Consider the following 112,591-nt stretch of genomic DNA (forward strand, 5'->3'; position numbering starts at 1 on the left):
AATTTAGAACCAGAACAGGAAAGAAGATTATTAGAGATTCTGAGACAGCACAGGAGAGCCATTGGATGGACTTTAGCAGATATTCCTGGTATCAGTCCTTCTATTTGTATGCACAGGATTTATTTAGAGGAGGATGTGAAACCAGTGAGACAACCCCAGAGGAGACTTAACCCACTGATGCTTGACGTAGTGAAGAAAGAGGTGACTAGACTTCTACAAATAGGTATCATTTACCCTATTTCTGACAGTAAGTGGGTAAGTCCTATTCATGTGGTACCAAAGAAATCTGGAGTGACAGTAGTGGCTAATGAGAAGAATGAGTTAATGCCCATCAGAGTGAAGAATTCATGGAGAGTTTGTATAGACTACAGGAAGCTGAACCAGGCAAGCAGAAAGGACCACTACCCTTTGCCTTTTATTGATCAGATGTTGGAGAGACTGGCGGGTAAGTCACATTATTGCTTCCTTGACGGTTACACGGGATATTTTCATATTTGCATCGCTCCGGAGGATCAGGAGAAGACTACCTTTGTTAGAGTGTATACTGAAAGCCTAAGTTTTTGTAAACATTTATTTTGAATAAAGAATCGCATTTGGTCAAATTATCTACATTTGATTGTAGTTGTTCAATTAATTTATATTGTAGATAACACAGTATGTGGTGCCACATACAGAAGATGATGTTATCAGTACCTTATAAATTATAAACAGTAGCTCACGACCGAAATGGAAAGGAACAAACCATTGGAAAGTCGTAGTGTAATTAGGAATTAGTTTATCTTAACTATATAATTACACTAGTACACTTAGAGTGTATTGAGTAGGACCATTTGAGGTCGTTTCTTTTATACTGACTTTATAAAGAAACAAAGACCTCAGTTATTATGGAAGTGTGTGCTCTTAATCCTAATATAATAACAAGCACATAAATTTGATATTTATTTCTTTAATTTATCAATCGGTGAGATTTAGTTTGATAAATCAATAAGCCCGATAAGTTGGGAAATGATATCACTTATAGTGTGTGTTGTTGATTATAGAAGGAAACTGTGTCCTAGTAATCTAGGTTGATAATGTCCCCAAGAGGAGCTCATAAGGATTGTCATGTTAAACCCTGCAGGTGGACTTAGTCCGACATGACGATAAGGTTGAGTGGTACTATTCTTGGATTAAGATATTAATTAAATGAGTTGTCAGTAACTCACTTAATTAGTGGACATTCGATATCTTAAACACAGGGAGACTAACACACTCATAATAAGAAGGAGCCCAAAAATGTAATTTGGGATTGGTGCAGTAGTTCAATAATAGTTCTCTAGTGGAATGAATTGTTATTGATAAAATTAAGTTGTGTGTTCGGGGCGAACACGGGATGCTTAATTTTATCGGGAGACCAAAACCAATTCCTCCTCTCGGTCCCTATCGTAGCCTCTTATTTATAGAGTACTATACCCACCTATACCCACCTTCTATACCCACCTAAAGGGGGCCGGCCAAGCTAGCTTGGGAATCAAGCTAGGGCCGACCTAAGCATGGTTTATGGGTGGCCGACCCTAGCTTGAACCCAAGCTAGAGGGGGCCGGCCCTAATGAAATTAAAAAGAATTTTAATTTTAAATTTTTCTTATGTGGAAGATATAATTTATTGGAGAGAATTAAAATTAAAATATCTCTTCTACAAAAGATTAAGAAAAGAGATTAGATATCTTTCCTTATTTGTAGATAGGAAAGATATTTTATTTTTTCTCTTTGTAAATTATTCACATGTTGAAAAATTAAAATTATAGAAATTTCTTTTTATCAACCATGAAGGGATTTTAAAGGAAAATTTTATTTTTTAAAATTTCTGAAGACAAATAAGGAATTTTTAATTATTGATTGAAAATTGTCTTGTTTGATCTCCATGAGGTGGTCTGCCATTACAAGGTTAATTGGAAATTTTTATTTTATTTTTCTCAATTAATTCATGTCAAGGAAAGTTAAGGAAATTTTATTATAATTAAATTTCCTTATTTGCCAAAGCCAAGGAATATAAAAGAAGGGGTTGGGGTGCCTTCATGAGACACAACTTCTATTATTCTTCTCCCTCTTTTCTTCCTTGGTGTGGCCGGCCCCTTCAAGCTTTCTCTTCTCCTTGTTGTGGCCGAACCTCTTCTTCCTTTTGGAGATCAAGTTGTGGCCGGATACAAGCTTGGAGAAGAAGGAGAGAAAGCTTATATCCCTTGGAGCATTGGTGGTGTTTTCTCTTCATCCTTGGAGGTGCACTTGAGTTGGCCGAATCTTACAAGGAGGAGAAGAAGGTGTTTTGGTGGTTTCTCATCTCGGAAGATCGTTGCCCACACAACGTCCGAGGTTAGAAGAGGAATACGGTAGAAGATCAAGAGGTTTTTCTAAAAGGTATAACTAGTATTTTTCTTTTCCGCATCATACTAGTTATTTTTGGAAATAAATACCAAATACAAGAGGCATACGATTCTAGTATTTCGAACTTGTTTTCGATATTGTGTTCTTTGTTTTTTTTCCTTGTGATTTGATTGTTCTTTTTGGTTAACCTAAAGTTATTTTAGGAAATTAAATATTAGCTTTCCTTAAAAGGTTTTGTCTAGTCGGTGGTGGTTGCTCCCATATCAAAGAAGGTCATGTGCCTCGCCACGTCAGTACTGGGAACCAATTATAGAAATTAATATTTAATGGAATTAATAACTTAGGTGATTTGGATCGAACGTGCTAAGTTCCGGAGGAGATCCAAGTCAAAACCTAAAAGAACAAATAGATTAAACTTTGGATCAAACGTGTTAAGTTCCGCAGGCGATCCAAGTTTAATTTAAAAGAACACATGGTAGCTAGGAAAAGGTTCAGATTTTTGTACAAAATTTTTGTACAGTGGAACCATTAGGTTTTCCGAGTAGCAACCAACAACCTTCACTTGTCCTTTCGGTACTTTTACTTATAGACGCATGTCATTTGGACTATGCAACGCTCCAGGAACCTTTCAGCGATGCATGGTAAGTATTTTTGATGATTTATTAGAGCATTGTATGGAAGTTTTTATGGATGATTTTTCTATATATGGTTCATCATTTGATGCATGTCTGAAAAATTTGTCTAGGGTTTTAGATAGATGCATTGAGACAGACTTAGTACTTAATTTTGAAAAATGTCATTTTATGGTTGAGCATGATATTGTTTTAGGACACATAGTCTCTAGGAGGGGAATTGAGGTAGATCCTGCTAAAGTTAGTGCTATATCTTCTTTTCTTACCCCGCATGCGTGCGGGATGTTCGAGTTTTTCTTGGCCATGCAGGATTCTACAGGAGATTTATTAGGGACTTCAGTAAGATTGCTCTTCCACTGTCTCAGCGTCTTCAGAAAGATGTGGAGTTTCAGTTTGATCAGAGGTGCAAGGAAGCTTTTCAGAGATTGAAGGAGGCTTTGATTTCTGCACCTATCATCAGGCCACCGGATTGGACATTACCATTTGACTTATGTGTGATGCTTCAAACTTTGCCATTGGGGCAGTACTGGCACAGAGAGTAGAAGGAGCACCACATGTGATCTGCTATGCATCAAAGACCTTGGATTCAACTCAAGCAAATTACACCACGACAGAAAAGGAGCTTCTTTCCATTGTTTTTGCTTTAGATAAATTCCGTTCATATTTACTTTGTTCTCACGTGGTTGTATTTTCTGATCATGCAGCTTTGAAGTTTCTCCTCAAGAAGCATGATGCAAAGCCCAGACTGATTAGATGGATGCTTCTACTTCAGGAGTTTGATTTGGAAATTCGTGATAGGAGTGGGAAGGAGAACTTGGTTGCAGATCATTTGAGCAGAATTGAAGGGGATTTGGATCACACGACTATTGATGATGATTTTAGAGATGAGCAGCTTTGTAGGGTGCATGGTGAGTCTCCATGGTATGCAGACCTGGTTAACTTTTTAGTAGGTAACGTTTTTCCTGCACAATTTTTAAAAACTCAAAAGGACAAATTGAAAAGTGATTCAAAATATTATGTGTGGGATGATCCTTATTTATGGAAATTTTGTAGTGATCAGATTATTAGGAGATGCATACCTGATTTTGAGTTTTAGTCTGCACTTGCATTTTGTCATTCATCTGAGTGTGGGGGACATTTTGGACCCCAGAGGACAGCTAGGAAAGTTCTAGAGTGTGGATTGTATTGGCTTACCCTTTTTCGTGATGCCTATGTTTTTTGTAGATCATGTGATAGGTGTCAACGAACTGGGAACATAGGACCTAGGAATGAAATGTCTCAACATTATATGTTATTTTGTGAGATTTTTGATGTGTGGGGTATTGATTTCATGGGTCCATTTCCTGTCTCTTTTGGATTTTCATATATTTTGTTGGCAGTTGATTATGTTTCCAAATGGGTGGAGGCTATACCCACCAGGACTAACGATTCTTCAGTTGTTGTGAGTTTTGTCAGGTCAAATATTTTCTGCAGGTTTGGATTGCCCAGGGCGATAATTAGTGATCAGGGGACACATTTTTGTAACAGACACATGAAGGCTATGTTGAGCAGATATGGGGTTTCACATAGAGTTGCTACTCCTTATCATCCCCAAACAAATGGACAAGCTGAGGTGTCGAATAGAGAAGTGAAAGCAATTTTAGAGAAAACTGTGAGGCCTGACAGGAAAGATTGGAGTAAGAGATTAGATGATGCACTTTGGGCTTACAGGACGGCTTTCAAGACTCCTATAGGGATGTCTCCATACAGGATGGTTTATGGTAAAGCTTGTCATCTTCCGGTGGAAATCAAATATAGAGTTTATTGGGCAGTTAAATCTTGCAATTTTGATGCTACTGTGGCAAGAGAAGAGAGGAAATTGCAACTCCAAGAACTCGAGGAAATTCGAATAGAAGCATTTGAGAACTCACGGATCTATAAAGAAAAGACCAAGAATTTTCATGATAAGCACATTGTGGGTAAGGAATTTAATATTGGTGACAAAGTGCTCTTATATAGGTCACGGCTCCAATTGATTAAAGGTTCGTTGAGATCTCGTTGGGAAGGACCTTATGTTGTGACTAATATGTTTTCTTGTGGAGTTTTTGAGATTAGGGAAGAGGATACCAACCAGATTTTCAAGGTGAATGGACATAGACTCAAGTTGTTTCATGAGATTGGCAATGGAGAGGTGGTACAAAAGATGAAGGTTATTGATGCTATCTACTCATGTGAAGGGGAGTTTGTTCCAACTTAGCTTTCTTCTTATTTTCATTTCTAGTTGTTTTAATAAAATGTTTGTTTTTGTTTGAAGAATAGATGTTTAATGTTGAAGTTTTGTTGTTGAAATTTGTTTTGCTTTGAATAAGAAAATGGCACCCCTTAAGCAATTTTTCTATAACATGTTAGAAGTAAGGAATGTGAGCTAGATTTGAGAATCTATTTTGGGGCTTAATGTCAATAATGGATTTTCAATTTTCTCAAGGTTTCTATTTAATAATGGACACTTGATTGGTGAATTAGATTGATACATTTTCATGCCTAGTGAGGATAAGCCTTAATTGAGTGACGCACTTGTGTTATTGCACTCTAGAACTTGCTTTGATTCTTTCAAAACCACAATTCAATGGATTAAATCATGTTTATCAAGGTAAATCTATTTGTTCTTTCTTCCACACAAATTCTTACTATTCTTCTTGAAAATCATCATATCAATTTTTATCTTCTCATTTGCAAATCTTGGATATGGATATATGGTTTATTATATGATGGATATTTTGGCAAGGTGGACTAAGTTGAAGTGTGGGGGAAGAGTTGGATGATTTGTGAAGATTACATTTTTGATGCATTTTCTTATGGCCGGAATTTTTGAGGTTCAAAGTTAAGTTTGACTGCAATGGAAGTTAACGTTGGAGGTTTTGGAGTAATTGGATGCATGAAGAAGATTGGAGTGGTTCAAGATTGGGAAGTTTAATTGTTAAAGGGTGGTTTATGTTAAGGATTTCTTGTGCCAACTGATAATTCTGTTTCTGGATAACAAGGTTTTAGATCCAAGCTCTTAATGTTGCATTACCAAATAGAATCATTCCTTGAGCTTAATCATGTATAGAGCAAGCTTTAAAAGCTTTTAATTTTAGAATCTGATACTATGGTGATACATTCAACATCATAGGAAGGGTTTGAATGCTGAAATCATTTCATTCTGTACAAGACCAGGGGTTATGCTACAGCCATTGGGAAATGATGGTTAGCAGTAATTCTATTTGCAGTGCTTAATGGCATCAATACTAGAGTTTTATCCTTTAAGAAGTAATCCAGAATTGTTTTGAGATTTTGTTTTTGCAGAGTAGGAATTGAAGCATTATTGCTGCACAGCAATTTCAGAGTTCCAAATTCAGGAATCATTTAAAAGAATGGACCAGAAAAAAAAATAAAGAATTCTTCATGTCAGACCTAACACGAAAATAATATAGAGGAGAAAAGAATCCAGAAATCAAGTTTAGTGACTTCATTCCAATCTGTTCCGTGATGTTCATTGAATGAAGCCATCTCTTAGCTATTCAATAACTAAGTTTTGTGAAATAACAAATTTCAGAAGCTATCATTGAGTATTAGCAGAGGAGATGGAAACAAACTGCTGAAATGGAAATCAGTGGAGCTGCACGAACTGTGAATTGCTGAAATTTAAGCAAGGATACTTTGGATCTGTGGGTTTTAAATTACAAATGAAGTCAACTTCCACTAATCAAGAAGCAAGAGTTAAATACAAACAGAGTAACATCTTTTAGAAGCTGCAATCAGAATGTAATAGTGGCTGGAAAACATAAATGCAGTGCTAAAAACAGAGGCAAACTGCTGAAACAGTGAGTTCTTGTAGTACTGATATCTGATTTAAATGGATTAAAATTCGAAATTCCTTTGCAGAGCACCATTCCACTCATGGAGCACCTTCAATTGAAACAAGAATTCTGAAGAAATGAGGACTATAGCGACTACTTGATACAAAACTCATAACAGTGAAGAGAATTTGAGAAGATTGAAGCTGGATACTATGAATAAGAAGTGCTGAATCTGGGCAGTGCAAAAGAAGTGAATTGTTAATCTTTGATGAGTTCTGAAGGCAGCTGATTGATATGTCATTCTAGATATTGTTTGGAATGTGAAGTGCTAATGATATAAGTGATCTTATAATAGCATCAAAATTCTGAAACTGTTAATGCAGAAATCTGCAGATTTCTGTGCAGATTCTTTTAAAATTTTGGAAAATGTTTTGTAGCAAGCTTGAGTTGTTTAAATCTGGAAATCATTGGAGGATGGTTTGATAAGGATCTTAAGAGGCCGGATGTAAAGAGATTGGAATTTTTGGAGGCTTGATGATGTTAAGTTGATACAAAATTCAGAGGTTGTACAGGAAATTCAGAAAACTTGCTTTTGCTGTGATAACTGGGTTTAAAAGATATTTGTTCACTGGAATTTAGGAAACTAGCTGATTGTAGAGTGGTAATAATAGTAGACCTTGCATCTCTATAGTTTGGCTGAATTTTAGAGTGAGATTTTGATATTAAACAGGAGCTCAAATTAAGTGGACAGGAACTGAAATGTGTACTTTTCAGCAGCTGTAATATCTTATAACTGATGATATGATCAAAAAGAGGATTGAGTTCAAGTTTTTACTGATTGAATGCTAAATATGGGACATTGACAAGTTCAGCTATTTAAGTTTCAAGCTTAAATGATTTAGAATTCCAAATCTTTATACTTGATCCGGGAGTTTGAATTAAGGTCAGTGATATAAGTTAGGTTGCTGAATTTTGTGTATTTGTTTGTGCAGTTTGTTGAACTCTCTACTTAGTCTGAAAAAGATGCTGAATCTGTGATCAGAAGAGATAATGAGTGATAAAATGCAAAAATGGTTGTCATCAAATTGAAAATATGCAGAAACAGTGAAGATTCAGGAATAATGAAAATGGAAGTTTATGTATCAAATGTGTATCAAGATTTGGAAGTAGCATCAAGCATCATATAAAGTTTAAGGGAAATCTGTCAACATAAATAGACAAATGGTATTAAAAGATCAATGGCTGAAAAAAAAAACAGAATACAAGAAATTCAGAATCTAGAAATTTCACAATCTGGAATTGTACAGAATTTCAGAACCTAGAGTTGAGGTTTGCAGCTGAATCTGTTTATGATCTGAACTGAATAGAATTTGATGTCATTTTAATTCAATCCGAGACGGAATGAAGTTTAAGTGTGGGGGAGAGCTTGAGCTTTATTTGAAGTCGAGCAGTGGATTTGAATTCTAGAATTGAGTGATGCTGGAAATGAAACAAGCTGGAAATGGAAATGATCACTGCTTAAAATCTGCAGATAACAGGGAGCTTGCTGAATCTAATCAAAATGGATCAAAATTTAAGTTGATTAATTCAGGAAATCTGTGGAGAATGATTTGATAGGGATTTTAAGAGGCCAGATGATGTGTTGATACAAAATTTAGAAACTGTACAGAAATCAGAAAACTTGCAATTGCTGTCAGCGTTCAATCCAGTGTTGAAAACAGAATTAATTTTCAGGAAAAAAAATAGAATTTAGTGTCAAGGAATGTCAAAGTTTGTATCAACTTGATATCATTAGTTTTTAATTCAGTGAGGAGTTATTTGAAGGTCTTTTATTGCTTGAGATAAATGTGTAGCAATCCTCCTTACCTCTGGAAGTGCTGTCTATTACAAGAAGTGGGCAACTGACAGTGAGGTTACAAGCTCAGGAAGGCAGTGTGATTTTTGAAATTGTGCAGTTTTTGTGCCGGAATTGTGAAAGACTAAGAACTGAAGATAAGTAAATGAATATTACTGGAATTGGGAAGGAATGAAATGTTTCTCAAGGGTTAGTTTTTAGGGATGTAATCTCAGCAAAATTCTGAATATGAAAAGAAGAATAACCTTGCTAAGCTGAATTGAATTCTTAGAGATACATTCATTGGAATTAAAGGAATGAGGAACTGAAATTGTTGATCAGTGGTGAAACAATTGGAAGAATGTTAAGGAAGAAGTTAAAAGAGGAAAGTATGGTCAAATATTCATTTATATAGCACTCTTCTGTATCCATGTCTTCCACTAGAACTAAAATTCATACTTTCTTTGTTACCTTTTCTTTGTTGCTAATTCTTTCTTTTCTTATCTTTTCTTGCAATTAATGCTTTGATGTGCACTTAATTCATACTCTTACATTTCTTTGTCCATGATTAACCTTTATATCATGATTTGTATCCATGATCATGGTGGAGAGTAGAAGATAAGCAAGCATATGGTAGTGTAAGAAGCACAAGTAGCACGAGTGCCCTCCATTTTTGTGATTATATGTGAAATAGGATGAGGGCCACAAAAATTCTATCTTGTGAGGTTTTTAGTGTGAAATCAATGCCAATTTATTCATGATAGATGGAAATTATTATGTTGTTAACCAAGAGTAAAGTTTTAAGTCCATGAATGCTTAAGATTTTGGAATGAGATAATCTAAGATGGTTTACTTTCTTTATTTTCTAATCATGTTTAGGAATTTGTTTAGGGGGTGCTATTTAAGTAGGAATTTTAGTTTTTCTTGACTTTCACGGGACGTTCAAGAGTAAGTGTGGGGAAATTTGATAACCATGATTTTACTATACTATTTTCATTCATACAATCATGGTTTGATGTAGTTTTCATATATAGAACCCATATTTACACTACATTTTTATGCATTGTATCAATGTTGGACTTAATTACAAATTATGTTATTGTGGCTTTATTTGATGCTAATATTTGTTTGTTATTTTGTAGGCATCAAAGGTTCTTGGATTGGGATGAATCTGAACCAAAGTTGTGCTCGGATCGGAGTTTTAATGAGGCAATCAAGCTCTAGATCGATTTGGATCGTTCATTGAAGATTGGAGAGATCTGGGCCATCCGTCAAGCATCTGATACATCCGACCTAATGAGGAGCAGATCTGGACCGTAGATGAGGATAAGCACTGTTGGATCGGATTTTAGGCTATTTTCCACCGTTGATCAAGCTTCGATGATTCTGAGCCGTTGGATCATATTTGAGGAGGATTTAAAACCCGCGAGAAGCTACAGTGCTTCTTGAGCTCGGTTCCTCGCGACAACGCCACTGTTCACCGTCTTCCACCTTAGCGACGCCGACGCTCCCATCAACATCTCAATCAGCATTCAAGATCTGTCATCGCCGGATTGATTAAGAGTGACTGGCTATCATTTCCCGACCTTCAGATTGCGAGAGAAGGAGGTTCTTCTGCCGCGATCTTCACATCTCATGCGTACCAGAAAAGCTCGGATTCAGGGAGTTCTTCTTATCTGAGCTATTCTATCAGGCAACAGAAGTTACGGAGGAGGTTTTCCGGAATCTCTGATTCATACTTGTTTCAATTCATTCTTAATTTTGGCATTGATCCGATCGATTATTTGTCGATCACGATTCATTTATCTTCCCCTGTTCTTCGGGCAGTGAATTTTGGATGAGATTGTAAGCTTGTAGGGAGGTTTCTACCAGCTGCACACATCTCAATTCTTCACCGAGACTCTGATCTGATCTGGTGATTACTCATGGGAGATTTCGAGAGTTTCTCTGCAATTTTGGTAGCGAGACAGAACTTGAATCAAAGATCTGAGATGAAGATGTTTCTTCATTTGTTCTGTTTTTAGTTTAAATCCATAGATCTGTTGTTTCATTTGATTTGTTTTACTTTACGTTGCAATCAAAACCCATTGGAAATGTGTTCTGTTAGATTTCATGAATGAATTTATGTTTTGAATTTCTGTTGTAGATTTGAGTTTAGTTTGAGATTGAAATAAGAGACAAGAGTTAGGGTTTTAATTCCCAATTAGGTAACAACTCTTAATTCATAGTGTAGTTTCAATTTTGTTGGAAGTTTCTGATTATAAGACCTCAATTAGTTTATGATTGTTAATAAGTGTTGTTTCCTTAATTCGATTCTTTCATAATCCATTGCAACTTTGAATTCTGATTTGTGCAGGAACTGGCAGTTGAGCTCAGTTAGGTTTCAAATAATTCGTATCAATTGTTTAGGTTTAGGTCGAATGCAAGTTTAAGTATAGAAGCTATGAGTCTTTAATTCTAGATTAGTTTTATTCCGGGCAGCAAGTAATTTGTTTATAACTGATTTTGTGAGCATGCATTTCTTTCATTCTATTACATTCGTTTTATAGAATTAATATTTTCACTTCTGATTTGTAATAATAAAAGCTTTCATCCAATAGAAAGGAACAAATTAATGAAGATCACATTTAGACAAGCATACTCTCTAGTTAACTTCGGAAAAATACGACTTGGGACTCCATACTACATCTTTTATATTTAGTTTTGAAATGTTCCAATTTTAATTAATTTGATGCACCACGTGACATGCAATATGGATGACACCAGGGTGCATTTGGTTAAGGATTATTCTAGATAACTTTGATTATCCATCTATGATTATTAATGAAAACCCTGTTTGGTTTAGGTAATTGATGATTCCCAAGTAATGATTTATGTCAGACACGTCAGCAAAAAGAGCGTGCAACCTGAAATCAAAAAATCTGAGAAAAATGAGAGTTTTCTTGATTCCGAGGTTAACAAAAATTTTTAGCTAAAAATATCCTCCGATATTTATACTTTGAGATTAAAATACCCCTAAAATTTTTATACCAAAAATTTTATTTTAAATTATAAAAATAAAATAAATAATAAGAATATATGATATTTTATTAAAAAAATAAATTTATATTTTTGCATATATATATATATATATATATATATATATATATAGCGTAAAGTTCAAAAAAGAAAATAATAATAATAATATGTATTATTAGTTTTGTAACTGAGGATAATACAGTAAAATATTAAATTAGGTTATGCATAAACTTTCAAATAAATAAATTTTTGTTGTATTATCTAGGTTAAACCAAACAACATTAGGTTATGTTTTATTTCCCATAACTTTAGTTATATGATTACATAATAATCACATAACTAAGGTCATGCATGATAACTTGAACCAAATGCACTGTAAGAGTTATCGATCCAATGATAAGTCATACCCATATACGAATATGTTTCCCAATGATCACTCTAAATATTGAACCATAAAGAAATTTTTATTATTCAATTTATTAAATTCACCAATTAAAGTTATTTTTTCTTATTTTATTAATGTTTAAATTGTAAGAGTAAGTGTAGTTCTAGGAATACACTTAACCCAATGATTAAAAGATTCTTTATAAAAATATTCAAATGTGCAATTAAATCCAAAAATAAAAGAAAGATGTTTTACAGAAATAAATTTAGTTAATGTTTATCTTAATTTATTATAAAAATATAAAAATAAACTAGAATCTGTACTATCACTAGTTGAAGAAAATCTAAATAATTATGATCGAGAACGGTAAAGTCCATATTTCATCAGGTACTTCATTTCTATGTGTCGTTTCAACGACCCATAGCGGTCGCTGTCTTAGAATTTATAGGAAGCATTATAATGCTTACATTTTTTATGTAATTCTCCCGACGGAATAATGACTTTCTCAAAATATTTAGTGAAAATAGAAGATTTTAGAGGAGAAATTTCTTGAACCTTAGAAGTAATTGCATCAATACTTCCTTGTTTTTCGGATGTTGAAAGGTGCTCGATTTCATCATCGGTGGATTGAATGTTGGAGAGATTCACTATTTCCTTTCCTCTCTGAGATCGAGATGATGAATATTCACACCTCTTTCCATTGCAGTTGAAAATTAGAGACAAAAGTGTTGGGGTTGCAAGGTTGCAAACATAGTCCCATATTGGAAACACATGGGAAAGATCATGGGTTTATAAGAGAAAAGATATTTCCATTGGCATAAGACCTTTTGAGGAGAGTCCAAGAGCAAAATCATGAGGGCTTAGGCCCAAAGTGGACAATATCATACCATTGTGGAGATATCTAATTTCTTTTCGATCCTAACAATTGGTATCAGAGCCTGGACTGCCAGAAGGTTTAACCGCTGACTGTGCACAAGAGCTATGGTCTGTTTAAGCCATGTGGGTACTGGGTACAATATAATGCAGAATTCAGAATGAAAGTATAAGTATTATTGGAAAGATAATCTTATTAGATTTTTTTTAAATTTTTAGAAATTTTTTAAGATTTAAACAGAGTCTGTATGACATATTTGAGGAGATAAATCTATTAGAATAAGAGAAAGCTTGTTTAGATATTCAATTAAGTTGGAAGTTATTAGATTAATTAACCTAAGGTTGAAATCATTTAACCTAAGTTAATTTCATCAAAACCTAAGTATACATATTAAAGCTTAGATTTAATACCATATCTAAGCTTCATCTCTCGATTCCCCTCTCCCTCTGCTGCCTCCGTGCTAATACTACTAGCACTGTCTCATGTGCACCGTCGACCTCTGGCCGTTGGGTGATGACTGGCAACCATGAGGGTTGGACACCTCTGGCCAGCTCTCATAGCCACCTCATGCCAAACATCAACACCGCCAAGCCCTAATCCATCTTTTCTCGATCACTTGAAAGCACCGATCTCCACTGCCATCATCTTGCTGGCTGCCGCGACCATCACTGCCAGTGCCACATGTTCCCCCCACCACAGGTACATCCTGGATGCCACCTCTTCTCCTGGATCGATCCACAGCCACCCCACTCCGAGTGTTTCTAGTCCTCTTCACTCGATCCAGCCGACAATGTGAGAGCCGTCAATGCCCTCCCTCTGCGAGATCTCTTTCTTCTTTGGCCCGATGCTACCCTCTCCGCTGCACTTATCACTTCCAATTTCATTCTATCTGTGCAATGGGTTGGAATTGGAGGTTGCCAGAGACTGGAGATGGAGTTGGAATGTCGATTTGTCGTCTTTTCATGCCGATGGGTTTCAGGCATTAGCTACAGCTGTCGCCAGTTGATTTCTATCGCCTATGCTTTAGCCGATTCTCGTCTATTTGGCCGCTAGCCATGGGTCATGGCAGGAGAGGAAGGGGCCAAATAATAGGTACTATGTCCTTTTACCAGTTAGCTCTTTGTCAATGGATATTGTCATTATGCTAATGATGGTTGCTATTAGCTAGATTGTTCTTGGAGCACAGTTGGGATCAATTGTGACAAGGGGATTGGGGAAATATCTTAATTAATCAAGGATACTAATTTGAGACAAGTGCTTCGACATAGATATGGTTCAGGACGATCTTCATTTTGAGGTAGGTGTTTCTTGCTTTGTCTTCTTTAGATTTTTTATCTTAGTTCATAAGTTATGATTTGAGTGATAATTTTATTACCTTGACTCTATTCATATCGTTGCTTGAATTTGTTACTTATGTTGCTTGACCTTAGAGATGATCCATTTTATATCTATACAGTCTCATTATTCTTCATGTTTGATTTTGTTATATATGTATGATATTATCATACCATAGTGTAGGATATTGGATATCCTACTAGACCCCTAGTTGATAATTTAAGTTTGTGCTTATTGTTAGGATGATCATACCGTAGAATAGGATATTGAATATCCTACTAGACCCTTGTTTGATATTTAGGCTCATGCCTATATGTGATGAGTGTCAAACTAAGTATCACGAATGAACTCTCAAATTGATATGATGTTAAAAATCCTCAACTATTTAGAGAAATAATATAGCCTAGGGCCTAGGTCGAATATCTCGACGAAAACTAATAGTGGAGTGTTAGTTTTAGATTTAAAACTCTTGTTGGGGTTTTCTTCTTAAAAATGGGGGTTTGGTTTTTAGATTAAATCTTAGATTAGAAATTAAATAACAAGCTAACCAAAATAATTGCAATGAAATTAAATATGCTCTAATTCATAATTAAAATCTAAACAAAGAATTAACATCTTAACAATTAACACTAACTTACTTCTAAACATGAACCAAACTAACTTGCACTAAAGAAACAACACTTAAACTAATGGAGCTATGCTAAACTTGAAATCAACCTATCAAATGAGACAAGTTATAAACTAAGAAAGGAAACAAATTACTGAAAACAGAATTGAAATTGCAGGAAAACAGAAAAGTTCAGAATTTAAACATAGCAAAAAGAAAGTGCAAAAATAAAAAATCATAGAAATGAACTAAGCTAACACTTATAAGTCCATCTGAGCACTTAACACAAACTCTAAGACCATCGACTACTCAACAGATTACCAAATTAAAATCTGATCACTTATTGAAATGCTGAAATTAAGTACAGAAAAGACAGTTGTGCAAAAACAAAACTATCAGAATTGAGTTTGTACATAATTAAGCTACAAACTAAGAATTGTATAATGGAAATCGCATAAACAAAATTGCATAGGCTAAGGAAGGAATGCAAAATTGAAACTAAACATCTCTACACCCAAATCATAGTTCAATTCATCTTCTCTTTATCGTCTAATAACCATAGAGATCACTCCACATGGTGTCGGAGAAGAAACCTTCAGCTCCAAGCTCAGTCCCAGAGTTGCTCAGCATGCCAAAGAAAACCTCCCGACAAGCTCACTACAATCTGGACTATCAAAAGGCAGAAATCTGGATTTCTGGAAATTAGAATCGCTACCCAAAATAAAGGTGGGGATGATGGATGTTGTCGGACATGGAATCAACATTATTGGAGGAATGCCTCCAATGTTGATTGGTGTAAAGATGGACCACTAGATTGCTGAAACGCCTCCTATCAATGGCGAAAGCAGCATTTCGTAGAAAATAGAATCGTGCTGGAGAGAACGCTCGCAGGTGATTCCAGATGATCGAGATTGATCGTTGGTTGATGAAGATCTCACTGTCGATGAAGATGACTGAGATGCAAATCCAGGGGAAGAAATAGGGCGTTGCGATTACACTACGAAGAAACGACATGATGAACAATAGCGTAAGTCCACTGTTCATCGTGCTAAAAACTGGGTTTAATACTTGGGTTCAGTCAAACTAGGAGTAGGGTCTGGTTCAAGTGCAGAATTAGGGCATTTGGTAGAGAATTGGACTTGGGTTTGCTTCTTCATCTAGTTAGATGAACCAACTTGTCTGGTCTAGGTCATGTCCCAATTGAAGTTAACTTAGTGTCCTACAAAACCAAAGGTAAATAGTGAGGAAATATCATGAATTAGAAGAAAAATACACTTAGCTCAAGACAATCCTCCATGTATAAACATGATCAAAATCGTATATTAACACACGCAATTAAACCTAATAAACCCAATAGTAACCCAATAGAATGTATCAAATAATGACTTATCAATATGTCAATAAGATCATACTGTAATGTGAGATATCGACTACTCAACATATTATACCAAGGTGTAGTTATTGTTGGAGTGTATACTAAAAGCCTAGCTTTTATAAACATTTATTTGTTAAAATAAAAGAATCATATTGCTCAATATCTGTATTTATTTATTAAATATAATTGTTCAATTAATTTATATAGTAGACAACATGGAGTGTGGTGTCACACTCAGAAGATCATGTTGTCGGTTCTCTATAAATTATAAACAGTTTCTTGCAGCTAAGATAAAAGGAATAAACTATCAGTATAGTCGTAGTGTAATTAAGTATTAGTTTATCTTGACTAATAAATTACATTGGTACACTCTAAGTGTATTGAGTAGGACCATTTTAGGTAAGTTCTTTTTATACTGACTTAATAAAAGAACTAGACCTTAGTTATTATAGAAGTGTGTGCTCTTAATCCTAATATAATAACAAGCACATATATTTAATATTTATTTCTTTGACTTATCAAAGGGTGAGGTTTAGCTCGATAAATCAATATGCCCGATAAGTTGGGAAATGATATTACTTATAGTGTGTATTGTTGATTATAGAAGGAATCTGTGTCCTAGTTATCTAGGTTGAGAATGTCCCCAAGAGGAGCTCATAAGGATTGTCATGTTAAACCCTGCAGGTGGACCTAGTCCGACATGACAATAAAGTTGAGTGGTACTACTCTTGGAGCTAGATATTAATTAAGTGAGTTGTCAGTAACTTACTTAATTAGTGGACATTCGTAATCTTAAACACAGGGAGACTAACACACTCATGATAAGAAGGAACCCATAATGTAATTTGGGATTGATGCGGTAGTGCGGTAATAACTCTCTAGTGGAATGAGTTATTATCGATGAACTTGAGTTGTGTGTTCGGGGTGAACACGGGATACTCAAGCTCATCGGAAGGTCAAAACCAATTTCTCCTCTAGGTCCCTGTCGTAGCCTCATTATATCCTCAAGTCCATCCAAATGTAAGGCTCTTCTTGGTGTCCAAGAAGTGGGCCGGTCCAATGCTTGGTGACCAAGCAAGGGCCGGCCACATCCTCTCCTATAGGGGTCGGCCCTTTGCTTGGTGACCAAGCATGAAGGGGCCGGCCACAATAATTCAAAAAGGGAGGGTTGTTTTGAATTTTTAAAATCTTCTCTTTGTAGAAAACTATAAGTTTTAAAAGAGAGATTTTAATTTTTAAAACTTTCCTTATTTGAATTAGGCTACATGTTTAAATAGAGAGTTTAAAATATTTTAAAACTTTCCTTTTTTAATCATCCTCATGGTTTAAGAAAAAAAAGGAAAAGAAGTTTTAAAATTTAAATTTTCTATCACCATGTTAAAAAAGGAAATTTTATAAGAGAAGTTTTAAATTTTAAAACATGGTTTTAATTTTTAGAACTTTCCTTTTTTAACTCTTACTTTAGGAAAGAGAGCTTGTAAAATTTTATAAGAATTTTTCTTGTAAAATTTTATATAAAAAATATTTATGTAAAATTTTGCTTGGCCGGCCATATTAAAATAATAAAATCATCATCCAATTAATTTTGGTGATTGATTCAATCAAGAGGAAAGAAAAGGAAAAATAAAAGGAAAAAGGAAAAATTAGAGGAAGATTTTAATTTTTGTAAAAATTCTTCCCTTATTTGCCTTGGGCAAGTAATATAAAAGAAGGGGTGAGGAGGCCTTATGTTACAACAATTCTTATTCTCTTGTTTGGAGACCTTGGTGTGGCCTGTTAGGATCTTAGATGGCTAGAGGGGGGGTGAATAGCCTCTTAAAAACTTAAACACAAATTTCTACAAAGAAACTTGTTAGCACAGCGGAATTAGGAAACTAAAACAAAGAGGAAACAAGCACACTAACACACAGATTTACGAGGTTCGGGGATAACTTGCCCCTACTCCTCGACGTGTCCGTAAGGTGGACGAGTCCTTGATCTTCGGTAGATCACACCCCGGATGACTCCGGCTAATGAAGCTCTCCTTCTCGATGGAGAAACCTCTCAACAAAGTCTTCGAACAGATTTAAAATGAAGCACACAAGACTTACAGATCACAGTGGCTCAAAGAAAATCGAAGTAAGCTCACAGCCACAAAGATGATGAAGACAGAGTCCAAGAACACAGCAAGCTCTCAACCGAAACACACAGCGTTTTTCTTGCTTTTTTTTTTTTGCTTCTCTCCAGCATACACTGCTTCTTATGTCTCTGCATTCGATCAGCCTGCACCGGATCGCTGCCAACCTGCACCGAATCCCTGCTGCAAGCTACGGCGTCGCCAATCGCTTCTCTTCCTCTTCTGATTCTCTGAGCTCACACCAATAGAACCACGGTCTTCACTGGTGCCTCTGAGCTCGAACCAATCACCAGGAGTTAAGCCAATAGTCGCCTGATCACTGCCAGAAACACAGCCAATCGCAACCTGTAGCCGTTGCTGCTTCAAATGCATTTGACGCAGAGAAAGCAGTGGAAAGATCCTTTGTCTCATTCCTTTGATGAGGCTTAATTTGAAACTAAGCACTGATATGGTACCGCAACTGTATCTCCAAAGACTTACGAAGGTTAAGCGAGATATGGGCAAAAGAAGTGTGAATCGGAAAATATCGAGAAAGCGCATGCAATGATCTTAAGCGTGGATCGGTCGGTGACCGATCACAGATCCTGGACCGATCAAACAACGGCGATCGGTTCGAGGATGTCCGATCGATCGTGGCGACCGATCAGATTGATTGTGGTCCATAGACCGATCCACCACCCTTTCTTCTGCGGCATTTTCTCCCGATCGATCTACAGACCGATCAGTTATCCAGTGATGCGGTGTGTTTCCGATCGGTCTGGTGATCGGGTTACACTCGATGTGCTTGAGTGTTTCTGATCGGTCACCGATCGATCGAGAATTTAGTCTTACTAGATCGGATGCGGACCGATCGGTCATCAGTATCCTTGGATCGGTTTGTTGACCGATCCAGCGCCTATGTGATACTAGGATTGGTCGAGAACGAGCACGAGCCCTCTCGACCTAATCGGTCCAGAGACGAGCTCCGAGCCCTCTCGACCTAGTCCGGAGAAGCGAGCTCCCGAGCCCTCTCGACCTAGTGCGGTCCAAAGAGCGAGCTCAGGCCCTCTCGGCCTGGTCAGGAGGCAGGCTACGAGCCCTCTCGGGCCGTCGGGGTTGAGAGCGAGCTACAGAGCCCTCTCGGCCTGAGTCCGGAGGCGAGCTCGAGCCCTCTCCGACGTCGGTCGGAGAGCAGGCTATCGAGCCCTCTCCGGCCTAGTCAGGAGGCAGAGCTCTGAGCCCTCTCAGGCCTGGTCAGGAGGCAGCTGAGCCCTCTCAGGCCTAGTCAGGAGGCAGGCTCGAGCCCTCTCCGACTTCGAGTGCCAAGTTTCCAACTTGGACTTTTCCCTTCCACTTGATCAACCTTGATCATTAATCAAACCGAGTTTAATTAACATCTGATACAAACTTAAATCTGTGTCAACATCAAAACAACAGCCAGGTCAGACTGTATCAACAATCTCCCCCTTTTTGTTGTTTGACAACACGATTTAAGTTTAGATCAGAAATGTTCTTATTTTCATAATTTTAGGGGAATCAAGATCCTCCCCCTAAGATGAATACACCACGATGTAAGGAAGTCAATAACGGGAATCAAGATCCTCCCCGTTATCTTCTCCCCTAAAATCAAACCTTCATACATCTCTAAACTTAGATATCCTCTCCCCCTTTGTCAAACACCGAAAAGGTGCAAATGGGGTGACAAGACTCAAAAGGCTCCCCCTTAACCCATACTGTCTTTTTCTTAATGCACCTAGAGTTCCCTCTAAGTGTATTATATGACAGTAAGAAAGAGATAAGATACAATCAAGTCATGGCATAGGAACAGCATATTAATATGAGCTGAAGCATAAGAAAAAGCAAGAAATAGACAAATGAATAGCAAAAATATATGAGTAGCATAAGTATCCAGGTCAGACAAAGATATCCAACAAATAACATCCAAAACACAGACAGGCAAAGTGACACACAGAATGTATCAATCAATATCCTCAACAGGAGGAACCTCATCATCATCTGCGGGAGGCACGTAGCCCTGAGGCGGCATGCTGGAGCTCGAAGGTGGATGACCCGAGAAATGTTGCGGAGGTGGGTAGTTGGCCATCCAGCCCAGAAGCAGCTGTTGCATCACCAACTGCTGACTGCGTAAGTCATCGTAGCGCTGGTCGATCCGAACACGCAGTCCATGGAGCTCAGCAGACAGCAGCTCATCGTGCTGATCGAAGCGGCTCTCTAGCTCAGCGATCTGCCAGCGCAGATCAGGATCGGCCTCATCAACAGCAGGAGGAGGAGCAGCAACTTGTCGAGGAAGTGCCCGTGGTAACTCTCCCAGACCCCTCCCATCCTTCCATCGAACAGTCCCATTCTGTCCCAAGATACCGGACTTGGAAAATGCCCGTTTCCCAAGTCTGCAATCCTGTTTGACCATCTTCACTATCCTACCCTTAGAGACATCAATCTGAAGGGTCTCGAGCCAATCTGTGATTATATGCCCATAAGGCATATAAACAGTGGAGCTGCTAGGCTGAGTATATGAGATGATCGAAGAATAGATGCTCGACATGATATCAAAATCGAGACGCCGACGCAAACCATAAAGCATCAGACAGTGGTATGGTCGGATCTCTGCTAGAGGTTTGGATGTGATTGGAAGAAAACAGTTTGTGACTATCTTAAAAAGAATATAGTCAGGAGGAGATAGTCTCAGAGCTGCAAAAGTAGGAAACTCGACATCCAACTCATCCAGTCCATCCGGTCTAGGGTGTCCAAAGAAATACTCATAGATAGTGTCAGGTGATGCATCAAGTGGAGGAGGTAATTGTTCTGGTAAATTAGGATAAATGGGAAAAGGATCTCCTGAACACATTTGGCAACCTAGATACCCAAAGAATTCTACGATGGAGAAATCGATAGTTCTCTTAGCGACTCTGGTTTTATAAGTACCATCACTGGTCTGATGAAGATTGTTGTAGAATTCAGATACTAGGTCACAGTTGATGTCCCTTTCTAGGTAGACTAACGAGTCAAGTTTATAATATGCCAGGGTTTCGGATACAGAGGGACAAAACTCATCCATGTATTTTCGATCCACAGATCGACATGGGAGTAGCTTGAATGTCCTCTGTTGAAACGCTTGTTCAAACTGTCGGTTCGGGAATCTCGAAGAAGAGGAAGGTTGAGGTCGGGAGGGTGCCTGGGACTTGGATTTCTCAGCAGATGACTTAGACGTACCCTCACCGGCTGATTTCTTCCTAAATAGGTCAAAAATGGGACATGGTCGGGGCAAATGGGAGTCCACGAGAGCCACAGAGTCGAGAACCGAGACAACACACAGAGATACATTGTGAAAAGAAACTAAAATGCCAAAAATGAACAGATTTCGGGGAGAAAGGAAGTTACCTGGGCGCCATTTGAGGCTTTCGGAGAAGATGGAGAGAAGAGTCGGGACTGAGGAGTGGTTCGGCTAGGGTTTTCGGCGTGAAATGAGAGGACGAAGGATTGGGGGAAGTTAAAGAGGGTGATCAGGTCATAAGATCGGACGGTTGTCCGATCAAGAGAAATCTTGACCAATCAGGGAACGTCCTGATCGGTCAGGGAGTGTCCTGATCGGTCGTGGAGACCGATCAGGGAACCTCCTGATCGGTCCCCGGACCGATCAGAGGTCGATCAGTGATACGTGCCAGAGGTGGAACTCTCCTGATCGGTCGTAGTGACCGATCAGATATCATCCTGATCGGTCCCTGGACCGATCAGTGTCTGATAATCAGTGATTTCAGTCTCTGAAATTCGTATCAAAGTCTCTGAAACTTGGTTCAACAACTTCCAAGTTCAAAGACTAGGATTTGAAGAGTCCACAGATTATATTCAGTGATACCAATGAATATTTCCTAATGATGAGCTCTAATGATTTGGAATTATTTAGGGCTCGAAAGTTTCAGTCACTTCATAACAAATGTGTTGAATCTCAAAGTTTCAAAACCAGAGAAGTTTGTTTTGTTTGTTTGCTGAAACTATGATCTATAGTGAACCAAGGTAATAAATCTGACTCAGACTATCGGTTCAACATATATCCTTGCTATGAGTAGTTACAAGTTTGTCAAAATATATCCAAGTTGCTATTATTTCCTTTAACAACCTATCTTATTATCAATCAAAGTCATGAAATGAATCAAACAACAATATCAATCAACACATCAACCATCAACCATAATTAGATAATTTCTAGGCAAAAGTCCAACCAAGATTCCTTGGTTGGAATATATGAGTAAGATCTAGGAACCAAATACACATGAATTATGTAATGGTCTTCCCCATACTCAATTTATGTCTCTTTAACCTAATTATTCAAGGGATGCATGATACATTTTGAATAATTTGGTTGATCCTAGCATCTCACCCCATTTCTAGCAAACAAAAATATTTTGTTAAACCTTATAGTTTGTGTGAGATGTTCCCAAGTTGCCCAAATTAATTTCCCAATTTCTCTTGTCATTTTAATGGTCCTTATTGATCATGATGTGGTCAAAATGACTTATTGAGCCAAACACATTCCCAATTCCCTCCTTAAATGACTAAATTCATTTTCCGGAAGGGGTTTGGTGAAAATATCGGCTAGGTTTGACTTTGACTCAACATATGAGAGTGCAATATCTCCCCTAGCTACGTGATCTCTAATGAAGTGGTGACGCACTTCAATGTGTTTGGTCCTAGAATGATGGACTGGATTTTTCGTTAGGTTTATTGTGCTAATGTTGTCACACAACACTTGCACTCCCTTATACGAAAGTCCATAATCTTCTAGAGTGTGAATCATCCACAACAATTGTGATACACTCTCTCCCATGGCAATATATTCAGCCTCGGTCGTGGAGAGAGCAACACAATGTTGCTTCCGACTTGACCAACTAACCAATGATGATCCTAAGAATTGGCAACCCCCACTAGTGCTTTTCCGATCCAATTTGCACCCAGCATAATCGGAGTCGGTATAACCTATCAAGTCAAAAGACTCAGTACGAGGGTACCAAAGACCTACTCTAACTGTGCCCTTGAGATATCTTAGAATTCTCTTAACTGCAGTTAAATGAGATTCCTTGGCACAAACTTGATATCTAGCGCACATGCCTGTTAGGATCGTTCGTACTCGGCTAGAGAGGGGGGTGTGAATAGCCGCCCCAAATCTTCCGTTTCTTTCTACAATTAGGGTTAGCGCAGCGGAAATAACTAAATAGAAACGAAACGAAGATGATCAAACCTTAGACGCAGCGATGTAACGAGGTTCGGAGATTAGGGCTCCTACTCCTCGTCGTGTCCGTAAGGTGGACGAGTCCAGTCAATCCGTCGGTGGATGAGTCCCCGGAGAACCGGTTAATACAATATACTCCTTGTGGGTGGAGAAACCTCGCCACAAACGTTTGCAACAGCAAACAAAGAGTACAATAACAGTAAGAAAAGCAATACAATATGAATACAATTGCACTCTACCAATTGCTTGCTTTCTTGTCGACTGGAGGTGAAGCAGCAACTTCACAACCCAAACGCAGCAGCTGGTCGACGACTGGAAGCTCACGCGAGCTTCGGAAGCTTCAGCAGCAGAAGAACAGAAGTTCTAGTAGCAAGGAAGAAGAAGTAGCATCGCAGCAGCGCCCTCGACCCCTTTATACCTGCGAAGAAGACACAGAGAAACTAGCGTTGCTACGCAACGGCTAGAACTGGACCGATCAGGCTCCACCGGTGCGTACCCTGATCGGTCGCGGGGACCGATCGAGCCACTGTCGATCGGTCCCCGACCGATCGAAGGCTTCAGAGTTGCCCAACTCTGTGGAATCTGATCGGTCCTCGGACCGATCCCAGCTCCGGATCGGTCGTGGAGACCGATCAGATACACCTGATCGGTCCCGGACCGATCGGAGCTCTTTCTTCACTTCGATTGTCGTCGATCGGTGCGTGGACCGATCAGAACTCCACGATGCTATCGGTGGAATCGATCGATCACCGGACCGATCGAAACCGAGTATCCGGATCGATCTGCAGACCGATCCAACTCCTAGGTTTAGAGTGCCCTCTCTAACCTAGTTCGGAGAACGAGCTACCGAGCCCTCTCCGACTCCATATGCCAAGCTTCACTCACTTGGACTTCTCAACACCAGATGTCCGATCACCCTTGATCTATCTGGATTTTCCCTTGCCCGGCTTCACTCACCAGGACCTTCCACCTGGCTTTACTCACCAGGATTTCCACACTGCCTAACATCCCAGTTAGGACTTTCTCACTGCCTGGCTTCACTCACCAGGACTTTCCAACTGCCTAACATCCCAGTTAGGACTTTCCCACTGCCTGGCTTCACTCACCAGGACTTTCCAACTGCCTAACATCCCAGTTAGGACTTTCCCACTGCCTGGCTTCACTCACCAGGACTTTCCAACTGCCTAACATCCCAGTTAGGACTTTCCCTCATGCCAAGCTCCCTGCTTGGACTTCTCCAGTGCCAAGTCTCCATACTTGGACTTTTCGCGTGCCAAGCTCCCTGCTTGGACTTTTCCAGTGCCAAGTTCCCATACTTGGACTTTTCCCGTGCCAAGTCTCCACACTTGGACTTTTCGCGTGCCAAGCTCCCTGCTTGGACTTCTCCGTGCCAAGTCTCCATACTTGGACTTTTTCCCGAATCAGGTCAACCAGGTCAACCTTGACCTACGGTTGCACCAATAATCTCCCAAACATCTATTCTTGTCTCATATCAAGAATAGAAATCTCTCACGAGTGTCAAACATCAACATGCAACTCAACTAGGTCAACCTTGACCTAAGGTTGCACCGACAATCTTCCCAAGTCAAACATCAAAATACAACTCGAGTCACGTCACCTCGAGTCGGGTCAACCAGGTCAACCTTGACCTAAGGTTGCACCAACAATCTCCCCCTTTTTGATGTTTGACAAAACTCATAATCAAGTTAGGTTAACCCGATAACCTAACTTAGGTTTTCCAACCATCTTCCAATGTCCAATGTTCTTTCCTTGAACATTCTCTGGACATTCTCCCCTTAGGTTAACCCGATAACCTAACTTGGGTTCTCCAATAATTCTCCCCCTTTTTGACACACATCAAAAAGAATTCCAATGTTCTTCCTCGAACATTCCTTGACATTCTTCCCCTAGCTTAGGTTAACCCGATAACCTAACTTGGGTTCTCCAATAATTCTCCAATGAACACTCTCCCCTTTTTGACACACATCAAAAAGAGAGAATCAAGGTCAAGAGTTTCCTCCTAATGAAAGTCCCATACCTTTCATTGAAACTCTTAATTTCCCCCTTGATACTAAACTCAACAATCAACTTAGTGACAATCCTATGTCACTAATCCTCAAAAGTCTTTAAGGAGTAAAAAACTCCCTCTCAAAGTCAACTCCCCCTTGACAATTAGTTAAAAACTCCCCCTAAAGGTCAACTCCCCCTTGACCATTGCACCAACAATGTCTTGGAGAGTTTCAAACCTTTAGAAACCCGAAACTCAACTCCCACAGCTGAAATTTCATACCACAATCGAAATTCAGCACGCCTGATCGGTCACCGGACCGATCAGGACTCGGTCCCCAGACCGATCCAGCCTTCCCTGGATCGGTCCAGTAACCGACCCAGCCTTGGACAGACTCGAGTTCTGATTTCCTTCTCCCGAAATTCAGAAACTCACAACAAATTCCAGAAAATTCGAAAAATTGTGAAATTTTGAGGATACATTCCTCATAGCATATACTATCATGGAAAAATAGTTTTCTATGAAAATAACTTCCATTTTTCAATCTTGATACAAAGTTCAAAAACTTTGAAATAGTTCAAGTTTAACTCAACTTTGTATCACAATGTTCAATGATGAATGCAATCACTAAGATGGCTTCATCAAGGTTTTCCAAATCAATTTCAAAATGATTTTAAACCTTTTAATTTAGGACCATAATCTTAGGGCTAAATGTACATGACTTGTACACAAGCTTTCCCTATGATCCTCCATTTCTTGAATTAGGCTCATCTAGGTACAAGAACTATGCACCTTGATCCTAATTCATGATCCTAATATCTCACACACATCTAAAGTGTATCAAAATACATCCATGGCAATTTTGATGTGAGATATGGGTTTAGGTATCTTAGACTAAGGTCTCATGCATTTTCTAAACACAAATTTGATTTCAATATCAAAATGTGTTTTTCATCCTTAAATCAATATTAATGCAAGAGATGATGACATGGCATAAAATGGTATCATAAATGAAAACATGTGCCAATGTCATGATGTCATGGCATAAAGTTTGAAACTTAAATAAACATGACATATAAACTAGCCTAAGCATTATCATGACATTTCAAATGATAATAAAACTAAACATGATGTCATGACATGTGAGGGCAAACAATCATGGCAAGATTTAGCATAAATAAATATACCTAGATTACCTATCTAAGTATCCTTAACCACTTTGCTAACATAAAATTTAACCCTTGATTGCCCTAAAATGCCAAAATCCTAATTTTGACACTTCTTGAACTCTAGATTAGTTCATGCCACTTAAAGATCAAATTTATCCTCAAAACTTGGCATGTTTCATTTTTCCTCGAGAGTTCTCTAGATTTTCCCAAATTGTGCCAATTGAGATTAAAAATGAAATTTCCAATCTTTTAGGCACATTTAACTCTTCAAAGGAGTAAATGATAATTCCATTTCATTTTCAAAAGTTCTCAAAACCTTGAAAATGCTCCTTGAGTGTCAATTTCCTCAAGGTTGGGTTAACTACCCTTCTAATCGAAGTTGACACTCTCTAACCCATTTATGGGGTAGAGACGATGCTCCTAGGAACCCAATACCTATTAGAGCTCATTGGGTTCACTAAATATTCACTAGGGATAACTTCCCTAGCAACCCTCCTAATGACCCTCTTAGGCTTTAAAGCCTTGGTCATTTGGGTCTCATCAAGGTCAACTATAGGGGTGACTTCCCTTGTGACCTTGGTAATGGTCTTCCTAGCCCTAGGTTTTGTTCCATAATCAAATGGAACATTGTGATAAGTGGGCTTGACCGTTTGGGACTTAGGTTTGTGACCCAAACCTTTCTTGTCCTTGGACTTGGATTTTTGACCCTTAAACCCTAGAGATGACTTCTCCAAGTTCTTAAGAGCCTTTTCCAAAGTATCAAGTCTTGACCTCAAGACTTGATTCTCCTTTTCTAATACCTCAAGTTTTAATTTGTCATTGTTCCTTGAGGTACTCCTAGGCATATGTCGAGTAGTTTTGGGATTTCTACCTAGATTTTCCTTAGCCTTAGATGAGTTGATCCTAGGGTTGGCTTTCCTAGTGTTATCCTTATCTAGGCTAACATGTTTAGCACCTAAGCACATATATTGGTTCCTAAAGTTAACATGCTTATCATTCTTGACAATTGCAATAAGACTACTAGCATGTATCTTATTAGAAGTGCAAGAATGAACCTTAGAGGATACCTTAGGGTTTGCCTTCGCTCCCCCTTTACACGTGCTTGGTCTTTTGTCCTTGTGAGAATGCCTCCCCCTTGGACATTGACTCCTATAGTGTCCCCGTTGCTTGCATTGGAAGCACACCACGTGCTCCTTGCCCTTGCGTTTTGGGACTCCGACTTTCTTGACCTTTGGTGCCGGTGGAGTCTTCCTAACCTTCTTTGGACATTTGCTCTTGTAATGTCCATGTTTCCTACACTCAAAACACATTATGTGTAATTTGCTTGAAATCACAGTGTTTGAGTTACCTAGGGTTGTGGATGGAGATGAGCTTTCTTCTTCAACCCTTCCGGAGGTGGGAACTTCTTCTTCTTGCTCCGAACTTGAACAAGAGGAACTCTCCTCCTTTTCTTCCTTGGATGTTGAGTAGCCCTCAATTCCCAATTCGCTCCCTCCATGATGTGAGCTACTTGGCTCACTAGGCTCCTCTTCATGGCTTGAAGTGGAGCTCTCCTCATGGTACTTGGCCAAGTTATCCCACAACTCCTTGGCATTGTTGTATTTACCTATCTTACACAAAACATTAGTAGGTAATGAAAATTCAATTGTTTTAGTTACCTCATTGTTGATCGTGGATTGGTGGACTTGTTCCTTCGTCCACTTGTTCTTCTCTAGAGGCTCTCCTTCTTTATCCATTGGAGGAGTAAACCCTTCTTGTACACAAAACCAGTTCCACATATTAGTCCTAAGAAAATACATCATCCTTACCTTCCAATATGCGAAGTCGTCGTTGTAGAAGGGTGGAATGGTGATGTCTTCTCCGAATTGATCCATCTCTAACTTGTGCTCCCCCGGGTGTTGATCCGTCGAAGAGCGGCCTCGCTCTGATACCACTTGTTAGGATCGTTCGTACTCGGCTAGAGAGGGGGGTGTGAATAGCCGCCCCAAATCTTCCGTTTCTTTCTACAATTAGGGTTAGCGCAGCGGAAATAACTAAATAGAAACGAAACGAAGATGATCAAACCTTAGACGCAGCGATGTAACGAGGTTCGGAGATTAGGGCTCCTACTCCTCGTCGTGTCCGTAAGGTGGACGAGTCCAGTCAATCCGTCGGTGGATGAGTCCCCGGAGAACCGGTTAATACAATATACTCCTTGTGGGTGGAGAAACCTCGCCACAAACGTTTGCAACAGCAAACAAAGAGTACAATAACAGTAAGAAAAGCAATACAATATGAATACAATTGCACTCTACCAATTGCTTGCTTTCTTGTCGACTGGAGGTGAAGCAGCAACTTCACAACCCAAACGCAGCAGCTGGTCGACGACTGGAAGCTCACGCGAAGCTTCGGAGGTGAGCTCAATCAAAGCTCAGTTGAAGCAGAAGCTTCAGCAGCAGAAGAACAGAAGTTCTAGTAGCAAGGAAGAAGAAGTAGCATCGCAGCAGCAGCCCTCGACCCCTTTATACCTGCGAAGAAGACACAGCAGAAACTAGCCGTTGCTACGCAACGGCTAGAACCTGGACCGATCAGGCTTCAGCCTGATCGGTCGCGGGGACCGATCAGGCCCTGTGCTGATCGGTCCCCAGACCGATCAGAAGGCTTCACAGAGAGTTGCCCAACTCTCTGTGTGGAATCTGATCGGTCCTCGGACCGATCCCAGCTCTCCCAGATCGGTCGTGGAGACCGATCAGGCATACACCTGATCGGTCCCTGGACCGATCAGGAGCTTCTTTCTTCACTTCTGATCGTCGCCTGATCGGTCTGTGGACCGATCAGGAACTCCACAGTATGCTACTGAGTGGAATCTGATCGGTCACCAGACCGATCAGGAAACACTGAGTATCACTGGATCGGTCTGCAGACCGATCCAACTCCTAGGTTTAGAGTGCCCTCTCTAACCTAGTTCGGAGAACGAGCTACCGAGCCCTCTCCGACTCCATATGCCAAGCTTCACTCACTTGGACTTCTCAACACCAGATGTCCGATCACCCTTGATCTATCTGGATTTTCCCTTGCCCGGCTTCACTCACCAGGACCTTCCACCTGGCTTTACTCACCAGGATTTCCACACTGCCTAACATCCCAGTTAGGACTTTCTCACTGCCTGGCTTCACTCACCAGGACTTTCCAACTGCCTAACATCCCAGTTAGGACTTTCCCACTGCCTGGCTTCACTCACCAGGACTTTCCAACTGCCTAACATCCCAGTTAGGACTTTCCCACTGCCTGGCTTCACTCACCAGGACTTTCCAACTGCCTAACATCCCAGTTAGGACTTTCCCTCATGCCAAGCTCCCTGCTTGGACTTCTCCAGTGCCAAGTCTCCATACTTGGACTTTTCGCGTGCCAAGCTCCCTGCTTGGACTTTTCCAGTGCCAAGTTCTCATACTTGGACTTTTTCCGTGCCAAGTCTCCACACTTGGACTTTTCGCGTGCCAAGCTCCCTGCTTGGACTTCTCCGTGCCAAGTCTCCATACTTGGACTTTTTCCCGAATCAGGTCAACCAGGTCAACCAGGTCAACCTTGACCTACGGTTGCACCAATAATCTCCCAAACATCTATTCTTGTCTCATATCAAGAATAGAAATCTCTCACGAGTGTCAAACATCAACATGCAACTCAACTAGGTCAACCTTGACCTAAGGTTGCACCGACAATCTTCCCAAGTCAAACATCAAAATACAACTCGAGTCACGTCACCTCGAGTCGGGTCAACCAGGTCAACCTTGACCTAAGGTTGCACCAACAATGCCCACAACAAAAAGTATGTCCGGTCGACTAGCTGTGAGATATAGAAGACTGCCGATCATGCTTCTATATTGCGTTAGATCAACTGGTTTCCCACTCTCATCATTGTCAAGACGAGTGTTTGTCGCCATTGGAGTGGATACTTCCTTAGAGTCACTCATTTTGAATTTTTTGAGCATCTCTTGAGTGTATTTCGTCTGATGGACATAAATTCCATCTCGAGTTTGTTTGATTTCAAGTCCAAGGAAGAATGTCAATTCTCCTACTAGACTCATCTCAAACTCACTTTCCATGTGAGTGATAAATTCATTCAAATAGCCCTTGTTATTTGAGCCACAAATTATGTCATCGACATACACTTGGGCTACAAAAATATTTTCACCATCTCTACGCAGAAATAGTGTTGGATCTATTTGACCTCTCACAAAACCCTTTTCTAGTAGGTAAGTTGACAACCTTTCGTACCAAGCTCGAGGTGCTTGTTTAAGTCCATAAAGAGCTTTCTTGAGCTTGTACACGTGGTTTGGAGCTTCGGTATTCACAAACCCCGGTGGTTGTTCAACATAGACTTCTTCTTTAATAAACCCATTTAAGAAGGCAGATTTAACATCCATTTGATAGAGCTTGAAACCTCTATGTGCAGCAAAAGCTAGCATTAAACGAATGGACTCTAATCGTGCCACGGGAGCATAAGTCTCATCATAATCGAGGCCTTCGACTTGACTATAGCCCTTGGCTACAAGTCTCGCCTTGTTTCTTACGACTTCTCCCTTTTGGTTTAACTTATTTTTGAAGACCCATTTAGTTCCAATAATGGTGGTCTTCTTAGGTCTAGGAACTAAGTCCCACACTTGGCTCCTTTCAAATTGATCTAACTCATCTTGCATAGATATGATCCAATCAGGATCGCGCAATGCCTCGTCAACTAATTTTGGTTCAATCTCTGAAATCAATGCGACTTCATTAGACTCATTTCTAAAGAATGACCTAGTCCTAACCCCTTGTTGGATGTCTCCCACAATTTGGTCTTGGGGATGACTAGTGGCTATCCTAGATTGTCTTGGTGTTGGTGGTGCCTCATGAATGGTCTCACTAGGCACAGGCAAGGACTCAATATCAGGCAAAGGATCAGATTGAGTTCTTTGTTGCCTTTGCTCATCATCATCAGAGTCAACTTCGACTCTTTCAATGTTTCGATCATTCAAACTTAGCCTTCTAAGTTCAAATTGAATATCTCCTACATCCCTTGATTGATCATTTAAGTTAGGGATTTCTTCAAAAGCTAAATCAGAGGACTCTTCAATCAATTTAGTCCTATTGTTGTAGACTCGATAGGCTTTGCTGGTGAGCGAGTACCCTACCAGTATCCCTTCATCAGCCTTGGCCGAAAATTTTCCAAGATGGTCCTTGGTGTTCAAGATAAACACCTTACAACCAAACACCCTAAGATGTTTAATTGTAGGGGGTTTTCCAAACCAAAGTTCATGGAGAGTCTTTCCTAAAAACCTATGTATCAGGACTCGGTTTTGCACATAGCAAGCTGTATTCACAGCTTCAGCCCACAAGTAGCTCGGTAGTGAGTACTCATTGAGCATGCTTCGTGCAGCCTCTTGCAAAGCTCGGTTCTTTCTCTCCACAACCCCATTTTGCTGTGGGGTCCTTGGAGTAGAGAACTCATGCCTATATCCCTTTTCTTGACAGAATTCTAAAAACCTATGATTTTGAAATTCCCCACCATGATCACTTCTAATGGTTTTAATTGTTGTTGATTTTTCATTTTCAGTTCTTCTACAAAAGGAAATAAAAATATCTATGGTTTGATCCTTAGTTTTCAAAAAGAAGGTCCATGTATACCTAGTAAAGTCATCAATAATCACTAAACAGTATCTGCTTCCATTTAATGAAATAACACTACTGCAATCAAACAAATCCATATGTAATAAGTCTAAGGCAGTAGTTGTACTTACAGCGCTTTTACCTTTATGAGGCGCTTTAGTTTGCTTACCCTTCTGACATGCATCACACAATTTGGTCTTTTGGTACTTGATGCTTGGTAAGCCTCGCACTAACCCTTTGTTGACCAGCTTCCGGATATTCTTCATGTTCACATGAGCCAACCTCCTATGCCAAAGCCACGATTCTTCTTCTTTTGACATGAAACACTTAGCAGAGGCATTAGTACCACTTTTAAAAGAAACTTGATAAATGTTATCTACCCTTGTGCCTACTAGTACCGTGTCAAGTGTGTCAATGTTTTTGACTAGACATTGACTTGAATGAAACTCAATTGTGTAACCCATATCACACAATTGACTGACACTTAGGAGATTAAAAGTCATCCCCTTGACTAGAAGGACATTCTTGATTTGGAGGCCTTCGGATATATGAATGTCTCCAACCCCTATAACCTTAAGGCTACCATTATTACCAAATGACACATTACCTCTATTTTTATTTTGAATGGTAGAAAATAGTGACTTGTCCCCGGTCATGTGCTTGGAGCATCCACTATCAACAAACCAAGTTGATAGACGCTCCCCCTTTACCAATGCCTACAAGACACGAAAGATAGATGTTTTAGGTACCCAAATCTTGGGACCTAATGCATCTACAATGAAAGACTTAGGCACCCATGCCTTTGTTACCTTCTTCATAGTCTCATGAACCCTAGAAACATGCGATCTATGAAATTGGGTTCTTGTCACTAAAGAAATAAAGCTAGACTCCTTAGGTTGGTATCCTAATCCAACCTTGTTGTAGACCGCCCTTTGAGCATTTAGAATCATGTCTAGGGTCTTAGAGCTAGTTGAGAATTTTTCAAGCATTTTCTTGAGTTTCTCAACCTCACCCTTCAAGACCTTGTTCTCATCCTCAAGGACCTCTAGATGTAGGTCATCAACCTCATCTTCCCTAAGGGCCCTCAAGTTTTCTACTTCTTCTTTTAATGATTTATTTTCTGTTTTTGATTTTTTAAGCAAGGTAGACAAATGTGTAATAGTCTTATAGCATTTTTCTAAGTGAGAAGAGGTTACCTCTTCATCATCCGAAGATGATGAAGCTGCGGCTGAAGTGCTTGAGTCATCACTCTCGGACTCGGACTCCTCCCTTGCCATGAGTGCCAATTGCCGAGTACTCTTCTCCTTCTTCTCTTCCTCCTCCGATGAGCCTGAGGAAGATTCATCCCATGTGGCTTTGAGGGCTTTCTTTTTCTTGGCCCTTTCCTCCTTCTTTTTTAGCTTTGGACACTCGCTCCGATAGTGTCCTTTCTTGCTACACTCATAGCAAGTAACGTTAGACTTATCAATATTTTGATCTACAGTTTTACCTTTGTATCTCCTGCTTTTTCTCATGATCCTCCTCACAAAATTTGCCATCTCGCTTGATGATGATCCACCTTCATCATCGGACTCGGAGGAGGATGAAGATAAAGGAATCTCTTTCTCCTTCTTCTTTTCTTTCTTTCTTCTCCCATCCTTGCTCTTTTCTCCTGCAACCAAAGCTATACCTTTCTCCTTTTGACCTTTGTTAGCAAGTTCATGAAGTTCCATTTCACAAAAGAATTCATCTAACTTTACAATTGAAAGATCCTTAGAGACCTTGTAGGCATCTACCATAGATGACCACAAGGCACTCCTCGGAAAGGCTTTTAGAGCGTACCTTACAAGATCGCGATTCTCCACGCGTTCATCCACGGAATGGAGACCATTGATAATCTCTTTGAACCTCCCATGTAGTTCACTTACCGTTTCGTTTTCCTTCATGGTGAGATTTTGTAGTTGATTCAAGAATAGGTCCCTCTTGGCTATCCGAGAATCTCGAGTTCCTTCTTGGAGCTCGATAAGCTTGTTCCATAAATCTTTTGCACTAGAGAATGGACCTACCTTGACGAGTTGGTCCTTGGCAATCCCACATTGTAAGGTGACTACCGCCTTGGCATCGGCTTGCCCTTTACGAGTTTGTTCGGTAGACCACCTTGATGAATCGAGTTCCTTACCTTCTTCGTCCTTCGGTGGTGTGAATCCTTCCTTGACCGAGAATCACATGGAGATATCAGTCTTGAGGTAATACTCCATGCGGCTCTTCCAATACTGGAAATCTGCTCCATCGAAGAAGGGTGGTCTGTTGGTGCTGAATCCTTCCTTCATGGCCATCTTCTTGCTCCTTAGGATGTTAGTCCAGATGAAGAGCACCAGACTCTGATACCACTTGTTAGGATCTTAGATGGCTAGAGGGGGGGGGGGGGTGAATAGCCTCTTAAAAACTTAAACACAAATTTCTACAAAGAAACTTGTTAGCACAGCGGAATTAGGAAACTAAAACAAAGAGGAAACAAGCACACTAACACACAGATTTACGAGGTTCGGGGATAACTTGCCCCTACTCCTCGGCGTGTCCGTAAGGTGGACGAGTCCTTGATCTTCGGTAGATCACACCCCGGATGACTCCGGCTAATGAAGCTCTCCTTCTCGATGGAGAAACCTCTCAACAAAGTCTTCGAACAGATTTAAAATGAAGCACACAAGACTTACAGATCACAGTGGCTCAAAGAAAATCGAAGTAAGCTCACAGCCACAAAGATGATGAAGACAGAGTCCAAGAACACAGCAAGCTCTCAACCGAAACACACAGCGTTTTTCTTGCTTCTTTTTTTTTGCTTCTCTCCAGCATACACTGCTTCTTATGTCTCTGCATTCGATCAGCCTGCACCGGATCGCTGCCAACCTGCACCGAATCCCTGCTGCAAGATACGGCGTCGCCAATCGCTTCTCTTCCTCTTCTGATTCTCTTAGCTCACACCAATAGAACCACGGTCTTCACTGGTGCCTCTGAGCTCGAACCAATCACCAGGAGTTAAGCCAATCGCCGCCTGATCACTGCCAGAAACACAGCCAATCGCAACCTGTAGCCGTTGCTGCTTCAAATGCATTTGACGCAGAGAAAGCAATGGAAAGATCCTTTGTCTCATTCCTTTGATGAGGCTTAATTTGAAACTAAGCACTGATATGGTACCTGCAACCTGTATCTCCAAAAGACTCATAGCAGAAGGTTAAACAGATATGGGCAAAAAGAAGTGCGAATCAGAAAATATCAGAGAAAGTGCATGCACAATGATCTTAACTGTGGATCGGTCAGCTGACCGATCACAGATCCTTGGACCGATCAGACAACAGCCTGATCGGTCCACCACCCTTTTTCTTCTGCGGCATTTTCTCCTGATCGGTCTACAGACCGATCAGATTGCACTCAGTGTGCTACTGAGTGTTTCCTGATCGGTCTACAGACCGATCAGGTTACACTCAGTGTGCTACTGAGTGTTTCCTGATCGGTCACCAGATCGATCAGAGAATTTAGTCTTACTAGATCGGTCTACGGACCGATCAGTCATCCAAAGTATCACTGGATCGGTTTGTTGACCGATCCAATGCCTATGTGATACTAGGATTGGTCCGAGAACGAGCTACCGAGCCCTCTCTGACCTAATCTGGTCCAGAGAACGAGCTCCCGAGCCCTCTCTGACCTAGTCCGGTTCAGAGAACGAGCCCCGAGCCCTCTCTGACCTAGTCTGGTCCAGAGAACGAGCTACCGAGCCCTCTCCGACTTCGTCAGGTTCAAAGAACGAGCTACCGAGCCCTCTCTGACCTAGTCCGGAGAACGAGCTACCGAGCCCTCTCCGACTTCGTCCGGTCTAGAGAACGAGCTACCGATCCCTCTCCGACCTAGTCCGGAGAACGAGCTACCGAGCCCTCTCCGACTTCGCATGCCAAGTTTCCAACTTGGACTTTTCCCTTCCACTTGATCAACCTTGATCATTAATCAAACCGAGTTTAATTAACATCTGATACAAACTTAAATCCGTGTCAACATCAAAACAACAGCCAGGTCAGACTGTATCAACATGGCCGACCCTCTCCCTTTCTTCTCTCTTTTCCCTTTTGCTCTCTTCTCCTTGTGGTGGTGGTGACCGGATTTTACAAGAAGAGGAAGGAGGCTTTTGGGTGGTGTTCATCTTGGAGGATCGTCGCCCACACAACGTCCAAGGCGAGGCGAGGAATACGGCAGAAGATCTCGAGGTCATTAGCATACAAAGAGAAGGTATAATTAACAATTGTTTTCCGCATCATGCTAGTTTTTCTCTTTGTAAGAATTCTAAATACAAGAGGCAATTAGATCTAGTTTTTCGAATTTATTTTTCGAGTTTGTGTTTTCTTCTTTTTCGAACTTGTGATTCGATTGTTCCTTTTGGTTAACCTAGAGTTATTTAAGGAAATAAATATTAGCTTTCCTTAAAAGGCTTTGCCTAGGCGGTGGTGGTTGCTCCCATATCCAAGAAGGCCATGTGCCTCGTCATGCAGTCCTGGAAGCCAATTTTGGAAATTAATATTTATGGAATTAATAACCTAGGTAGATTTGAATCAATAGTGTTAAGTTCCGCTTGCGATTCAAATCTAAACCATTAAGAATAGATAAGTTAAATTTAGAATCAATGATGTTAAGTTCCGTCTGCGATTCCTAATTTAATTTCTAAAGAACACAATAGGTTATTTAAGGAAAGGTTCGACACTTGTACAAAAAAATTTGTACAGTGGAACCGGTACGTTTTTCTAGGATTAACCAACAGTTATAGAGTGTTATATTAGATGAGATTATTCATTTTCTACGTATCCTTACATTGTTATGTCCTGAAGACTATTGTCTTCCATTTGTGGTTGAGATAGTCGTCAGCAACCGTTAATATATCTTATCGACAATTGTCTTCCATTCATGGTTAAGAGAGTTGTCAACGATCGTTAGTATCTCCTATTGACCATTATCTTTCATTCGTCGTTGAGAGAGTTGTCAGCGATCATGATGCATATGACTGTCCATGTGACTATCTGTGGTAGTGTGTTCGCCTATAGTTCATAGTTGGATAGCCACGTATAAATTCTGTCTACCCACAGGACCATCTTTGATAGAGCGTTCTCCTGTAAATAGTGACTGTTTACATACCTTGACTATTCACGAGACCATCCGTGGTAGAGCGTTCTCCCACAGTCAGTGATTGAGGAGCTAGATAACTACTTTATCCTGTCTGTCTACAGGACTATCCATGGTAGAGTGTTCTCCTGCGGACAGTGACTATTTATATACTCTAACCATCTATGAGATCCATTCGTAGTAGCATATTGTTGTGTTAGCTAGTGCTTATTATATGCTTGATATATATTAGTTATGTATTTATTTGTACAGGATCTGCATGTACTCCCAATTTACTAGTCTTACTTGGTTAAGCAAGTTAGTAGATGGTTATGTAGTTATTTATGCTTCGTTAGTGGTTACTTACATCGACTCTTTACTTTTATAGTAAGTATTTCATCTGAGAATATATCCTTTGATCTTCTTTTATATAGTATTATGCACTATCTTTTCATACTCGCTGAGTATTTTATACTCACTACCCCTTATTTTTCCTTTATTTCCAAGTTAGTAGGTAGAGAATGTGTTATGTTGCTCAGATGTCCTGACTATTAGTCCTGTAAAGATCTAGGGCGCTAAACACGTATAAAGTGTTGGAGGATCGGTGGTCGGCTAGAAGTGGGGGTTGAATCGACGTTGACCCCAATTGATCGCTTCTTACATATTCGTTAATGCGCAAGAGGAAACACAAATACTAATATGAATATGAAAGCTAAAAACAAAGAAAAAGAACAAGCAAATCAATGCACGTCAATGTAATATGGTTCGAAGATTAGGACTCTTACTCCACGGCTGTCATTGAGGTGGACGATCCCGATCCTTCGGTGGATTAGCCCCCTGCAAACTTCGGCTATTTCAAGTCGTTCCTTGTGGGTGGAGAAACCTCACCACAAAACTCATAAAGACCTCTTGGATTACACAAACACTTGAGAACTCTTGTGACTACTAATTAGGTTTTAACCAAGTCTAATTTTGTCATCTTGGTCGACCATCCCAAGCTCCTTCTTATAGAGTTTGGAAGAAAACAACCCTGCTATTTTACCGTTACCAGTCGACTGGTCCTTGCACCAGTTGACTGGTGCCAGCCCAACAGCTCTCTAACAGTCGACTGGTGCCATGTACCAGTCGACTGATCCCAACTGTTTCGGGCACAGAAGCTCTCTGTGCTCTCCCCCAGTCGACTGATCCCAGTACCAGTCGACTGGTACAACCCTAAACCTAGGGTTTCCTTTCCCGAGTACATTTCTCTCACACTCGGCCCCTCACGACTCACTTGACTCTTCTTCTTCGCAGCTTTGACCTTTTGCGTTCAAACTTACTTCCTTTAGCTCTCGTCTCTCAGATGCATTCAAGCCCCGTGGCTCGTCCAAATGTTATCGTTTGTGTATACCCCGAAGTGTGCTTCCCTCGACTCTTATCCTTGTCGTCTTGTCCACGGTCCCTCGGATGCTCTATCCTTCACCGGACCCGAAGTTATCAAGCTGAGTCATATGTATATCTTACAAAACCACACATTCATATACACATATCAAATAACGGGTAATTCTAACTTAAACCCTTTACCTAAACATCAAAACACATGGTCGCACGGACCATTAGGATTGCTCCAACATAAGGCGTAGTGGAAAAACTAACTAGAGCATTTTAGAAGATCCGTGTGAAAGAGAAAAATCACATATACTAAGTTTGACGAGAGGGAGTTATACCTTTGTTGCGTGAACATGAACTTTCGATAGCTAGGATCTCAGCATGATCACATGTCCATGGCTTTTTTAGTATCCACATGAACAAGCCTTCCGTTCATCTCACGAACTCAAGAAGTGGAAAAGAAAAACCACCTAAGGTTGTGCTAACAACCAAGAAAGGATGTTTCAACCCAAAGAGAAGGAAGAGAGAAGAAGAGAAGAAGCGAAGAAGACAATAAACACCTTTGTTTTATTTTTGTTTTTTTTACCTAAAATCAATAGTTTTTGCCTTTTGTATTCATCTAAGGAATACCAAAGGTCATGTGCCTTTTGAGCTTCCTTTATGAGCTGAATCTTAGTCATTATTCATGAAGAGCCTCTTGGTCTTCCTCATTTACATAGTCAAATCAAAATTGACCTTTCCTCTTCCTTGGTGAATTCAAGTTCACTTAATGAGTCTAACTCATTGATCCTCATCAATTCAAATTGACTCCATGAGTCTAATTCGAATTGGTCTCAATACAATAATTGGATCTAATTGAATCTAACTCAGATTAGACTTAATCCAATGATCCATCTCCAAATCAACTTTTTCGTTGTACGTGACCTAATAGGTTCTTATAACGTTGGCAATATATCTAAAACTATTTTAGATACATAAATAATGAGTGACATCTAGCAAGACATCATTGCTACCCAAGTGATTAGAATATCAAGATTCGATTTAATCTTTCTGTGTCTATTATCTTGTATGACTCAATCCTTTTATCCTTGATATCTAGATTGATCAATGAGGCATAGACAATGTCATTCTCTTATCAATCTTTGTATTTCTTGATCTTTAAGTAGGCACACTCAAACAAATAAGCTCAATATCTCATATTGACTCATTTGAGCATAACTATGCATTTTTTATATCCTATTAATCAAGGGGCCCACAGATATCGCTTCCATCATATGGAATGGATAGATTCTATCTACATCACTCACATCCCTCCGGATAACTTATTGCATACCCAGTGATCAACTTTATAGTCAACATTGTTACAGGTGATGTTTGCCAATATCAAAGTACATAACTGCTTATGTAGGGAACCGTAATGACTTCAGGTCTAATGACTATTCATACCAATAGTCACATGAGAATGCTTATGACACTCATATAACGATCCATGAAATATTCTCATAGCAGGTCATTCAATACATATTCTCTAATATATACCCATGTGTCAACCTAATATCTCATATTCATGACTTGTGAGGTTAAGTCATCTGTTGATCTACATGTTAGTCTCAACGCATTAATATTGTGCTTGTATATTAATGCTTGACTAAGATAGTTAAGAGTAGTACCTACATATATATATCTACAAGCTCTTACTATCAATTCAACTAATTGATATAGTGTAGACTAGAACTTACTACCCTAGGACATTATTATACTTATTCATTCGGCATTGAACTGAAATAAATATAATAACCAACTTTAATTTTTATTAATTAATAAAATATGATACAAAATTATTCTATCAATCATCTTATAATTGATACTAGGACTAATACTAACAAGTTCCACATCATATTCGAGATCGTGTTTTCCCCACTGTGTCTTATTGTTTGTATTTATATTTTGTTTCATTCATAGATTTTAGCTTTGTAGTGTCTTTTTATTTGGATTTGTACTTGTTGTGTAATTCATACCAGTATACAGTCATTTGTGTTTTATATGTGAGGGGATTATGTAAATCTATCTTTTTGAGTGATGATTATGTTTCTATGGTTGTGTATATTCCAACCGTGTGGACTGTTGATATTGTACTTGTACTATCTTGTGATAATATATTCAGGTTTCAAATATTGTCTTAAGAGGGAAATGTTCTCAGTTTGTCGGGCAGAGACTCCCTTGAGGCGTGACAAAATCATAGTCATTACTGAAAAAACGGTCAAATGATCTTAACCGTTGAAAAAAATATCCAAAAAATCATCCCCACCCTCCCAACTATTAGAATCTGCCGACAGTTCCAACGAAAACATATAAAAAAAATTCTTGGAACTGGCAGATTAACCGGCGGTCCACCGATTTGTGGAGGCCTGAAATCGTAATAGGTGTAGTATCCTGTGGAACGTGCAACTAGCCGGTTGACCAGGTTACGGGCCCGAGCCGATTTTACCCTCAACTCTAATTTTTGAATTCGTTCCTTCCTGATAAGGACCCCCACTCTGCCAGACTAGTATAAACAGGGTGTTCGTATATGTGAACAGAGGTACACATACGGTATACTTTTCTCTACTAGCCCAGATTTTTCATCTTCTTCCTTTTTATCGGGGCCTGAGCATGACTTAAGTCCCGGAGGAATTTCACCTAGGTTTATTTAAAACTTCCTTTTAACTCTTTTTGAATGCTCTCAGTTTCCTTATAGCATGTTCGTTGTCACTTGAAACCTTCGGCGGAGTGGTCGTGTTCTCACTGGATGTACAGAAGCTTGTTTGTTATTTGATTTGATAGGAGTTAACTTATTAGGAGCTTACTTATAAGAGCCAACATGATAGAAGTTTAGAAGCCGACCACTTGACTCATATCCGACCTATTGAAAGTGTTCTTTCGACCCGTAAAGAGTCAGCCTATCTTCTAATTTTAATTGAATATTTTGGCATTGCTCTAGTTTCCATTGTTTTATAGATCCATTGAATCTTAACATACATGCCAAATATAGTCCAGAAAAAAAAGGCCCAGAAAAAATATATAGAATTTAAGAGAATACTATTTTTACAGTTAACTAGAAGAATGAAAGAGGGAAGAAACTAAATTTAACATTATTATGGGCGAAATGAAATTATAACAATTATTTGTGTTTATACTTGTTGTGTAAGTCATACCAGTACACAACCATTTGTGTTTTATATGTGAGGAGATTGTGTAAATCCCTCTTTTTGAGTGATAATTATATTTCTATGGTTGTGTATATTCAAGTCGTGTGAACTGTTGACACTGTACTTGTACTGTCTTGTGATATTATATCCAGGTTTCAAATATTATCTTAAGAGGGAAATGTTCCCCGTTTGTCGGACAGAGACTCCCTTGGGGCGTGACAAAATCATAGTCATTGCTGAAAAAATGATCTTAATTGTTGAAAAAAAATATCAAAAAAATCATCCCCACCCTCCCAACTATTAGAAACCGTCGACGATTCCAACGAAAACATATAAAAAAAAATCTTGGAGCTGGCAAATTAACCGGTGGTCCACCGATTTTTGGAGGCCTGAAATCGTAATATGTGCAGTGTCCCGTGGATCGGTTACGACTTGGCACGACAACTCGGGTCAACGTGCAACTAGCCGGTTGACCAGGTTACGGGCCCGAGCCGGGTTTACCCTCAACTCTAATTTCTGAATTCGTTCCTTCCTGATAAAGACCCCCACTCTGCCAGACTAGTATAAACAGGGTGTTTGCATATGTGAACAGAGGTACACATACGGTATACTTTTCTCTACTAGCCCAAAATTTTCATCTTCTTCCTTTTTATCGGGGCTTGAGCATGACTTAAGTCCCGGAGGGATTTCGCCTAGGTTTATTTAAAACTCCCTTTTAACTCTTTCTGAATGCTCTTAGTTTCCTTATAGCATGTTCATCGTCATTTGAAACCTTCGGCGGAGTGGTCGAGTTCTCGCCGGATGTACAAAAGCCTTTTTGTTATTTGATTTGATAGGAGTTTACTCATGAGGAGCTTACTTATAAGAGCCAACCTGATAGAAGTTTAGAAGCCAACCACCTGACTCATATCCGACCTATTAGAAGTGTTCTTTTGACCTGTAAAGAGTCAGCCTATCTCCTAATTTCAATTGAATATTTTGACATTACTCCAGTTTCCATTGTTTTATAAATCTATTGAATCCTAGCATATATGCCAAATATAGTCCTGAAAAAAAGGCCCAGAAAAAATATATAGAATTTAAGAGAATGCTATTTTTACAGTTAACTAGAAAAATAAAAGAAGAAAGAAATTAAATTTAACATTCATATTGATTATGGGCAAAATGAAATTATAACAATTATTTTAACACTTAGCAGTACAAAGCATCCACTAATAATCATTACTTGTTTCCTCATGCGGGTTATGCATGAACTTCTTTCTCACTTTGCGAATTTATTTTCACATATAGACCTTCAAGATTCGGTGACATTCCAAAAAGAGATATTTTTGACCCACACGACTTCCCTATAAAATCCCGTTAGCTAACAACAAATCTTCCGCACCGTAACGCAACCGCACCGTAAAAATGATAACCGGGCAAGAACAGAATGATGACGACGCTGGGTGTGAGGAGTCGCAGTTGAATTTAAAGATGAAATATTTTTTTGTTTGCCCAAAGTGCCATCGCCGCTTTGACAACGGCAAAGCGCTCGGCGGTCACATCGCAGGGCACCGACGCAGCGAGAGGTTGGAGGAGGAAAAAGAAACCGTCGAAAGAAGCTCCAAGCAAGCCGAACCAGCCGCTCTTCCGGCAGTTCAATTCAATGGCTACTCAAACAGCGGTACTACTCAATTCTCAGTTCTGTAGCTCTAACTGTCCTTTTACGGTTGAGCTCAAACTGTGCAGGTGTAAGTTCTCGCGTAGCAGATCGTAATACGAATGCCGAGAGCGTCGACGATAGCTTTTGCAGATTCCTGGTGCGTCGTTGGGACGAAGGCGATGGTCGAGACCTGCGGACTAAGAATCTTCTTAGTAAAATGGAAGTCAATTTTAATGATGAGGATGGAAGTGGTGACAACTGTAGAGAATTAGATTTGACCCTCCATCTTTAGGGATCATTTCGACTCTGCCTGTGCAAGCAGTGCCCCCCAACCTAATTGGGTCAGTGGAGTCCACCCGACCTAAGTTATGTTAGAGCACTGCCTGCACAGATAAAATCGAACTAGCCATCTTTAAGGCTTCAGTTTGCTATATTTGGTCGTGTCTTGTCGTTAATTTCTCAAGGTACTCTCGCAAATAAGTGAACAATCTTCCCAGGTAAGACAGATTTTGCTGTTAAAGTTGCTTGTGTTAAATTGTTCTTGCAGTTTTTTTTTCAAAATGTGTATTTGCAAAGAAAATGACCATACCCTGTCTGAACGAAGCAGGGGTTCGTATGTATTAAGAAGTTTCCAATCCAAGCATTCAACCTTTCAATCTGCCTCTCTAGGTTAACAGAGCAGATAAAATGATAAACGTTTACATTGCCTCTCTCTAAAACATTATTAGACCAAATCATATATTGTACATTGCTTATCTATCAAACAACAGCAATCAAAACAACTAGATGGAAATTGAACAGCCGAGCTACTCCTTACCTTTAGTGTCGTTTGAGGATTTATCCTCCAGCCAAGTTGCTTGCCACTGCTTGTCGTAGAAGGTTGTTTCTTCAAGAAGCTTCTTTAGGGTATTGATATCTTCGGTCTTTCGAATAAGTAGAACTCCTGCAACAGCTACAAAAAGCAAAGTTTTGCAGAAGAAGTTCCCCATTTGATCAACAAGACCTACTCCGGTGAGGCTATCCACAAAGTATGCCATGAAAAACCCAATCATGGCAGCACGCCCTACATGAATATGATGCGAGGCAATAAATGATACTTCCTACGTATACAAATGATTGAATTGCAGGAAGATGCTGAAGAATACCAACCATTGAGTACTTCAGCTTCTGGAAGGTGGAACCTTTTGACCCATGTCCACCATGGAATGATTGAGGTGTCTAAAATCACAGGCTCTTCGTTGCTGGATGCTTCTGGATTATCTTCAAGCCATTTTCTTCTCCTGACCTCTGAAAGAATTATGCACGATATCAGTCTGTCTAAAATCTTTAATAATAGAAAAAATGGAACAAGAAAATTCACAGTAATGAAATCACCATCCTAAAGTAATCTTACCTTGTATTGTCATAGAATCATAATCCAATTTGTCATATGATACAGATAGCAATGTTCAGAAAGACAGTAATCAATTAACTTGATTAGCATGCAATTCCAAGTCCTGTTCAATTTGATCATGAAATCTCATGTGTCAATAAACAGAAGACATTTTTTAAAAGTCCAGCTTAATGTTTCTTGGTTCTTTATCACCTTTGTAGCAAAGACTCACATACGAGTATAAGTTACAACACAGGCATGCACCTATATGTTTAACACATTCACTTCTAAAGATTTCTACACATGGTCAATGGTGGTGATAATATCTGGCAGTGATGTGAAGGATTAAAGTAATTGACAATGTATGGTATATGGAGATAGGTATATGAGGTGTCTAACAGCAGGTTTAGTACATTAAATGCGAGAGCTTACGAGTAGTTGAACTATTATTATTCATTTAACTTTTGAGATTAAACCAGATTGATCCACACAAGTATTACGTCCAAATGAGTCCAAGTAATGACATGAACAGACCAATGACTCGAGTTCAATATTCAGGACCATCTCCGTAACTAAATTTATGGGATCTCATTCCAATGAGTATAAGCATTGCTAGATGAAGCTGCATCTAAAGATACTTCAAACTCATTGTAGCAATTAGTGTGCCACAAATAATCTTGATGTGCAAATTATTCAGTGTATAATGGATTTCTGAAACATTTCAGTTTCCATTACAACCTTAAAATCCACAAATGTCTACTTGGTATAGTTCTTGAGCATTTCAGAAAACCTTGTTAGAACAGAAACAATAGTTACATCACAGTTTGCTAGTGGCATTTAGCATGTATCAAAGGTGAAGATCTACTGTTGAAATCTGCAAACCCTGGTATTATGAACAAGATTCACAAGATGAGTTAACCCTGTGGCATCTAAGCTTAAGGTCTAAGCCAACATTCAATAGGATCCAGTGCCGCTACCAGTTAAATAAAAAGGTTGATCAGATATTCGAATCATGTGTAAAGATTGCAATTCCTTTCTCCAAGTGAACAAACCACATCCAAACTCTTTGGGATCGTAAAAGTAGTTAAAGAAACGCATTGCACTAATTTGCTTGCCTTAGGAATCAAACAAATTGTTGTAAAAAAATGTATTAGGAAATCTCGTATATAATAACAGGAAAACAAGAAGCCATTCCACAAACACTTGCTCAAGTAATGCAATTTTCAGTGTTTAAAACTATTAGCACAGTAGAGGCTTTTCCCCAAGGAATCATCGCCATTAGCACACAATTCGTTGAAGAATTAGAGATGTCTCACCAGCATCTAACACCGCATCCCAATCCGTCTTCCCATCCTTGAGAAACTGCGTCAAATCCCACGTCCCTCCGATCCACCTGGGGTCTTTGAACTTGGGAAGCACCGCCTTCTCCTCAGCTTTCAAGGACTTCTCCTCCGCTTTCAAGACGGCGCCGTTTGATTCAAGATTAGGTTTTTGCTCATCCTCCACCTGCGTCTCTACTGCAGCAGCCGCCGGAGGGGTTCCCTCCTTGTTCTCTTCCGATTTCTGCTCCACCTCCTCCTCCAGAACAGTCGCAGAGGAAATCACTTCCCCAGCGCCGTTTTCAGTGGACCTGGCGAGTAAGAGGGAGGGGAGCTTCTTGGGGAAGATGGCGAGTTGGGACCGGAGGCAGAGATGGGTTCTGATGGGTAGGGAGGAGAGGGTGGTGGGCGGAGGAGGCGGCGAGAGGAAGACCATTGACATGGTGATTGGTGAGGGTATCGAGAGGAAGACGAAGAGGAGAGAGATCTGGTTATCTGGAAGAAGACCTAAATTATAGGCCTCTGAAATCAGCTTCAGCAGCTTCAAGGTCCCGGATAGGACTACTGTTACTGTACAATACGGCCCCTTCACGCTTCATCAAGTGAACTATTACCGTTGTATTTGCAAGAATCATGCTTAATATTCAAGAAAATAAAACAAAAATCGTTTATTTGTGTTTCTTAAAATTAATTTAAACGTGGCCCAAGGCCCAAGGCCCAAGGCCCAACGCCCATGGTAGAACACTCGAGTCGGACCCCAATCCCATAGTGCTGCATTTTTTGAATCGGTTCCGGGAGATGGAGGGCGCCGGCGAAAACAATCGCCAAGTCGCCGTCAACTGCAGATTGGCCGAGCAAGGCGGTTCGCTCGCCTTCCGTGCGAACAAACCCTTCCTCGTCGCTAGCAAGAGATCCCGCCATGGACTCTCCCCTTCGCCTCCCTCTTCCTCCTCCAAGTAATCAACTCCTTCTGTTCGATTCTACTCCTTTTCTTGGATTGGTTTGCCTGCTGAGCTAGTATTTTCTCACTGCTTACTCGACAGATGCCGCCAAAGGGTTCCGCTTTCTGACATTACAAACGGCTGCTTGACTCCGTCTTCCGGAACCATGATACCTTGGAAAGAACGTCTGGATTCCGTTGTATCTCCAGCAAAAAGCATTCTTGATGAGGATCTTGACGAGGCGTTTCTCCTCGAGGTGGACGCCATATGTGAAAAGAGGTCAACAGTGAAGAAGGAAAGGTTAGGCGAGGAGGTGGTGGAAAATAAGGGACGTGTAGTGGGCGGATATAAGGACTCGGGTTCATGTAGGCAGGGGGGTTTATTCGAGGACGCTGATGATGAGTCTTTGAAGCTGCATAAGTACTGGGATTATTGGAAAAATCTTAATGATGCGCAGAGGGAAGCTGCCTGCAGTGACACTTCAGTCCCATTGATGATTGTTGCTGGCCCAGGAAGTGGAAAGGTATATCTCTTGGCTCCGTTTTCGTCGAACTATACTTATTATTCTCCTGGTTTTGATGGATGCAATGGTTCAGACATCCACAATGGTTGGGCGCGTGCTGACACTGCTCAAAGAGGTATGTGAATCCTAATCATGACTAATATTAAATGATTGTTATTATTTGTAGGGATATTCATTTGCTTAGCTCCTTATTTGGATTTTCTCTCAGGGAATTGATCCATCCAACATCCTAGCAATGACTTTCACAATTGCTGCTGCATCAGAGATGAGGGATCGAATTGGAATAGTAGCTGGAAAAGCAGTTGCAAAAGAAATTGAAATCAGCACATTTCACTCATTTTGTTTGCAGCTTTGCAGGAAACATGCAGAAAAGTGTGTAAGCCTGCGTACTTTGCAAATTAATGCCTGTATTTGTATTGTTACTATCTTCTACAATCCACCCAAAAATAAGTAGAAAAGCAAAACAACAATAATATACAATAGATAATTAACAACACAATTTTCATAGTTTGGCTAATAAAAAATATGTTAAAGAGAGGAAATCCATAGTTTATCTTAGAAGACATGTCCAAAAGAGGCTTGATTGAAGAGACAGAGTCATGTAATTTTCTCTGATTTACATTCTATCATAAGTCTTTTGGTCAAATCTCCCCTGAATTAGTCAAAACTAGATGAGACTTGATTGATTCCAAATTCCAATTCAACTCCAACAATCTGGACTGGAATCGATCGAGTTTTTAGACTATGCTTGTGTAAGACATGTCCCTTTGATCATTTCATTGTTTTTCTTAATGTTTTTGTAGTTCATATTGACACATTCTTGATTGGATTTCAAATTAGATTATCTTAATGTGTTTTTTCCTGATGTCTTGTCTACCGAAGATCTGTATGCAACCTTCATGAAGTTGGAATTACCTTATGTTCCTTAGGACATTATTACATATTTTGTAGGGAATCAAATCCTTGCTATGCACCCTTGTGGCACAAGAACTTCTGTGCAAATGAAGATAAGGCCAATTCTTTGTTCCCCATCTTATTTTTGTTTTGTTTAGGTTCTTCATCAGCATCTAATTCAGTTGAGATTTTATTGATGCATCACCTAGTACAACTACAATTCCTTTGTTCAAAGCTTAACTACTGCTTTCCCATCTCCCAAATAACTTGTTTACAAGAGATTGATGAATATCCCCTGACCTTTCAATATTTTTGCTTCTTTTCCTCTAATGTGCCTTCAAACTGGTTTCTTCGTTCAAACAATGCAAGAAGTGCAATTTTTGCAAACACAGGTTTTATCTTAATTTTCCACATCTTGAAGATCATTGTATGATATAATATAATAAAGATTTATAGCTTATTACGATTTCCAATTCTCTTGTCCCACCTTTGACTCAACCCAAACTCGTACTTGTTGGGGTCCATCACAGTGAAATAAACTTGATCTATCCTTGAGTAAAAAGAGTACAATTAGAACAAAAACACGCCAATAAAAAATAAAAAATGCACGAGCATGTCTGGTGACATGAAGCTAAGTTTGTAGGAGATATGTAAAGAGTTTCTGTGGGATTAATCTAATCCCATGTGTACAAATAATGGACCATGGAGGGTGGCTGCTTCCCACAGTCAGTAATAGTGTGAACAGCACTTTGATCACCTGAAGCAATTCTGGATGGTGTTGACAACTTCTCTGAACTTAGCGACACAACACCCTAGATTGGAATATTATGAAGTAGAATTTACAATACCAGCAAGGCCAGGTACAATAAAGCCTGCAACATTCTAAGCCAAGGTGTCAACCCACTTCAATGTAAAAAACTACTCTTATTGTGATTTCATCCTGAGCAATATCTTATGAATGAAGCTATAATCAATTTGGAAATTGAGGCATGTAGAATTATGTATGTGGCGCCTTTTTGTTCAAAATCACTGTTTACTATCATTTATTTTGCTAATATATATTCACCTCTTCTATTAAACTTTTGGTTTGAATTTCTATCATCTATTATCTAAGTACATATTCACCCCTTTTAGTAATATTTTGGATTGAATTTCTTGGACATGAATGCTTGCAACAAATTTACCTTACTGATTCTAATTGTTTTTGTCTAACCTTATCATTTAGGTCCAAATTAAATTTTCCCAATATAGTTGACGATGAGATATTTACTGCTCAATGCATGATGATTTTAATTGTATATTCATTTCAGTCATGCCATGTATTAAGAATCTTTAAACTGTACTAAAGTTTACACCCATTATTATTTTGGATGACCTCTTGATGCTTCCAATGTTACTCAATTATAACACTTTATCCTCATAGATCTGCTATTGTGTCTTAGATTGGGACGTACACCTGACTTCCTAATATATGGACCTGGGCAACAAAGACGGGCTATCATTGAGGCATTGCGTTTGATAATGACTCGCCAAAAAAATGCATCAGAAACAGTAATCCAGAAGCTTGAAGAAGTTCATGGTACTGATATTGCTAACTCTTTGAAGGAAAAGTCCAAGAAGTGGCTAAAGTTTGTTGCACAGGCAAGCACCATATACATGCCTTGTCCTATGTAAATTAATTTAACATTCTTGAGAATCATGGTTAATTGTCTTGCTTTTCGAACTTTGTTCTTTGAATTACTTGTTTAAAATTTTAGAATCATAGGGAAAGTTTTAATTTACCAAAACATTCTTTGTGTTAGGTCATAGTTTTTGTTTATATATATTCACATGTTTTTCTAGACTTTCTATTTGTTCATCTGAATCTAAAGGCAAGTATTCAGATAATTCAATTCTATGACTAATTCTTTAGCTGGGATTATCATCCCCCCTATATTTACCTTTTAGTTCTTTAGAAAACATTAATATCTCGATGGATGAAACCTAACATTGAGCAAAAAAGTACACGATCAACATATCTTTAGTGACCTGTTTTGAATGTTCATACAAGCAAAGATTAAATTTTCATTGGTCTGGTAATATACAAATTAGTCTGATGGAGTGCTGGTACTAGAAAAGGTTTTGCGCTAATTGGTACCTATATATTTTTACCACAGGATCATACAGCTCGGTATAATGGCTGATATCCCAGTACATATTCTATGAACTACTTGTAGTGACTGTGGACTCAAGTTTCAAAAATTCCTTGCAAGTTATTGCTGCTTTCTGTTTTAGTGACTAGTTAGGATAGGTGATTCATGCCAGTTGTGTGTCCAGCGTACAGACAGAGAAAAGCACATCTCAGACCGTGCAATGAACTTGAGTCATCATATTTGACTTGCATTTAAAACTCTGTTCTGAAGTTAACTTTTTGTTATCTCTTTCAACATGGACAGCTAATGTGCTTTCTAATGCATAGTTTGTTGTAGGCCATGATCTACTGAAAAGTTGCTACTTGTACTCCAGAATCTGCAAATTTAACACACCAGTACTTACATATCTTTTAATCTTTTTTATTGTTAAAACATTTTGACTTGGTTGTGATATATTTTCTTGTTTAAGTATAATCATTGCACACAGAAGATTTTGCTAGTCTGCTCATTTATATTTGCAAATGTGTAATGAAATTTACAATACATTGGCAGGCTAAGGCCTCTGGCAGAACAGCTGAAGACTGTGGTATAAATGGTGATGAAACTGGTGTATGTGATTTTTCTCATTATAAATCCATCCCTCCATCTCTGTTAAGAATGACATGACCTAACCTCTTTTGTTTAAAATCAGGCTTTGATCCTTGAAAACTATGACAAGATTCTTGCCTCTTGCAATGCTTTGGATTATCATGATTTCATTAGCTCATCTGTGAAGTTACTTACTGATTTCCCTGAAGGTCATTATGTGCACTTAATGCTAATTGCATCCCAGCATACTCTAGCTAATATTATATGAAATTAACTTAATATTTGTGAATATCCAGTTTACAATGAGTGTTTGAACACTTGGAAGGCAATTGTTATAGATGAATTTCAGGATACAAGTTCAATGCAGTATTGCCTTTTAAAGATTTTAGCTTCTCATAATCGTGTAACAATTGTTGGCGATGAAGATCAGGTTTGCTTATTTTATTCTGGTTTTCTTTACTTCTATTCTTATTTTTGAGATACATGTTTCTGATACGATCAAAGCTGTTGTTCTCTTTCAAAGCCAGATATTTGTATTTCTTCATGTTTCTTACTATTACTGTTTTTAACTGCATCCAGTCCATATTCAGTTTTAATGGTGCTGATGCTTGTGGTTTTGACTCCTTTCGAAGAGACTTTCCTACTGTCAAAGAGGTTTTTGTGCCTTTGATTTTGCTATTTCTGGTCTTAAAAATATTTAACTCTTCATGAATGCTAGCATTTGACTTCTGTGTGAAGGTCCTAATTTCTTATTTGTACTGTAACTGATTACAGGTTAGATTAAAGAAGAATTATCGCTCTACCAAATGCATTGTTGAGGCAGCTTCTTCTCTCATACAGAACAATAATAAACGTTGCTGTATTAAACAAATTGAGACTGATAATTCCTGCGGAAGCAAGGTATACTTATTATGTAATAAGCATATTGATGAAGATATACTTAATAAGCTATAGAATGAGTGATCAAAATGGAGTGAAGCATTTGGAGTCGTTTGTGATAATCATGTCCTCAAACACTGAAATTAAAGTTTCATAAGATTGTGATTTGACTTGCCATACTCTATTGATTGAGTGTTGGGATGTGGAAAACAACATATTCAAAAAGCTATTATAGTAGAGACGAGAACGTTGAAATGGATGTGAGGAGTTCCTAAAAAGAATAAATAAAGAGATGATATATACATGTTCAAAGATGATTGATGAATTGTGTTGTTGGAAGAGTGAAATTATTACAATGAAAGATGTAAGTGGTGGAGGGAGGCCAGTGATAATATTAGTTAATGTAGAAAAATAATTTAATTAATCAGAATATTGCCTTGCATGGATTTCAATGGAGTGATAAGATTCATGCAGTGTACTCGCAAAGAGGAAATGATTATGATGATATTTGATATACATTTTAAGTGTTGATGTCACTGTTTGAACTATGCTGCTTAACAATATCCAGGTTACTATTAAGGAATGCCACAACGAAGATGCTCAATGTGCATTTGTCATTGACAAAATTTTAGAGATGACATCACATGACTCAAATGCTGACGTCTCCTTTGGCAATGTTGCGATTCTTTACCGGAGACAAGTAAGTTATTGCATATGATGCTATATCCAATTTGTTTATTCTGCTTACTCATGTGCCATCAAATAATGCAGGTCTCTGGAAAAGCATTCCAAGCATGTTTGCGAGACAGGAAAATACCTTTTAATACTCATGGGGTTGCCTTTTATCGGAAAAAGGTTGGCTTTCTGTTTTTGTGCAGAATTTTAGCTCGTGCCTTAATTATATTTGCATCTTGTAATTGCTTGTTAGGTCATGGGAGCTGTGAGTGCTGGTCTCTTTCACTTGCTCTACTATTGCGTTTTGCTATTTCATGAGGATAAACTAGTTTATGCTGTTACATCTTCGTGCTGTTACATCTTTGTTTTAGTGATTAGGCTTTTACTTCTTATTGTATGCTTGTAGGTTATTGCAATGCATGATGAAGCTTCTTCAAGCAATTATTAACTCTAAGTAGGCTCATCAGCTAGTAACATCATCTTATTTTGCAGAAATTAGCTAAGATTGACAAGTCGTGTAATTTGTAATACTAGAATAAGAATAGATGTGTTCACTTTTCCATTACATTCCCTGCTAAAAGAAACAACACATGAATCAAGTTGACTATAAAAATTTATTACTAGTTTTGAAATATCTTTGAGTTTTTGCTTCATACTGCAAATATATGCATCCTGATTACATCTTAGAGTAAGTTGGTCTCTATCTCATCGTTGGAAGCTTTCTTCTTGGGCCATGGCTTGCATAATATCGCCATTGCAAGTGAATTAGTAGGTAAACTTCAGAATCCTAGGCTCTTTTGAATGGGATGAACTTAATTATTTTGCCTTTTATGTTTATTATTATAATTTTTGTGCTACTCCGAAATTGAGCTAATGAAGACATTGTACATCAGGTAATAAAAGCTATTATGGCATTACTGAGAACAACATTGCCTGATTGTGATGATGGCCCATTTCGACTTGCCTTCAAGGCACTTTTTCCTGGTGATAACGAAGAAAAGAAATTGGTTCTTTTTGCTCTTCTCATTTGTGGTTATCTTCAGTTTAGGCGCTCAACTTTTCATTGAGCAACCTGAGTGACTAGCATGGTGGTATACAGGTTGTTGATTATGTTGAAAGGATTTCCTCAGCAAGAAAATGTAGCTTTTTGGCAGCTGCAAAAGACATTTTTCATGCAAAAGTTTCTGGTACTTTCAAAAGGTTTTTTGTCCTCGACCTCCTTTATATTCTTAAGACTTAATTATATGATTTGTATAGTACATGCTATGTTTATGATCTTGTTATTTTTAGTTGAGCTGATAGCATTTGTTTTTTGCAATTTATTCTGAGGAAGGAGGTATCTTCACTTCGCTAGCAAGTTCCTTTGGCTGATTTGGCAGGCTCTTATTTTTTTTATCTCAGCATTTTTTTTTCTATCACGTTGCTGTGCTAATGGTTTATGAGGATCTGTACCACAATCATTGAAAGGAAAGCATTGTGAAATCATAGTTATGACATCTAGTTCCTCTTCCATAGGATTCTGTTGGTCTTAAGGTTAACTTCATCAATGAGTTGATAACTTGGAACTTTCAGCTGAGGTCTTTTTTTAACTTGATTAGTAGTATAATTCAGTGTTTTTATGATCCTGCATTTAATATAATTATATTTGTTCTCTATAACAACTGCTTCTTCTTAATTTGGAAATAATATTTAGGTTGTTACATAGTCGTTTGCTATATTTGGTCAATGTCATTTAAGTTGTCCATATAAGAGATACATATGATATTTATGTTCCTTGATCTATAGTAATTAGACATTTACTTGACCTATTCTCCTTCACCTACAAGCAAGAAGCAACTACACTTTCCCCCCTTATTTCTGGATGGTTGATGTACAATAAATGAGTTGTCAATGTCGTCCCTGTTGTTTCATTTAACTTTATGATGAAATTTGCTAATTCCATTGACATCACATGGAAGATCTTCAGATTCATGCCTTTGCTCATCTACTAATTATTATGTTAATTGTTTTACCTATGTTGAATATTCTATGGTTCCAATCTTTCCGGTATTTTCGTTTACAAGGTATCAACTTACTCAAGGACGCAAAGTATTATTTTCACTTGATATGATCTCCACGCTTGTAAGAAGAGTAAGAAATAATGAATATTGATATTACTACTTTGTTATCTTGGTGTTTACTTTTACAATGTTCTTAATATTCATTCCTAGATGAAATTTCTATCTTGGTTCTTTGCTGTATGCGCCAACAGGAGTGCTTGGTTGGTAAATAACCTTGGTAGGTATTGCAGTTGATGTTTTTCTATTAAAAGGACTTGATAAGAACAACTTGACAAGAAGCATTTATGAAATTTTGGCTTAAAAATCATACTTTTCAGTCATATCAAACAAGGACAAACAGGTAATCGAAGAGCAGGGTGTTTCATCACAAGCTTCTGTTTTATTCACTCATTTTTATCATCGACCCATGCTAGTTTCAACTGTTTGGGTTTTAGCTACATGGATCTTATCTCCATTGAATAAATTATATCACTAGTAATTTTGAGATCTGTTATTTGATTTTTTAGTTCCTTGACTATTGTCTTAGTCTGTGGTTTTCCTCTACTCCTTAAACCTTAACTCTGATTGAGGAACCTGAAGAATTTTAGATGTTATTGGGTGCCTTAGAAGCTGCCTGTATCATCTTAACCTATTTCTCTCATTTTATCACCTATTTCAGCCACGCCTAATAGCTTTCAAATCATCATACTATTCACTTGCCATATTATTCTTAATTAGGGTGACATTATAATTTGTTAGGAGTTCTTGTTTGATGTATCAACTTTTCTATTCTAATTCATTTATGTTAAGAGGTAGGTTAATTTTTATTCATCAAATAAGACTACAATCAATGACTATATAACTTTTAGGCCTAACTAATTAATGGAAAAAACTATAGTTTTCATAATAATAAAAAAGCCTCTTATTTTCTCATTTTCTCTTCTCTCTTTCCATCTTGTGATTGCTTTCCAAGGCACATCACCCCATGCTCCATTATCTGTCTCTTATAATGCTTTGCCAACAGTTTTGTAGGTTTCTACCTAATATTCCTTTAGAATGATCAGTCTCTTTTATTTTTAGTATCGTTACTAGAATTTTTTTATTTTTTATTTTTTACTTTTTTGCGATACCAAAAGGAAACATCTTTATGTTCCAAGGAACATTACAATTTGTCCTTTCTATCTGAGATGATTCTCTTTGGTCAGTTTGGATAGAGGATTACTCATTTCAGTTGAAACTTAGAAGTTAATATTTTATATAATTCTTTTGCTTTGATCGATTTATAATTTGATGCTATCTTCATCCTGTTAGGAAAGTTCAATCTCAATGGTCATCTCTTCTGCAGCAAATATGTTACCTCAGGTTCAGTTTAATATCTTTTTCAAGATTACTTTAGTTTTATTTTTCTTGTAATTCCTTTTCACTTAATTATTGGTAGGAACTGCTTTCTTTCTGAGGCTGTCTGTCCCTTTTGGAACTTGTGGCGCAAATCTTGTCACGTTGCATTGTAATTTTTCATCATTGAATACCATGTAATTTGACATATAGGTGATTGTGAATTTGTTATCCTGACCATTACCGGAATCTTTGTTTGATTGGTCATCAATGTATTACTCACACTATTGATTGGACTTGGTGCCAACATAAGGTTGTTCTTTTGTGATTTTTGGTGTTTAGGTTCTGTTAAATAAATTTCACTTTGCTTGCAAGGTTAATGGTACGAGATGCACAAATATTAAACTGTTACTCATCCTTAACAGATATGAAAACAAAACCTCAAACTTCAAACAGATGTAGGTAGTTTTGCACACTTCAATCAATTTTTATACGGCATCAAGTGGTTCAGGCAATTGCCAAGTATATATAAATGAAGAATATGCATTGAATCTGTATCATGATATTTCTGGAAAGCATTTAACCTTGTTGCTCTTGTCCTGAATGGGAAATATTCTCACATTTAGTGTAATGTGGGGATGCCTTGTGGTCAAGACCAAAAAGAAAAAAAAAATGAAGAATATGCTAATTTGTGTGTTTCTTACTAATATAACTTGAGTGTCATTTGTTCAAATATTACATATCCATAGATGTTTTTATTTTATTTGTGATGAAAATATATGAAGCAAGTGTTGTGATTGTAATATGGTAAACTTGACAAGCTTTTGCCAATCTCCTTTTGAGGCATGGTTTGAAATTTCGTACCGTGACGGGACGATAGTCAAAACTTAATGTTCCGATAAATTTCTAAAACTACGCAAAACTACTTGGCACAGGTAATTTATCCTGTGTTGTTGTATCAATTAAATTGATGTGTATAGTGTCATACTAACATTCAACACCTTTTGACATGCGACAAACTACATCAAGTTGAAGTGATGTTTGTATTTTTTTTTAGCTTTTGTTCATGCAATACAATATTAAAATCGTACAATTTTATATACAGTTAGGAATATAGATGTGTTATTTTCTTATTCTTCTTTTTCATCTTCTTCCTCCTTCCAATTCTCCACTAACATCGTAGGTCGAAACATAAATACAGTACCAAAACACCATCATTTTAGTCAAAGTCTAAAAGTCCAGCATCGTTCTCGAGATTTTGAACCTTGATTGAAATAAATGTTCGAGTCATCATGTTAACATTCATATAAAAACCTGTCATTTAAGTTTCTTTTGATGTGATTTTGCTTATTGTTACACTGATATTTTATGTTTTTCAGAAATATCTTCTTGAAAAGCGTGCGATAGTTGATGCAGAAGGTGGGAAGTTTTTGAATGAGGACAATGACCTAAGATCAGTAAGTTCTTTTGTTGCATGTTAATCTCTTGGCATACATTATGCGCCAACTAAACCTTCCCGATGATTCTGCTATGTATTGATTAGTGCATTATGGCATTTAACATAATCCAATATGTTGTGACTATCTAGAAAGCTCTTGTTTATCTAGTGATTCTACTTGATGCATGATAATCTTGACTGTTTGCCATATATGATCTTTGTCAAATAAAATTGACAATTAAGCCTCAGGGAATATATAATTGCATCTCGAACATGCTGCATATGTAGCTTATGTACTGATTCTAATCTAAGAACGCAACTTTGTGGAACTAAATATTTCAAGTTGATTTCCAAATAAGATGGTAGTGATGATGCTGATAATCATTCCCTGAAATTGATAAACGCTAAATGATTGTAAATTCTGGTTATTTTCTTTTATTAAAAATTTGTAAAAAACAAATTGCTCACGTAATAGGAACTATGCAGCGATGAATCTAAAAATGTTTTCTTTCTTTGCAACCTTTGTTATTGATCCGACGGTAAGAACGGGGGACTCCCGTTCTGGGAAGTCAACGCCACGTGGAAGTCAAAGGGCCAGGTGGTCGATAGGAGAAGGAGGGACCAACCGGACGCCCGAGAAAGGGTTGGATCGATAGGCCGACCGGAGAAGGGCGGGCCGACCGGAGAAGGGCGGGCCGACCGCCCGCCCGGCCGACCGGTGTCTAACTGATGGCAAAATGCGCCCCGGCAGGAGTCGGGGTTCCGGCGCTCATTTAACAGGATCGTAGGGCCGAACGGATGACACGTTCGGCCGAAGACATAGGGTAACATACTGCTAACAGTCTCCACAGAGCACCTTACCGAGAATATCCCAAGTAGACCACTATATATGACCGGCCGGACGTAAGGTGCGTGCTGTCCGGCCGGACACCCGGCAGGGAATAAGGAGAATAGGACAAGGGACATCTTCTGACAGCGGGCATGCTCCTATAATCCGGCCATACTTCAAATCGTACGACAAGGGGTTCTGTTGTCCCATCGAGGACGTGCTTGGACTGTAGCAGTATGGTGTCAGGTAAGCTTGTTGACAGGCCCTTACTGGGGTATGGGCTGGGGACACGTGTTTGCCTAGGTATGTGTGCCTGAGCTCCTTCCTAGCTCTATATAAGGAGCTTTGCACTTCACCGGAGGTACGCGTTCTTTGATACTTGGAGCCACTCCTTCGTTGTTCGCTTACCTGACTTGAGCGTCGGAGGGTCGTTGCCGGGAACCCCTTCCCGGCCCGATTTTTGTGCAGGTTTGCCGGAGGTCCGTGCGGACAGTCAAGAGATCTGCGTCAGCCGCTTGGAGAGCGCCACGTGCCCAGTGTCCGTTGATTCAGCTTTCGGACAGGATCAGTTATATTCCCACTGAAGCCAAGAAAATTGAGCGAACCATTTGTTATTTGTGAATGAAAGATTTTCTTGCAACTTAAATCTGCAAGGTTTTCATACTGTAACTAATCTGTAACGTATTACACAGAGGCCAAGAAAATTGAGGGAACCATTTGTTATTTGTGAATGAAAGATTTTCTTGCAACTTAAACCTGCAAGGTTTTCATACTGTAACTAATCTGTAAGGTATTACACAAAATTCTTTGCATAACACGTGATCCATTATTATTATTTTAAAATAATTATATTGCTAATAATATCATGGCATGAAAACAATAAGTTCACATATACCATATACTGCATCCTATTAATCAACTTAATCAATCTTATAAACAAAAATTTAAACCGCCATAAATAATTCTCAATATCATGTAAATATTTTGTAAATGAATCTAAGCGATATAGATAATACACACAAAAAACATGACTCATAATGATTCATGTCAAATAACCAATGCCAATTTATATAACAAAATTACAAATGTTGTTCTAAGCAATATATATAATCTGCTCTTGTTTGTTTGCTTGGAAAAAATAGTTTTATCTAAGTAATACTAACTTGAGCATGACTGAGAATCTAACCATCTAGATTGTTCTAGCCTGAATGATTCTTGTGCGGTTGGAACCTTTTCAAAACAATGCCTCTGTCACTTTTTTTTAATCCTTACTTATTTCTAAAATTATGAATTATGCTTTAATATCTTTGTGGCTATTCTCCTAGGATACAGATGCAGATAAACAAAGTGCATACTTACACTGTTAAACCTGGAGATAAAGAATGCATATGCAAAGGAACTAGAATCATGCACAACTCAATTTATATCGTATTTTTCTTGTGTTTGTCTAATATGTGCTTACAGTTTTATGCTTTTTCTGAAAATTTGTATCATTGGCAGGTAGTTCAATATTTGATGGATGATGTGTCAGATTTCTTGTCCATGCATTTTACTAATTCAGAGGATCAAAACATTAGCAAAGAAGAAGGTTGTCGAAGCATACTCAAGTCCTTCATTGACTTCATAACTTTGAGAGAAACAGAAAATTTTCGATCTCGTAGGCAAGAAAATAAAAACTCTGTTACATTGACAACTATTCACCAGGTTCATTTTCTGTAATTAACAATGTTATTTCCTTCATATTGATGTCGATGGTTAGGATATAACCGAACTCATTTTTTTTTCTTTCAGTCAAAAGGTCTAGAATGGGATGTTGTTTTCATCGTGAAGGTATGTAAATGCATCTGCCAGCAATTGCAGTTCCATTTGCACTCATTTTAAGTATTGTGCAATTTGCATTCCAAGTATTATTTTATGTTAATTTTCTCTACAAGTGTCAATTAATTTATTTTTTCCATCTAGCATTGATCTCTTATGTTTCTTTGTGTTTTTTGTTACAATTATTACCTAATATTAACGAACTAACAAAATTTGTAAGGCAATAAAGAGTTAATGAAAATTAAATGTGTGATAAAAGAAATTAATAATAATACTTTCGCATGGAGATGGAGACTTTTCTCCTTTCCTTTAGCCTGACTTCTTGTACTTCTTAAAGGTTCTTCCTTTTCCTTTCTTATAAATTAAATCCTCTCCCTTTTTAATGAATTCCATTTCAGATCTCTTTTTTCATATACAATTAAGTTCATCAAAATAATAATTTGTAATCGTGTGTGTGTGTAAAGAAGGCAAAAATGAAGAGAAATTAAAGTAGGTAGTGTTAACTAAATGGAGCTTTGCCCAATGATTAGAGTTTGTCAACTAAGCAACGGTTGAGGGATGCTTGTCAGTGGCTTTCTCCCTTTGAATGGTCTTTGAGGCGAAGTTGATATTTTCTACAAAAAGACAACTAGAACCTCAAAACACACTAAAACCATCTTTCTTCTTCTCGCTAAGTGTTCTTAGTTCTATTTAATTGTTAGTGTCAGTCTGCTATAGTACGATACAATTAATTTCAGTTAACTGTCTAATTATTATAGTCTTATTTTTAGTTTACTAAGTGAAAAACTAGTAAAGGTATAAACTTAATCTAAATTTATCTCAGCATGCATCAATGCAAGCCAAAGTGTGACCTTGTTAGTATAATGCAGTTCCAAAATTATGTGATTCCTGTTAAAGAATTTTCTCATCTCCATCCTCCTTCCACCTCCAATTCACCATTGTCATGATGTGTCGCCAGTTTGACACGAAACAGAAATAGACTCATTTTTGTCTACCATAGATGGACTTGAAAAGAAGAGGTAGTTGATGCAGAACCTCTTTATGAGACAATGTTCAAAAAGGTTCAGGGAGCAATATTGTAAAGCATAATACCCTAGGGAAACACCGCTTGTCTATCTAATATTGTATCATACAGTTCCTTCAGAATGAAAACATGGCCAACCATAGACATCAAATTGCAGTATGCACCATCATCATAGCTTGACATGTAATTAGTTATTAGTTCCAAAATGCAAAAAGAATATCATTGTAACTTGAAAAGGAAAATGATATTGCTGGCTTGGCCTTGTATGACTTCTGGATCTTGTGTCATCCTATCCAGGTGCTGGATAAAGTGAAATGTAAGATTTATGTTCTCAAGTTGGTGGATGATGACATGCTAATAGTTTTATGGCTTATCTATTCCTTTGCAGCTGCTTGTTCTGTGTTCAGGGAACTGGACATACAAGGACATTTTCAAGTTGGGTGTATATATTGTGAGACACATTCAGCTAATCGGGACTTGAATTTCTCTGTTTTTAAATAATAATGCCAAAACTCATGAAGATGTAAACTTCAACATTTTATTTCTGCTTTTGCCTTCTGATGTGGTATCTCATCAAGACTTTATTTATGATTTAGTAATTAGTACTTTAGCATTTTGACACTAGCATTGGTTGTAGGCCAATGATAATGAAATTCCTTTGCTTCATGAATATAATGGTGTTCACCAAGGTGCAACAACTCTTGAGGTCAGCCTTGTAATAAGTCTGTTTCTTCATTATACTCTTAGCTTTCCTCCCTTCTGAAATCTTGTCATGAATAGGAGGAGCGTAGGCTTCTATATGTTGCAATGACTCGTGCTCGAAAGAAGTTGTATATTGTGTATGTCATCATGGATTCCAGTTGGCAGGTAATCATAAGGCCTTTTCACATTCACAAATCCTTTTATTATTGTTGGTCTAAATCTTCTGGTGCCACTTTCAGTTACTCCAACCTTCACGTTTTCTTAACGAAATTCCAGATCGTCTTCTCGAGACACAGGTGCTTTCAGTTAACTTTTCTTTTGGTTCTTCAGATGATTTGAATTTATGGTTGAATTTCCTATTTGTACTGAACCTTGTTTTTCCTTCTTTTATTGTATTCTTGTCTGAATTTCAGATATTGGAGTATACATTCTTGATGAGTACATGTTAGTTCTGCTTAGTTTGGCTGTTTATTATGTCTTTTAATGATGGTTATAGATGTCTGTGCTGTTTTTCTCATCTTGCACCCTATGTCAGGAACATGTTGTATTGATCTATTACCATTTTGTTTGTTTAATTTATTAGAGTGAGGCAGTTTCCAGAGATTTGGTAATTTCAAATAAAATTATTTCTAATTCAATGGGACTAGAAACATCAGATGAGAAGGTTCATGGAGATGTTAAGAAAATTGATGATATCTCCAGTTGTTTCAAAGGGATAACTGACATAGCCTTGAACAATAGTTTTCTGAAGAGGTACTTCTACTTTGAAAGAAGTGACAAATTTTCTTCAGGTTATTGTCTATATTATTATAGTCATTAGGCCCTTATGCTGTTGCTATCTTATCAGGTTCAACATGGAAGACAGATCCATTGTGTCATTTTTATTTCATCAATGGGGAAAACGGCCTGCATTTCAACATCCTAGCCGGTTGGTTGATAAGGTGACTTTTGGAGTAATGTTCACTAAAATTCAATGTCATTTTTTTTGTTTTGGTAACAATCTAAATCATTCTTCCATTGATTCTGGTTTAATCCTGGATAGTTTTGTGCCAGCATTTTGTTTTTGTTGTGGATAGTGCAGGAAGATGTAAAAAGTTAGCCCTCTCTACTATATATGTATTAGATTAATATAATTTACATTTAGGTCCTTGTATACTTGCATAATCAGAAGCATATTCTTGACAATCATCCTTAAGTAGCTCAAAGATATTATAAAATTTCATCTTATTACAAATATGTTCAATTCTAGTAAGTCTAGGCTTATTAACAAATATGCTACTAATTGGAATTAATAAAAGATGCGATAATCTTTTTAGATTGTAGTTTCTCGATCTGGCAACATCAAATTTAACGAATCATGGAAACCTCGAAAACAATCTCACAAGGAGAAAGGGAATGTCACATAGAGAATACATCTCATAAAGGGGAATAGTTATATAATTTGAAGAATCATCCTACATGAGATCGTAACTGTTTTTAATAAAAAATTAAGTTGTAAAAATTTTAAGACTTCAATTTAAAATTAAACCCTTAATTTAACCATAATTTTTAAATCACATCATTCTCCACAACCAAGGAAAACTTGACTCTAGGTGAGTTAAAACTTTTCCAGTCGTTTCCAAGCATAAGTAGGTGATTTCCCACATTAGTCTACCCCTAAGTAACAAAGTTTAGCAGTTGCTCTATGTATACTTCTTTTGTGCGGTTACTATATAGGAAGACTTTTTTTATATCTTACTCATGAAAGGACAACTAGAATATGATGGCCACGGTGAGAAACAATCGGAATGAAACAATCTTAGCCCTAAAGAGAAAGGTGTCTGGGTTATCTAATGGCTATCACTTAACCACCAATCAAGATTCCACTTATCCTGAATTGAATACTTGATGTCCAAGGTGACGGTTTCACCTTTTGCCACAGAATGACACAGATTTGGAGAGCAGAAGTAGTGATTGCCTCGAAGTTTGCATATCACACTAGTCTGCTCTCCCTAAGCAACAAACTTTGGAGGTTGCTCTATCTATACTTTTTGTGTGATGTTTCTAGAAGACATTTTGATATTAAACTTGTGAAGAAACCACTAGAATATGACTGCCATGGTGAGAAACAATTGGATTGAGACAATCTTAGCTTTAAAGGGAAAGACATCTAGGTAATCCACTGACTCACCTAACCACCAATCAAAACCTCCACTGAACCAACATTTCAATACTTGATGTCTTCACTATGAACACACATTTGCAACCTACAACATATGCACTAGGAGAAAGAAGTAGAGATGTAGGAAAGGGAAGATTGCACAGGTGGGTCAACAAAGTATCATCCATGCTTTGTTACCATGTTAGAATATGAAGGAATTAGGAATTTTGCCTCCCAATTCGCTCTTTCCTATGTTTATTTTTCATTATGTAAAATTACATACAGGTCCCTAATATTCTGATATTCTTAATTAAGTCACTAACACATGGTTTTTATGGAAACTGAAATGATTTATGCAACTATATGGGCTGCGTTTTACTATTTTTACTTTGAAGGACAAGGAGGCAGATAAATTTATGATGGGGTTGTTGTTGATGCACAAATATGTAATAAGGCAAATGATCTAGTTTCTCTAGTGGACAGAAAAACCATGAATGTAGCATATAAGCAAACAAGGGCTGGCCAAATGACCTCAGAAAGAGGATATTTAACTGATTGTTTAAAGGTAAAATTAGCTTCTTTTTTGTGATTAATTGACAAACCATTTGGTACATATGCTACCCTGAGAGGTAGCATGTTCCCCGTGAACCAGTTTGCAGATGATGTCTGTTCTTTACCTTCCATCTATTTCTATTTATATATTTATATTTGCCAGCATGTTATAAAGCTTAAACTGTTTTTTCTTTCGTTTACTTTAACAGATCAGTTTTGTCATTGATGAACGTTTAAGGAACAAGACATACAAACATAAGGTTTTTCTTCTACTTCTCTCATGTTCCTCTATTTCTAGCTACTCTATCTTTGTCTCTTTTTTTTTTTTTTATAATCTCCACTACTGTATGCTATGTGCCATAGATGCTAAAGCTGGGAGTCATATCTGGAACTGGTTGAACACAGAATGTGTTCATTCCAGGCAACTTGGTGTTTGAATAAGAAACCTATGTATGTTCTTAATACGTCATTATCACACTCTGTCATGTTTCTCCCAAGTTCAAAGAGATTTTCTATTTGATCCATCAGTACTCTTATGCATGAGATATTTTTGGTTCAGTTTTTGATACACCAACTACACAATGCAATTACGGAAGATAAATGTAGGACCGTAAATAAATCAAATGTTTGTGAGTAAGCTTGGTGTTCGGCTTGGTAAGAATTTGATATGTTCGTTTATACACAAGGTCAATTAAACGAACAAAACTTGAACAACCCATTAAACTAAATGAACAAAGTTGAACACATGTTTAGTTCGTTAATGTTTATAAACAAAATTCACTGTTTATAAACAATATTCATTTACAACACTACCTGTGCCTTTTTTTTCATCTATTTAATCCCACGCTTTTGAACATTGACACTAATATTATATTGTTTCTTATAACTACTGCTTCCTTTTATGGAGTTAATGATTTCTCCAGTAGCGGAGTTACATAATTAATTTCTTTCACCACTCAGGATGTTATGAGAATTCTCAAATCTTGCTTGAAAGATGATGATGCAATCAGTTATGCACAATACGTAAGTCTCTGTGTAAATCTAATTTCTGCCTCAAGTATAGGTATGACAATTTTTATGAGGTTCACCAGAAAGGGCATTTTGCAGGTGATAAAGTGGGAACAAATTCCTGCTGGACTTCGAGTACATTTAAATAGAGAAAAACAGGTAATTTTTTATTTCTTTCAATTCCTTGCGTGAATTTATTTTTAGGAGAAGTTTCTCTTCTTTTTTTTTTTATCTAATGAATAAATGGATATTGCAAAGCTTGTTGCTGAAGTTTATCAGGTTTGTTGTTACAATTGACTACCAACCATGCCTATTGATTGGCCATGCGTTTACTTAGAACAATGGAAAATTACTGTTGCACTTCATTATATGCTTGGCGAATGGTTTAAGTTGGATAACTGCTAGTGTGTTACATTTGTCCTAAACAGGTAGTTTGTGATACATAGGCTGAAAATACGAGTTCCATTTAGTTGTTGATCAAGATTTCAGGAAACATTCAGTTTAGAGCAGCAGTACGGTAGGAGATCAAAGATTTGTGAAAAAAAAAATCAAAATGTAATGTGTAGAAATATTTTAGGCTTAGACACTGAAATTTAATGCATATTCGAAACAGAATAATTAATGTTATAAATATGGCTTTATGATAGATAAGTTGTATATCACACAGAAAACCTGAATATATCATCCTGTAGGTTTAAACAATTAGAACATTTAAAAAAAATAATATGAATCTGCAGTTGTGACTTCTACATTGTTTGTTTTTGTTCCCACAAATTGTGGCGTAGAATTCCATCTTCAGGTTTCATTTAGCACATTGGTTTTGCCATTCTTTTTTTATTTCCATGCAAATAGAAATAGTTGTATTTCCATGCAAAATAGAAATAGTTTAGCATACTTATTCTTAGATGGCTTTTGAATGTCTTCTGCTAGTCAATTACTGTTTGTTAATATTCTTTCTAGTCTCTGGAAACAGTGCCTTAAAATTGGACCGGCAAACACAATCATTATTTGGGTCGGCAATTCAGCTGATATAACCAAAGACCAGATGAAAATTTAGTTTGGCGTGCACACCAAACACACATTATTTGGGCCAGCTGGTTTGACCAATAGAATTATCAAATCTGTTTTTAAAGCATTGCTTGAAAGGGATCATTAAATAAAACAATGATGTAGCTCTTTAAATTTGCAATTGTAATTCCTACACTAATTCAAATTAAATTGCTGTTAGGAACACTTCCAAAAGCAAAGAATCGAGAACTCTATGGGTTCATCCAAAGCCACGCCTAAACAGGTTTTGACTCTTCTCATTTCTGTTTTTGCTAGTATCTAGATAGCTTTTCTGTGCCAATGACATCGTCGCATAGGTTAAGTTGAAGACTTTTTAGTTAGCCCGAAGTTTCTATTCATGCATATTTATATGTTGGTCTTCCCTCCATGCAGATTGCTTATCTACATAGTTTGGGGTGCACCATTAGTCCTTCCTCGCGCCTTCACGCCTCACGTCTGATAGAACAATATAAATCCTTGTGAAACGCTGGATCTGGTGAAGTTTTGCAGGGAAAAACATATTTCTTCACAATTCAAGCAATTTACTTGGCATTGAGATAGTTGATTCTGGAAGATGATCCGATCATTCCTTTTCAACAATGTTTATGTTAATGTTTGTCCAGGAGTAATTTAATTGATATTTGTTATTATCAAAATTGAATCCTATCTTGTATATTCTCATTTTCTACCCAATCAACTTATCTATGCGCTGGTAGAATGAGATTTACTTATTCCAAATATTTTGACCATGTGAGGCATACTATATATATATCAAGCAATACTCCTACATAGTTTGTAGCGTAATTTTATTTATGTCCGTCCCTATTTCTGACAACGCAAGTTAAACCCATGCCTGTAAGTAACGAAGTAGACGATTTTAGTTTGACCCTAGAGTCACTACCTAGTTTAGTCCGAATCAAACATAAATGATAAAACAAAGAGCAAAACAGGATATTACAATAAAAATCATAATCTGAAATCCAGAGAGAATAATTTTGCATTTGGTTTTGTTTGTATCATCTTTGTTAAGCAATCAATTAACTAGTGTCCAGCCACAAGGCTGCAAATTTAACCTTTGATATACTGCTGAGGACTTCAAATGGAAAACCACTACCTCCTGTTTCTCCAAGTCCACTTTCAACGACTTCATGCATGAATGGAGATTACAAACATGCAAAGATAAGTACACACAATAATATTATTTGTATGAATTTATTCACCCACAGAACTCGTTGCTATTGTTTGACGCATTGACAGTAAAAAGAACAAATTTTTAGGAAACATATATCATATTAGCAGAACAAATGTGCTAACCTACCATCTTTGAGATGTGCTTCTCCACTTTCTTTGCACATCCAGGAGGAAAAAAAATATAGAAGAAAAGCAACACAAATGAATCTATATATCAAGAAGAATGAGCTTAAGAAATAAATAAAATAACTCGGCAATTAAACATTAATATGCTGTTATTGCCTTGGGCTCCAAATGAAAAGCCAGTGTCTTCTCCTCATCGACAACACCTTTGATCCTTACAACCTGTTCAACATGGCTCTCCATCAGAGCCTCTCTCGCCTACTGCCTCCGCTTCTCCCTCCAAATTACTCAAGCAAACACATGAACGTCGGGTGGCTACCAGGGAAAAGCAATTCAACATCCTCTCCCATCCTTTTCTTGAACGTATATAATATTCGAATTATTTGGGCAAGTCTCCATTTTGGTGGGTTCTCGATCAATTAAAGAGCCTCAAGTAGAATCATCATATATCATCCAGTGTTCTAGCGGCCTTCACTGAGGAGATGAAATCAGAGAGCGATCTAACGAGCTCGAATTGAACACCAATCCTTATTATGTCAGAAATGCACAACTTGCCAAAAGTTAAAGTATTGCAGATTAGCTGCGATTCGGTGATCCTCGTCGACCAACCTAGAATTCAGTACTGGGAACTGAGCGATCACTTAAAAGTCAAAAATTTGGCTAACAAAAGTCAAGTTGGTCCCAAGAGATTTATTTAAAATTTGAACATTTATATCACAAAATGATGAGAAAATATCAGGAGGACATTAACCAACACAATTGCTGCACAATATCTGTAATTAATATTTATTTTGCTCATAATAAAATTGCCAACGATCCCACCGCACTCCAAGCGCACACCAACATGCAACTCGCGACGCGACCACGAGAGCCACTCGAGAACGGCGAACCATCGCTCGGGAACGGCAGCGTCGCCGGACTCTCTGCCTGCGCCGTTGATGTCGTCGGCGACAGACCCTCCGCGGAGGCGGCGGTCTCGTTTTCCGCCACGCTCACGCTGAGTTTCATCCCTCCCAGGCAATGCAGCTGGTTCCCGCACACGAAGTACCGGTCTCCAGCCGCCGTCAGCTCCACCGTCGTGTTGCCGTTGCTGCTCGTCAGCAGCGGGCTGGCCAAGTCGCAGCTCTCGTACCCGGCTTTGTCCACCTCGCTCACGCTGTGGTATCGTGAGTACTGAAACACTGCCGCAAATGCAATTCGTCAAATGAAAAACTTAACATTAATCAACATCGACAGCTTTCGTATCGTCAAGAAACGTACCTAGAGAGTCTCCAACATAGAAGATCTTGGAGGCGACCCAAGAAGCGAGGTCGGCACTGATATCCCAGCCGGCGCGACCGCCGACGGTGTACTCCGTGGAATTACCGGAAACGGAGAGGCAGAGCAGGGCCATAGCAGGCATAAGCAGGAAAAGCCTGGTCGCCATTGCTAGCGATATATTCACAAAGAAAAGTTTTTTGGGGTATAAATTGGAGAGGGTTTGGGCGGTTAATTGTTAGCCTACTCTGCACCTACTTGCTTTGCTTGCGTTGCTAGTTAACAGTGGAGATTTGGAAGGGCCGATCCTAATGGTTGAGAAAAGTATCGAATTTGGTTTTGTTTAATAGACAAGTAGGTAGGGAAGATCGAGTAGGTGGTCTACATGAAATAGATCCTGATAACAATGAAACTAAAGGAAGCCCAATTCATGTTGATGATCTTCCTTGTGTACTTCTTTAGCATTTTTTCTGTCTAACAATAACAATAAAGCTAATATTGTACCTTAGTATTGACTTGATATTTTGCTTCAGTGTTCCAATTAATTGCCTCTCATAATGGATTAGGCAACATATTTTTAAATTATAGTAGTGATAGCCTTTGTATAAATGTATGATAGTGATTAATCTACACCAAAGTATTACCATACTGAGACGCGTTTAATGTAAACCATTTGAAAATTTCAATTAATCTACACAATTCGGTTCTCAATTTGCATCTATCTATTTTTAGTTATTTCTTTTATGTTCATGCTCGAAGTTTCAAAGTTAGGAGAAATCTCATGCTAATCTTATTATTCCCATGCGTCAAACATAAGCGATTCCACAGAAACAGAGTGGAATATGAACGTAGCTAAACAGCCCTGCACTGCCTCTCTCCTAGCCCACTACCCCGACGAGTCCCACAAGCACCAGCCCACCAAGCACCACTTTCCCTCCAGCAATAATCCCAGCTGAAGACGTCGACGGAGGAGCACCAGATGACGAGCCGGAAGCTGACGGGGTCGTTCCCGAGGACGACGACGGCGAACTCGGTGTTGTGGAACCGGCGACGCTGACCTCCAGCTTCATGCCGCCGGAGCAGTGGCCGGGAGTGCCGCAGATGAAGTACCTGCTGCCGGGCTCGGTGAGACTGATCTTGGTGCTCTGGTCAGTGTACGTCTGGATGGAGTTGCTGGAGGAGCATGCGTTGAAGTCCGACTCGCCGACCTCCGTCACGCTGTGCTGCGAACTGTACTGGAAAACTGACCGACCGGCGACAAAATCCAATTCCATAGCGTTTTTGGTCACGATTCATCGAATGCATTTAACAAATAAGCAAAACATATATGTGTGTGAAAATTAATAAGCTTAATTACGTAGTGAGTCGCCGACGCTGAAGGTTTTCCCGGAAGCCCACGAATTGTAATCGACGCCACTCGTCCACCCTTGCGAACCGCCGACGGTATAGTCGGTGGCGGTGGCAGCCGGAACAGCTACTGCGATAAAGATAAGAAGAGCTGCTGCTATAGCCATCATCTCTGGTGTTGATCGATGGATCGAAGCTGGCCTAAAGCAATGAATTAATGGACCGATTGTTGGTGCCATGTTAAATATAGGCACTGCGAACTAATCTAATCATTGATTTATGAATTGGTTGAGTGATTTGGCTGATATACTAATGGGCAGTTATCAGTTCAACACCAACTCTCTTGACTTCGGTGCACCTAATTCAATCAAGTCATTGCCTGAGTCTCGGGAGGGAACTCTTTTGGTTAGGGCTGTAAATGAACCAAGCGTTCGTGAACAAGCTTGGTGTTCGGCTTGGTAAAAGCTTGTTTATGTTCGTTCAATATGCACAAGATTAACTAAACAAACAAGCTTGAACAGCTCGTTAAACTAACCAAACAAGCTTGAACACATATGTGTTCAGCTCGTTTACGTTCGTGAACAATGTTCGTGAACAACGTTCATGAACAATGTTCATGAACCATATTCAGTAATAAAATTCTTTTCAATATACTAAATAAATAATAAAATAAAATAAATAAATTTAAATTATCAAGCTCAATAATCAATCAAACAACTGAAAGTTTTAAACAATCAAACAAGCTTGAATTGAGAGCTCGATAATATCTAAACAAACCAAGCTCGAACCAAGCTTGAATTGAGAGCTCGATAACATCTAAACGAACCAAGCTCAAGCCAAGCTTCAAACAAGCTCAAGCTCATCAAAAATAAACCAAGCCAAGCTTGAACACTCATTTCAAAAGCTTGGTTCATTTTAAGCTCGGTTCGGTTACCTTATCAAACAAACTTGAACACCACAAAGCTCGGCTCGGCTCGTCTCGTTTACAGCCCTACTTTTGGTGATGAACTTTGGGCAAATATTAAAAAGATGTACAAATCGCCAAAAAGGCTAAAAGAAAATTAAAAAAAAATGTTTTACTATAAGGGCATATGTGGTGGGAGGTTTATAGCATGCAATTTATACTATAAACCTCTCAATATAAACCCCTCTCCCATTACATAAGTGAGGTTTATAGTTTTTTTTATAAATCTGTATCAAAATCTTGGAATCAGGTTTATAAAAAAAAATAGTGGAGAGAGAATAGAGAGAGGATTTTAAAAGAAGTGGAGTTTTTAAAAGAGAGAGGTTTTATGATAATAAAGGGTGATTTTTAAAAGAAGTATGATTTTTAATTTTTGATGTGACAATGATATGGCAGAGCATAAACCTCTTTGAAAGGTTTACGATTATGGATGCCCTAAGTATCGTAGTAACAGATCGGGTAGTTACTATAATTATTTTAAAATAATTTTGATCAATTTAAAATGATTTTAATATTTTTTTTATAATTTTGTACAAGTTGATAAAAATATTTTGAAATATTAATGTTTAGAATTTAGAATTTAAGATTTAGAATTTAAAATTTTAAAATTCAGAATTTCAGAAGATATCTTTTTAATTAAAAAAAGAATTTAATTTATATAATATGGTTTATTTTTGCCATGGATTTTTGTGCATGTCTAATTTTACTGTGCAACTTGAGTTTGGTGATCAACTGCATTTTTTTTAAAACTTTAAGTGATCTTTTTATTTGCCCAACATTGTGAATAATCAATTCAAATAGTAAAGTTGAATAAAAGGAGAATTAGTTCAAAGAGACGTAGACGTTTATTATTTCAAAACAATAGTTCAGTAACAATAATTAATTTAAATTCTCACACAATCCAATAACAATCAGCTTAATTATTGCATAACAACAGTTCAAAAGTAATCCTACCTCATAATCACACTGCTAAATTGTTGGTACTGTAACACTAATTAACCATGCCTTCTTTGGCGGCATTATTATCATTACTAGTCCATCATCGACACACGATACGATTTGGCATGAAATTCGAATCGGATCATTCCCGCCTACAAAACTCATCTTCTCGAGTCCAAGTTGCTTCACCCAACCTTCCTCTTGTGCACCACTGACCGTCTCATCTATGACATTCGGACTGGCGATAGTATGCATCTCGACTACCTTATCTCCCGAGTGAGTGCTTACGATTAGAGAGTAATTCGATAAATCCTTCTTTCGGAGTCTCCTTGTAGCCACCTGAAAGTAATTGTCTGCGATTTGGCAAACATTGTTAGTCTCTGGGTTAGCCGCAAACAGTAGGGTGGTGTTAGTCGCACTCGGATTCGAGTTCGAGTTCGAGTTCGAGCCGAGGTCGATGGACTTGAGGTGGTTCGATTGGCCAGGTCTTTGAAAATAGGCGAGGTGGAAGATGGATGAGTCGGTGAGTTGACCGTGGGACAACATGGCGGCGTGAGTCCGAGCCCATGACTGGAGGAAATTCCCCAAGAAGAAGGGGTCAGTGAGCAGGAGGCTACAGCTGATGCCTATGGAAAATCCACCTCCATGGAATTGAGTCACCTGGACGTAGAACAAGGCTGAGAAGTTTGGGTTCTCCTCGTCGACGTCGACCCAGTGAGCCAAGTGCGCCTCCCAGCGGTCGCCGTCGCCGGACATGAACTCCGCCATACCCGCCTCCGCCGTGGCCTGGACCAACCGCACCCCGCAGTCGTTGAACTTGACTTCCCAGCGCCCGCTCCCATCGTTCTCCCGCCTTAGCCGCCCGGCCATCACCGGCTCCGTCGCCAGCGCCGCGCTCAGCGACTCCTTGATCCACGCCCCCACCGTCGCCGGCGTCGCCGACCCTTTGTCCTCGTAGTACAGCACGATCCGCACCCGGCTCTGCAGAAGCTCGCGGCGGAGCGGGCCGCCGGTCGTTGAGACGCGCTGAGACTGCCCCGGCGGCGTCACCGCCACCGGCATCACCGACTGGATGACGTCGATGTGAATCTGCTTCCGGGGAGCGGCGGCGGCGGCGGCCATGGCGCGCTAAACGCTGGCAAAAACAGAGCGAACGGTACAGCAGGGAATCCCAATTTCTGCTTCTACTTGCGTACGCTGCCTTGAAATAAGACGGTATTTATTAAGAAGAAGTAGAAGAAGAAGAATAAATTTATTGGTTTACGTCAAAATGAGAGGAATTGATTGGCAGCGACCTGTAATACAATCGCCATGTGAAAAGTAGAGAGGCAGATGGAGCAGGTGGCAGGCGAAGGCGTGCTTTGATTGCACAAGGAGACGCTTTCAACTACATTTACGATACTGTTGTTCGTAGATTTGCCAGAGAAAGATTCAGTAAGTAGTAGCAGCAGATGAGCGCCCCCCGATGCTTCAACTCTGTTTCTGGGCCATTGCTTCAGGAAATTGGCTTTCACCAAGAACAGTTCGAGTAGTTGATGCAAGTCACCGACTGCGAATCTCGCAAGAAGCCAGGGACGAAATGTAGATATACATCCTTTTTCAAATGGATGGAACATGGAACTTATTTATTGCTAACAATTTAATGTTTGAGATGATCGTAGTTGACTCATTAAACATAATTAATTGGTGACAATAACGCCGCGTTTCAGATGATCTACTCAAAGTATTTCATCTAAACATACTAAAAAATTGATTTCCTGAACAGAACAAGATAAGAACAAGTACTGAAAATATGATAAGTTTGTTGGACGTTGTTGGAGATTCTGAGAAAAATGATTGAATTTGAAATTATAAAATTAAATCAGTCCGTCTTTCTCTATTGAGAGGCCTGAATAGATAATTTTAAGTTGCCAGTGAGATTAATTTGTCTAAGTGCTATGTTAGTTGCTCAAATAGATACCGAGTTGAGAGGAAAAGATGTCAGGTACAACAGAATTGAGATGGTGAATACCGAGTGCTCCAGAGTGGATGTCGAGTTTCCCGAGTAGATGTCGACTCGAGATGTAAGCTGCCTAAATCATCGAGTCAAGAAATGAAGATGTCGAGTCGGGAAAGATTCTTGATTGCTCAGAAAGTAAGACACTCAGGCCTACATTCAACGTAGATTTCTTAAAACATATTTATTTCACTTTCGACTGTACTTTGAGATTACTTAGATCATATATTTTTCAGGATATAATGATCAATCATGATCTACATGGAACATTAATAGTTATAAAAAACTAAAAGGTATCCAAATACTATCATAAGTATTCCGCCAAACAAAAGATCGTGACAGAGAGGTTGAGAGCTAAGGGGAAATGTGTGGATGGAGATTTGTTTACTATAAATTTTACTTATGTTCTTTTGTTCAAATTCTAGTCTTCTTCTTTGACTATATTACTACCATTGTCCAAATTGAATTGTCAGCCAAATCTGATTAGGCAAATCTTATCCCAACCATCTAACATTCGACACGCATAGATTATGCTAACATACAAATCAACTTAGTTCAGTGTAAATCTAAGACTTGAATTTACATCCCTACATACTCATACATACAATAAAATAAAACAACTAACTAATCTTAAAACTTCCAATACAACTTAAAGTCTGATTCATAATAAAATCTTCATTTCCTGGCCACCCATTCACATTTTTACCAAAGTTAAAATTAGAATCCAGTCAGCTCTTATTTATTTTTCAATTTAACTCTTCAAATTTATACTACAAATTAACTATTGATTTTGCAATTATTCTCTTTCAATTTAATTAAATAAGTGAACACTTAATTTATATAATTAATCAATTAAAATAATTAACAACAAATTCCATTTTTTTTTTAAATTACTTTAACTAGACAACACTTTGAAACTTCCCTTTGTTTTCTCCTATGGCTAAGGGATATGTGAGTTATGAAAACATTGAAAGCATATTGAAAATATTAAACTTCATAGGGTATTTTTAAAAAGAGGCAAATGTATAGGGGCAATGTCGAATTTCCTACTTTGATGTGAGGTTTATGTAAGTAATGAGTCAACGCCGAGAAATTTGGGAAACAAAATAGATTTTTTTTTTTAGAAAAAAAAACTTTTTTTCTTTTTTCCTAAAACTAATTACAAGTCTTATATCGATTTTTTATTTTGCAAAAAATATTAACAGCAGTGCCTCGTGGTCTTCCTTCTCAGGCGAGGAAGACGCGAATCCTGCCGGTTTTGTCGCTTTCGCAAACTGGGCACGCGTCGACCGCGGCGTCACAGGCTTCGCACAGGCAGAGGTGGCGGCAGGGGAGGAGCACCATCATCGCCGGTCGGCCTCGGCACGCACGGCACGTGCGCGCCGCGTCGTTGCGGTTTGGGTCAACAATGGCCGACCCCGCATCCTCGGCCGGCGGGGCGTCTCCACTCCGCGCCTGGGATAGCGCCGCTGCTGCGGCTGCTGCCTGCTGGAGTTGAGAGTGGAGGGAAGCTGCCATCACCTGGTCGGCCATGGCCTTGGCTTGCCACGCGTTCGACTCGCTTCGGAGGCGGACGAGGCGGTTCTGGAGCTCGGCGCTCCGCTGCGCCGCTCTCTCCACCTCCGCCTGCTTCTCCCGGATGCGATTCGCGGCGTCCACGCTAGCGGCGCACAACAAAGATCGGTAGTGCATCCGATGCCTCTCCACTAGCGCGATCTGTAGTTGCTCGCCCTGAAAAGGAGAAGTACAACACTTTTTCGAAGCCGTAATCGGACAAATTAATCGATCGGAGAAGGGATTAGAAGCGAATGGTACCTGGGCGCGAAGGAATTGCTCGATTTCTTCCTTGTGCCGGTCGATTTGGGAGATTAGGTCATTGGACAAAAGAAAAGAGGGGAGGGAAGAGGAAGAGAAGGGAAGGGGATTGGTCACGGTTTGGGTTTGCTGTTGGTATTGTTCTTCCAAAGAAAGACGGAGGCCGGTGGATACAACCGGAGGCGGGTGGCTCTGTACCTGTGCAAGGGTCACGATCACCGGAGATGAAAACGGGGTGCGACTGTGTTGCGGACGTAGCGATAAGAGATCAACGGACCCGTTTTGCTGCGGCAGCGCTGCCGCTGGGTCGGCGATGCTCTCTGCACCTCTCTTCCTCGGATTCCCTGCCGCTGTTGAAGAAAACGATTGCACCTCCATCAGCGAACCAAATCAACAACAAACTGCGCGAAAAGACCAGATCAACAACAAACTGCGCACCTCCACCGGTCAGCAACAACGCTGAAGGATCAAGAAAGCCAGCAGCGGCTCGAGGCAAGTCCATCTCTTTCCTATCCCGCTCGCCTCTGTGCCAATCCAGCAATCAAAAATCGCCAGAAGAAACCAACAAAATTCGATTTTGAGAAAGAAACTGTTTGAAAACCATCGACAAACCGTTCAAGATTGGAACTTGAACTTCGATGGAAGAGGATCGATTGATTACCCCATCTGGAACGGAAAGTTACAGGCGCGTCGGGAATGAACAGCCATTACTGAAAGCTTTGAATGCAACTTTTTTGTAGCTTCTGCTGCACTTCTTCTTCTTCGTTCTCGTCCTCCCACCTCTCTTGCCGTCTTCTATTCGATGCTGGAATTGTATCAAAAACGGAGATAAATGCGATGGACACGACCGAAACACTCCAAATAGATCTTCTTTACTCCTCCACAAGGAGCGGCGGAAAGTGTGAGGAAGAGAGGGAGATGATGATGGTGCTAAGCAGCATGTAAGTTCTCTTTCCTGTTTGCTATTATGCTTTGAATAAATCGATCCACTTTCCTCAGTAACAGTGTCTCATCTGGTGCTGAGATTTCTTAAGCCAGTCATTGTGCTTGCTGCATGGATTTCCATAGATGCTCTTCTTGTTTGCTGTCATATTTATTTGGTGCTGTTACTGCTTCTCTTTCTTGACATTGGAGTGGAGTCCAAACTTCAGACCCGACACTTTTCCTTTTCTTGCTTCTTTTCCTTCTCTTGGAAAACCATTAAATGCAGCTTAGAAACAAACTCTTCGTCTTCAAAGTTGGGTTACAAATACAAATCGTCACCGTAAATGAAAGGTCAAATTAAAATGGTGTTTGTATTGGATTGTAGAGGATATGAATAATTCAATTGCACAATATTTTTCATGCTGTTTTAAATATTGTCATGCATGACATCAATTAAACTATATTATATTATACATCTACAATTTTTTATTTTTTTGTCAAACTTCTTCTAGTGTTATCTCCGGATGTGCATGCGGTGATCTCGAGGGTTTCAGCATGAAGGTGACATCCAAAGAGAACAATTAAGGGTAAAATTTCTTTGAGTTGACCACAAGCAGCTCTTGGTATTAGAAGAACCTAATTATTTCAATTTGTATGCTTTGTGCAATGTGTATTGGTCATTCTTAATGTGATTAAGAATATATTCTCTTTTTTTCTACGGTATAAGTGTGAATGCTTAATTATGCTCGAGATGTTGATAATCTTGATTAAATACTGTATTTCGGCATTACATCATGTTTTAAACATGTTCCTATTGATTGAAAGGGCTCTTTGTATTTACTTTGTGTTGATTTACTCAAATTGGGAAGGTCGAAGGGAGATGGTTAAGATATTTGTTTAACTTGTAGGTCTCTATCGAACTAGTCGATTTCTCACCCTGCATTTTCCTTGTGCTTGTATGCCACATGTCTTCTTCTCGAAAGAAAAATTCAAACAAGAGTTGTTAGCTTGCATCTCCCTTGGTTGATTCCTCGTGCTTTCTTCCAGTGCCTTGTGCTTACATGCTCGTGCACCTTCTCCTTCTTTTCCATTTGTTCGGTCATCCAGCCATGTGTGCTCTACATCTCCTGGAATTGAATTATTGCACCTTCGCCAGCGACAATTTGCACAATTGTATTAAATTTGGAAAACATTGCCAAGGTGACCATTGCACCTTCGCAGAAGCATGCCCTAACTTTTGATGCTAAAGGTGGAGAATGGCCTACTCATGGATGGTGGCAGAAAGAAAAAAAGTTGAAGTGTGGAGCTTGATCATTTCAAATGAATGCCCCACCTTATTGTCAATCTCAATAACTTTCTTTCTTGGTCTTTTGTTTCTGTACCTGACGACCAGAGGAAAATCTGCATTCAAGATCTTGATCGACAAGTCCTTCTACCGACAAAAGATCATATGATATGACCTATATCTACTAGATATCAGATATACACCATATATGTAGGAAACAGAGTTTTATTTTAAATAAATGTTATTATTCCTATTTTTTACTACTATGCAGTTAAATATGGGGATGTTGTGCAGAATTATGGCCGCTTTCAATAGAGTTATATTTCTTCCACAATTTATATTATATGAATCTCTAGATCTAACTAGGTAAATAATAGTCTCTTTTGATAGCTAATAAAGGAGGACTTGGTATCCTTCCCCCAAAATGCTTCTTTAATCTAGAAAACAAAAGAGAGAGAGAGAGAGAGAGAGAGAGAGAGAGAGAGAGAGGAGTAAATGGAAATGGCATCATCCATTACAGGCCTATGTTTTCCTCTGAAAGCTAGGTTTTAATATTAGCAAAAGAGGATTATGTTATCTCAAGCGTCCTTATAGTTTGTCTCAAGATTATGTGATGGGAGATAAATTATGAGATCAGTTTATAGTCAACCGTCCAAGTAGATAGGAGGTGGAAGGAATTTTTTTTCTCCGAAGACATACACCAAAATTAGGTTTTAATAGCTTATAGTTGAAGTGATCCATGTAACTATCAAAGATAAAATGATCGTCATCTTTTGTTTCTTTTTTCTTCCTTCAAACATGGTTTTTTTTGTCAATATTCATAAAAATCTCCACATTAGTTCAAAAGACTGACAAATGTATCGCAATTATCTCATATCTCAAAGGGTATTTTCAATAGTTAAAACTCTAAATGAGCTTTTTTTACGCTTCCAATATACTACATCAACGTTATAAAATTTTTCTAATGGTTAGAGCTCTTAGTGACCTTTTTTGTGGTCTAATTTATAACATGTATATTATATCAATTTCAAGACAAATAAGCAGGTTTGAGTTTTTTACTACTGCTCTTAAATTATAAACCTCAAACCTCATCTCTACAATAATTCAAACTTTTTTATTTAATTTTTTTAATAATAAATTTATCTGGCCAGAATCTTGTTGGTCAGAATTGAATTGTAATGCATACATGTAATTAATATATAGATATAATATTACTCAAATATCCTTAATAATAATTTATAAAATGTATTTTGTCTAACCTAATTCTAGCCATTTATTATCATCCTTTTTTTTAATTCTACAAAGCTCTCACAAATCTTATATTGGAGATGCCCTAACCTAAACTACAGGTCATGCCAACAACCAAACTGTGGCATTTACTGAAGTATGAATTCTAAGAGAGGCACTGTGTTTAATTCTTCTCGTAGAAAATGATGTTTATTAAGGCAATTAACTATTCCACTAATCGGAGAGAACCAAAAAAAAAAGGTTGGGACTCATATTTGAACATATTTATTGGAGGAAAGCAAATTATGAAGATGAAATTTGTTCCACATAGTCTGAGAAAAGTCATACTCTAATTAGGTGAAATAGGATAGAAGATCCTAGAGAACTCCAAATCTACTCGAATCCTCTTGTTGCATTTTGTCATTCATCTCATGGAGCTTTTCATGCTCATCTAATTGACTAGTCATATTCGATAGGGACATATACGAAGATTTTTAAAGCCATCTAGACAACTGATTAAACAATGATTCTGATTAATCTTATTCTTAATTCTTCTCGATCCAATTGAGCAGGGTCACTCGCATAAGTTGTTCGATAGCAAGTAGCTGTGCAATAATAATGATATCATAGTAAAGAAAACAAGAGCAGCGGTAAACAAAAGAGGAAGATGGATTCTCCTTTGTCAGTCTCTTCACTTTAATTTTATAGATGGAACATGATTTGTCCTTTTATTTTTGCTCATATTCACTCAGTCCATGAGCAAATTAAATGCCCATTTGCCTCTTTTATCTGACACCAAACATGTGAAGGACAAGATGAGCATGGCATCTGAAACCACAAAGCAATTAGTCATCTTCAAAAAGAAGTCAATGCCAGAAAATCTGATTGGTTATAATCACATTGGAAATGGATGATTTACTCTCTTTTTTTCTTAATCAGGTTTTTTTTTCCATTGGTTCTTTTAGTGTGACTCAATTCTTTTACTATCTGCTTTTGCTTTGCACTAAGGCAAAAAATGAATTTCAGATTTACGATCTTAGCAAGTTAAACTATCTTCTTTTTTTTTCTTAGTAGATCATCTAAGATGGAGTTACAATAGAGTGTTATTTTCCATCTTCCTTCTACTAGATTTATACTTCTGGAGTCCTGAAAAGCTTCATTTATGTATGCCAAAGCATATGAATATTATTGCACTGAATAATTCCATGTTTCTAGGCGCATTCCCAGGGCACAATAAATTTTTATATCTTCAATCTTTGAAATAGTATAGATGACTGTGCAGTGGATGACCTACCTACTCCTACTCTTTAACCATTCAAAAATCAGTGACACGAAAAAATATAAAGTTCATGATCTACCAATGCCATGGAAATTGAGTATAAAAACTCAAGTGTTGTTCAAGCACTACGAGTCTACGACCGTCCAGTTGAAATTAAACCTTTCACATAGTCACCCATTTCTGTGCAATCACTCCCATAGGCTGTTAGGTTTTCGAGGTCTGATTGGTCTTCTTATTGTGGGCTTCCCACAATAGTCAAATAGTTCAAGTGAGAAAAATGGTGCTTTCCCAATGAATCACTTCTCCATTAATTAGGTTGCGTTTTCACTTGGCTTGACAAAGAACAGTAAACTTCATAACCAAGGATCAAATGCATAGGCATCTACTGTAAACTTCATACATAAGGATCAAATGCATAAGCATCTCACCTGTATGCTGTGTGTAGCAAACGGCCTAAAAAGATATGATTTATATATGAAGTACATACAAGAAGGCTAAACAAACCTTAACATGTGCAAAAACATGTGATTGCTGAAAAATACCTTCAAAAAATAAGATGTCAATGAGGTGCATGTTATTTTCTTTATAATTGGAGTGCTATACATGTCATCATTTGAAACCGAAACACATAAACACACTGTGGCAATAATCAAAAAAAAAAAAAAAGTAATTTCTTCCCATTATTGAAGTTAGGTTGCTGATTAACACGCCTTTCTTTCTTATTATATTTTGAGGTGATTAGGCCTCTCTTTTACTCAAGTCTTAGATAAGGATGCCAACCTCACTGTCTTCATTTGAGTTAGGCCAAGTGATCTTTAATTGATTCGACGACAAAGGAACTTTAACTGATCCAACCAACTGTGTTTGTTTTCTTGGAAGGATGTGCAATTATGATGGTGCCATGTTGATGGCACCTTATTCCTTTGTGCATCATACTGGTCCTTAGAAAAGCTCTGTACTGCCTTTGCAACACCTCCATTTCTGACTTGGGATGGAAACAGTAAAGTCTTGGCCATCTCTCTTTAACTGCAAGTGCTTCTTAGTGCTCATCTCCATCTTCCCATTTGACACAAAAATGCCATTTGGTTGGTAAGGAAAACCCACTACATTGTTTCTTCTGCCTAAATAGTGAATAAGAAACTCCTAAAGTTGCTCATGAATGTGAGTTGACAACAAGAGCCAAATCAAGAACATCATAGCCACTTACTCAGTTTTTGGATCTGGAACTGGCAAAAGTAGATCGAACTCCAAGTCACTTGATGTTCTTGTAATTATGATGTACTAAGCAAGACGAGCAAGCTCTCTCACCAATAAGTAGAAACTCAAAAAGCCCTCAGTTTTTGTTGCGTTTTGAGTACAGCTAAGAAACTTCAAAGTGCAGGGGTATTTTTAAAATGTGATTAATTTTTAGGACCATTTTGAAAGTTTCCTCTTGCATTTACATTAGGAACACGTCAGCAGTCAGAATGCGGACCAATCAATAGCCTCGTCTCCACGACGTTAAGCTGCTCTGGCGGCGCATCGGACTCATACAGACCACGCGTTTTGCCGACTTCCCATTTCCGAGATCGCGGCGACCGAAGGCGAAACGCAAGCGAAGGGAGGAGAGTGACAGAAACGAAGACGACTCGCATTTGGATCCCGACCACCTCCTCTCTCAATCGGCCGCCTCTTCTAGCTCTCGTTTCGTGTTTTGGGTTTCTTGGGAGGATCGACATGGCACCGGTGTCGGCACTCGCAAAGTACAAGCTGGTATTCCTGGGCGATCAGTCGGTAGGCAAAACGAGCATAATCACCCGATTCATGTACGACAAGTTCGATAATACGTATCAGGTCGGTCTCGGGTTCTCGTCGATCTTTTATTATTGAAATCCCGGATCAGGTTTTTGGATATTTTCTGCCGAAGATCTGGTTTCCTTTGCAATAATCTAATGTAGGTAGCTTGACTAGGGATTGTTTGGTTTCCGCTATCTCTGGATCCACCAAATAAAGTTTTGTTGAATTATACGGTGACGGGATTGTCCTTGAATTGGGTAAATCTGTCGTGATTTAGATGGTTAAAAGACGAGTAGTTCCTAGCGATCTGTTGTAGTTTAGATTATTACAGGCTAGGATTTGAGGGTTTTAATGTAATAGCGAAGATCAGGTGCAAGTTGATTGTCATTTGTAGATTTATATGTTAAAGGAATTTCGTGTTCTCAGATCCAGTAAACTGCATTTTCGATTTCTTTATTCTTTGGATAACTACACTAAATTCAAGATGTATTTTAAATTTGGTCAAGCAAAGAACTGAAACACGTGTTAAGTTTATTCTGGTTTGTGTTTGTAGAAATTTTATTCAGTTTATTGATTATTGCATCTGTTCTTTCTAGTTTTTTTTTCTAGGACAGTTCTACCTATTTTCATGTTAATATATACGTAATTGTAATTTATGGAAGGTCATAAGTGTTTGGAACAAGCACTCCTGAGTATGCCTTAGAAAAAGAAGACGCTAAGAAACAGATTCAAATCTGCTTTAAAAATAGGTTTATACCAACACAATAGTAGCATTAACGCCAGATTTAGATATCTTATGTGATCTAGACAACAAATTAATTTAGATATTTTGGATAGCAAAACAATTTTTTTTTCAAATACAAAATCAAATTTTCAATAACCAACAAACCTCATGCAAAAAATAGGCATTATAGAGAGGAGAATTGGTAGAGATGAGAGCAAGAAGTTAGATATGAGGACTTCAGGTTCCTTAAATTATATATGGTATGGGTTCTAGGGGATAGATCTGTTAAAAGCTTAAGAAATGTTTACTGTTGTAACATCATATCATGCTACAATTTCTTTTGAAATGGCTATGTTTTTTTTTAATCATTAGGGAGCTTGCAATGAACAATGTTAGGGTTTTTATCCAAGTGTTCCAATTGGAGAATTTAGCATTAGTTTAGCCTTAATTTTTCTTGTGGCATGAGAAATAACTAAAGTTCTTAATTTCTCATCACACTAGGCTGGCATACTTACATTTAACTTATATAGACAGGTGCAAGTTAGTGTTTGCTATCCTTATTATTATTTCCTTCACTTCTATGTAACTGAAGCATTGCATTATGGACAGGCTACAATTGGAATTGATTTTCTATCAAAAACTATGTACCTCGAGGACCGAACAGTCAGGTTGCAACTTTGGTAGGTTTTATAGCTTCATCATTGCTGCTATTTAATTCTATGCTTTGTCCTTGCACAATGATAATGACAGTTCTCATGCCTTTTGTTGCTTGTGATTTTAGTGATTACTTTTTCTTGGTAGTTACTCTCTATCCTTATGAGAATTATAATTTGACATGATTAATTTCCTCAAAAAATCAGTAATGATGATTGACACTTTTGTAAGGCATTTTGAGATAGTTCCCCAAATAAATTTCATCATGATTAATTTTCTGAAATGTTCTGTGCATCTAAAACTCTTTTTAGGAAATACTTAATTCTCATATTTTATCATTCACAGGGACACAGCTGGGCAGGAGAGATTTAGGAGCTTGATCCCAAGTTATATTCGAGACTCTTCTGTTGCCGTCATTGTATATGATGTTGCAAGTATGATGCTTGCTCAACTTCTTGAAATTTGCCTGTGAAACTTGATCATGCTTTTAAATTGTTCATAAGGGTTTTGATTAATTCTTTCCCTGTTTTTTTTAATATTGTTTTTCTTGTGAGGTCATTGTCTTGTTGGTTCTAACTTCTCAGAAATTTAATCAACTACTTTTTGTTTGTGTTGTAGGTCGACAATCCTTCTTAAATACTTCAAAATGGATCGAAGAGGTTCATACAGAGAGGGGAAGTGATGTCATCATTGTCCTTGTTGGAAACAAAACTGACCTTGTTGACAAGAGGTAATTAAGCCTTCTTTTGTGTGATGTGACTTTGTGAAACTTTCTCTAGGCTATTGTTAAGACAATTTATAAAAGGCTATTGTTAAGACAATTTATAAATGAAAAACAAAAATTAATCTCCCTTAACTATTATGGAAGAATTCCTTGGGTTAATTTACAGGGGAAATCTGGTATATGGTCATAATGTGAAAATTGGTTTGCAACAAAATGGTAAATTTGTCGTCAAATATTGTGGATTGCAGTAAGCATGGAAAATAATGTGGCTTCTAGTAAAACATTGTGGACTAAAGTATTTCATGTCAACACAAAGTAGTGTGTAAAAGACAGAGAAGCTGAACGCCAAAAGGCATCCCTTAAGAATTGATATGTAGAGCTGATTCTGTATTGAGCAATCAAAACATTACAAGATTGAGAGTCAATTCACAATATTATTGAGTCACAAATAATAAATTTTCCTGACATTTGTTTAACAGGATTGAGCTGGATTTTTTTTTTAATTGTCATTGCTCAACAAGTTATACTTGAAGCATGGATTTTTACAGATTGCAATTCGTAGAATGCATTAGTCCATCTCTAGGCCAGTTCTTTAAAGTGAACTCCTAGATTGATAATCAATTTTGATGAGGTACCATTATGTAGAATTTGTAGTGAGTGATGCATAATGCTACTCACCATCAATGATAAAAGATGCTGAATGTTAGTGACATTTGCTTAACTTGATAAATACTGGCTACATATTTTATTTCCTACTTGCATGTTACCTTCCATTCTGAGTTTTTTCTAATTTGCAGCTTCAGCCATTCATAATGAAGTCTTAATTGCATATATCCCAAAGTTATTGATTTCTATAATTGAGAACTTAATTTATTTTTGAACAGGCAAGTCTCAATAGAGGAAGGAGAAGGTAAAGCTCAGGAACTTGGTGACATGTTCATTGAAACAAGTGCAAAAGCTGGTTTCAATATAAAGGTACTTTATAATATTTTCCGCCTGCCTTTCCATGGATGTGAATTCTAACATCTATTGTACAAACTCTAGGCTCTGTTTCGAAAAATTGCCGCTGCTTTACCAGGGATGGAAACTCTTTCTTCAACGAAACAGGATGACATGGTTGATGTAAACTTGAAATCCACAAATACAAATTCATCCCAATCACAGTCACAATCTGGAGGATGTAGCTGTTGAGATTAATTTGTGTTGCTCCTGGAATTGTTGGCTTCTATGAATTGACAATACTTCATCAGCCTACTTAAATTGGAATTCCTTTAGGGAGATGCCCATCAACAAGTATCATTTCATGTGTAATGTTACATCCAACGTGTTCATACCATGCTGTAGGGTCATTTAGTTTGCGATTGCTGGGAGTTGTGCTTGACTTTAGTTAAAGAATAGTTTAAACTAGAAGACAGTGGCGTCATTTTTAACTTAGAGGTGCAGTGAATAGAGTTTATTGTTCAATTCCCTGTTGCACAAATCATTACAGTTTAGACTATACAGTTTATCAAGAGATGAGATGCTGCCCATTGGTGGATTTTTGAATCTTTTATGTTGTATTATCTTGTGGTGTGTGAAGAGATTGTGGAAATTAGAAAGATTATAGAAAAATTAAATTAAATTTTCCAATAAGAGAGCATTTGATCAAGTTTATTAGAATTTAGGAGAGAGCTTGATGTAATGACATAGTGAAGTTTATTATGTAGATGATCACTCAGAGATGCCCTCAATGCCAAGAGAAAATATTACTGAGATACGTCCTCAGTGATTTTCTTTGATTCAAATTTAAAGAAAAAAATATTGTAATATGTGTGGAAAATAGGACTTAAATGAGCATGCTAAAGTCTCATTTTATTTATAAAAGAAAATGACTGCAAAACGGCAAAAGGTCGTGTCGTTCACCGGTCACCTGAACTTGACCAAATCGGACAACTTCCGAGAAAGGTCCGAGCGGAGCAAAGGCCCTTCGGCGGACTCGTGGCGCCGGTGGTGCGCCAACCTAGGCACGCCGTTGGCAGTCCCAACCTCCGCCGCCCAGGACCGCTGCCGGGAGGCGCCGGCGGTCACCAACGGGCTGCAGCACGCGCCATACCCGGAGAGCTCGCCTCCGACACTCTGGTGGCGGTGCTTCGCGGTTGCAGCTCTCATCGGAAGCGGCGTCAGCCGACACGACGGCATGGCCGACGCAACATCGTACCGGGCGTCTCCCTCCGGCCGGCCGAAGCCGCTGCCTCCGCCGCTCGCCGGCGATTCGACTTCGCGCCCTTTCCCCTTCGTGTCCGAAGTCGCCGCTGTGAGCTGCTTCTTCTTCTTCCGTCGGCCACGTAGAATATCGGGAAGCCAACTGCTGTCCTCACCGGAGCCACGGCGGCCGAAAAAGGAGGACAAAATGGAGGAATATGATCGCCGGGAACGACCGGCGGCCACACGGGACGCATAAGGGGAAACAGATCGTGGGAACTCCATCGACGAAGGTAACTCCGGCGACGGCGCGACCTGCACCTCGGTGGTGAGGGCGAGGAGGCGCTCCCGGAGGCAGGAGGCACAGACGCCAACGCCGCGCTCCCACGGATGCCAACTACACTTCATCTCCTCCTCTGGCTCTGCTTCAACTTCCGGAGCAACAAGAAGCTAATTATTGAAATCCAAGGGCACACTTCAAATCTCCACTATATTTACTTTACTCCTTCGCGGATGACTTCATTTGTCAAGTCAAGCAAACAAGATTGACTTCGTCTAATTGCAGCGTTTGACGGATGAACGCCCTGATCAATCAACGTGGAAGATCATGGAAATAGAAACTGCTTGAAGATGTCAAATTTAACGACCTTACTTTTGTTCCTACAAGGGCGAGAACGATGCTACTTGGAAAAAAACTGCCCTGATATTTTGTTGTGTGGATTAAGAAATATAGACTTAGATTATTGTTCTGTCAACGTGACGTGCACTACAATGCTGGAGAACTTAAAGTCAATAGACGTCGACGCGTTTGCCCGTGAAAGAACGGTGCATTGCTGAAGCAACGTTCCACGGAGCCAGGTCAACTGTTCCACACTTCCACTGCAACTCTCCAGCAAGACTTATGTGAAGCACTTAAAGAACTTTGTGAGGGTTCTTCTTAGCGCCAGTAAGCAAGGGGATCTCCTTAGTATGAATCAGTTGAAAAGAATTTAGAAAATTCTGTGTAAATTTATTTTTCATATAATCACATTAATCTATTGAAATCTCAAAATTATTTTTTGATATGATCAACAAAGTTAGATTAGGTCTTATTATGTTCTAATCCTTGTGTCTAATGCTATGTTTACTCTAGAGTGTGGATGAGGAAAGGAAAGGAATCAACCATAGAAAGTTATCTTTGGAGGAAGAGAAAAGAAAGAGTGAAGAAATCTTTTCCTTTGCACACTTGTTTACCTTGATAGAGGAAGAATATACTTATGATGTAATTTTGTAAATAAAAAAGGGTGCATGCGTCATTTTTTTGGTATATAGTGTAATTTTGTGAGTTAAAAAGGCTACATGCGTCATTTTTTTTTGTATATGATGTAATTTTGTGAATGTAAAAGGGGTACATACGTCATTTTTTTTTCCATCCGCTGCTTTCCGTCTAATTTTGAGGTGATCGATTTTGGTTCCAAAATTATCCGCTGATGGATTGCGTTACTTTTCCTTCGGAAAATTTTAATGAAGTAAACGACGGAAACTTTTCCACCGTGGAAACTTTTCCTTAATTTTGCTTTCCACTCTCCCAAGTAAACAGACCCTAAGTGTGCAGGAGCTTAGGAGCACAGAAAGTCGAGCGGAAGACGCGACTAGCGAGAATGATGACACGGGAGAGAGTTGACGGGTTCGGTGCGTCCAAGGGACGAGATGCTACGGAAAAGTATACCTCGTGGACAAGAAGGATATGTGTGACGTTCGAGGGACGAGAAGCCGGAGCAAAAACCTGCTCGAGGAGAAGGCCGAAATTGGGTTCGGGTGAGCCTTATTTCGGTTGGCCAAAATCACCTAGGCGAATGGAGCAGCGGAAAGTGGAGTTATGGAGCTGCTAGAGGCGCCTTCAAAAGGAGTTGAAGATACCTCCGCGACCTTCAGGCAGAAGGCGCCTTCAATGGCTGAAGGTGCCTTCAACCAGCCATGGAAGGCGCCTTCGACTAAGCAATCTGACCGTTGGCGGAAAGGATAAAGTTTTATCCTTTGCCTCACTAGAGGCGCCTTCCAGTCCTATGGAAGGCGCATTCAACCCGTGGATAAGGTTTTCCAGGGGCTATAAAAAGACTCCTGGACTTAGGAAAGAAGCAACGATTTCTGTATTGATTTTCTAACAATAGTCTGAGCTATTAACGACTGTAAGAGGCTTCTCTGCCTTCAGTGAAGGAGACTTTTTAAGAGCTTTCATTTGTCTTGGATTAACAACTACCTAGGTTGTAACCAAGTAAATTCTGGTGCCTCTTTCTTTAGTTTCTTATTATTTAATTTTATTTTTTATGCTATTGCTGCTAACCTGAGTTGAAAGATCGAGAAAGATATTTTAGTATTTCAGGCAACTCAACCCTCTCCAACCGGCCGACCCGGACCAACAAGTGGTATCAGAGCCTAACAGCTTCAGGAGGACTAACCGCCGAACGAAGCACGCGAGATGGTCGGATCAAGCATCCACCCACCAAAGTTCGAGGGGGACTTTGTCAACTGGAAAAAAAAGATGGAAGTATTTTTCAAGACTGATTTTGATTTATTTTTAATAATGGAGTTTGATGTTGTAGCACTCGAAGGTAAAGATAAATATCATTGGACCAAAAAGGAGCAAGTGATTTCGTGGCAAATGACAAAGCAGAGTTTCATCTGCTAAGCGTTCTACCGGCACAAGAAGTCAATCAGATCGGAGTCTACGAGTCTACGAGTCTACGAAGGAGCTCTAGGAGAAGTTCCTAGAACTACACGAAGGAACTTCGGAGACGAAACTCGCAAGACGAGATCTGCTCAGGAACCATATTGTTCGAACCCCAAGGTTGTTTTTGTGTGATCAACAAGTTAAGTTAGGTCCTGTGTGTTTCTAACCTTGTGTCTAAGTGTGCAGGAGCTTAGGAGCACAGGTAGTCGAGTGGAAGACGCAGCTAACGAGAAGGACGGCACGTGGTGCGTCCGAGGTACGAGGTGCTGCGGAAGAGTACACCGACAGACGAGAAGGAAGCATGCGGTAGTTCCGAGGGACGAAAGCCGGAGCGGAAGATTGCTCGGGGAGCAAGAGACGCAGCTAGCGAGAAGGTCGGCACGGGGTGCGACCGAGGGACGAAGACTGCGGATGAGTACGTTGGCGGATGAGAAGCAAGCACGCAGCGATTCCGAGGGATGAGAAGCCGGAGTGGAAGCCCGCTCGAAAAGACCGGAACTTGGGTTCGGGTGAGCCATTTTCCGGATGGCAGAGATCACCCAAGCGAATGGAGCCGGAGCAGAAGACCCCAGGCTGGAAAATGTCAACGGGGTTGACTTTTTTCCCTCCGAGGCTCTCGAAGCTAACCTGGGCGCCCGGAACGTACCGGGGCGCTCGGAACGTACCAGGGCGCCCGGAAGTCGATATTTGACCAGATCGAGTCAAAACTCGATCTGAACGTTAGGGGATAAAGTTTTTGTTAGGATCCTTTGTACGGCTAGAGAGGGGGGTGTGAATAGCCGACCCCAATTCGTTCGATTCTTTCTACAATGTCGAGTTAGCGCAGCGGAAATAAAACAATAGAAGCGACAAGGAAAGAAATCAAACCTCAAACTCGATGGATGTAACGAGGTTCGGAGATTAGGGCTCCTACTCCTCGGCGTGTCCGTAAGGTGGACGAGTCCGGTCAATCCGTCGGTGGATGAGTCCCCGGAGAACCGGCTAATATAAACTCCTTATGGGTGGAGAAACCTCGCCACAATAACTTGCAACAACAAGATAGAAATACAGCAAGAAATACAAACAATATGAATGTAAAACACCTTGCTTGCCTTCAACTGGTTTCCGTTGACGAAGCAGCAACTTCACGGAAGAACAGCAGCAGCTGACCAGCCGGGGAAGCTCACACGAAGCTTCACGAATCAGAGAGCTCAGCAAAGCTCAAGTGCAGCAAGAATCAGAGGCAAGAATCAAGGAGAGGAAGAAGGAGGCTCGCAGCAGCAGCCCTCCTTTTATAACCTGCGAAGAAAGCGAAGAAAACACAGAAGAAATCTAGCCGTTGCGGCTAGGCCTGGACCGATCATGAAGCTTCCGTGTGATCGGTCCACGGACCGATCCATTTCTAACTTTGCTTCTGTTCCGTCCCGATCGGTCCATGGACCGATCGGGGAAAAGGTGGATCGGTCCACCGATCCCTTCCTTTCCTTCTCGCGATGCATCGATCGGTCCACGACCGATCAGACTGATCGGTGCGTGGACCGATCACCGCCTCTTTCGCCTCTGTTTTCTTCGATCGGTCACCGACCGATCAAGAATCAACAGAGTTGCCGATCTCGATCGGTCACCGATCGATCTAACACACGATGCTATCGATAGTATTCGATCGGTCACCGACCGATCGAGATAGCCCATCGTATCACCGGATCGGTCACCGGATCGATCCAGGTCTTGGTTTTTCCCAAACCAAGTCCAAACCAATATCCGGTCAACCTTGACCTATTGGTTCATCATGCTTAGCATCTGGTCACTCCCTTGACCTGCTAAGACTCCCCACCAAGTGTCCGGTCAATCCCTTTGACCCACTTGGACTTTTCTCTTCGTGTCAAGTATCCGGTCACTCCCTTGACCTACTTGACCTTCTCAACACCAGATGTCCGATCATCCTTGATCCATCTGGATTTTCCCTTGCCCGGCTTCACTCACCAGGACTTTCACCTTTCACCTAGCTTCACTCACTAGGATTTTCACCTGGCTTCACTCACCAGGATTTCCAATCTGCCTGGCTTCACTCACCAGGACTTTTCCGACTGCCTGGCTTCACTCACCAGGACTTTTCCCTTGCCTGGCTTCACTCACCAGGACTTCTCAACTGCCTAACATCCCAGTTAGGACTTCCCACTGCCTGGCTTCACTCACCAGGACTTTCCAACTGCCTAACATCCCAGTTAGGACTTTCCAACTGCCTAACATCCCAGTTAGGACTTTCCCACTGCCTGGCTTCACTCACCAGGACTTTCCAACTGCCTAACATCCCAGTTAGGACTTTCCCACTGCCTGGCTTTACTCACCAGGACTTTCCCGTGCCAAGTCTCCATACTTGGACTTTTCCCGTGCCAAGTCTCCATACTTGGACTTTTCGCGTGCCAAGCTCCCTGCTTGGACTTTTCCAGTGCCAAGTCTCCATACTTGGACTTTTTCCCGAATCAGGTCAACCAGGCCAACCTTGACCTATGGTTACACCAATGATCTCCCAAACATCTATTCTTGTCCCATATCAAGAATAGAACTCTCTCACGAGTGTCAAACATCAACATGCAACTCAACTAGGTCAACCTTGACCTAAGGTTGCATCAACAATCTTCCCAAGTCAAACATCAAAATACAACTCGAGTCAAGTCAACTCGAGTCGGGTCAACCAGGTCAACCTTGACCTAAGGTTGCACCAACAATCTCCCCCTTTTTGATGTTTGACAAAATCATAATCAAGTTAGGTTAACCCGATAACCTAACTTAGGTTTTCCAACCATCTTCCAATGTCCAATGTTCTTTCCTTGAACATCCTCTGGACATTCTCCCCTTAGGTTAACCCGATAACCTAACTTGGGTTCTCTAATAATTCTCCCCCTTTTTGACACACATCAAAAAGTATTCCAATGTTCTTCCTCGAACATTCCTTGACAATCTTCCCCTAGCTTAGGTTAAACCGATAACCTAACTTAGGTTCTCTAATAATCCTCCAATGAACACTCTCCCCTTTTTGACACACATCAAAAAGAAAAGGGAGGGTATCAAGGTCAAGAGTTTCTTCCTAATGAAAGTCCCATACCTTTCATTGAAACTCTTATTTTCCCCTTGATACTAAGCTCAACAATCCACTTAGTGATAATCCCATATCACTAATCCTCAAGGAGTAAAAACTCCCCCTAAAAGTCAACTCCCCTTGACTAATAGTTAAAACTCCCCCTAAAGGCCAACTCCCCCTTGACCATTGCACCAACAATGTCTTGGAGAGTTTCAAACCTTTATAAATCTAAAAACCAACTTTCAGCCGAAATTTCAGACATGCAGTCGAATTTCAGCACATTGGCACGCTATCAGACCTCACTGGATCGGTCACCAGACCGATCCACAGCACTCTGGATCGGTCCAGTGACCGATCCAGCCCTCCCTGGATCGGTCCAGCGACCGATCCAGACACTGATCACAGGGATTTCTGATTTTTCCTCTCCCGAAATTCAGAAACCCCTAATAAATTCCAGAAAATTCGAAAAATTGTGAAATTTTGAGGATACATTCCTCATATCATACACTACCATGGAAAAATAATTTTCTATGAAAATAGTTTCCATTTTCAAATCTTGATACAAAGTTCAAAAACTTTGAAATAGTTCAAGTTTTAACTCAACTTTGTATCACAATGTTCAATGATGAATGCTATCACTAGGAAAGCTTCATCAAGGTTTTTCAAATCAATTTTAAAATGCTTTTAAAACCATTTGAATTTAGGACCATAATCTTAGGGCTATATGCACATGACTTGTACACAAGCTTTCCCTATGATCCCCCATTTCTTGAATTAGGTTCATCTAGGTACAAGAACTATGCACCTTGATCCTAACTCATGATCCTAATATCTCACACACATCTAAAGTGTATCAAACACATCCATGTCAATTTTGATGTGAGATATGGGTTTAGGTATCTTAAACTAAGGTCTCATGCATTTTCTAAACACAAATTTGATCTCAATATCAAAATGTGTTTTTCATCCTTAAATCAATTCAATGGATTATTAATGCAAGAGATGATGACATGGCATAAAATGGTATCATAAATGAAAACATGTGCCAATGTCATGATGTCATGGCATAAAGTTTGAAACTAAACTAACACATGACATATAGATAACCTAAGCATTATCATGACATTTCAAATAATGATAAAATAAATATGATGTCATGGCATGGCATATGACAACCAATCATGGCAAGTTAACACAAATAAAATACCTAGATTACCTATCTAAGTATCCTTAATCACTTAGCTAACTTAAATTCTAATCCTAGATTGCCCAAAGTGCTCCAAGAAAATGTCAAAACCCAAATTGGCATTTCTTGATCTCTTGTTTGATTTATACCATTTAAAATTTTACAAGAGTAGCACTTCTAAATTAAGGCCCGGATTGCCTTGATTACCTAAGAGAATATCAAAATCCCAATTTGACATTTCTCTAGGTTTTTCCAAATTGTGTCAATTCAAAGTAAGATTAATATATTCTCACTTTGGCACACTTTACTCTTCCAAGGAGTGAATGATAAAGATTATTCCCTTTCATTTTCAAAGGTTCCCAAAAACCTTGAAAATGCTCCTTGAGTGTCAATTTCCTCAAAGTTGGGTTAACTACCCTTCTTATTGGAGTTGACACTCTCCAACCCATCTATGGGGTAGAGAAGATGCTCCTAGGAACCCAATACCTATTAGAGCTCATTGGGTTCACTAAATATTCACTAGGGATAACTTCCCTAGCAACCCTCCTAATGACCCTTTTAGGCTTTAAAGCCTTGGTCATTTGGGTCTCATCAAGGTCAACTATAGGGGTGACTCCCCTTGTGACCTTGGTAATGGTCTTCCTAGCCCTAGGTTTTGTTCCATAATCAAATGGAACATTGTGGTAAGTGGGCTTGACCATTTGGGACTTAGGTTTGTGACTCAAACCTTTCTTGTCCTTGGACTTGGGTTTTTGACTCTTAAACCCTAGAGATGACTTCTCCATGTTTTTAAGAGCCTTTTCCAAAGTATCAAGTCTTGACCTCAAGACTTGATTCTCCTTCTCTAATACCTCAATTTTTGATTTGTCATTTTTCTTTGAGGCATTCCTAGGCATGTGTCTAGTTGATTTGGGATTCCTACCTAGGTTCTCCTTAACCTTAGATGAGGTAATTCTAGGGTTGGCTTTCCTAGTGTTATCCTTATCTAGGCTCACATGTTTTGCACCTAAGCACATGTATTGATTCCTAAGGTTATCATGCTTGTTATTATCGACAAGTGCAATAAAATTCCTAGCATGCATTTTATTAGAGTTGCAAAAATGAACCTTAGAGGTTACCTTAGGGTTTGCCTTAGCTCCCCCTATCGATGTGCCCGGTCTCTTGCCCTTGTGAGGTTGCCTCCCCCTCGGACAATGACTCCGATAATGTCCCCTTCGCTTGCATTGGAAGCACACCACGTGCTCCTTGCCCTTGCGTGTCGGGACTCCGGCTACCTTGACCTTTGGCGCCGGTGGAGTCTTCCTTACCCTCTTTGGACACTTACTCTTGTAGTGCCCAAATTCCCTACACTCAAAACACATTATATGCAATTTACTTGAACTTAACGTGTTAGAGTTACCTAGGGTCGAGGATGGATGGATGCTCTCTTCTCCATCCCTCCCGGAGGTAGAAGCTTCTTCTTCGTGCTCCGATCTTGAAGAAGAACTCACCTCCTCTTCTTCTTTAGATGTTGAGTAGCCCTCAACTTCTAATTCCTCACCTCCACGATGTGAGCTACTTGGCTCACTAGGCTCCTCTTCATGGCTTGAAGTGGGACTCTCCTCATGGAGTTTGGCCAAGTTGTTCCACAACTCCTTGGCATTATTGTATTCGCCTATCCTACACAACACATCATTAGGTAAAGAGAATTCAATGATTTTCGTTACCTCATCATTGATGGTTGATTGGTGGATTTGCTCCTTCGTCCACTCCTTCTTCTTGATAGGTTTTCCTTCCTCATCCATCGGAGGAGTAAAACCTTCTTGTACACAAAACCAATTCATTATGTTAGTCATAAGAAAGTACTTCATCCTTACCTTCCAATACGCGAAGTCGCCGCATTCGTAGAAGGGTGGAATGGTGACATCTTCTCCATAGAGATCCATCTCTAGCGCTTGTGCTCCCACGGGTGTGAATCCGATGAAGAGCGACCTCGCTCTGATACCACTTGTTAGGATCCTTTGTACGGCTAGAGAGGGGGGTGTGAATAGCCGACCCCAATTCGTTCGATTCTTTCTACAATGTCGAGTTAGCGCAGCGGAAATAAAACAATAGAAGCGACAAGGAAAGAAATCAAACCTCAAACTCGATGGATGTAACGAGGTTCGGAGATTAGGGCTCCTACTCCTCGGCGTGTCCGTAAGGTGGACGAGTCCGGTCAATCCGTCGGTGGATGAGTCCCCGGAGAACCGGCTAATATAAACTCCTTATGGGTGGAGAAACCTCGCCACAATCTTTCTTGCAACAGCAAGAATGGAGTACAGAAAAACAGCAAGAAATACAAACAATATGAATGTAAAACACCTTGCTTGCCTTCAACTGGTTTCCGTTGACGAAGCAGCAACTTCACGGAAGAACAGCAGCAGCTGACCAGCCGGGGAAGCTCACACGAAGCTTCACGAATCAGAGAGCTCAGCAAAGCTCAAGTGCAGCAAGAATCAGAGGCAAGAATCAAGGAGAGGAAGAAGGAGGCTCGCAGCAGCAGCCCTCCTTTTATAACCTGCGAAGAAAGCGAAGAAAACACAGAAGAAATCTAGCCGTTGCGACGCAACGGCTAGTGCCTGGATCGGTCTGTGGACCGATCAGGCTCCATGTGGATCGGTCCACAGACCGATCCATTTCCTAACTTTGCTTCTGTTCCGTCCCTGATCGGTCCATGGACCGATCAGGGAAGAGGTGGATCGGTCCACAGACCGATCCCCTTCCTTTCCTTCTCGCGATGCTCGTTACTGATCGGTCCACAGACCGATCAGGACGTCGGTCCACAGACCGATCCATTCCCTCCTCCTTCGCTTCTGTTCCGTCCCTGATCGGTCCATGGACCGATCAGGGAACCTCCTGATCGGTCACCAGACCGATCAGCTAACACACAGTATGCTACTGATGTGTTACTGATCGGTCACCAGACCGATCAGATAGCCCAACGTATCACTGGATCGGTCACCAGACCGATCCAGGTCTTGGTTTTTCTCAAACCAAGTCCAAACCAATATCCGGTCAACCTTGACCTATTGGTTCATCATGCTTAGCATCTGGTCACTCCCTTGACCTGCTAAGACTCCCCACCAAGTGTCCGGTCAATCCCTTTGACCCACTTGGACTTTTCTCTTCGTGTCAAGTATCCGGTCACTCCCTTGACCTACTTGACCTTCTCAACACCAGATGTCCGATCATCCTTGATCCATCTGGATTTTCCCTTGCCCGGCTTCACTCACCAGGACTTTCACCTTTCACCTAGCTTCACTCACTAGGATTTTCACCTGGCTTCACTCACCAGGATTTCCAATCTGCCTGGCTTCACTCACCAGGACTTTTCCGACTGCCTGGCTTCACTCACCAGGACTTTTCCCTTGCCTGGCTTCACTCACCAGGACTTCTCAACTGCCTAACATCCCAGTTAGGACTTCCCACTGCCTGGCTTCACTCACCAGGACTTTCCAACTGCCTAACATCCCAGTTAGGACTTTCCCACTGCCTGGCTTCACTCACCAGGACTTTCCAACTGCCTAACATCCCAGTTAGGACTTTCCCACTGCCTGGCTTTACTCACCAGGACTTTCCCGTGCCAAGTCTCCATACTTGGACTTTTCCCGTGCCAAGTCTCCATACTTGGACTTTTCGCGTGCCAAGCTCCCTGCTTGGACTTTTCCAGTGCCAAGTCTCCATACTTGGACTTTTTCCCGAATCAGGTCAACCAGGCCAACCTTGACCTATGGTTACACCAATGATCTCCCAAACATCTATTCTTGTCCCATATCAAGAATAGAACTCTCTCACGAGTGTCAAACATCAACATGCAACTCAACTAGGTCAACCTTGACCTAAGGTTGCATCAACAATCTTCCCAAGTCAAACATCAAAATACAACTCGAGTCAAGTCAACTCGAGTCGGGTCAACCAGGTCAACCTTGACCTAAGGTTGCACCAACAGTTTTATCCTCCCAGGGCACTCGAAACCCCTTCGGGGCACCCCGACCAAGGTTATAAATATAACATTGGTCCAGAAGCTTTTTAACGAACTCAGAAATTCACTTCCAACACTTGTGTGCTGTAATTTAAAGTTAAGCTTCTGTTTTATGCACTTCAACGTTGTAAGAGGCTTCTCCGCCTGAAGGAGTATTTAGTGCTTCAACTTCCTTTGATTAACAACCATATCGGTTGTAACCAAGTAAATACTTGTGCCTCTTCTTTTAATGTTATATTTATTTTCTGCTTATTCTTTATGCAAGTATTAGTTTAAGAGTTCGAGAAGGGTTGATTTTGTTTTTGTGTTTGCATGCTATCCAACCCTCCTTCTAGCCGGCCGCCAACGGTCCTACACATATCAGTAACATCGAACTGGAACAAGGCAAAATAGTTGCACACCTTCATTTAAGGATCAAGGAGCTCATCACTTGACTCACGAATCTAGGAGAAAAGGTAAGTAATCGAGATTCGCTAAGGTACGCGCTTAACACATTCACTAGAAGTACTGAATGAGTATTATTAGTAGATGCCTATTATATATCTAACGATTTTGATTCAACTACGTTAGAATAGGGGTGTAAATGAACCAAGCCGCTCTTGAGCTATTCGAAACTCGATTCGATAAAAGCTCGTTTGAGCTTGTTTAATGAGATTCGTTAAGATAAACAAACCAAGTTCAAACTTTACAATACTCCGCTTGTTAGCTCGTGAACACGTTCGTTAAGCTCATGAATCAATTTTTAAATAAAAAAGTAATAATTTAGATATTAAATTTATAGATTTTACACTCTACTTATGAAAAATATAGACAAATATATTAAATTTATTTATTAAAATAAAATTATAAATTTTAAGAAGAATATTATAATTTTCTCTAAATATATAATTTAGTTTTTAATGAATATTTAAATTTACAATTTATATTTATTAAGCTCGTTTAAGCTCAATAAAAGTTTGAATAAGCTCGTGAGCTATGAATATATTCGTTAAATAGAGCTCGAGCTTGGTTCGATTATAAACGAGTCAAACTCAAACATTCAAGAGTTCGGCTCGGCTCGACTCGATTACACCCCTACGTTAGAAGAATTATTTTCTACCTTTGAAGTCCATGAAATAAGATGTGTAAATCCGAAGGAGCCGAAACACAATATTGCCCTTAAGGCAAAGATAGACGAACAAACTTTAGAATCATCTCTCAATGACAACGAAACGGTAATGATGGTAAGATAGTTTAAGAAATTATTTAAAACTCGAAAATCTAACCATCGATAGGGTAGAAAGAAAAGAACAATCAGATGCTACCACTGCAATGAAGAAGGGTGCGTTAAAGACAACTTCCCTAAGTTAAAGATCAACGAGAAGAACAAAGGCAAGAACAAAAAGCCCATTCAAAAGAACAAATACAAGACTCTAAAGGCGACGTGGGACAAAACGTCGTTCGAATCGGAGGTCGAAGCCTTTTCTGGACTTGCATTGATGGCAAGTCATCAAGAAGATGAACACGAAGAAAGCTCTTCCAAAATGAGCATCGAGAGCATCGATGAAGGGGGAGCTACATCAGAAGAAAGCAGTAGTTCAGGGGGAGCTACGGATAGGGCTGTAAATGAACCAAGCGTTCGTGAACAAGCTTGGTGTTCAGCTTGGTAAGAGCTTGTTTATGTTCGTTCAATATAAATAAGATTAATTAAACAAACAAGCTTGAACAGCTCGTTAAGCTAAACAAACAAGCTTGAACACATATGTGTTCAGCTCGTTAATGTTCGTAAACAACGTTCATGAACAATGTTCATAAACCATATTCATTAATAAAACTCTTTTCAATATGTTAAATAAATAATAAAATAAATAAATAAATTTAAATTATCAAGCTTAATAACCAATCAAATAATTAAAAGTTTCAAACAATCAAACAAGCTTGAATTGAGAGATTGATAATATCTAAACGAGCCAAGCTCAAGCCAAGTTTGAACCAAGCTCAAGCCAAGCTTGAATTGAGAGCTTGATAACATCTAAATGAACCAAGCCCAAGCCAAGCTTCAAACAAGCTCAAGCTCATCAAAAATAAACCAAGTCAAGCTTGAACACTCATTTCAAAAGCTTGGTTCATTTTAAGTTCGGCTCAGCTTGGTTACGTTATCAAACAAACTTGAACACCCTAAAGGTCGGCTCGGCTCGACTTGTTACAGCCCTAGCTACGGATGACGGGATCGACAAGGTAAGTTAGGTACGATCTCTTCCATTTGATAAGCTATTCAAATTTGTTAAGTTCTTATCAAAAAATTGTTGCAAGTTAGAAAAAGCAAACATAGATTTGAAAATACATTTGTCCAAAGCATCCACTAGATTTATATAATAATTTAACAAAAAATGATAAATTGAAAACAGAGATAGAATATCTGAAAAATAGTGCATACTCATATAATAAAAATATTAGGAAATATAAAAATCTGAAATGGTATCTTAGATTTCACAGGGGTCAAATTAGAAAAATATCCAAAAGTTGCGTACCCCCGAAATTTTTAATTAACTCAGTTGGAAGGAACCTATATTGGGTTCCAAAGACTTGTCTAAATTAAAGTATAATTAGACTTAGGCTTTCAGAGAGTATATTAAATATTTAATTTCATTATGAGGCTTTGTCTAGAAGTAGTTGATGATCCAATAATCAAAAAGGCCTAGTGCCTCGCCATAGCCTGGAAGCCGATTAACAAAATAAAATGTTTAATTGACTAACCGATAAAGCATTGAATAACAATTAGATAATGTTGTAAGGAACTAGATGCGCTAAACACGCAAACGTGCAGCGGAAAATACTAGTTCCTCCAGAAGATCCATGCGAAGGGAAAAAGAAATTACTACATATACTAAGCTTTCTAACATGATAGTATTATACCTTTGTAGCGTGCTCACGGACTCCCGACAGCTCAGATCACAGCACGATCTCACGTTCGCGCCTCTACGGTATCCACACGAACAAGCGTTCGTTTGTCTCACAAACTCACAAGATGGAGATGAAAGCACCTAAGGTTGTGCTAGCAACCTTGAGAAGGTTTAGGCCAAGAGGAGAGGAGAGGAAGAGGAAGAAGCCAAAAATGAAGAATTTTACAAAAAATGATAGGAAAAATGACTTAAGTATTTTCATCCAATGAAAATACTTAATGTGCATTAATTCCATGAATGAGCCTTAATGATCATTCACTCTCCATTAAGGACACATTTGAAAACCTCTCATTTTAAATTTAAATTTCAAAAATTAAATGACATGATTCATTGAATTTGAAATTCAATGAATTTCTTCATTAAGCCTCACTTGAGTCTAACTCAAGTCTCCTCAGTTGAGTCTAACTCAAGTCCAATTCACTTGAGTCTAACTCAAGTCTAATTCAATCGAGTCTTACTCAATTAATCTCATACAATTCAAATTCAATGAATCACATTTCATTAATTTGAATTGACTCCTTGAGTCCAGTTTGAATTGGACTTAATCCAATAATTAGATCTAATTGAGTCTAACTCAATAAGTTCAATTCCAATGATTCATCATATAAACCCATCTCCAAATCTACTTGTTCTTTGTGTGTGACCCAATAGGTTCTCGTAACTTTGGCAATGTATCTGAATCAACATTTAGATACATAAGCAATGAGTGATATCTTGCAAGACATCATTGCTACCTAAGTGACGAGAAAATCGAGATCCGACCTAACCTGTCCGTGGCTATTATCTTGTATGACTTGGTCCCTCTATCCTTGATATCTAGGTTGATCAATGAGACATAGATCGTGTCATCCTCTTATCAACCTTTGTGTTTCTTGATCTCTAAGTAAACACACTCAATCAAATAAGCTCAATATCTCATATTGACTCATTTGCGCATGGTCATGCTTTCTTGTGTCCTACTAATCAAGGGGCTCACAGATATCGCTTCTGTCATATGGAAAGGATAGATCTCATCTACATCACTCGCATCCCTCCGCATAATTCATTGCATATCCAGTAATCGACTTTATTGTCCACCTTGTTATAGATGATGTTTGTCGATACCAAAGTACACAACTCCTTATGTAGGGAACCGTAGTGACTTCAAGTCAAAGAACTATTCATACCAATAGTCACATGAGAATATTTATGACACTCATATAACGATCCATGAAACATTCTCATGGTGGGTCATTCAGTATATATTCTCTAATATATACCCATGTGTCAACCTGATATCTCATATCTATGACTTGTGAGATCAAGTCATCCGTTGACCTACATGCTAGTCTCAACACATTAATATTGTCTTTGTATATTAATGCTCGACTAGGAATAGTTAAGTGTAGTGTTCTCTACAATATCTCACTATTAATTCAACCAATTGATATACTGTAGATAAGAACCTACTACCCAAGGACATTATTATACTTATTCAATTGACACTGAACTGAAATAAATATAATAATCAACTTTACCTTTTATTAATAATGATATATGATACAATAATGTGTTCTTTACAATCATCTCATAATTGGTACTAGGGCTAGTACTAACAAATGCTTTACATAAGTTGTCAGCCTTTCTCAAACAAATTTTCCCTCTTAGAAAATTTTGGAAATTCCTTTTGCAAAACTTAAAGTTTCTAAATTATTTACGTTGATATCAAATTTTTTTTTCAATTTTCAAAACACTTGATAAGTTTTTTAAAATATTTACCCTTAGTTTTTTTTAAACCCTATTTTTTATGTGATCAGAGGGAGAGAAGGGAAAATTAAGTCTAGGGGGAGGTAGTTCTATTTGAAATTTGAAAATTTTTTTGCACTTTATTGCATACTTGTAATTTTATTGCTTTAACTTTATATTTGTTTACCCTAACTTAACTTGGGCTGCTCACATAAAAAAAAAGGGGAGATTGTTGGAACCGCAAGGTTATTTTTGGTATGATCAAACAAGTTAGGTTAGGTCCTATTATGTTCTGATCCCTGTGTCTAAGTGTGCAGGAGCTTAAGAGCACAGGAAGTCGAGCAGAAGACGCGACTAGTAGAAGGACGACACGGGAGAGAGTTGACGAGCTCGATGCATCCGAGGGACGAGATGCTGTGGAAGAGTACACCGGTGGACGAGAAGGGCGTGTACGACGTTCGAGGGAGAGAAGCCAGAGCGGAAGTCTACTCGAGGAGAAGGCCAAAATTAATTGGGTTCGGGTAACCATTATTTCGATTGGTCAAAATCACCCAGGCAAACAGAGCAGCGGAAAGTGGAGCTATGGAGCTACTAGAGGTGCCTTCAAAAGAAGTTGAAGGCACCTCCGCGACCTTCAGGCAAAAGGCGCCTTCAATGGTTGAAGGCGCCTTCAACTAGCCATGGAAGGCACATTCGACCAAGCAATCTGGCCGTTGGTGGAAAGGATAAAGTTTTATCCTTTGCCTCGCTGGAGGCGCCTTCCAGCCCTATGGAAAGCACCTTCAGCCTGCGGATAAGGTTTTTCAGGGGCTATAAAAAGACCCCTGGACCTAGGAAAGAAACAACAACTTTTGTATTGATTTCCTAGCAATAGTCTGAGCTATTAACGTATGTAAGAGGCTTCTCTGCCTTCAGTGAAGGAGACTTTTTAAGAGATTTCATTTGGATTGGATTAACAACCACCTAGGTTGTAACCAAGTAAATTCTGGTGCCTCTTCTTTAGTTTCTTATTATTTAATTTTATTTTTTATGCTATTGCTGATAACCTGAGTTGAAAGATCAAGAACGGTATTTTAGTGTTTCAGGCAACTCAACCCTCTCTAGTCGTCTGACCCGAACCAACATAATCAACTCCGCCCATGATGACCGGTCATGGCCAGTCTCAATGCCGGATAAAGGAGGAGGGTTGCGTTAGGTTGCCAGCCAACATTAAAACTATGACAAATATTCAATGCATGGGTCCATTAAATTATTATGCTAATGCTAAGTTGTTCCCTGGAAGGAACGTGTTACAAGGTCCAACTGTAATATCTCGGCAAGGACCGCTACATCTCCAGAACTCAGGTATAGTACTAAATTTACTCAGTTCACGTTATAGCGTCCGACTGTAACGTATCAACAAGGACCACTACATTTCCATGAGAACTTGGGTGTACTATTAAATAGGCAAGAATTCTTACACTATAAATTAGATAAGAACAAATATGATAGGAAAACTAATAATCTAATATTTGAAATATGGAATATAGGAACTCTCACTGGTAAATCAATGGAGGTAGTATATACGATGATTAGGAGAATAATTAGTATTTTTGTATATACAAGAGATAAAATGAGTAGGCGAGAAGATAAAGATGATAGAGTGTTGGGTCACTTCAGAGCTAGAGGGGGAGGGTGAATAGCTTCACGAGCTTCAATGATGATGATTTATAGCGGAATAGACTCAAAGCAAGCTCCCAATGCTAACACAAGAATTTATTTGGTATCCATCTCAAGAATGTAGGATCGGAAAGAATGTTTGAGGAGGGGGGGCGGGTGAATAGCGATGGTCAAAAAATTTGAATTAAAATGAAGTTGCGCAGCAGAAAATGAAAGAAACAAACAACGCTAACACAAGTTGATTTTACTTAGTTTGGAGTTTTTGACAACTCCTATTCTAAGGCCCGCACTCGTTGAGTGCTTTCATTGTGTAATTCACTAGTAGTTCGCAAAATGTGTTACAAGATAAGTACAGGAACAAAAAATAAGGTTACCGACAACAAGAAAAATATAAAAAATCTGAATCACCGATTGTTGGAGGAACTCACAGTGTCGCAAGAGCTTTTTCGAAGCACCGAGCAAGAAGGAAACTTGTCGCAATTGTTGTTCTGAAGCTCCAGGTCAAAGACCTTTAAATAGGTCCATTCCAGGCGCTCGGAGTCCAGGCACCTGGACCAGCTCTGGGCGCTTGGAGTCCAGGCGCCCGGACCCTTTTCTTCAACATCTTCCACCTGCAAGAAAAGGTTAGTCCAGGCAATCAAAAAATATATTTTACCCTGTAAAACAGAGTTAGCACACCATGAGAAAATGTGAGTATTAATTAGATCATGTCTCCATGAGACCAGGACTTAGTCAAGATCTCAATTTAGATTTTCCAAATGAACTTAAGTTGGATTGACGCCTACAGTTCCCTCAATGGGGAACGCACCCTCACTGGATCTCCTCTCCAGTTGCTTCCACTTACCACTTGCAGTCACTTGACTTGCCTCTAACCCACCATATCTTCCCATCAGTTGTCAGGTCCGCATACCCAACTAGATTTCGATCGGTTATCAGGTCCCGCGGACCCAACCGGACTTCATGCCAAATATTGGGCCCTACGGACCTATCTGAACTTCATACCAGCTATCAGACCCTACAGACCTAGCTGGATTTTAGCCTGGTGTCAGGTCCCTCAGACCAGTCAATTTCTGCACACTTGGTAAAGTAGTTAGAAAAATAACACATCTAATTTTAACTTATTTGTCATATATCAAAATCATATTATTAGTGCAACCTGCACCAATAAAGAAGAGGTGACTAATCCAAGGATCCACACACCGAGCATACTCTCCACTTAGAAAGAAACTCCTTCTCGGAACAATCGAAGGTGAAGAAACCTTTTACAACACTCACACAAGCATACAACTCAACGCAAGAAATAAATACAAGAATATAAGAGAAAACCTCCTTCTTGCTTGAACTCGTATAGCTTGTAGATGCCCCTTGACCTTGGAAGTGCAACAACACTTATCTCCAAGATGCTTCAAGAAGCAGCAATGAGTAGCCGTGAGCTTGGTGAAGAAAACGGGAGAGCTTCTTTGAGTTTGAACCTCACCAACAGCTTTATCCTGTTGTGATCTAGGGCTCCCAATTGATTAGGTTTGCTCCCAATAGATTATCACATCAGATCCACACAATCCAGTTGTCCAAAGCCTGCATCCTACGTAACGGTCATATCCCAATCAATTGTGAGGCTTTGATCGATCGATTCAGAGTACCTCTGTGCTCTCGCAGATAAACCTTGAATCGTTTGATCGATTGATTTAGGTTGCCTCACAATCTCATGAGAAAACAAGCCCCAATCGATCGATCGATTGGAGTATCCTAATTGATTGGCTGATTGATTCGAAAGCACATTGTGCTCTTCCCGCGAGTGACTTCCAATCGATCAGCTGATTGATTGGCGTAGCCCCAATCGATCGGCTGATCGATTGAGCTACCCTTGTTCGCAAAGCTCTTCCAATCGATCAATTGATCGATTGGATTTGGTTCAATCGATCGACTGCACCCTAACTTGACTAACTCAAGTCTAGGGCCTCAAACCCAACATCTGGTCAACCGTGATCTATTGGGACTTGCTCATGCCTAGCATGTGGTCAATCTTGACTTGCTGGGACTTCGTTACCAAGTGTCCGGTCAATTCTTTGACCCACTTGGACTTTTATAGTCGTGCCAAGTGTCCAATCAACCTTGACTCACTTGGACTTATCGTCTCGTGCCAAGTGTCTGGCCCTCTATGACCCACTTGGACTTCTAAACACCAGGTGTTTGATCACCCCAGACCCACCTGTATTTCTACGTGTCTGACTTCACTCACTAGGATTTTCTCACTGCCTAGCTTCACTCACTAGGTCTTTCACCTGGCTTCATTCACTAGGATTTTCTTACTGCCTAGCTTCACTCACTAGGTCTTTCATCCGACTTCACTCACCAAGATTTCCCAACTTTCTAGCTTCACTCATTAGGACTTTCTCACTGCTTACCTTCACTCACTAGGTCTTTCACTTGCCTTCACTTACCAGGATTTTTTCACTGCCTAGCTTTACTCACTAGGTCTTTTACCTTGCTTCACTCATCAGGATTTCCCAACTGCCTAGCTTCACTCACTAGGACTTTCTATCTGTCTGACTTCACTCACTAAGACTTTTCACACTAAGTATCTGGTCAACACCGACCCACTTGGATTTTCATCATCTGGAAACCTCCCCGTTTGCCCTTGCCTAACTTCTAGTTACGACTTCTCAATCAAGTATCCGGTCAACCTTGACTTACTTGACTCTTCTTCACATCAAACTGGTCAAATATTGACTAGAGGAGAATTGCTTCAACAATTTTCCCAAATGAATGATTGCACATGCAATCTCCATACATTGTCAAACATCAAAACTCGAATATCAAGATTTAAGCTTGAGTCAATTTAAACTTAGTCAACTTGGTCAACATTGTCCTAGGAAAATTGCATCAACATAGAAAACTATGATTTTAAGTTATGGTACACTGAAAGAGTAAAGTAAGAAATGGAGTGAGTCTTATTGTAGATAGTTCGTTAAAGGATGAAATTGTAGGAGTAGTTAGAAAAGGGGATAAAATTATAACCCTTAAGATAATAGTGGTGAAAGAATAATTAGCGTATATGCACCGTAAGTAGGATTAGATGAAGCTACCAAATCAAGATTTTGAGATGACTTAGATGAAATATTATAAAATATTCCACCAAATGAAATGATTTTAATAGGATGTGATCTAAATGGACATGTTGGAGTGAAAAATGGGGAATATGAGAGGGTACATGGGAGTTATGGGTTTGGAATGAGAAATGAGGAAGAGAAAACTATATTAGATTTTGTGATAGCATATGACCTTATATTAGCTAATAAATTTTTTAAGAAAAGAGAAGAATACTTAGTCACATTTAAAAGTGGGAATAATAAATCGCAAATTAATTTTTTATGGTTAGGAAGAAAGATAGAAAAATTTGTAAACATTGTAAAGTCATCTATGGAGAAAGCTTAACTACCCAACATATGTTAGTAGTGTTGGATATACACCTCAAACATAGTATCAATAGAAAGATAATATATACGACTCCTAGAATTAAGTGATAAAAGTTAAAAGATGGGAAGCATAATATATTTAAGGAGAAGGTGGAAGTACAAGTATTAGGTGAAATATATGATGACTCTAATACAACATAGGATAAGATGATATCAAAATTGAAAATCGTAGCTAAGAGGGTATTCGGTGAATTAAAGGGATATGCACTACTAAATAAAGAATTATGGTGGTGGAATGAGAAAGTATAAAAAAAAAAGTGAAGGAAAAATGAATAGCTTATAAGGAATTATATATTTGTAAAAATAAGGAAAACTTAAAAAATATGCAATAGCCAAAAAAAAAGCTAAGAAAGTAGTGAGTGAAGCAAAGAATGAAACTTTTGAACGATTATATCAAAAATTGAATACAAAAGAAAGGGAAAGAGACATTTATAGAATAACTAAAGTGAGAGAAAGGAAAATAAGAGATCTTATCCAAATAAAATGTATTAAAGATGAATGTAATAGGGTTTTAGTAAACGATGGAAAAATTAAAAAAACGGTGGAAGAGATATTTTCATCAACTTTTTAATGAAGGTTTAGGTGACCAACTTAACTTAGGTAATTTAAGTAGCTCAAATGAGCATAGAAATTTTATTTTTTATTGTAGAATTCAAACTTCAGAAATAGAATAAACTTTAAATGAGATGCATAATAGAAAAGTCGTTGGACCAGATGATATTCCGATAGAGGTATGGAAGTGCCTAGAAAAAAAGGTATTGAATGACTTACATAATTATTTAACATGATATTTAAAACAAAAAAGATCTGATCAATAAAGGATAAATACTCTAGTTCACTTATATAATAACAAGGGAGACATACAAAATTATGCAAAGTATAGGGGTATTAAACTAATGAGTCATACCATGAAACTTTGAAAAAAGTAATAAAAAAAATTAAGGAAGGAGACTACGTGACCAAAAATCAATTTAGGTTCATGCTTGGAAGATCGACAATAGAAGTTATATAGCTTCTTAGACAATTAATTGAAAATATCGGGAGCAAAAACAAGATCTACACATGATATTCATTGATTTAGAAAAAGCTTATGATAGAATCTTAAGAGAAATTATATGAAGAATTCTAGAAAAGAGAGATGTCAGTGTAATATATATTGAACTAATTAAGGATATGTACAAGGATGTAACAACCAGAGTAAAGACTTCAGACGGAGTAACTGAAGCATTTCCAATAAATATAGGGTTACATCAAAGATCAGCTCTAAGTCCCTTTCTTTTTGCACTAATTATGGACGAATTCACTGCGCACATTCAAAACATAGTATCGTGGTGCATATTGTTTACAGATGATATTATTTCGATAGATGAAACACATGAAGGAGTACATGCTAGACTAGAATTTTAGCGAGAAACACTAGAAGGGAAAGATTTTAAGTTTAGTAGATTAAAGACAGAAAATATAGAATTTAAATTTAGTAATATTAGAAGTAATGAGATAATTGTTAAGATAGCAGAGGACGAGTTATCCGGAACTGAGAGATTTAAATATTTAGGATCATTTTTATAAAATGATGGAGCGATTGAGAGGATAACTTATATTGAATACAAGCAGAATGGTTGAAATGGAGGGGAGCGTCGAGTATTTTATGTGACCTCTAAAACTTAAAGGTAAGTTCTATAAAACTACAGTTAGACCTACTATGTTATATGAAGCTGAATATTGGACTATGACTCGAGCACATGAGCAGAAGATGAGAGTTACAGAGATGAGGATGTTAAGGTGGATGCGTGGATATACGAGGTTGGACAAACTTTGAGAGTTGCAGAAATGAGAGGATTAGAGAGAAAGTCGGAGTTACATCTATTACGGAAAACTCCGAGAGACACGTTTAAGATGGTACGAGCATGTACTTAGATGACCAATAAATGCTCCAGTTAGGGGATATGAAACTATGACAAACACACATATCAAATGACGAAGAGGAAGATCAAAAAAGACTTGGTTAGCAACAATAAAACAAGATAAAATTTATTTAAGTATAGATGATGATATATTAGGAGATAGAGCTCAACGACGTAAAATAATTCATATAATCGACCTTACATAGTGAGATAATACTGGGTTATTGTTGTTGTTGTATAATCAAATTAATCAAGTCTAATCCTACTAAGTGAAGTTGATTGTATAGATACTTCTATGTTATTAAATTCTATCTCCTATTATATTATTATTTATATTTAAATAAATTTTATCTTATATTATTACTGTTAATATAAGATATCTCCAATGATTATAACTTTAAATGAGTTTTTATACAATTATAATATGTTATATCAATAATATAAAAATTTATTGAAACATCTATAATTATTAGAGTTTTAAATAAATTTTTTTATCCAATTTGTAACAAGAGTCCTATAACTTTATACTTATTATATTAATTTTGAGATAAAAATAAATAAATTTAAATTTTTACTAAATTTTTAAACTATAAACTTCAAACTTAAATCCTACATCTATAATGGTTGATTTTTTATTTAACTTTTTTTATTTTATGGACCTCTAGTTTGTAATATGCCCTAAGTCTTTTTTATTATCTCTTTGTTAAATAATGTATATATTTATCGTACACTTGATAAAATATAGAAGAATCAAATTCAATTGTATGATGTAATGCCCCGACCAAATTCAATTATTAGAATATCTTTATTTAAACATTTGTCAATACTAATTTTGATATATAGGTTTTCCAATGCTAAGTGCAAATTTAGGACAATTAGCGCTGCCACACATGTAAACAAATTATAAAAATGTAGAAAAATATTTATGCTATTTTATTACCTTATAACTGATATCTTAAAAAATTATCATAATTAAGAAATTATCAGAATTTTTACATGAATACTTAAATAATCTCCTTTGAATGGGTCATTTATTAATGCAAAGACCAAAACCCAGACCATAAGGCAAAAATTTCTCTTGCACATCAATTTTTTAAATACAAAATTTATTTTAAATTTTATATTTTATCGTAACATCAACTTCCCTATCTATTTTTTAAATTTAAATTTTATAAATAATATTTTTCTAAATTAAAAAAATAAAATTCATTCTCTAAATATTTAAATATTATTTAGTTTAGAAGATAGAAAAAATAAAAAAAATAGATTAGTAATAAAAATAGGGAGAAAAAATAATAAAAAAATAAAAGAGAGAAAATAAAATAATAAAAATTTTAAGATAATTAAAATAGAAAATTCTAAATAATTGTCTAAATAATATCCTCGTTGATCCGACGGTAAGAGCAGGGGACCCCGTTCTGGGGAGTCAACGTCACGTGGAAGTCAAAGGGCCAGGTGGCCGACCGGAGAAGGGCGGATCGACCGTCCGACCGGTCGACCGGTGTCTAACTGATGGCAAAAGGCGTCCCGGCAGGGGTCGGGGTTCCGACACTCAATGAACAAGATCGTAGGGCCGAGCGGATGGCACGTTCGACTGAAGTCATAAGGTAGCATACTGCTAACAGTCTCCACAGAGCACCTTACCGAGAATCTCCCAAGTAGACCACTATATATGACCGGTCGGACGCCCGGCAGGGAATAAGGAGAAAAGGACAAGGGACATCTTCTGACAGCGGTCATGCTCTATAATCCGACCATACTCTAAATCTTACGACAAGGGGTTCCGTTGTCCCATCGAAGACGTGCTTGGACTGTAGCAGTGTGGTGTCAGGTAAGCTTGCTGACAAGCCCTTACTGAGGTATGGGCTGGGGACATGTATTCGCCTCGGTATGTGTGCATGAGCTCCTTCCCGGCTCTATATAAGGAGCCTCGCACTTCATCGGAGGTACGCATTCTTTGATACTTGGAGTCATTTCTTCGTTGTTCGCTTACCTGACTTGAGCGTCGGAGGGTCGTCGCCGGGAACCCCTTCCCGGCCCGACTTCTGTGCAAGTTCGCCGGAGGCCCGTGCGGACAGTCAAGAGATCTGCGTCAGCTGCTTGGAGAGCGCCACGTGCCCAGTATCCGTTGATTCAGCTTTCGAACAGGATCACTCGTATATTTTAAAGAGTAAAAATATTCATATTAACTACTCTATCTAAAAATTGTATTCTAAATTTTGATAATACAGTTAAAAAATCTTTGCAGCTACTCCATCTATTCTTTAAATTTATATTTGCTGAATAATAATTTTTTAAATTTATGAAATGAAATATCTACTTATAAAATAATAATTTTTTTCAATCTCACTCTTTTCATTCATTTCATAAATATTTATATTAAAAAATAATAAAAAATTAAAGATAATAAAAATTTTAGAATAATTAATAGAATATATAATGAAAAATAATTATCTAAATTTAAAAAAATAAATTATTTATTTTAAATTTTAAATATAATAATAAAGAACTTAATACGAGTGCTCTAAGAAGCCCACCTAAATCATGTCGCTTAAATTTAAA

At 38.8% G+C, this 112,591-nt stretch overlaps 7 protein-coding genes across 12 annotated transcripts; 2 read left to right on the forward strand and 5 right to left on the reverse strand.

Annotated features, from left to right (window-relative positions):
* Window positions 1-44,269: 44,269 nt before the first annotated feature.
* LOC121989061 (light-harvesting complex-like protein 3 isotype 1, chloroplastic) lies at window positions 44,270-46,989 on the reverse strand. The gene is made up of 3 exons (XM_042542877.1): window positions 46,391-46,989; window positions 44,852-44,989; window positions 44,270-44,765 (listed from the first exon to the last, which is right to left on the reverse strand). The coding sequence occupies exons 1-3, from the start codon at window positions 46,833-46,835 to the stop codon at window positions 44,509-44,511; spliced, it is 840 nt and encodes a 279-aa protein (XP_042398811.1). The 5' UTR covers window positions 46,836-46,989; the 3' UTR covers window positions 44,270-44,508.
* A 175-nt stretch (window positions 46,990-47,164) lies between these two features.
* On the forward strand, window positions 47,165-67,744 carry LOC121989029 (ATP-dependent DNA helicase SRS2-like protein At4g25120). 4 transcript variants are annotated; one of them, XM_042542824.1, is made up of 30 exons: window positions 47,165-47,349; window positions 47,437-47,857; window positions 47,931-47,972; window positions 48,066-48,229; window positions 50,194-50,392; window positions 51,436-51,492; window positions 51,575-51,680; window positions 51,768-51,901; window positions 52,051-52,125; window positions 52,246-52,371; window positions 52,919-53,050; window positions 53,122-53,205; window positions 53,919-54,032; window positions 54,125-54,225; window positions 55,089-55,155; window positions 56,376-56,426; window positions 57,779-57,856; window positions 60,167-60,370; window positions 60,458-60,496; window positions 61,897-61,959; window positions 62,146-62,214; window positions 62,289-62,375; window positions 62,450-62,506; window positions 62,794-62,963; window positions 63,058-63,151; window positions 65,112-65,162; window positions 65,863-65,925; window positions 66,010-66,069; window positions 67,139-67,201; window positions 67,351-67,744. In XM_042542824.1, the coding sequence occupies exons 1-30, from the start codon at window positions 47,192-47,194 to the stop codon at window positions 67,438-67,440; spliced, it is 3,219 nt and encodes a 1,072-aa protein (XP_042398758.1). In that variant the 5' UTR covers window positions 47,165-47,191; the 3' UTR covers window positions 67,441-67,744. The 4 variants fall into 4 exon arrangements, with proteins under 4 accessions (XP_042398758.1, XP_042398759.1, XP_042398760.1 ...); XM_042542825.1 differs by lacking the exon at window positions 61,897-61,959; XM_042542827.1 differs by lacking the exons at window positions 47,165-47,349; window positions 47,437-47,857; window positions 47,931-47,972 and having other exon boundaries at window positions 48,086-48,233.
* Window positions 67,745-68,932: 1,188 nt separating this feature from the next.
* Window positions 68,933-69,741, reverse strand: LOC121990552 (stellacyanin-like). Its single transcript, XM_042544669.1, has 2 exons — window positions 69,532-69,741; window positions 68,933-69,452 (listed from the first exon to the last, which is right to left on the reverse strand). Exons 1-2 carry the CDS (start codon window positions 69,695-69,697, stop codon window positions 69,067-69,069), a joined length of 552 nt encoding a protein of 183 aa, XP_042400603.1. The 5' UTR covers window positions 69,698-69,741; the 3' UTR covers window positions 68,933-69,066.
* Window positions 69,742-70,298: 557 nt separating this feature from the next.
* LOC121990553 (mavicyanin-like) lies at window positions 70,299-71,153 on the reverse strand. The gene is made up of 2 exons (XM_042544671.1): window positions 70,886-71,153; window positions 70,299-70,771 (listed from the first exon to the last, which is right to left on the reverse strand). The coding sequence occupies exons 1-2, from the start codon at window positions 71,112-71,114 to the stop codon at window positions 70,407-70,409; spliced, it is 594 nt and encodes a 197-aa protein (XP_042400605.1). The 5' UTR covers window positions 71,115-71,153; the 3' UTR covers window positions 70,299-70,406.
* Window positions 71,154-72,718: 1,565 nt separating this feature from the next.
* On the reverse strand, window positions 72,719-74,328 carry LOC121989078. The gene is made up of 2 exons (XM_042542892.1): window positions 74,074-74,328; window positions 72,719-73,975 (listed from the first exon to the last, which is right to left on the reverse strand). The coding sequence occupies exon 2, from the start codon at window positions 73,898-73,900 to the stop codon at window positions 72,809-72,811; it is 1,092 nt and encodes a 363-aa protein (XP_042398826.1). The 5' UTR covers window positions 73,901-73,975; window positions 74,074-74,328; the 3' UTR covers window positions 72,719-72,808.
* A 1,635-nt stretch (window positions 74,329-75,963) lies between these two features.
* LOC121989079 (BOI-related E3 ubiquitin-protein ligase 1-like) lies at window positions 75,964-77,888 on the reverse strand. Of its 3 annotated transcripts, XM_042542895.1 has the most exons (4): window positions 77,251-77,881; window positions 77,028-77,113; window positions 76,590-76,939; window positions 75,964-76,505 (listed from the first exon to the last, which is right to left on the reverse strand). In XM_042542895.1, the coding sequence occupies exons 1-4, from the start codon at window positions 77,295-77,297 to the stop codon at window positions 76,002-76,004; spliced, it is 987 nt and encodes a 328-aa protein (XP_042398829.1). In that variant the 5' UTR covers window positions 77,298-77,881; the 3' UTR covers window positions 75,964-76,001. The 3 variants fall into 3 exon arrangements, with proteins under 3 accessions (XP_042398829.1, XP_042398828.1, XP_042398827.1); XM_042542894.1 differs by having other exon boundaries at window positions 75,964-76,939; window positions 77,202-77,888; XM_042542893.1 differs by having other exon boundaries at window positions 75,964-76,939; window positions 77,251-77,886.
* Window positions 77,889-82,739: 4,851 nt separating this feature from the next.
* Window positions 82,740-86,727, forward strand: LOC121989080 (ras-related protein RABH1b-like). Its single transcript, XM_042542896.1, has 6 exons — window positions 82,740-83,137; window positions 84,414-84,484; window positions 84,804-84,892; window positions 85,077-85,188; window positions 86,067-86,157; window positions 86,227-86,727. The coding sequence occupies exons 1-6, from the start codon at window positions 83,021-83,023 to the stop codon at window positions 86,371-86,373; spliced, it is 627 nt and encodes a 208-aa protein (XP_042398830.1). The 5' UTR covers window positions 82,740-83,020; the 3' UTR covers window positions 86,374-86,727.
* The last annotated feature ends 25,864 nt before the right edge of the window (window positions 86,728-112,591 follow it).

The sequence above is a fragment of the Zingiber officinale genome, chromosome 6B (assembly GCF_018446385.1).
Source record: "Zingiber officinale cultivar Zhangliang chromosome 6B, Zo_v1.1, whole genome shotgun sequence".
Taxonomy (NCBI): domain Eukaryota; kingdom Viridiplantae; phylum Streptophyta; class Magnoliopsida; order Zingiberales; family Zingiberaceae; genus Zingiber; species Zingiber officinale.

What these genes read in the sequence shown, in the direction of transcription:
- LOC121989079 (XM_042542893.1), bottom strand. Translation starts at nt 77,297, where the DNA reads ATGGCTGTTCATTCCCGACGCGCCTGTAACTTTCCGTTCCAGATGGG. An exon ending in AACTTTCCGTTCCAGATGGG is followed by an intron (nt 77,114 to 77,250) that starts GTAATCAATCGA and finishes GGATTGGCACAG; the next exon opens with AGGCGAGCGGGATAGGAAAG. An exon ending in GTTGTTGCTGACCGGTGGAG is followed by an intron (nt 76,940 to 77,027) that starts GTGCGCAGTTTG and finishes TTTCTTCAACAG; the next exon opens with CGGCAGGGAATCCGAGGAAG.
- LOC121989080 (XM_042542896.1), top strand. Translation starts at nt 83,021, where the DNA reads ATGGCACCGGTGTCGGCACTCGCAAAGTACAAGCTGGTATTCCTGGGC. An exon ending in AGTTCGATAATACGTATCAG is followed by an intron (nt 83,138 to 84,413) that starts GTCGGTCTCGGG and finishes CATTATGGACAG; the next exon opens with GCTACAATTGGAATTGATTT. An exon ending in CATTGTATATGATGTTGCAA is followed by an intron (nt 84,893 to 85,076) that starts GTATGATGCTTG and finishes TTTGTGTTGTAG; the next exon opens with GTCGACAATCCTTCTTAAAT.
- LOC121989061 (XM_042542877.1), bottom strand. Translation starts at nt 46,835, where the DNA reads ATGTCAATGGTCTTCCTCTCGCCGCCTCCTCCGCCCACCACCCTCTCC. An exon ending in GGATGCGGTGTTAGATGCTG is followed by an intron (nt 44,990 to 46,390) that starts GTGAGACATCTC and finishes TAATTCTTTCAG; the next exon opens with AGGTCAGGAGAAGAAAATGG. An exon ending in AGAAGCTGAAGTACTCAATG is followed by an intron (nt 44,766 to 44,851) that starts GTTGGTATTCTT and finishes ATATTCATGTAG; the next exon opens with GGCGTGCTGCCATGATTGGG.
- LOC121990553 (XM_042544671.1), bottom strand. Translation starts at nt 71,114, where the DNA reads ATGGCACCAACAATCGGTCCATTAATTCATTGCTTTAGGCCAGCTTCG. An exon ending in CAGCGTCGGCGACTCACTAC is followed by an intron (nt 70,772 to 70,885) that starts GTAATTAAGCTT and finishes CCGGTCGGTCAG; the next exon opens with TTTTCCAGTACAGTTCGCAG.
- LOC121989078 (XM_042542892.1), bottom strand. Translation starts at nt 73,900, where the DNA reads ATGGCCGCCGCCGCCGCCGCTCCCCGGAAGCAGATTCACATCGACGTC.
- LOC121989029 (XM_042542824.1), top strand. Translation starts at nt 47,192, where the DNA reads ATGGAGGGCGCCGGCGAAAACAATCGCCAAGTCGCCGTCAACTGCAGA. An exon ending in TTGCCTTTTATCGGAAAAAG is followed by an intron (nt 53,206 to 53,918) that starts GTTGGCTTTCTG and finishes ATTGTACATCAG; the next exon opens with GTAATAAAAGCTATTATGGC. An exon ending in ATAACGAAGAAAAGAAATTG is followed by an intron (nt 54,033 to 54,124) that starts GTTCTTTTTGCT and finishes GGTGGTATACAG; the next exon opens with GTTGTTGATTATGTTGAAAG.
- LOC121990552 (XM_042544669.1), bottom strand. Translation starts at nt 69,697, where the DNA reads ATGGCGACCAGGCTTTTCCTGCTTATGCCTGCTATGGCCCTGCTCTGC. An exon ending in CTATGTTGGAGACTCTCTAG is followed by an intron (nt 69,453 to 69,531) that starts GTACGTTTCTTG and finishes CATTTGCGGCAG; the next exon opens with TGTTTCAGTACTCACGATAC.